This window comes from Phlebotomus papatasi, chromosome 2 (genome assembly GCF_024763615.1).
Source record: "Phlebotomus papatasi isolate M1 chromosome 2, Ppap_2.1, whole genome shotgun sequence".
Taxonomy (NCBI): Eukaryota; Metazoa; Arthropoda; class Insecta; order Diptera; family Psychodidae; genus Phlebotomus; species Phlebotomus papatasi.
This window is the reverse complement of record NC_077223.1, coordinates 41347555-41469450: the sequence shown is the minus strand read 5'-3', so window position 1 is coordinate 41469450 and position 121896 is coordinate 41347555. Positions and strand designations below refer to the sequence as shown.

Genomic DNA, 121896 nt, shown 5'->3' with positions numbered 1-121896 from the left:
TCCAGAGAAGTTAGAATGCCACATTGACTAAGAAAAGCCCCCAAGAGCCCCAAAATAGATGCCAAATATGGCCTGCATGCTCTCTTTTTCAAGGCAATTTTCACACTAAAAAACACAACAAAAAAAAACAGTAAAAATCAGAGACTTTTCCACAAATATCATCACTGGCCAATTCTTTAATAATTTTTTAATGAACTTACTACGGAAATTTGCTTACTTTCGTGCAAAATTACGTGAAAAATATCAACACAAATGTCGCAAAGGACACTGTCCGCCATCTTCTTTTTGACAACTCATCCGTTTTGGTGCATTTCTTCGAACAAAGCAAGCACTTTTTCAAGACATTTTCCCGAAGATTTTCCACGAACAATTTAAAAAATAAATAGTCATAATTGCTTCCAAAACTCACCAATTTTCTATTTCAATTCATAAATCAACGATATTCTGCATATTTTTCATAATTTTCCACGAATTATGCAAAAGTTGCAGAAGTCACTGGGCGACCCATATTTAGCCTATTTTTGCTATCAAATCATGCCTTTTAACCAATTCTATGTCACTAAACTAATTCTAAAAACTATTTCCCTTATGCTACCCATCAATTTTTATTGAAATTTCATTAATTAAACTTCACAAATTGGCTTTAAAAAGCAATCTTGGCGACGTTTTTTTCAAATGCTGGCGACTACCACTATAAAAGCAGAAAAACGACTTTTTCCTTAAACATTGGTTCCTCTGGTCTCCCAACGACTGATTGTTAAAAATTGTTTAACAATAATTTCAGAAAATATAGTTGAATATTATACTTTTATGTGATACCTTTGAGCTATTTTTGAAATTGAATTTTCGAAGGTCAAAATTTCACCACTCTGGAGGGGCAAATTCTTCAACCGATTTGCTCAAATTTGAATTTTTTGGAAAGCTCTTGAAATTCCCAATCCGGATGCATCGGTTCAAATCGGTAAAGTTCTAGTAATTGGTTCATCTTCCTTTCATAGTTTACTCGTATTAGACCGAAAGTTTGTTACCGTGCTAGAGGTCAAATAGTAAAAGATATCTACTTCTGATCTTCGATGACCCTCCATCCCCATAAGTCAATTATTATCTCGAGGCGTTTTTGTCCTTTTTCACTTCATCCTTCTTTCTTTTTTTTGAAAGCGGCTCCTACGGCTCCTATGATTTCTTTTATTTTCAGATATATTTTTTTAGGTATCCCGGGAAAACTTTTCGCCCTATACAGTAGACTCTCGCTTATCCGTGGAGCGGGACCGAAATGTCACACGGATTTTGAGAGTGATACACATCAAATTGTTTGAAATCTAACGATTTTTTCGTTTACATTGCAAATTTATGGAGTGAATTCTGATCTGACTGAATCGACATTCTCTCTAAACATGCGTATTGTTCAAAAAAGTTACAATGAGAAAGAATTAACAGTAGATAGAGCACATTTGCTTTAACAAAAAAACCCAAAACGGGGAAAATATGTCAACAAAATTTTTCAAATTCAACTGTCTCACGGATTTTTTTTATGTCACCCGGAAAAAAAGTCCACGGATAAGCGAGAGTCTACTGTATGACTCAAAAAATTTTCACATTGAATTTCCGAAGTTTAAATGTTTAATTATTTCAGATCTTAATATTGTTTAACTCTTTCCGGACCACAACATATCCAGCGAACGATTTTCAGTAAAACTCACTTTATTGTAAGTCTTAGTGGTCAAATATGATACTTTTGTAGAGAAAGAATTTTCTCCGCCTCTGGGAAATTGGAAAACTCATGGGAACTCTCGTCCCCTAAAGAACGCAAAAGATAGAAACTTGGACAAACTTCAATTTTCCAAAAGCCAATAATATCAATTTTGTGAATTATTTTTGCATGTCAAATAACTCCTTTACAATGTTGATCACTAAAACAAGAAGAATTATTGACCAGTATCTTGTGGGATGTCCAGGAAGTGCTGAAAAGGACACTCAGCTCCTGGTTGCCAACAGATTCCTCAAAATATTTCACAGAATAGCACTTTAACACACATTTCTCTCAACAGGATGTTATTGCAGACACATTAAGCTTTCTCAAGAGCCAAAAAAACACTTCCTGGACAATCAGAATTCACCAAAATCTGGAAGAATAGGAAAAACTTCCCCGAAAGCAATCTCCTTCGCTGCCAAATGTCAAAATTATCGGCCATATTGACAAAAATTTCGCTCCCGCTTGAATTTTCTTACAAGGTTGGTGTCAAAAAGCAAATGGCGGGCACTGGCGGGATAACCTTACATTTGACCTCAAGATTCTTGGGGACGAGAATTCCCATCAATTTTGAACAAGTTTTTTGAAAATTTATGAAAAAATTGTTTTTCGAATTTATGTAATCTGTAATTGATAGTTATCATACTTATTGGCCCCGAGAGGTTTTTCCTTATTCGGGTCTAGAAATATGAAAAAAGTCACAATATGTGCAAGGAAGCAGAAAATCGAAAATTCACGATTTTTGACCAAGAATATCTTAGCTCAGGAGTTAATTGGGATCCTGCAAAAAATATCCTAGATTTGGACATCCTTATAGTTTGTAATTATCCAGAAGAATCGGATTTTTATCGATTCTAGATAGTCTAAAAAAATTGTTGTTTCCATGGGTACCCAGTGTCCCAAAGGAGACGAAAGAGTTAACCCTCTAACGGGTAAGACTGCCTCCACCAGGCGGTCTTCACAAAAATCACATTTACAGCTACAATAAAGGTTTTATTTATTTAAAAGTGCTATAGTGACCTCGGTAATAGTCTTATAAACATCTCTTGAAAGTTTGAACTCATTTTGACTCTTCGTTTTGTTGCTATTCCCAGTTTTGTGTGACAGGTCAGAGAAAAACGCAACAAAAAACATTAGTGCAAAAAAACTAATTTCCAATTTCCATAAAAATACCGATTTAAAGTTATCTGACTAAAATAAATTTATTTTTTACTGAAAGATATGTCATTCTATTTTGTATATTTTATTTAAAAAAATTGAAAAAACTAAAAATGTGAATTTTAGAAACAAAAAGAGTTTCAAAAAAATTTATATTTTCTCACCTAGCGCCTAGACTTAAAAAGATAATGAAGTATGGATAGTTTTTTCGACTTTATCGGATCATAATTATCCTAGAAAACATTGTTTTAGAACTTTTTTTCGCATATTAAAGAAAACACCGTTACCGTGTAAACAGACGGAATTTCCACGGGAATTCCCACGAGCAAATGGTAAATTTGCTATACAAGCGCCCTCTGCAAAAGTGCACGAAACTGCCCGAATGTCTTGAAATATTTTAAATTTCAAATGGAAATTTTCCGTTGGAGGGTGAAATATTCAATTTTCTAAAATGGAAAAAAGCTATCTCGCTCGAGATAGCTTTTTGCTTCCGGAGAATTCCGAAAATTTAATTTGGAGTGTTTTTAAGCAAATAATATATGAAAAAACATGTAAAATCTCCTGTAGTGATCAAAACATTGATTTTAAAAGCAAATTTGAAATCGAATAATAATACTATAATAATTTTGAAAGGATTAGTGTTTCTGGATTAAATTAAATATTCATCAATAACATTTCAGAAGAAGTTTAAATTATTGGAAAGGCAGATTCAAAATTTATCTTTTTCAATAAATCCCATTATTAAAAAATGTATAGAATATAATAATGTAGATAAGGAATTACAAAGAATAGTAAGAACTATCGAAGTTCACTGATGAAAATTATAGCCAGAAACCATATAAACTGCCTTTTCGGATATAAAATATTACTTCAATATTTTTTATTGTTTACTTTTTTTTGGAAATAAAATTTTAAAATATTTTACAGTCTTCTTGTTTTTTAAAACAATTTGTATTCAATTATTATACAATTAACTAATTTTTGTAAACATCTCTGTTCCGAATGAATTGACTGCTTGGTCACCCAGGGATATTTTATACATTTTCTTCCAACACTTTATAAAATTTTAAATTATCAGCACTACAATTAAACGAAAATTAATCAATAGCCCAGCAAAACTTCGATCTGCAATTCTGCACTTTTGAAATTTTAACGTTTCTTGTCATTCAATCGGATACTTCGTGTGGCTTCGTGATAGTCGTGTGACTTCGTGAGCATCGCGAATTTCTTTCGTGTTTTCTAACCATTTCCTTCCCCTTCGTATTTTCTATTATGGCTGATTTAATAATATTGTATTATATCATTATAATAATATTGTAAAAAAAGAGAGTATTCACGTAAAATTGTTGAATAAAAATTGAATTTTAAATAAATTGAAATACATATTTTTATGTAGTTAAAATAATGTTTATAAACATTAGAAAGGGTAGAAGAAATGTAGAAATCATCTAAATACTCTAAAGAAATTCTGCCGATAATTTTAAAATTTTCTATAGAAATTCTGCAGAAAATTCTGCAGAATTTTCATACAACGATCGGATCCACCTTAGAACAAAATTCTGCAGAAATTCTGCTGATTTTTCGGCAGTTAGTAATTCAAATCTGAGGAATTTCTGCAGAATTCTGCAGAATTTGCCGGGTGGGAGGTCCTATCAGCAAAGATATCCAAAGCCTGTCGTTCATTTATCCACTTTAATTGGGGGTTTTTGACAGGTTTCGGAGCATTTTTGTGTTGCGCTTGAAGTCCACCAGAGGCGCATAGAGCGGATGGTAAAAATTTGACAGTTCAATATGGAAATTTCCATCCGGAATTCCCATCCGGAATGGAAAATCTCATGGGAATTCCCGTGGGAATTCCGTCTGTTTACACGGTTAGAGGGTTAAAATTCAAAGGTCAAATTTTTGAAAAAGAATGCAATTCATTAACAATTTGTAATTTTAAATAAATAGTCAACTGCTTCGTGGACAAAAACAATTGTTAAAACTGCTCTCTCTTGGAGTTCGAGCAGTTAAAAAATATACTAAAAAAAAATAATTCACAGAGAGCTCTCTCTCGTGAGTTCGAGCTTTCCGCAAAGCTAGGATGCTTTGCCATTTTCTTTTTTTTTCACCAAAATAGAACCGGTATTTTACGGGTTGGTTTTTCTTTAACTTAAGTAAAATACTTACTTTGTAATGCTTATGAATTACATTATTCACCTTCAACGATCCTTTTGTTAAATAATTAATTTTTCATCAAAAAATTAAAAATATAGTAAAGAGAGGTAATCCGGATACTTTTCATTGAGTGCGACTTTAATGCTTGTTTTTGGACTGATGAAATATTTTTTTCGCCATTCCAAATCAATAGAATTATTCTTTGTTTAATTTAGAATCATAATAGAAATAGAATTTTAGCAATAATATTGATGAAAATTAATAAAATTACGATAATATTAATATATGCGCAAAAATGTTACTGCGATGCTTTTTTGTAACTCCGTTGAATTCGATGAAACTCGGATGCTCATTTTAAGGAAAAGTTTAATGCATAAAAATGAGAAGATATTATTTCAAAAACATTTTTTAGAGTTTTATTCCATCAATTCATTTCATTAATTTATTATTTAATTATATATATTTTTATTTATTTTAAGATTGCACTCAATTCTTTGATTTTTCCTCGGTTTTCTTGGCTGACTTCCTTCCACGTTTTTTCTTTTCAGCTTCAATTGGCATTTGAGCCTTTTCCTTTACCATGTGTTTCTCCTTTAGTTTTATCTCCTTTTCTTCTGCCCTTATATTTTTGTTCCTCTCTCTGGTCAACTTCCGTTCAGCAATTTCTTTCTTTTTTTGTAAATCCTGCCTCAATTTTTCCTCCTGTTCCGCGATAATTTCCTCGGAAGATACAATATACTGGTGTTTCACATTGCTGGCTTTGACCCTCTTCTTCTGACGACGTTTTGGAATTTCTCCTGGCCAGAAATAGCATTGTTTTAGTGTGTCGAAGATCGGTTGAGTCTCAGAAGTTGCAGAGAGTTGGTTTTCAGGGATGACTGGATCATTTGAAGGATTATTGTCGGTGGCCTGATCGTGCTGGTTATTGATAATGGACTCCTCTGAATGTTGGAAAACATTTTTCGGGAAATAAAGACCAGCATAGAAAAGTGGCCCATCCATCCAGCCACTCTGTGGTGACGTTCCCATTTTCCATCCTTCTGCGTTGTGAATGGCAATTTTTGGAGTAATGTCAGTTTTATGAACAGCCATTGGAGGAGCAAGTTCGCCAGTAGCTGACACCCTGAGGAGTACTGTGATACATTGCTTCGGTCCTGAATTTTTAAGAGATGGAACTACACGTGAACCTCTCCTGGACAAGACATTTCCATCTTCCGGTGTCAAAAAGAAGGCACTTTCGTCGCAATTAAAAACACGGTCTGGTGAAATGCTCAGAAGGTTGTGTTCTGTGAAATATTTAAGACAATTCTGAAACCATTCCGTGAGGTCTTCAGCAGTAACAGTAGCTCTTTCCAATGAGAAGGATTTTGGCTTGCGCATGCTGAGCTCTGGATGACGCTTAAGAAAATTCCTGAACTAAACGTCTCCGGGTCTTCCAGCTGTAAAATGGTTTGGAATTTTGTAGACCTCACAGATGAGTTTAACGCTGTCCAGAACTTGTTCCTTCCCGATGGGATGCCAGCCATCCGCACATCCCAGGATCCATTTGACAAGTTCTTTTTCCTGTTCTTTTGAAAGAATTGTTGGCCTGCCATTGGGGCACTCCTCTGGGTATTTGCCGGTCAATTTGTTGTGCAGTGTTGTTCTTGGGACATTAAATGTTTTGGATGCATATGCTATGGTAGAACCATCTCGTACACACTGCAAGGCATTCCTAATACCTTCCTTAGAGTCGGGCTTGTCCTTATAGGTCTTTTCTTTTGTTCCCTTTGGCATCTGAAACAGAAAAAGAGTCCTGAACAATGCAAATTCTGAACCAAAACATTGACTTTCACCGCATCCGACATGCATCGAAATGTAAACATTCACAAAAATCACTTATTTCTGTATGAATTATTAATATATTATCAATAAACTCTTACTCACCTTGTAGATCAATAACTACACTAACTTTTATTGATAATTTTGATTGCAAATAATGTTTTATTATATAGAAAAAACACTAAACTTTTTCCAGCGACGAGCTGTCAACAGGAAAATTTTCTCAGAAATTAAATTTTTAGTACACAACCCAGCTGACCCGAGCTTAAAAAATATTTCTTTTACCCACTTATTAAACCGATAAAAATATAATTTTTGGTTTTTCTTAAAGTAGAATAGTTATAATATGATACTTCAGTAATTAATTACAGAAATAAAAATATAAATTATATTTTAAGTGGATGTATCGGAGTTAAATCGGTCGCGGCATCCGAGTTTTGCAATCGTCGGAGTTACATGGCCTTACTATAAATAAAGAAATCCTTTTTCAGTTTAAAATCAATATCTATTTATTTATTCATTTGCATATTTTCATCCAGTCTCAGAGAAAATATAATGTAATCTGCTTTTACTACAATAATAATAATAATAATAATTACTTTTCTGAATCTTCAAGTAATACATTACTAAAAGACAAATACTTTAGGAGAACAAAACCATCTCATTATTCACTATTTCACTCTAAAATCTCTTTTACTCAAAATTATACAATAATTTTTTTCTTCATCTCATTCTTTGTGAATCTCTCTTATTCTTTTTTTTATTATTTGTTCATTCATGTTTAAATTCTAAATTTTAATTCCTTAAGATCATTTTAAAATTCTTTTTTATGGTATTCTTTTTTTTTAATTTTTCTTTTATCTTACTTTCTTTTTTTTTTAAATATCTACATCACAAACTCATCTGCACACACTTCAAGTAAGAAAAAAAATAAGAGTAAAAGAGTAAGTAGATTTTATTACAACTTTTAGGCGAAAGATTTCACGATTTTACTTCAGACATAACATAAAATTAAAAAAAAGAAAGTATACAATATGGGGAGATTGTTAAGGAGTCCTACCTTTGGACGCAACAGGAGCGAGAGGGCCCAAGGATGCCTAATTATCATCCGTCAGGAGCCCCATTCGGTTTGTGGGCGTGGGAAAGGTGGAGTACAGTGCACTGAGAGCGGCAGGATTGGTATAATTGAGCCCAAGAGACGATTGCAAAGCCTGCTGCGATGCAATAATACTACTGCCCAACATTGTCATCGTATTGGGCTGTTGCTCCTGGAACTCACTCAATTGCTGGTAAGTCTGGTACGTGAGATCGAAATTCTGCTGCAACGTCGCTTGTTGCTGATTTTGTTGCTGATTCTGCCCATTGGCTGCTCCTCCTGCTCCTGCTCCTGTTCCTGCAGCAACACGATTATTCGCTAAATTGGACACCATGAGATTGGGCGTATACCCATCCTCCTGGCCAAATTGATACTCAAGATTCTTAATTATCTGACGTGGCTTCTGTTGTGTCTTCCGACGACGATTTGTCGTGCTTCCAGCTGCAGCTGGAACTTTAACAGCCTTGGAATTGACATTGAGACTCTCTGAAGACTGTTTCACAATCATTTCCACTGACATTTCTGGCGCTCGATTCTGTGGAATCTCCTGCTTCACCTACATTTTGGACAGGACAAATGCGATACACCTTTATCAGGCAATGTCAAATTTTAATGATAAAACTTTTTATATTCATTTCTGATTAATTTCTACTAAAACAATTCGTCAAAAAACTTCAAAAGCTTAAGGTAATTGAGACAGACTCTTTAAACTCAAAATGAATACAAAGGGCATAAATTTAGGGTTACGACTTAAGCCGAGAGACGATTTAACGTAATTATAATCAAAAAGGACAGATAATCCTAATCGCCTTACAGTAGGTGTCAAAAGTTTGTTGCCATCATGTATGATCGGGAAACCAGGTTGAAAAATGATAGAAAAGATTACTTTTTAGAATTTTTCTTTTTGCAAATTAGTTGCCTGTAATCCGTAGATATTATTTATATATTTCGAAAAAAAAATAATTAATTTTATTTCATATAAAAAATTATTGTTTTCTAAAAGTTGATCATTTTTGATTCGTTAAAAGTTTGTTACCTCGTTTGAAAAGTTACTCAAAAAACCCACCATTTGCCTCTTAAATTACATATAAACTCAAAATGTAACCGGTTTACATAAAGTTGATTGCATGTTTTGCCCATTTTGAATAACTTTTTCAAATGAGGCAACAAAATTTTGACGAATCGAAAATGATCAACTTTTAGAAAACAATAATTTTTTATATGAAATAAAATTAATTAATTTTTTCGAAATATATAAATACCCGTCAAATAATATCTGCAGATATCTTTAAGATTTCTGTAGAGAAAATCTACACCTCTACAGAATATCTGCAGATAATATCTGTAGATATTCTTACGAATTTTATTTGGGCTTGGGACAAAATTCGTCAGAATATTTCGGCAGATTTTCTGACGAATCTCTGACGAATTTCTGTAGATATTCTGCCGATTTTCTGTAGATTTTTTCTACATTCCAGACTTTCCAGACAAGATGTGTCAGAAGAGATGGAAAAATTTTTCACTGAAGTTTGCAAAATTCAATAGAGTTATTTTTTGTGATATCACGGTGTTTATATAAAATAAAGAATTCTGCGACGCCGTGTTACAAGTAGAGAAAAGTGAAGTGAAAACTTTAAGCAGAGTATCGACCTAAATTTCGTGTTTTTGTATCATTCCATGGGCGATTTTTAAAAAATTAGTATTTTTGCTCGCATCTTTTTACTTATTTAAAATGTTTAATCGGTAATGCTTGTTAAGCAGAACATACCATTTTCTTTATAACTCCTACAGTTTCTACATAAATCAACAATATTTTTGTGAAGTAATGGACACTATGCCGATTTTCTCGGCAGAAATTCAGCAGAAAATCTACAGATTTTCTCTGAATACACTGGAATATACCGTTAAAATTCAAAAAACCTCAGAGTAAAATCGGCAGGTAGAATAATGATTTGACGGGTAATATCTACGGATTACAGGCAACTAATTTGCAAAAAGAAAAATTCTAAAAAGTAATTTTTTCTATCATTTTTCACACCTGGTTTCCCGATCATACATGAGGCAACAAACTTTTAACACCTCCTGTATGTAGGTGAGATTCTTAACGTGAGCTAACTCGGAATGTATGCAAATTCGATTTAGAGCTGAAGTTGGGGTACGCCATTCAGTTATCTTGAATCAAATTCGTGAAATTATACAAATTTTGTATTTAAACCAAAATATCAAGGATTTGGATGAACTGGCACAAAAGTAATATATGGGTGAAATGTAGACCAGAATGTTCTCTATAATTTTCCCATAGAACATGATCTCATCGATTACTCAGAAGCCAAGACAAGCGAGGTTTTTTGTTTCTTAACTTGTTTTTTCGACCAGATCGCCCCAAGTGTTCATTTGGTGAACTTCAACTATATGAAAGAATTTTTGTATTTTGTGAGACTTTCCATTTAAAACCCTAATTTAAGTGTCTTGGTGGAGTAGAGGCAGTCAAATTGGCATCTGAGTGATTTAAAAGCGTTATTATGGGAAAAGTCAATTTTTTTCAAACTTAAACGACAAAATCGGACAGATCGCATTGTCTGATCGAAAAATGATATATAGACGAAATGTAGACACAAATGTCCTCTACAATTATGTCGAAGTAATCATCAAAATCGGTTCAGCGACAGTCGAGATAATTGAGGTTATGTCATATTGAAATTGGTTTTTCGACTGTAGCGCCTCTGGTGTTGGTCCCACGAAGTTCAAATGTTGTAGCATTTGGTGAGATCTTTCGTTTAAGCCCTCACTCATCAAATTCGGTCAAATAGAATCGGAGATATAATTTTTTGAATTTCGTGAACTTTGACCCCTCATATCTGCGGTTCTATTGAAACCACAGCGCACTTACGCACCATTTTGGAAACGTCTTAGACTGGACTACAACACTCTAAAATTTCATTAACTTGCACAATGCCGTTTTTGAGAAAAATTAGTTTGAATTTCGATTAATTTTGACGCTATCGCAGCGCCACCTGTGGTGACTTTTTGAACTTCCATCTGAAAATGCTCATTGAGACGAAACCAAAAAGCCAAAATTTAGTTCGATATGTTAATTAGAACCGGAGATAGAGGCCGATCAATATTCGAACTTTGACCCATTATAGCTGGGGTCAGAGGTTATGGATCGACTTGAATATTAGGTGAGATTCTTAACAATCTCACCTACTATAATCCTAACAAAATTTCATGTCGTCCGATCGACCTCAAACTTGGCCAAAATGTGTTTCAGCACTTCCTGATCACGAATATATATGTGGCTAATTTACGTTCCCGGCCGGCCGGCCGCTCTTTGGAGCTTAATAGCTCCTAAACTAAAAAAGATATCGACTTGCGGTTTTCGGCAAAGGTTATATATCGGGTGAAAATTGCAACTTGGTGCATTGACCCCCCACCCCCCACCCCTCCTTCCGCCATTTTGAAGACCACCCTTTTTTTGTTTTCTCAATAGCTCCGCCCCTATGGCATCGAGCGGGCTCAAATTTTAGTATGTTATAGCTGGGCCTTAGAGCTTTCCATCAATACCAAACTTAAGGTCCCCCGACCTCCCTGACCCGAGCTATAAGGGTCCAAAAAAAATTTCTTAAAATGGCCATAACTCCGGTTCTAATTATCATAATTTAAAAAGTGAGGGCTTTTTGGAAAGCTCTCGTGAAATGCCACTTCCCCTTCTAACATCGCAAGTTCATAAAACCACCGCTAGGGGCGCTATTATAAAAAAGAAAATTTTTAAATCTTATAAGTTAAATAACTCAAAAATTCCATTGTGCATCGGGCTGAAATTTTAGTATGTTGTAGCTGTTGATTATACCTATCAAACAAGAAAAAACTTAAGTCGATCTAAAACCCCTGACCCGAGCTATAAGGGGTCAAAGTTCGAACATTGACCGGCCTCTATCTCCGGTTCTAATTAACATAGCGACCTAAATTTTACCTTTTTGGTTTCGTCTCGATGAGCACTTTCAGATGGAAGTTCAAAAAGTCGCCATAGGTGGCGCTGTGATAGCGTCAAAATTCATCGAAATTCAAAGTCACTTTTCTCAAAAACGGCATTGTGCAAGTTAATGAAATTTTAGTATGTTGTAGTCCAGTCTAGGAGGTTTCCAAAATGGTGCGTATGCGCGCTGTGGTTTCAATAGAACCGGAGATATGAGGGGTCAAAGTTCACGAAATTCAAAAAATCATATCTCCGGTTCTATGTGACCGATTTTGATGAATGAGGGCTTAAACGAAAGATCTCACCAAATGCTACAACTTTCTAGAATATTTGAACTTCGTGGGACCAACACCAGGGGCGCCACAGTCGAAAAACCAATTTCAATATCACATAACCTCAATTATCTCGACTGTCGCTGAACCGATTTTGATGATTACTTCGACATAATTGTAGAGCACATTTGTCTCTACATTTCGTCCATACATCATTTTCCAGTCAGACTACGCTATCACTCCGATTTTGCCGTTTAAGTGTGAAAAAATTGATTTTTCCCATAATAACGCTTTGAAATCACTCAGATGCCAATTTGACTGCCTCTACTCCACCAAGACACTTAAAATAGGGGTTTAAATGGAAAGTCCCGCAAAAGACAACAATTCTTTGATATAGTTGAAGTTCAACAAATGACTACTTGGGGCACTCTGGATGAAAAAACGAGTTAAGAAGCAAAAAACCTCGCTTATCTTGACTTCTGAGTAATCTATGAGATCATGTTCTATGGGAAAATTATAGAGAACATTCTGGTCTACATTTCACCCATATAACACTTTTCTGTCAGTTCATCCAAATCCTTGATATTTTGGTTTAAATACAAAATTTGTATAATTTCACGAATTTGATTCAAGATAACTGAATGGCGTCTCCCAACTTCAGCTCCAAATCGAATTTGCATGCACTCCGAGTTAGCTCACGTTAAGAATCTCACCTACATAAGCCGGTTAGGATTATCTGTCCCTTTTTTTTGTTTGATAGGTATAATCAGCGGCTACAACATACTAAAATTTCATCCCGATGCACAAAGAAATTTTTGAGTTATTTAACTTAGAAAATTGAAAAATCTTCTTTTTAAAAATAGCGCCCCTATCGGTGGTTTTATGAACTTGTGATGTTAGAAGGGGAAGTGGCATTTCACGAGAGCTTTCCAAAATGCCCTTACTTTTTAAATTCTTCGATTTTTTTTGCTGCCACTTGTGCGGCGCCTGTCTCCGGACTTTCAGAGTTATCCAACAAAATTGTGACAAAGAATATTTCATTATGGTATAATAAAAAACATTTCTTTCTTTCTTTCTTTTTAACGTTAAGCTTATACTTAAGACTTATTTCATAATCAATTTATGGGGTGTCAAATCCCCTAGCTCTTTCGCGTCTTTAGGGTAATGTCATGACTCGGGGAAAAAAGTTTTTTTTGGGTATTTACATTAATTGAAATCCATCTGTTCGTGCACGACATCATAATAGAAGGATGTAAGATTCTTGGCTCATTTTCTCAAGACTCCAGTTAGATTTCAATTAATGTAAATAGCCAAAAAGAAACTTTTTTCCCCGGGTCATATATGACCCTAAAGACGCGAAAGAGCTAGAGGACGCAAACAGACAATGGCTATGCGACTCCTCTTTAATTTTCGCTCCGCATCCCTATGCTTTTGCGTTGTGCTTTGCATATGTTTTATGTTTTGGTAAATATGTAAGTCAAAATATTTGTAACGTCTTTGTAAACCAAAGAATGCTTATACAGCCAATGATGGAGCATTTCCGCCGTTTGGCTTCGGAGGCTGGTCACCAACGCTAAGACGGCGGCGGACGCATGGTATGGGGGGTATGCGAAGTTGAATAAAATTATTATTATTATTATTATTATTATTATTATTATTATTCTGACAATTAGAACCGGAGTTATGGCCATTTTAAAAATTGATTTTCTTTTTGAAGAATTTTTTTGATCACTTCGGCTTAATTATAGTAGATAATTCGCCTATACATTAGTTTTTGCTCCGATTATGCCATCTGTTCGATTTTGATGTTTAAGTGCAATTGCTTCATTTTTTTTTTTTCAAAATAACGCAGTGAAAGTACACAGCGCAGCGTCCAAATTTTCTCATATTAAGAATCTACCTAGATTTATTACTATTCTTTTTGTTTTATCAATATTCAACGAAAAGTCCGGAAGGCGTCTTCACAGATCCCTAAATTTAAACTTTAAACCGAATTTTAAACCATTTTGAGTTAACCTGAACTTTTGACTTAACACCCCGTTCCGAAATCAAATTTGTTAAAAAAAAATCATTAATTGATTTCTCAAAATCTACCAGAACAATTGTACAACTCTAATACGAGCTTCAGACCTAAGGCTTAGCCATATAGCTGAACTGTTATAATTTCTTATAAGTCAGGATATTTTAGAAGATTTAAAGTAGGTTTGGACTCTTAAGGACAAATTAATAATGACTTAATAGATTCTGAAAAAGCAATAAAAATGGTTACAATTTAGGATTCTGAAACCTTCGGGATCTGGGCTAAACCTCTAGTCTGAAGACCGTTTAAGGTTTTCAGGCTTCGCACACACTGAGAGAAATCCGAAAAAGTTAAAATAACGTTTCGGAAATGTCTATTTTACCCTGCAGTATTGATCAGAAATCGGTGTAAATATTACCCTTTTTAGGTGTATTGGGGGTTAAAGTTACCCTTTTCATGTTAATTTTACCCTTAAAAGGTGTAAAATTAACACTAAAAAATGTTGATATATTTTTACACCTAAAAAGTGTCAAAGTTATGAGGAAAAAAAGTTAATCGCACCCCCGTTTTTTCCTTAGTGCACACTGTGGCTTCAAACTTTTGATATATTTTTCCTATATTCCTTTAATGAATCTAACCCAATGGCGATATATTTTTATAGCTAGTTCCAAGTCACATCATTCCCTGAAAAAATTAGGTCAGATTCATTAAAGCGATATGAGAAAAATATAAAGTGTGCGAAGCCAGAGTATGTGCGAATCCTGAAAACCTTCCCCTCCTACCGTAAAAAAAGAGCAATTAAAATTGATTTTTCCGACTCACCTGAATTTGCTGTGGTTCACTCTTGAGCACTGCAACAGTTTCCGGTGGTGTCTTCTCCTTAACGTCCTCCTTGATTGCCTTCTGAGGTGCCGCTGGTGTCTTGGAAATTCCTGTAGTGTAAGCTTTAGCAGGAGTGGTGGAATTATTTGTTTTGCGCGACTCCAAGAACTCACTAAAAGCACTCAAGTACGACATGGAGGAATTCATATTCCTCACGGGAGGAGGAGCTGGCTTCGGAGTCGGAGGTGTCGTCGTAGTTGGCTGTGGCTCTTGCTTCACCACAACGGGTGCTACTTTTGGCTCCTGCTTCACGACCACAGGCTGCTGTGGTGGTCTCACTGGAGCCGTAGCAGCAGCCGCAGCAGCAACAGCAGCAGCAGCAGCTGCTGCAGCTGCTGGTGGTCTCACCATTTGAGTCTGAGGAGGAGCCTTATTGACAGCCGGCAGAGGATTAACGCCGGCTTTAATCATGGGATTCGGTAGAGAATTTGGATTTGTAATAGATTGCTTCATGATGTTGCTCATGGCCTGGGGATTCATTGCTTGGGCATTGTTCATCATGGAATTAACCATGGAATTCATGACGCTGTTTATCATGGGATTCATCATTGGATTGCCCATTGTACTCATCAACGGATTATTGGCCATGGAATTCATCATCTGATTCATGCCTTGATGCTGATGATGATTGGACATCGGAGGCATGTAGTCGAATTTTTCGACTTTTGGCGCAGGCGTCAATGAAGCTGTTCCTACAACAAAAAAGGCGAAAAAAAGGGAAGTGTTGAAGGGATTCTAACTTTTTTTATTAAAGTAAAAAAAATACCAATTATATTATCATTATATCAATTACTCTTGCAAGAAATTCGATTGATCAATTATTATTAAGCGAACATCAGATAGGACAATTGTTGGTTCAAGTAACGAACTGAATTTCCGTAGTAGCCACAAAAAGTACCAAGTTAACAAGAAATTAATACAAAATTATTTTTAGCGCAATGTCGAACTAATAAAATTTTAATCACTTTGTTATTGAGTAGAAAAAGAAAACTAGTGATTCAGTTGCTATACAGTAAACTCTCTCAAATTCGGGCATATGGGACCGAAATGTCAGCCGAATTAGACAGAAATTCAGGCGACAAACTTTTTGAAATGCAATGATTTTTTATTCATGTGCATATAGAAATTGAGTTTACACACTCATATATAACGTAAATTGCATGAAAATCCCTCAATAATGCAAAATCACATTAAAACTAAGACAAACCATGCCAAATTTGAGCATATTTGATTCATTTGATAATCGTAATCAAACTTGAAAAATGACAACAAACTTTTTTCAAATGTAACCGCTGCCCGAATTAAAAAGTAGCCCGATTTTAAAAGAGCCGAATTTGCGAGAGTCTACTGTACCTCGAAAGTAGTTTTGCACCATTAACCGGTTCACATAGTTTTAAGAATTGATTTTTAGACAAAACTTGCTTATCGGTTCATAACCGGTTCACAACCGATTTGAAACGATTTATAAATCACTCAAAAGATCGCTCAAAATAGCTTAGGAGTATTACAATTTATTTTCAGACAAAATTTAATTCTCGTTTATGAACCGGTTCACAACCGATTGGAACCGGTTCAGATTTTTCACATATATTAAGGCCTTTCCTATGAGCCCAAACATGAAACCATTCGGTTGAGAAATATGGTTTTTAGTCCCTTAGATCTTAGACCCTGAAAAACCGTTATTATGAATGATTTAACGGGATTTTCGTATAAGGACGAAACCTCGAATTTAGGACAACCCTTTGTTCTAAATGGGCTTCACTTATAATCCGAAGATCCCTGTTTGGTCAGCATGCGAGGCCTTTTATTAAGTCCAATCATAGCTGATTATCCATTGTCTTGGCTACGACGCACTACACACTACGAGCATTTTTTTGGGCATTGAATAAACGAGTAGTAAAAAGTCAAATTTGGTCAGCAAAAAATTCGAAATGATCAGTAAAAAATGAAAAAAGGGCAGCAAAAAGTTTAAAAAGATCAGTAAAAAATTAAAGAAGAGCAGTACTTTATTAAAAGCGGTCAGTTAAAAATGAAAAGTGGTCAGCAAAAAATTAAACATGATCAGTAAAAAGTAAAAAGTGATCAGTAAAAAATTAAACATGATCAGTAAAAAGTAAAAAATGATCAGTAAAAAACAAAAAGTGGTCAGTAAAAAATAAAAAGTGGTCAGCAAAAAATTAAAAGTGATCAGTGAAAAATAAGTGTAAAACACAAAATGGAGAAAACGAAGATCCCCGATCCCGAAGGAATCGCACCTCTATAAGCTGATTTAGGATTATCATTCTTTGCTGACCAATTTATATTTTTTTACTGACCACTTTCAATTTTTTACTGACCAATTTTAATTTTTTACTGACCACTCTTAATTTTTTACTGTTCACTTTTAATTTTTTACTGACCAATTTTTATTTTCTACTGGTCGTTTTTAATTTTTTACTGACCAATTTTTATTTTTTACTGGCCACTTTTAATGTTTTACTCACCGCTTTTAATTTTTTGCTGACCACATTTAATTTTTTACTGTTCACTTTTAATTTTTTACTGACCCATTTTTATGTTCTACTGGTCGTTTTTAATTTTTTACTGACCAATTTTTATTTTTTACTGACCACTTTTAATTTTTTACTTACCGCTTTTAACTTTTTGCTGACTACATTTCATTTTTTACTGATCGCATTTCATTTTTTACTGTTCACTTTTAATTTTTTACTGACCAATTTTTAATTTTTTACTGCTTTTTTAAAATTTTTTTGCTGCTCATTTTCAATTTTTTGCTGATCATATTTTCTTTTTACTGACCAATTTTTTTTTGCTGATTAATTTTTAATTTTTTACTGATCAACTCAAATATATCTACTAATCAATTCGAAGTTTGTACTGACCAAATTTAACCTTTTACTGACAAAATTTTACTAAATTACATTATTTAAATTACATAACGGTTAAACTTCATTACTATTATTTTCCACTAAGTCGTCACTCGGCTTAAGTCGTTAGTGTGTCAAGGGCATAATACCCTAAACCACTTACGACTAAGGCCCAGAAACGACTTAACGTAATGCAGACGAATTCTGAGTTAAAGTGATTTATGGATCGGTTTTAATCGGTTGAGAACCGGTAAATGGCAAATTATGCGAAAGTACTTTTAATGCATAGCAACTAAGTCACGAGTTCGGGCACTTTGAAAAGCCTGGAACGCTCCTTTGCCACTGCTTTTCTCCATCTTATCTCTTCATTTTATTATTTCGTGTTTATCGGAAAGTCCTCCTACGAATTCTTCCAGCTTCTAATTTATTTTTTTTTCAAGACCAAATTTAATATCTCTTTAGCAGGCCTATTCCTGTGCCAATTTTATCAAAATTTGGATTCATATGAAAGATCTTGAAATTCCCATCAATCTTTAAATGTTTTTAAGTAATTCTGACAATTCAATCATTTGTATAAATTTTATGCATTTTAACTGCACCGAGAGAAATCCAAAAAAAGTTAAAATAACATTCCGGAAACATTCCGGAAATCCGAAATCGGGGTAAATATTATGTTTTTTAGGTGTATTAGGGGTTAAAGTTACCCTTTTTCATGTTAATTATACCCTTAAAAAGGTGTAAAATTGACATTAAAAAATGTTGATACACTGACAAAAAAAAGAGGGTGCGATTAACTTTTTTTCGTCATAACTTCAACACTTTTATGTGTAAAAATATATCAAAATTTTTTAATGTTAATTTTACACCTTTTAAGGGTAAAATCAACATGAAGGAAGGGTAAATTTAACCCATAATACACCTAAAAAGGGTAATATTTACACCGTTTTCGGATCAATACTGCAGGGTAAAATTAACATTTCCGGAATGTTATTTTAACTTTTTCGGATTTCTCTGTCAGTGTATAGTATTTTTACACTTAAAAAGAGTTAAAATTATGGGAAAAAAAGTTAATCGCACCCCCTTTTTTCTCATGTGGGACTTTCATCGGTCTTTTACCTGATTCAATTGTCCAGAGCCCCAGGTATTAAAAATTTACAATAAAAACTTGCACTTAATTTTTAAATATTGAATATTTTGTTTTGTTTTTGAATGTTGTATTTTTTTATTATCAGGATGTTTATGAGTATTTTTACTGCAAAATTTTTACCCTGATGTTCATTTTTATTCACGAGAGCGCATCCCCATAAATTCTGCAAAATCAATCATTGAAAGCAGAAAAAAATGAAAGAAAAAAAAACACTGAAAAATTCAAATGAAGGATTCCATATTTTGATCATTATTCACATTTTCAATTAGATGGGGGTTTCCCCTAAGAATTTCATTGTCACTTTCACCTCAAGTTCAAGCCAGAGTATTGTCAGAATTAAATGTATTCCTTGGTAAAATTTGCAAATTTAGGGAGGAGATTGTTGGAATTGTCTCAATTGGATTACTTCACACAAAAAACACCATTTTTTTCGGGGCAATAACTGGAAAAGAATTATTTGTTAAAAATTTGTGCAACTAACCTGCAACAGGAGGCTTTCCATAGGATCCAAATGGTGTTTCTGTTAGACTCCTGATGCCCGGTGAATTGTCCACAATCTTGTTATTGACTTTTCCCATCTCAAGTGCTGGCCTCGCGACACTCTTGGCACTCACTTTTGGGGTCATCGACATGGATGGTGACTGCTGAGCTTTTGGTTTTCGTGGCTTTCGTGGGGCCTTCGGCTTCTTCGGCACTGGCATCGTCGCCGTGTCTGGATTTGTGCGCACACCCTCTCCTCCGCCTCCTCCTCCTACAACTCCACCATTCTCCCCATTCGATGATGTCGCCATCATTTTGATCTCCTTCTTTCCTGCCCCCTTTGACTCCCCAGCCGGCTTTGGGGCTGAAGCCTGCTGCTGCTGCTGCGGCTGCTGCTGCTGCTGCGGCGGCGGCGGCGGCGGCTGTTGTTGTTGTTGTTGTTGAGTTCCAGATGGCGTTTTGAGATGTTGGGGTATTTTGGGTGTTGCAGTTTTTGGTATTTTCCCCTGGAATTTCTTCATTGGCTCCAGAATCTGAGCCAAAATCTTCTCAGATTCAAGATTTGCCATCACCTGAGCCGTTGGCTTCCTCTCGCGTTTCCCTGTAATTTCTGGCTTGTTGACATTCAGCAAGTCCAATTCTACAATTTTTTTTTTTGGTTTTCAGCCACACAAAAAATTCCCCAAAAAAGGGACATCCCGAAAGAAAAAAAAATAAACAAAAAGTAGAAAACAAAATCGCAAAAAAAATAATAGAAAATCTTTCAAAAAAATCTACCTGTTACTTTGATTTTCTTAGGTGGCCTTGGTTTCTTTGGTTTTTCACCATTTTCACCATTCTTCTCCTCACCACCACCCTCAGTCGTCGCCGTCGTATCCTTCTTGGGCTTCCTACCACGTGGTCGAGGTGGATTGGATCCCCGACCACGGCGACTTCGCATCTTACGCATCTCCTCCATTTCACCCCAATCGTAGTCATCATCACTCAAATCCTCAGACTTCTTTCTCTTCTTTCGGCTTTTGGTCTTCTTGAACTCTTCATCTGCAAAAGTCCAGTTGGTCGTCATAAGTCTTTTGCCATCTTTAGGACCTATTCCTAAAGGATGAGCACATTGGGACAGAAGATTTATTTTTACATTTAAGTATTAAGCCTCATGTCTTTTTTTTACATTTTTGGACTTTGAAATGAATTTTAGATTTGATTTTTTTTTCAATGAACAAGCCTATATTTATTTTCACACTTGCACATTAAAATTTTAATATGATTCACATTAATTGTCCCTGGTGATAGTCCAAATGTGTAATTTGTGTGTTTGAATCATTTTATAATCAAAATTTGATCTATTTGTTGATAAAAAGGTAGACTTGGCCCGCAAAATTTGATATAAATTGATTTATAGCATTAATGCAAAAAATTAATGCGATTTTCTCTTTAATTTTTTAATGTGAAAAATATTTATGCTTTAGGTAACTTTAACTTATTTTTGCAGGCCAAGTCCACTTCTTTATCAATAAACAGAAAAACCCTTAAATACTAAGTCACTCAAAGACACAAATAACATATTTGGATGCTCACAAGCGACAATTAATGTGAATCAAATTAAAATTTTAATGTGCAAGTGTGATAACGCCGTAAGGATAAATCCGAGATCTTATAAAACGTAAATCCAATGGTCTTGCCCATGGCAAACCTTTAGCTCGGTACAATTTCATGAAATCAAAATATTGGTGTCCCTTTCTTTCCCAAATGATTTGCATAAGGCTATCCCATCCAGTCTTTATTTATTCCCATTTACCTTTGACCTTGAAAAACCATTATTAGGAGTGATTCAACGGTATTTTCATCTAAGGACGAAATGTCCGCTTATCTCTAAAGCTTATCCAGAAAAGAAAAACACACAGCTCTTTTTCGAGCAATCCCAAAAAGGATGATTTTGGAGGGGAAGGGGAGGGGTGGGGGGAATGAGGGGCATGTTAACGATCCTTGGGTCGACTTATGGGGGGGGGGGTCCCCCAAAGATCCCAAGTCTCTATCTCTAAGCGTTTGGCCTCTAGAGCTAGCGACAGCCGGACGGATAGACGGACAGACGGACAAACAGCGTGACGACATTTCTCAGATATCGTCTGAAACGTGAAGATTTGATGATAACATTGATTTCCGGAGGGTAGAAGGTGGAAATTTGGGGGGGGTGAAAAAATCGAGGAATTATATATTCTGCTCTCTCCGTAGAGTTCGAGCAGTAAAATTGGGTTTCTCGGGTTTCGCAATGCAAGTCATGAGTTTCTCAAATTTTGCGATGCAAAAATTAGGTTTCGTGTGTTTCGCTATGCACAAAGTCGGTTCCCTGGTTTCACAATGCTAAAAATTGAGTGGCCCGGGTTTCGCTATGCACAAAGTGAGTTTCTTAGGTTTCGTGATGCAAGAATTGGGTTTCTCGGGTTTTGCGATGCAAAAATAGAATTTTTCGGGTTTCATAATGCACAAAGTTTCTCAGGTTTCATGATGCAAAACTAGAGTTGCTCGAGTTTTGCAATGTAAAAATTTGGTTTTCTCGGGTTTTGCGAAACAAGTCTTGTGTTTCTCAAATTTCGCGATGCAAAAATTAGGTTTCGTGTGTTTCACAATGCACAAAGTGGGCTTCCCTGGTTACACAATGCGAAAATTGAGTTTCTCGGGTTTTGCGATGCAAATTTTGGGTTTCCCGGGTTTCGAGATTCACAAAATGAGTTTCCTGTGTATTGCTATGCAAGAATTGGGTTTCTCGGGCTTCGCGATGCACAAAGTGAGTTTCTCCGGTTTCGCAATGCAAAAATTGAGTTTCTTGAATTTCGCGATGTAAAAATTGAGTTTTTCGGGTCTCGCAATGCAAAAATTGAGTTTCTCGGGTTTTGTGATACAAAAATTGGTTTTCCCGGGTTTCGCGATTCACAAAGTGAGTTTCTCGGGTTTCGCAATGCAAAAATTGAGTTTCTTGAATATCGCGATGTAAAACTTGGGTTTCTCGGGTTTTGCGATGCACAAAACGAGTTTCTCGGATTTCGCGATGTAAAAATTGGGTTTCTCGGGTTTTGCGATACAAAAATTGGTTTTCCTGGGTTTTACAATGAAATTCTAAAGTTTCTCGGATTTCGCAATGCAAGAATTGGGTTTTTCGGGTATAGCGATGCAATTCTTAGGTGTGTCGAGTTTCGTGGAGCTTTTTTGCGAACACTTGACCAGGGTTCTCAATTACACTTTGGTTTTAGGTCGCGCTCTCCTCCTTACTGAACCTCCTCTAATTTACGACCCATATGTCCGTCGTTTCTTTACGACGAAAAAGTTCTCCTAAGTGAAGGACTTATACTTCTTCCTCCCTCTATCCATCTGAAGCATTCAGTGAGGAAAACTTAGAATCCATACATTGATTTCGTTTAAGATTTCTTCGCTGTTTCAGATGAACAGAGTAAAAGGGTTACATGAAGAAGTATACGCCCTTACTTTAGGAGAACTTCTTCGTCTTAGAAACATCATTCCTTTTCAATTTGAGAAGTCAGTTTTGAAACGCAACCAGACAAACTTTTAACTGGTTTTACTGTTGAAATTTGGGTGTTTGTTTGCAAGAGAAAGCAAAGTGTTTCGGAATCGAATAAATTTGAATTTTAACCCTTGATTTACCAAACGGTTTAAATCGGATCTAAAATGATGACTATACGAACTGCCGAAGAAAACTTTTTCAGATTAATAAACTAACTATTAAAATTCAAAGAGACAATCACATTATTTTATAATGCCTTTGCCTTGTTAATGAATAGTTAACTACCGACATGGGGTCATCTGTGGACCCATCTTAAGTTGTCCCAAGGACCATTAATATGATCTTCGTTCTTTCGTTCAACTTTTAAGATTGATCGAAAACTCGAAGTGAGATTTTTTTCACCTTGGATATATTCCAAAAGTTGCTTAGGCGGACATTTCATCCGTGTAGGAAAATACCATTGTAGTATTCCTATTAATGGTTTTTCAAGGTTAAAGATAAAAAAGTCTGTAAAGAGGATATTTCTCAACCGATTCGGGTAAGTTTGGATTCGTTGAAAAGGTCTTGGAATTCCTGATAATACTGAACCGGTTTCAATCGGTTATGAACCGGTACTAAACCGGTTATGAACCAACAACTTATTTTTACCTGGAATTAAATTGTATGACTCTTTAGCCATTTCGGACGATCTTTTAATTGATTTATAGGTCGATTCAAATCAGATCCGGACCGGTAGACTTATAAAAAATGACGCAATGGAAACAACTATGCGAAACGCTGAAACTTATAAACATGATGCTTTTGAACATAAGTTGGGACTCTAAAGGCTTTAGTGAGAACTTGGTGTCTAAAGCGGTCTTCAGACTAGAGGTTTAGCCCAGTTCCCGAAGGTCTCAAAATCCTAAATAGCGAGCAATTTTATTTCTTTTAGAGAGCGTAATAGGTTATTTATCTGTAATAATCCAATTCTAAGTAAAATTTTTCCAAAAAATTGTAATTGATAATAAATTAGAGCAATTAAGCCATATAGCTAAACCTTAGGTCTGAAGCCGGTATAAGTCACGAGTTTGATCATTTCGCAAAGCTTTGCCATTCACAGTTTAAAGTCCTGAAATCAAAATTTGAATTCCCATGCATTTTTGTTGTCTTCATCTTACCTGAATCATAAAGTAAATCCGAAAGTTTCTTCTCCATATTCATATCATCTACATGGTCAGTAGCCATTTCCTCTGTTGGTTCTTCAGGCTCATATCTCTCTTCATCGGCATTTTCAAGGGTCAATGCTCCACTCAGCACTGCCCTAACATCATCAGGAATATGTGGATTGCGCTCAATGTCATCCATATCGAGATCAGGATTTCTCTCCTTGAAAGACTTCTTTGTGTGCCCCATAGTTGGATTACACTGTCTATTCATTTTACTGAGAACTTCCTGGACTACAGGATTGTTCCTATTAATGAGCAAATCCTGATCGGTGGGTGGATTTGCAGGTGAAAGAATGTGTGGAGGATCTTCAGGATGGGGTCCAATATCTTGACCCAAAAGCCAATTTTCATATTTTTCTGGCTGGAAACGCTTCACAAAGGTATCCATAGAGATTTTTACCATGTCCGAACTACAGGTACACTGACTAGCCCTTTTTCCATACTCAACCCAACGTGGCAAGGCAAAGTTTGTTGATTCAGCACAATTGAAGCCATGATTAAAGCCCGAATGGTAGCCAAAAGGAAATGTTATCATGATTTCCCCAGCTTCCTGTGTTATCTGTTTTTTTTTCCCGAAGTTATCCAAAACGATTAAGGAATTGTAATTAGGGAATCAAAATCTTAAAATCCAATTAAACCTAATATTTTGATTCTAATCTGATAAAGACAAATGATTAAAAATAACTTAGATTTTTTTCAAAAACGTAAACTCTGTATTGTAAAATCGTAAGCCTAAATCAAATTCGGAATAAGGTAATGAAATCTGAAATTCAATGCTAAAAATCCTAAACTTTAAAAAAAAACTTCACATCCAAAATATGTTGTTCTTTTTTTAAAATTATAATAAAAATATAAAATAAAAATAATAATAAAAAAATAATAATAAAAAAAATAAAATAAATAAATAATAAAAATAATTAAAATGAAAAAATAATAATAAATAAAATAAAAAATAAAAATATAAATCCGAATTAAAATTCAAAACCTAAACTTTTCTCAATTCTAAAAATAAAATATAGTAAACGTAACTTACCTTATTATAAGGAATGTTGTGCTTCTTCAATATTTGTGGACTAATGAGTGTTGTTTTGTGTCTCAAATAAGCATTACAATTGTTGTAACTGGCTTCAAAGTATGTATTGGCGACCTTTTCAAGTCGCCTCCCCATCTCCGGTGGTACAGCATACCACGTTTTTGGTGCACCAAAATGCAAATAATTAATGGAATATAGATCCATATCTTCTGTATGCCATGCAAATGTTGTTTTCCACATTCCAAAATACAAATATGCCGTATTAACGCCATCAATCTGTATACCATAATCATCATTGACATAATCCAAAATGGTACCAAGTGTATTAATATTCCATTCCTTGACTTCAGGATCCGTAAGGGTACCATTGACATCTGCCCCATAAATTGGGGCAACATACTTAATATTTTTCCAATACTTTCGTTCCAAATCTTCAAAATCAAAATGATTTGGTGTTGCATACCGATCAGTTTTTGCCAATTCACTGAATTGTTTTATTGTTATCGGACGTTTTTGTATGTTTATCTGCTGATAGAGACCTTGCTTTCCAGCTACAATTTGACATATTGGTGCTGGAATTGTTATGTCCAACTTATCAATATCGTATCCAGATTTACGTGGAATCCATTCTACTGGTGGCACAACCTTTAATGTGAATGAAAACGAAAACAAGTTAAGGTGAAGCCTTATAATGATTTTAACTTTATCTAATCGTAGAATATTTGGCACAACGGAATTTAAAAGCGGATTATTTTGCACATTTATTTTTTTGCCAATACGTGGGGTAAATGTCCTAATTCAAAACAATTTCCAGACGCTTTAACTTTGACAGAAGATTCAACACATTAAGTTCATATTTTTTCTGAAGAGAATTACATAAATTTGCTCCTTGACTCTTCTAGAATGTTACTGTTAAGTGAAAATTCTTTAGATATAATTTGAAAACTTCTTAAATACAAGAAAAGTACGCGAGCGTAAAATGCTTCTATTGGAAACATATTAATCTAAATGGAGACAAGAGAAATTTCTAATTGGAGACAAACAATGTAAGTAAAACCGCGAGGAAAGGCTTCCACCAAAACCTTGTTGAGTTGCTCTTGAGTGCAGGATTTGTTCTTATTCCTGATCTTTTCTCCTTTCCCATTTAAAACAATAAGAAAATCTCTCCAAAAAAAATCATATTTCCGGGGTTTCTTATTGAAGCATTTGCAGACCCTTCAGAAAAACCCCTTTTGTTCACGAAATAGGTTATTATTTAATTTGAAAACTTCACGCACCATTAACAATAAAGATTACAACTTAATTTAACTAAAATTAGCCAGAAATATGACATAAATGTTAAACAAAACGAATAAACAACAGTGACTTTATTGTGTTTTTCATTAGAAAACATGGTCGATCGATGAAAAATTCGATGGTGAAAATGTACACGTTTAATTTTTCTGAGAAATTAACAAATTAAAATTTGTGAATGAGAATGGATTTTTACTTTATTTGAAGCAAAATTAACTAAATAATGCAACAGAGGTATAGAAAACATATAAATATAATAATTTAGTACTGTATTTATCGTGAAAACAATGACGTTTCCATTTGGAGTAGCGAAAAATTTCCATTTGAAGCAGGTTTTGAATTAGCTTAATTTACCCTATCTGGCATTTGAGGCATATGACCGAGCCAGCTCAGTTGTTTCGCCCGGATATAGACAGCAATGTCGCATTGAACATAGAGTTGCTCCATTTCTTGGTGCAATCTAATACGAATTACCCCTGCTTAACTATGGTAGGATTAAAATGGGGGAGGGCGTTATGTAATATATACGTTTTCTTTCCCTCAATTCTTATGTTGACCTTCAAGCGGACTAGTTGCCTGCTAGGCCCCGGTACACTCAGATGAATGAAAGAAGATGGGTAACTAACTCCAGTGGGAAGTCACAAATCTGAGGCTAACGATTAAGGGATCTGGTCCTTCTAAAGAGGCTTGGGCAAAGGACTGAAAACCCCTTATCGTAAAAAACAAGATTGTTACGAACACAAGCACTATGCCTCGGATAGGACGGGATCCACTGCAATGACCCAGGCAATATGCAAAGGACGACTTACTATTAGGAACATATGTTACCCTGGACCTTGGGATATGCTATTATCCACCTTATCAGACCCAGGACACGGAGCCCGATACATCCTCTTCCTTGCTCGGACCAAGACTGACTCCCTATCTCCACGAATTCTCCCCTCTCCGTCCCTTCTAGTGAGGGGAATTAACTCGTGAATTTTAAAAATTATGACGTTACCACTTTATAGAAGAACTGACTTCTACACATGGAAGGTCATGAGCCCTAGATTATTTTTTTGATAACTCGAAATTTAAATTTTCCATTAAGTAGGATATCTATTTTTACTATCACTGCGATTTACACAACTTCTGAAAAAGGATCTCGAGCCGTTTTCTTGTATGACCATCAATAGGGTCAAAGAGATCAAAGATCAAAATATTTTAGATAACCACTTGAGGTCTGCGGACTATATTAATAAACACTTCAGCATTTTGGTAAGGTAAAGTGCCTTCAAGTCGGTCTGTTCCTCAACACTGTCGGTAGAATGACTTAACCATTTTTTAACGTTTTATAGTCAATAACTAAAGTGGTCCAGTTGTGGAATCGGCCGACTACATGGCAGGTATTTTACCTTTATCACCAAAAAAGAAGACCCAAACGATTAGAGAACGATATCAAATCAACAGAGGATCCCTAAATGCCCTAAATAAGTCGACTTTTGTATCATTCCCACAACCTGCACCCTACCGTGATGTCACAAATATGATTAACACTTTCTGTACTGCGAGAATGCCAAGGATAACTAGTATTATCTTACCACTCTTTCGCATATGCCTACTGCCTTAAGTTGGCAGACATGAAACCCCTCGAAAACTGACCGAATCACAGTTGGCATGCACGGAAAATTGCTTGAATTACTTTTCAGATGTTTCCGAAAGTTCAGAAAACAATTATACCAGTTAGACCGCTAAACGAAATAATATGTACCACTTGATGAGTGGGTATTTAGACGTTGTCAAAAACTTCATCAAGTAACTCGGCTCGTAGCTTGCAACTTGCAACCGAACACGAAGTCCGGATAGAGGTTAACGAAATATGATAAGTACGAACGAAGCCGGAAGTAGGTGCTACTTTTCACTCTTATTGATATTCCGATCATAAAAGAACGTTTCTTAAACTACTCATTATGTAATGGTCTGAAACTGAAAATGGCACAGTTGAACTGCACAGAAGAAAAGAAGCTGATGATATTTGAGACTCTTGTCTTCAGGCCTTTTTCATGATACAACTAAAAGGAAATTCCAAACAAGTGTGAACCATGAACAGAAGGAGCTTTATGAGGAGACCGTCATTGTTGTCTCTATCCAGGTGAGCAGACTAAGCTAGCTCAGAGACGTTTGCCGAATACCAGAGGAGAAGATACCCAGGAAGTGTATTAGTGGAATCCAGAGCAGCAAGGAGGGGGCATACCCAGGCGAGGTGAAAGACTGTAGTGGACGAAGTCCTCAAAACTTAAGTAAGGAGAGTTGTTGTTTAGGAAGCCTTCACAAGAAGCATATTTTTCCTAATATAATCTTGTAGAATTCTTCAAATAAGGCATTATAGAACCAAAATTCTTATAATCTGCTCATAACGCTCTTGGTCCCGTCTGTGTGACTAGGGGAAAGTGCACTGCCTGCACTCAATGGCTCAAGCGGTAGAGCACTCGCTCTATGATGCAAGTGTCCCGGGTTCGAATCCCCTTTAGGTCACCAGGAATATTTCTGGCGTTAAAGGTGTTCGGATTGCATCCAGTGAGCTTCACTGCTCTTGATTCCACGGGAATGGGACTGACAACCTCATTCCGTGTAAGAAAAAAATAATAATAATTGTCTAGAAATCCCCTTGTGGGAAGGCCTAGTTCCTTCATGGAATGTTGTGCCAGTATTATTATTATTATTATTATTAATCTTGTAGAATTCTTCAAGTAAGGCATTATAGAACCAAAATTCTTATAATCCGCTCATAACGCTCTTGGTTCCGTCTCTGTGACTTGGAGAAAGTGCACTGCCTTCGAACTTCGAACGTTCATGCCTTCGAATAATGTGAATTTCTTTTGTGTTTCGTATGAGGTTTACACTAAATTATCACGAAATTATCAACAATTGACGATAAGCCAACTAATATTTGAGTTGAGAAGCTCAGAGCAGAAGTGGTCTCCTTTGTATGCATTTCCCTATTAAAGCAGTCCACTTCTGCTCTGAGCGTCTCATTTAATAGAAATGTATAAGTCTCTTAAGGAAAACTAAAAGAAAATTCACATTATTCGAAGGCATGAACGTTTGAAGGTAGAGTACTTTCCCTTACTCAAAAATAAAGTAGCGTACTTTTGAGAAACTTAAGAGTTCCTACAGTAAAGTCTACACGTCTATAGTCTCTGAAAGAATCATATGAGTGGCCACTTTTAAGTAAAAACTAAGTATCAACGTCACAAGCTCGAACACTCCGCAAAACTGTCGTGCTCTGACGAGTTAATTTAATTTTAGTAATGCGAAAGGCGGAACAACAGCATATGGCTGTGCCTCAAGTGAAAAACACCGAGCAAAGAGCAGAAGTAAAAACACATAGAAACGATCTATATACATTTATATACATGCGCTGTTTCAAAATCGACTCGCCCATGTACAAGCAACCTCGTATGAAATGGAAAAAAATGTGAGTCAGAGAGAGTGGAAACCCCTCACTCAATATGAACAGAGCTATGGTACAACTGCACCAACCACTCATTTTATCGTCTTTTCAGCTTTATTTCTTTGTGCTTCGTTGTTCCCTCAATATTCATATACACTGCTAGTATATCTCGTATAGATATATTGTAGTGGTGTATTTCATCACAATCGGCAAGAATTTCAATATGGATCTTTCTGGGAATATTCACTTCATAAAATTGATTTTTTCTTGACTAGGGAATATTTTATTTTGTTATTTGGTATTTTTACTAAAAAAAATGATAGCCTCGTAATATTCGTAAGACGAGAAGTTGTTGACAAAAAAAAATCGATTTTGCTGACGCTTTCAACTTCTCTTTCCAACTCAGTTCACACGCAAAATTGCTTCAAACGCCAATGGGTTAACAAAATCAGTTTATCTCGCGTAAACCCAACTACGTCGTATTTTACCGAAATAAAAGGATATTGAAACATACAGATTAGAAAAAAAAAACATTTAAAAAAAAAACAAGAAAAATATCGAACATGCGAAAATAAATATACAAATTGACCTTTGTTAGTTTGACCTTTTGCAGTCGATCAGTAATGTGAGGTCGCGTCTCAAAACACATTATAAAATGAAGGCCGGCAATATTTGAGATACAGCCGAGTAATATGACTAGACATGTTTCCCCCTACTGCGCCAGAGATGGCGCTGACCGTTGGATCGGAGTTTTAAAAAAAAATACAGCAACACTTCCTCCGATCCTTCCGGAGACTATGGGATAACCCATGGAGTACCGGAGGATTCGGAGAAAGTGTTGCTGTATTATCCTTTTTTGTCCTGGATGGAGATGATATTCTGGAATAAATATCTATAACCTTCAAATACGTACCTTTGCCAAACCCGCTTTGTGCGCCCCCTGAGACTCCATGTACTCAACGTACTTGCCAAAGTCCTTGAACTCTTCCCATGTTGGACGGAAGACCATCAGACGTGGAATCTGGTAATCTTCTGCCATTTTGTCCATTGAACGTTCACGTTGAATGTGTTATCTGTCGAAGGAATACATTTCTCATTTTTAGACGAACACGTTACACTGTAAACTTGCGCACTGATAAAGTGTTTTTACATACAAACATTTTCTATTGAGCTCAATTTTCTGTAGCTCTTCCAAATATCGCGAATGCAAGGAAAAACATTGTTTCGGAAAACCACAAAAAAATCCGATATTTTGCATTATTCTAACCAATGAATGAAGCATTAAATATGAGCATATTACATAGGATAGGTATATGAACACAAAGCGAGAAAAATTCCACTCGTGTGGTGCTTTGTATTTTCAGTGTAGTTTTGACCCAGTCTTTCGCCACACACGAACATATAGCATCTCTAGTTTTATATTGAATCTCCTTTAACTATCTCACAGTAATTTCTTTTTCTTTGCAGCATGGAAAAACTAAAATTTCTTTTAAAAACATTTTAGAACATGTATGTGTACTAAAATTTATCAAAATAGAGGTATTTTCTGAAAAATACACAAATTTCCGAAAATTTCCGGAAAACATGAAATGCACTTCCCGGATATTATTTTACTCCAAAAATGAAATTTTTACATTTTTTATGATATTCTTAGACATAAATAATCATATTGAGTAGATTGACGAGATTAAAGTGTGTCTATGCTAAAACAGTGTACGGTGCTGAGGAGACTTTCTCTGCTTCACTCAATACATTCATGTTTTGTTTTTGTTTTACGTGAATGTCTATTTATATATTTTTATTGAAACATTGCAACAAAAAGGATTGTTTAACACTGCAAAAGGTATTTTTCGTGTGATTTCTGTAATCAGACATCAAATATCATCAAATTTTCCTCCTTGACCTTGCTTGTTAACTTATAAGAATTTTCCGATTAAATTCATTACAATTAAAAGTTTTGTTAAAAGGACCTCTTGAAAAACCCAATCGGCAAACTAAGCAACGTCAAGAAGCCCTATAACATCGTTGTGAATGCCAAGAAACAAAAAACAACAGACCAAAATGCTACGCGCGGAACCCTTTCCAATAGTATTGGTATTGTGTGTTATAGTAAATGAAATACAGAATCAAATGGAACAGATGCATAATTATCGCTAAATTTCTATTTTCTTCAATTATTCTCATCAATTTATAACCTTTTGATGTATACCCAACATAACCTAAATATTTATTTTCGGAAAATCATTAAACAAACAATTTCCCAATAGTAAATGCATTGCATTTGGAATTGAGTACAAATGGGTTAATTTGATTGATTCCGAGGTGCATTGTTCAAAATGTGTTTGAAAGCAAACTTTAAAAAACAAAATTTTACAAATATTTATCATTAAATACTAATTGAAACATTAAAAACGCTTCAGATTGCGATTGAACATGCTGCGCCACCTGGAGGACCGTAGCGGAACCTCAGCACGCTTGCTAAGTGAAGACGCCTCAGTATGCCGTTTTCCACCATGCCCCTCCCATTTTCACAGCAATCCATCAGAATCAAGGATTTTCACTATATTTTAAGGATCAAATCATTTTAAATTACTTTCTTTCCACGAAACTGTGCCACAGGGTGCACCAAAAATTTCTCTTACGACAACAATTTTTTTGACCTTAAAAATGTCCTTCAATGATTTTTTCTTGTTTATAATCCTTACGGAATGTTCTTCAGGCAGGAAAGGCAGGAAAAACTTGTTTAGAGTTCATCATCAGTGTGTAGGCATAGCGTCATCAATAGCGAGCCTTTCTGCGTATAGCGATGGAATGACAACAAAAACTCATCAAAAGCAGAATTTACTTTCCTCCAATGAAACATTTTGCTTTTCTGTTGATTTTTACATAATTATTAAAATTTTGAGGTTATATTTTCTCTATACGTATGCTTTGTAAAATAAAACGTTTTTCAAGGGTCTTTTTGGGAAGTTTTCTATTTATTGTGATTTAGAAGAAAGAGAAGTATAATACCCCATTCTATATTGAAAAGAGAGAAAGAGAGAGCTATATGACAATTTTGTTTTCTATTTATATACCTTTATCATCTGCGATTACAATTACTGTACTTAGTGTTTCTCTCATTCTTTAGATCATTAAGAACTTAATTCCTAAAAACGGTAAAAGCTATCAGATTGAAATTCGGCATAGGAATAGAGAAATGTAAAGAAATCTCCTTTTTACGTCATAATAACTGATGTATTACAAGAAATTCGTTCACAGAGTGCTCTTACTGTCTTCATACATTTTGCCTTATCAGCTTAACAAAAAAGTTTGTTAACCCATTCTAAAACCCAAAAGGAAAATAACAAGGATTCTTAAATTCAATCCTACAAAGTTATGAAGGAAAAGATCTGATTTACCGATCACAGATTGATTAATTATAGCGTAAAATTGGTATTTTTCCTTTTTTGTGAGTTTTCATTGTCTTTATTGTAGATAATGATGATTGTGAATGTGAAACACACATATACTTTCTCTAAAACAGACGTAATATCGATTGAATTCTTTCGCATTTTTTCCCGCTCCGCATCTTGAACATTCCTGATTTACAATTTTTGTCATTCATCTTTTTCTGTATCTCTTTTTGCATTTATTTTTTTATCACAATTGTAAGTGGGATGATTCTATTTTTGTGATTAAATAAACTATTATCATTATTATTTAAACTTTTTCCCCAATAATGTCCGGAAAACAATTTTTAGGTGCGATTCCTTCTAATCACACCTATTTCTTTCTCTTTTCTTTTCAAAACTAGTTCTTTTCTTACTTTAAGGAACGCATTGTTGTGATTTTTCTCCGTAGTCCATTGCCCCGGTAATTATTTCCCAAGATAATTTTGGAGAAAAATTTTACATTTCATATTTTTTGCTCTAATTTTCATATTAGATCAAAGTCTAATGAATTAAAAGTGACAAAAACCCGATAAAAGACAAAGAAAAACAAGGACAATTTCCGTCGCAATCCACAGCGTGAAACCCGAAGCCAAAGTTAACCGGCCACCCTGTAAGCAATAGAACGAGTGAAGAAAAGAGAAGCAAGAGTGTTGCGATGTAACACGTGCTCTTGTTGGTTTTTGCTGGGTGCTCGCGGGGAGACAGTCGCAAAGACGCGGGAGGGCATATCGTTTTTGCCGACGCACTTTTGACAGGCAATACATGAAGCATATGAATGTGTCAAAGTAGGCTTGTTTATTACGTATGTATGTGTTTTGTTTACATTTTCCTTTGCAATCACAATGATTTTGGTTAGTCGAACCGTTATTTGTTTACATTTCAGTAACACAGCAGACAGATCGAAATATTAACCTAAAAAATTTATGCAAGCTTACACAAATTACGTTTAACAAGTTTTAGGTTAGTTTTTCGCATTTTCATCTCTTTTTTTTCAAAAAATTAAATTATAATAAAGGAAATATGAATAATCGTTTTGGAGGGCAAAACACACTATTCCGGGTATTTCGATATGGAATGGACTTATAATATGAATGATTGGACCAAAAGTACTTTTGATGTCAGAGTGTCTGGAACCCACGACGTTTAAGTTAATTCAGAAAGGGTCCAGTCTTTTTGGTACCGCAGCTTCTTCAGTTGTCGAAAACGTTTAGTCTCTTTTGGGATTTTAGCTTAATTGAAGATAATAGCGAGATCTTCAATAAATTCATTGGATTCTCAGACCAACACAACACTCAATGAAAATTAACAGCAATAGCGACTTTCTTGATAGAAATCACAATTTTCTTGAGTAATACTCTTTTTATTGGCGCGTTGATAATAGCCTTCTTTTGATGTGTGGATCCTTGGAAGCACAGAGACAGACTATTGCACCATCAGACAATTGTGAAATTCAGGACCAAATTCCTGATTCTTGGGAAGATGCTAGAAACGCGCAAGGACTGAAAAATTTCACGTTATTTCATCATTTTGCGAAATACAGAGGTCAACATTCGCAGACCACAAGTTGTATCTTGTAACTCTTGCGAAATCACATGGAAATCTGTTTTTTTCTTCCTTTTTACAATTTTTACAAATTTCCCTCAAATCAGATTTATTAGCAGAGAGCATTAATACTTCGTCAAAGGGATGTAGAATGCTATGTGAATTGTCCCTCTGAAATCCCAGGTAGAAAACCCGAAGAGGACTATTTACTTCTTTGAAGCCTTCAAGTTTTGACATAAAAAAAAACCTTTCCGCAAGGGAGAAGCCCATTCCCATCATAATTTATTCCAACTAAAGCCATATAAAACATCACAGATAAGATGTAAATTTTCAAGTGAGATTTATAATAGCATTAACATTTATATAACGAGAGAACTTATTTTTTTTGCAAAAGAGAAATAACGAGAATAATAATTAGAGGTTAATAGTTTTTATTTTTATTTTTAAGAGTGTGAGCGTTTTCCTATGGATTTTTGTAGTGTTTTCTAATAGTCGTTTTCATCTTTATCACATATTCGATCACGACGTTGCTTAAAGATTTGGCAGATATTGCATGTAATTGAAAGTAAAAGAGTATGAAACAGAATTTTATTTTTTGATTATTTCAACAAAAAAGAGAAAGACAGCAATATATGTCACGACAATTATCCATTTTTCCGTATGTCGGTAAGTGATTTACACGCCAAACTGTAACAGATATCAACTTGCTGACTTCGATGACCCCTCCATAAATTTATGTTTTTTATACACTACACATTTTACTCCTTATTACTACCAACTTTACCAAAAGTCTTTACTGTCTTGATTTTTCTCACAACATGGAAAATTGAAATATTTAGACACTCGAAACGCTCGAGACAATTCAAATTTGGACAAAAAGTATCTTCGGCCATCATGTAAACGAAACGAGAAGTAAATATTAGCATCGAATAGACTGGGCCATTGCTCTTTTAATCGATTTTCAAAGAAGCAATGGAGAAGTGATACGACACCTTCATTGGTTTCGATAAGATAACTCACTGAGAACAGCGCCATCCAGTGTAAGTAAAATGTACAAGGCGGGAAATATTTTCAGTTGTTCAAAACAATGTATTTCACATTATTCAGATGCATTTTATACTAAACTTTAATTTCACTAATGCCTAGACTCATTTTAAATACATTTCAAAAGTTTTCACAAGAGTTTTATGAGTAAAATTTCCTTTGTTTTGATTTTTCCTGGCATCAGCTGATTTCGTTGGGTGGTCGATGAAATTTTGAACAGTGAATTTAAATAGAGAATGTTAACGGACTATGTGATATGGAATTGTCAAGAAAAAGCAATTGACCGGGCAATTGCTTTTTGCTTTTTGTTCAAGGTATTTAAATTTGGCTAATTTTACTAAAATATCATTTTCTTTTTACAGAATATTGTCTGAGAACGCAAAAAGATCAAATTGATGCAAAAATTGGTTTGATGCCGCAATTTTTTGAATAGTTTTTCCACGTGTAAAAAAGCAATGAAGGTGTAAAAAAGCAATGACCATGTAGAAAAGCCCAGTCTGTTTGCTGTGATTACGTCTTTTCGTTTAGCTTTCGAAACCGATCTTCAATTTTTAAACACTCCAGGGAGGGAATTCTAACTCGGTGAACGCTTCACTAGTGAACGAAGTGAAAGGTTCACGAGCTTCCCTTCACGACTGCTAGAAAAGTTATTCTGTAACTTTGCGTGAACCGAAGAGGAAATGTGTTGAAATTTTCATTAATTTTAAGATTTTCATGAATATTTGAACTAAATAAGTATGGAAAACACTAGAGTTGAATATTAGAAATAATGTAGTGTTGTTTTTCAAACTGAATATGAAAATTATTTTTCACTGGCTTCACGGTGTGATAACATCATCTTCACCGAAAAATTGACAAGTGAAACACATAACCTAAAAGTGATCCCTGCACGTGAAGCTATCGCAAGTTACAGAATCTCTTTTGCGATCACTTTAGTGAAGTGTTCACCAATTTTGACAGGTGATCACTTCACAGAGTTCCAGAATTACCTCCCAGATATGAATGAAGCAAAATGGGATAATTTGAATCCACGTTACGCTTTTTTGACTTTCTAGATAGAAGTAATCCTTAGCTCTTTGAGTTAGACATGCTGTGCGTGGAAAAGTGGGAATAGTTTTCTGTGGCATTCTCTGATTTAAATTTTGATACTTTTTCTATAGTTTTTGGGTTTTAATTTATTTGAGAATTCCAGGGGGTTTGAGGGCAATTGGGTATGATTTTCAGGTGTAGTTACAAGAGTTGAGGCAATGCTTTTCCTGATGGAATAAAATATAACATTTTCTAATATAAAACAAAATCAAAAAACTATGGCTACAGGCACTTACAGTCTCCATTTAGACCTTGAACTTTTTCCTAAACCTAATTCCCTCCCTTTCCTCTCTTTCTTCTGGATTCCTATAAAAATTTAATCTCTTACATTTCATCTAATTTCTTTCTATTAAATAACTTACTTCTTTTGTATTTTTTTCTCTTTTTCACTAATTTAACTCTTCACTCTTCTCACGCATCTACTTCTGAGCTTAATGAGCTTCTTTTGAGCTTTTTCCCCTATTCTATGTCCATTAATGCAGTTACAATAATAAACATAGAATCTATGAATATTAATTCTATCTGACTTGACAAGTGCTTTTGTATACTAATTAAAATTTGAGAAATTCACTAAATGCATGCACTCTGAAAGCCTATGCAACCGGAGCGAGTTTAGAAAAGTTCTTTGAAATGAGTTCTTTATGATATTGTTTTCTAACAGCTATGATTCTAGGAAACGTATTGTTTTCGTGATTGAAATTTTTGATACAAATCAGTTGTAAATCATAATCGGCGAGGTGACGTGAACTAATTGTTTTTTTTTTAATTTAAATTGATTTTTTTAATGGAAATTGACAACTTAGATTGAAAGGCATAAAGCCTATGCTTCCGGTCAAATAATCTCCGGTACACCTTTTAGATCAGCAACATTTTATGAAATCGAAATAAATATCCCTTTCGTTCTTCATTGTTTTGCTTATATCTACAGTAGAACCCCGCTATAGGCCATCGCTCTATAGTCCACAATTTATCGACCGTTGATTTCAAAATACTGAGGTTATGTTTTTTAGTACGCGACATGCAATGTTGTCAAAATTTTATTTTAATATTTTTGACAAACTTTATTGAATAGTTGAGATAATTGTGATCCATAATGAAGAGAGCGAGAACAAGTACGACAATCGCAAAGAAAGTGGAAGCCGTCGAGCAATTTCAATACGAGAAGTCGTTGATAATTTTAAAAAATGACATGGACTATATAGTGCGACCCAAGTGTCAAATCTGGAACCAAAAATGGCCTATAGCGAGGCTCTACTGTATCTTCAACTTTTCCGCTCTCATTTTTCTTTTGAATATGACAATAAATTCAATTTAATTCAATCTAATTTGAGTTCCAAATACTGCGATATATGTACATGCAAAACGTATGAGAACTAAAGGGATGTGAATTTATATTTCATAGAATTCTTCTGAACTAAAAGATATGCCACAGCCATGAATAATTAAACTCGGTTCTCTTAAAATTAAAATAGTTTTTAATTCATGCGGCAGTTAAATTTGAAAAACAAAGTTTGTTGACACTTTTCACAATTATCAAAAATGTTGTAAATATGCTCAAATACGCTATGGTTTTTCTTAATTGTGATGTAATTTTTCATTATTGAGTGGTTTTGTTTGTTAATAACAATAATTTTGAGCGAATTATATAGTAAGGAAATTGGGTTCAGGTCAAAACCCCGAAAGCGAAAATTTCGTAAGCCAAAATTCCGAACGCCAAAATCCCGAAAGTCAAAATCCGGAACGCCAAAAAGGCCGAAAACCAAAATCCGAAATTCTTAAAAGTGTCATAGCTACTCCCACGATTGCACCCGCGATTGCTGAAGGCAGAGAAATTTTCTGTGTCTTGGGAAATTATTCTACACATTATCCTCCATATAACTTCATCCCTTTCAGGACTCTGAACATTCGGTATTTTGGGCCTTTTGGGATTTTGGCGTTCGGGATTTTCACTTTCGGGATTTTGGCATTCGGGATTTTGACATTAAAGATTTTGACGTTAGGGATTTTGGCCTTCGGGATTTTGATTTTCGGGATTTTGGCCTTTTCGGGATTTTGGCCTTCGGGATTTTGACTTTCGGGATTTTGGCGTTCGGGATTTTAGCTGACTCCGAGTGAATTATATAGGCGAACAAGTTGTGAGATTTCAAAGGGTTTCACGTCCGATTTTCTCCATAATTCGGATGACATTTCGGTTCAAAATATCCAAGTTTGAGAAATCTTCTGTGTATAGTTTTTAGTCACGTGACAATAAATTCCATTAAATTTGTGTATTTTTCGACTTTTTTCTTTAGTAAACTATTTTAAAAAAAATATATAACTATATTAGTGGAAAATCTTAGACATACCTTTGTAATTTGACAGATAAAATGTCTCATTTTTCTCTATTGTTGTGAATTTCAAAAAATTATTAATGTAAATGGCTTTGATCTGATTCGTTTACAAAATCGGGATGCATGGTTAATATATTAAATTCGGTCTAAAAATGTTTAAATTCTTATTTTAAAAGAAATACTTCCCAAGTTTTATGCGTTCAATCCTTTCGAGCACTCAGCGAATTTTTCATGCATGTAATTAAATTTTATTATCTGTATAGTTCGCGGAAAACGAAACAAAAGAGCTATTTGTTACTGTACTATTTTTCTTTTCTACATCGATCCTGTGATTACCAAATGAATCAATTATTCTGTAAGCAACAAAACCTTAACCACGAATTCAAAAGAAATTTCATCACTTGAATTATTGAGATTAATTACATCAATCGAGCAATTTGATCATTTTATTAAATTTGTACAAGTTCTTGCTTCATAAATTATTCTCAGTGTTCAAGGAGATCAAGGAGGCTTTGAAAGAGGAGCCTTCCAAAAGTCTCACCGGGTCTATTCTTCAATGAAAAGAACTATGCTCAGAGGCCTACGTGACCAACAATATATGTATGCTCAACTCGCAAGTATATAGCGAATTCAGGGTGACTTTTTCACCTCTTTTTCTCAACCCTCAGCCTCTCTATCGTTTAAAGTACATGGTGAATTTGGTAAAGAACATCCCTAATTTCAAGTAAAGCTTATTTGGGATCCAATAGACATTTTTATTCCCGAATAATATTGCTTTTTCTGAAACAACTTCAAGAGAAACAAAATGGAGGTCTTTACTTACAATTTGCTCCTATCCTTTTGCACTATTTTCTGCACTTTTCTCTAGAGTTTATGCACTTTTTTCTTCACCGAAACCTTTCTAGAACCTTCATTTAAGTCTTGAGACACAATTTGAATAATTACGAGACATTTTTCTCACTGATTTTCAATGCACAAACGCAGCAAAGGCTTCCTGAAGTTTTCACACAAAAATGGACTGAAATAAAATTGATGCCTGCAGACTGCAAGTTTCTGGCGATATTCTGCAGATATCGCTGGAAATATCACCGCTAGATATCGATATTTCATTTGGCGCCAATTACAAATTGAAATTTTCAAGTAAAATGAGTAAAATTACTTTATTGACTTTATTTACATTTTTGTTAACTTGAAGCATCCTCAATGTTATCAAAAATATCATCTATGCAATCGATGGTCTTCAATTTTTCCCGGAATTTGCTATAAGCAGTCATTTCTGCCTCATTCAGAATGGTGTACATCTGCAATTTTTCAAAAGAATGCACAAAAATGCTATTTAAACTGGCTGGAAAGTAATGTATTCATTACCTGGGGGATGTAGACATGCTCAGCACTCTCAATCTCATAATTGAGATCCTCCAATTCTTTCCGGACTCGTTGGATTTCAGCTGGAGCGCACGTGAAATTCAACAGTTGCTCATTTTCATCAAGAATATCCACATCTTCAGCTCCTGCGAGGATTGCATGCTCTGTGGCGTCTTCCAGGAGTTTCTCTGGGGATTTTTCTTGGCCAATTGCCACAATCATACCCGTTTCAGTGAAGAGATGCTTCAAGTCGGCAAAGGTTCCACCAACCTTTCTCAATATCGTCGATAGGTTCATTTTGGCTTGAGCTGGAGTATCTGTGTACAGGACAATCACCACATAGACCTTATTCTGAACGACTTTGACTTCCAGGACGTGCCTCCGGAACTCTGCTCCCTGTCCAGAAGCTTTTTTGATAGCAGCTTGAATCGATGCCATTGGCATTTGCTTTTTCAGTGCCACATCTATCGTTTGCCTCAGCAGTGTGTTCATTGCAGGATTAGGGGATTTGCCCTCTGTGAGAATTCAATTATTATGGATTTTTGAGAAATTCCGGGAAGCTTTTACCTTGGATCGCCAGACGGATTTGACGATTGAATCTGGCAAACAGAAGCGACTTTTGCCCATCTTTTGCAGCTTTTATGTGGCGAATGTTGGCCCATTTTGAGTGTCCGGCTAGATTTGAACTTCCCGTGTGGATTCCTCTTATTGTCACTACTTTTGAGGCAAGATTTCTCAGGAGTAAACTTCCTAAAATCATCTTTGGGAAACGACAGGGAAGAAAAAATTAGGTTATGTCATCATATCGCCGATATCATCTGATTATTCGATATATCGGATTGTCGAAATGTGTCGAAATCGTAGAACGCGCAAAACCCTGTTTTCAGCTTCTGAAAAGATTCCTAAAATTTAAGATTCTCTGCTAATTTTTTTTAAGAATTCCATTAGAAAAGGTAGCCTAGCACAATTAATAAAGATTGACACAGAAAATCCTATTGATAGGAGAGTAATTGGGCTGGTTTTCTGTTCCCCAATGATCTAACCTCAAAAATGGCTGAGGGCAACTGGAGAGGAAAGATTAAATCCATCACTGTGAACAATTTCATGTAATTCCTTGATAGAGAATTATCTCAAGCGGAAACTAATGAGTCTGATTTATTATTTTCAGCACTTATGATTCAGTTAAAGTGTCTCCGGGACCGTATCTCAATGTGATTCTCGGTCCCAATGGGACCGGGAAATCTACACTTGTTGCTGCGATTGTGATTGGGATGGGCGGAAATTGTCAGACACTGTCCAGGGGCAAAACTCTGGTGGATTACATCAAAAATGGTAAGACAAAAGCAGCAATTTCAATTGATATTTACAAGGACAATGAGAAGAATGTGGTTGAGTTCTTCCGGGTGTTTGATAACACTGGTTCCGGAACGTTCAAAGTGGACAAGAAGAAGGTCTCCCAGAAGGCCTATTTGGACGAAGTCAAGAAGTACAATATCCAGATTGACAATTTGTGTCAATTTCTGCCACAAGATCGTGTACAGGACTTTGCTAAGATGAATCCGGAAGAGATCTTCATCAATACCGTCAAGTCTGTTTGTGATTCAGAAGCTCAGGAGATTTTTGAGCAATTGAAGGAGATGGAGAAAGATTCGGGAAATTCAGGGGCAGAATTGGCCAAATGGAAGGCAGATCTGAAGGAGGCAGAAGCTCAGAATTTGCAATTGAAGGTGCGAATTGAGAATATGAGTCATAGGACGCAACTCCAGGAGAAACTTCAAGTGGCCAAAATCAAGAAGAGTCATTTGGAGCTTGAAGAACTCCTAGCCAAGACGCAGGACTACAATAAAGATCTGGAAGATGCCAAAAAGTGCCTCAAAGAGAATGAGAAGAAATTGCAGCCAATAAAGCAGGAAAGTCAGGATTTTATCAATCAGATCAAGAAGCTCGAGAGCGACGGAACTACCCAGAAGAACAATCTTCAGAAAATCTCTTCAAAATTAGCCAATCTCGATGGGGACACCGAAAAGGAGATGGATGCCATTCGACAGATTAAAGCGGAATTCCAAAATGTCAAACGTCAGGCCCAGACTCAGGAATCTGACATTGCTGAGGAGACCAACGTCCTCACGGCACTTCTCAAGGATCTCCAGATATCAATTTCCCAAACGGGCACCTTGAATGCCAAGAAAGCATCACTTGACCAGAAGATTGCTGAGCTTCAGAAGGAGAACGAGGCCTTACTCCAGGAACGCAATCAAGTCGCTCATACTCTCCAGACGGAGGTCAGAGTGGAGATAAACAGCATCAAGCGAAAACTGGAGAAGATGCAGAGTGCCGAGCAGCAGCATCTAGCAGCAATGGAAAGTCGCTTTCCGGACATGTACAAAGCTGTAATGTGGCTAAAAGACAACCGTGACATGTTCCAGGGCACAATTTATGATCCGATCCTGTTGGAGCTAAAACTCAAAAATCTAGCGGATGGGAAGTTCCTGGAAAATATTATTAGCCAAAGGGATTTATTGGCGTTCGTGTGTGAGGACGTGAACGACATGAAGTTGTTGGTGAAGAAGCTCACGCACGAGATGAAACTCTCCGTGAACATTGTCCAGAGTGATCCAGCAGAGAAGATCAAATTCGCTCCCAGCATTCCCATCAATCATCTCAGGTTAGTCCACTCAAAATATTTTTCAAAAGGTATTACCGTATTTCCCTGATAAGCCCCGCCCAAGATAATTTAGGCCACGCCCACTTCGAAAATTTTAACTGCTCAAATTCCACGAGAGAGCAGTTTCCACAATCCAATTTTTTTCAACTTCTAATCATAGCTTCCAAACGGCAAAAGATATTGACTTCTGGTTTTCGGTGACCCCTCCCATAAGTCTACGTCTACATTCTCTAGCGTCATATTACCCAAGTCACTTCCTCACCCCCTTGTTTTGAAGGTAGTCTAGCTGAACATTTCGTTCTTCGTCATCTTTCACCGGAAAAATCGCCATCTTGGATTATTCAAGGTCGAGGTTCAATCACCCTGGAATGCCTTATTTTCAACGGATTTGGTCAAATTTGGAATTTTTAAAGGTATTGCAATTGTGAATTGGACTGCATCGGTCCCAATGATTGGGACCCAATCCCAATACATTTTCCGTTTTTTCCGTCTTCTGACCCATATGGCCCTTCATTAAATGGTTTTGACCTTGTTTAGTAATTCTAATAGTGTAGTAGGACTGTTGAGCTTAGAGGAGTAGGTGGGAGAAAGCCCGTCCTGATGAAGACTCTTCTAAGTCAACGGTGCCAACCACTGTTCAGCTGGGGTGATAACTCTGAGGGGTGCTCTAACGGTTAACTTCAGAAGCATTGAAATCGCTAGACTCCGCCGATAGATGGAGTAGTAAGTGCCCGATATATCATTCTCATTATTCTGCATTTAAAAGATGGAAGCGTTCAGGCAGTTCCAGTGACGAGGCTCTGTTCAAAAAGTTGCGTAATAAAGTTCGTAACCTTATTAAATTTCGAAAGAAGCAACATTTTAATAACAAATGCGAAACTTCCTCCAAGAACTCTCTGGAGTAATATTCATAAGCTTGGTCTACGACCGTCAGTCACGGCTGGTGATAATAATTTCTTATCTTATGATTATAGTGTTACGTAGTAAGCTCTTTTTGGGAATAGCAGTCACATTTGCTAGGCCGGTTATTTAAAATTTGGCGCCAAAACATTTGTGGTTGCCACGCGATGGCGCTTATAAAAATGAAATTGTTCACATTTTGAGTGTATGGTGCCACATGTGCTTCGACTCTAGAGTGGGGCTCAGTGCAAAAGGAACCGTTAGGATTTCACTATAAAATGAGCTGCTCGGTGGTGGAGAGTTTAATTCTTCGGAGCCCCAGGAAGGAGCAATACCACAAGGAGGAACAACCAGTAGCCAACAGAAGCAGACAAGAAGACCAGCACACCCAGAAGCTGCCAAGAGGACCAGCACAAGGAGAAGCAGCCCAGAGGGCCAACACCAACATCAGCAGTCAGCGTGGATCGAGCCATTGCTACGCCGGGAGGCTGCCCAATGAGCAGAAGCCAGCGGAGACACTCCAATCTTGGTAATTCAGCAAAGGCATCCCAGAATTGGTGGCCAGTGGAGGCATTCCAGACTTGGTGGCCAGCGGAGACGCTCCGATCTTTGTGATCCAGCAGAGGCATTCCAGACTTGGTGGCCAGCGGAGACGCTCTGATCTTTGTGATCCAGCAGAGGCATTCCAGACTTGGTGGCCAGCAGAGGCATCCCAGACTTGGTGGCTAGCGGAGACGCTCCTATCTTTGTGATCCAGCAGAGGCATTCCAGACTTGGTGGCTAGCGGAGACACTCCAATCTTTGTGATCCAGCAGAGGCATTCCAGACTTGGTGGCCAGCGGAGACACCTTCCCAGAGACAGCAGAGACATACTAGGAATTGTGGCCAGACGTGACCAAGATCCCCATCAACCGCTTCCGACTCAGAGAAGACAGAAAGGTCGTCCTCCAATAATTTAGAAAGAGCAGGGCTGTACCAGGCTGTTTGTGAAATAAAAATTCCCGTAAGGACTCACTGGGCGTTTTTCATCACTCCCTCCATCGTCCAACCCTCCGCTTTGGCTCCAGTTTCGAGAAACTTTGGGTCAGGGTGTTTTTAAAGGCGAATTAGAGGTACCCACTCCCCGTCGTTCGTAACAATAGTTTGCTTTGTTACTTCCAGTCTGGTTTCAGAAAGGGTCACAGCACAGCACTACGTACGCCCTTCTTAAATTACGACATCTCTATGGTCCTAGATCAAGGTCGTTTTGTGATACTAGTTCTTCTAGATTTCACAAAGGCCTTTGATAGTCTTCCTCACGACCACACCTTTGCTATAAGTTAAGCGCGCTCTTCAAATTATCGTTTTCAGCAGTTGCCCTCATTCGATCTTACTTTGCAGGAAGATGACAGTTTGCCAAATTTGGTGAGGATATTTCACCACCTTCTCCCTTAAGTATGGGCATTGGTCAAGATTCAATTCTTGGTCCTCTTTTATCCTATTCTCTCTCTTTATGAATGATTTACCATCAATCCTGCTAAATTGCTTATTTCATCTGTATTAATGACCTTCAAATTTATGTGGAGGGAGGTCCTTCCAGTCCTCTTCAAGCTTTTAATCTTAAGAATTTAAATCTTTCCAGTACTGAGCACTGGGCATCATTGAATGGACTAGTTTTACATCCTAAAAAATCCCAAGCTATCGTAATCTCTGAAAAATAGTCTCGATTGATTTCTATCCACACTGTACCTACACGGTGAAATTATCCCATTCGTCGATCAAGTAAAAAACCTTGGTTTAATCTTCAACTCAACTTTTTCATGGCCTGATCATGCCACGTCCATTTGCCGTAAGGTCAACTATTCCCTCTATACACTTAGATGTTTTCGGGACATCACGCCCTATGATACTCGCTTGATCTTCGCGCGAGCGGTTCTTCTTCCTTTTTTCAACTACGAAGCTGAGTTTTTTTTGCGGCGGATAGTGACACAATTCGTCGTCTCACAGTTTCTTTCAATGATTGTGTCAGGTTCAGGTATATCTGCGGCTTAAGTCGCCGGGCGGGACCACATAACCCCTCATAGAAATGTCATCATTGGTTGTAATCTTGTATTCCTAATGAAGATGAGAGCTGTTTTATTTCTGTTCATCTGTTGATCTCTGGATGTCAATTAATTAGGTTACCCTTCTTACAGAATCATGTCCATGGGATTTGGAATCCATTGGAGCTTGCAAATTTCTGTATTGAAATGCACGATAAAGGCACAGTCTTGAATGTTTCTCATTGGATTGGTTCTGAAAATCACCACTTTCTGGGCTTTTATCTCTTGGACATTGAGAAGCTCCTTGATCTCCTCTTTCTTGTACCCGTAGATTACTAACAGGAGACACTTAAATAATTTGTCCTCTTCCTCCATGAATCAGTGGAATGGCTAAGTTCCTCTTTTTTGGAGACCGCCTAGCCGAGCAGCATCCGAGGTGTTTCGATTGTCTTACTCGACAGTGATCCTTGATCCTTGAAGTCCTTGATGTCCTAGAAAAGATTTCCCTGGAACTGTCCGGCGTTGTTGTGAATTAGGATGATGGCAGGTACTCTTCTTGCTGATTTTCACTTTTTGACGACTTCTGTAATCCACTGATCGTCGTCTGAGACATGTGAATCAGACAGGGTACCGAAACGGTCGGCGGTGGGCACCAGGGGAGGTTTAGGGTGTTTCCTCTTTCTAGAGCTAAAGGTTTACTGATCAGCGTCGCTTTCTCCGAAGTTGCTTTCATCTTTTGTTCTCGAAGACAAATCTTCAAAGACACAAAGACACTTTCCCACAGAAATAACTCATCGCCCTAACATTCTTTGCAAAATACGTCAGAACTAATTGACAGCTCCACTTGACATCTGTGATTTTTTTTCTTAAGAGAGCAAGCTAACGATCTCGTCTTTTTATCGATTGTAATGCCTCCTAAAGGGCGGCACTGGCAAATTGTTATACACAATAATTCCAAGACTATTTCGATTAAAAATAGCACTTTAATTTTGCATCTAGGCGTTATGGTTTTACCAAGTACATTTTGGATATGGTTGAGGGCCCAGTGCCTATTCTCAACTACATCTGCCAGATTTACAATGTTCACAATATTCCTGTGGGCACCAATCGATCTTCCGATATGATTGACGAAATAATTGCTGCGGGTCAGTTGCAGTTATTCTTTACGCCTGACCATCGATACAGTGTGGCCAAGTCGAAGTATTCCTCAGCCTCATCGACCACCTGCAATGAAATTGCAAGCCATAATATGATGAGGCAGGTATTGGATGAGAGGCAAGTGGAGGAAGAACGCAAGACACTGCAGCATTTGATTAGACGATCTGATGCAATGAACAATCAAATTAATGAGTGTGAGGCCAAGTTGTCATACAATGAGCAGAAGGCGAAGAATGTAAAGGTTGAATTGAGGGAGATTACAGTGAAGACGCAGCATATGACAACAGTACAGCAGAGGGTTAAGGCTCAACAGAAGAAGATCAAAGACATCCGCGAAAATGTAATAGACATAAAGGCTGAGGAGATCAAGTGTAAGGAATCTGTGAAGGCTTCCTTGGTGAAATTACTCCAGTTGCAAAAAGACAAAATTGATCAGGTGGCTGAGTACATGAAATTTGACAAAGATCTCCTTTTCAATCGTGAATATCTGAAGAGGTTCAATTCTGGAAATAGCGATTTGAAGAAGAAACTCTGCGAAGCTGAGCAGACTGTTGAAGTTTCTCAGAAGCTCGTAGAGCGTATTAAGACTACGATTGATGGTCATAAGAGGAAGATTAGTGACAAAAAGGGCGAAATAAAGAGCCTTGTTGAGGCTGTCTTTCCCGCAGACACAAAATATCAGGATATCGTTCACTTCAGGACACTTCCAGGGCGAATTGAGGAATTACTGGAGGAGATTGGTTCGCTTCAGGCTCAAGTGGACTGCATGGAAGGTCACAATGAACGCGTGATTGAAGAGTTTGAAGCGCGTCAGAAGAAGATCGATGAGTTGAATCAGAAGATAGCAAATGACAGTGCTCGACAGAGAAGTCTTCTAGGGAAGATTACAGAACTCCATGAATCATGGTATCCAGAGATTATTAAGGTTGTTGACCAAATCAATACCAAATTCTCGAGGTTTATGCAGTCCATGATGTATGCTGGAGAAGTTATGTTGACTATGAAGAGTCCGGTGGGTTTTCTTTTCCACATTTTGCAATCGAAAAGATGATTGTTTTTGACAGCTGTCTCTTTTGTTTTAGTACGCCTACTCAACCTATGGAATATCAATCAAGGTAGTTTATCGCAATAATGAAGCCCTACAGCAGCTCAATAGCTTCCTCCAGTCGGGCGGAGAGCGAACTGTGGCCATTGCCACATACACTCTAGCTCTTCAACAACTAACGCAAGTGCCATTCCGATGCGTCGACGAGATCAATCAGGGCATGGATCCCAAGAACGAACGGAAGATCTTCGAAATGCTCGTGGATGAGACGTCCAAGTCAGGAATGTCTCAGTATTTTTTCATCACTCCAAAGGTTCGATTAGTTTTTCTTTTTAATTGTTAGGAAAATCTAATTAAATGTTCTCTACAGCTTCTTCCCAATTTGAAGTGCAACGACTACATGGTCTTCCATTGCATCTTCAATGGTCCCCACGTTGCAAGTCCTGTGATGTTTTTGGGCAACGAGAACTACATGCTTTGCACTTAATCTGAAACTGAACTTTATAAACTTTTTTTTGCTGTCATTAAACTTTGAATTTATGTTATTTTTTGATGATGTACAAATTTATTATTATTCGTTTCTGTCTCAACTTGAAATAAAAATAAAATAAAATACAATTTTTTGTTTGTGTTTACTACTGGAATTTTAAATGGACTGCGAATCTGTTAAAATGGTTGATTCTTGTCATCTGAATATGCTAAAGTGTTTCTATCAGCTTTTCGATTTTGAAAATAAAGAGCACTCAAGAACTTGGTTAAAGTTAAGTGACGAAAGGATGATAAACATCAACATGGAGTTATCGGGTTTTTTTTACAAATTGGTTCTTTTTCTTTTTCAAAATGGCATAATCCCAGGACTCCCAGTCTTATTTAGAACCTTACTTAAAGGTCTTACAATATGACCGGAGACAGAAGGGGTCAAAGTTCACGAAATTCAAAACGCCATTTCTCCGGTTCTATTTCACCGATTTTGACGAGTAAGGGCGTAAAATCGTCTCGCGAAGTGCTACAATTTTCTAGATTTCTAGAACATATCAACTTCGTAGGACTAACGCTAGGGGCGCCACAATCGGAAAACCAATTTTCATAACACATAACCTCAATTTACCTCGACACCCGCTTAATAAAAGAATTAAAGTTTTGTTCTAAAAAAGAAGCACAATGTTTTCAAATTTCCCGCGTCGCAAATTAGTATTCAAGCTGGATTAACATGATGAAAAGTTGCATGAGAAATTTTACTTTGTCATTCTCAATGTAATTCCCAACTGTTCCCAATTTCAAATCAAATGCGCGTGCGATAAAAATCAGCTGTCAAATCAATTGTGCGGTGCGCGTGAAGCAAATTTGTTTGTTTTCGTGAGTAAAAATTTACGGAGGAGAGAAAAATACAGAATATTTGGGCAGAGAGTATTCCAAGGATTCCAAGTATTGCCCTCGTGTGTGATATCTTGGTGGAATGTGTGTGCATTGCACAGAAAGACTCAAGTTTGAGATGTGTCATGTGGAGCACAATGTTATCCCGAAAGATAACCCAAGAACACGGAGGAATCAGGACAGGACCATCAGCAAAACATGGAAGAACCACTCCAACAATAGAACTGCTGTTTTTCCACGAGAACTCAAGAATTGAAGTGTCCGGAATTGATTTTGAAGGAAGTTTGTGTGGTGTCATCATCGCATCCGGAGAGAAGTTGCACCTGAGCCGCAGAACCTTGGGGAAAATCTCTCACTAGTTGTAACAAGTAAGAAATTACGATTACTGTTTGTTAACTGCGAAAATTTGACAGCTGATTTTTGTCGCGAGCGCATTTGATTTGAAATTGGGAACAGTTGGGAATTAAATTGAGATATAAAATCATCTTTATGAAAAATTTCTATGCAAAAGTGCGTAAGCCTCAACCAATCAGATTGCTCTATTTTGCTTTATGTATTTTTTTCTTATGCACTTTTTTATCATGTGAATGAGGCTTCAGGCGTATTTCAAAAATTATTTCATAAATTGACTCCCAATGGTAGGCAAACTTGCATAATTGTGTGCATAATTCCGCCAGGTGCACAATCCCGAAGCGAAGTGCATAATGCCGGGACTGAGTGTACTCCTCCCTATGGCAAAAAGAGTAGGCAATCATCTTATTGTTTTCTTATGTGTGCCAACAAGATTTTACAAGATTTTTACAAGCGATTTCTATCACAATGGATCAAATGGATGGTAGATGTAGATGTAGATTTGTACATGGATGGAGACGTTCATCGCTTCCTTCTACCGCGGCCTTACAGTCCTATTGTAGAAAACCCTGTAAAGAATTATAAGCCAGACAGTTTTAAACTTTTAAAGAAGTCTATAGAATCTTTTCCGGCTTAATTTTCCAGATCTCATGTGGCTCAAGCACATATGAGTCTAGAAGTACACGCCTTCTGCACATTACTGCTTCGCAATAGCATAAGATGTGTACAGGCGTTTCATCTTCCATTCCACAGAATCTACAGAGGTATTCCTGTGAAACTTTGATATTGTACAGATGCTTTCGTAGATGGCAGTGCCCTGTCATTAGCCCTGTATATTCTCTGAGTTTTTTCCTACTCAGCTTATAGACCTCCCGAGTTTGTGACTCGGAGCATTCTATTAGGAACAACTTGGCCTGTCTGAGCCCTGTACTGTTATTCCAGTGTTCGGCTTCCCTGGCCAGAGTCCATGTATGGATTTCTTTCTTGATTGTGGCGTCTGAGATGCCACAGAAAGGTTCTGGTCCAATAAAAGGAGAGTTTGACCCTTTCCTTGCAAGCTCGTCAGCGGCTTCATTACCAGGAATCCCCATGTGCCCCGGTACCCACACAAGTGTGATTCTATTGCTAGAGCCCAAAGTCATGAGAGACTCCAAGCAGCCCAAGACGAGTTTTGATGTTATTTTATCAGACTTTAGAGCTAACAATGAGGCTTGACTGTCTGATAAAATATAGATACGTTGACCCTGATATTGTCTCCGTAAATTTTCCAGTATACATGCCCAGATAGCTGTTATTTCAGCTTGAAATTCTGTGGCATATTTATCCATTGGTATGTGCAGCTTGAATTTAGGCCGGAGTCCAAACACGCCTGCACCCGACAAGTCATCCATTTTTGACCCATCTGTGTACCAAAACAAGAGCACTTTGCTCAATGCTATTATGAATTGATTGCCATTCAGAACCTTCTGCATTAAGAACATTGAATGGTTTGTCAATTCTATAGGATGGTGTCATCTTGTCTGACACCATTGAAAGGATTGGATTGCTGTTAATCTCATTGATTAGGACATTATCCAAATTCCTTACCCTAATATTGCTGGTTGCCAGCAATCTGATGAGAGAAGCTTTAGCTTGCACCTCTAGATGTATGTACAAAGGAGGCATAGAGAGCATCCTTTCCATAACAAGGGTTGGAGTCGTTGTCATTGCTCCTGTTATTAACAGGCAAGCCAATCTTTGCAGTCTAGTAAGACTAGTCCGAGCTCCTTTCAACTCTATCACACGCCACCATACACTTGATGCATATGTGATGATAGGTCTGACAACTGCTCCATATATCCAACGCATGAGTTTTGGATTTAGGCCCCATATCACAATGAATCAAATGGATGGACTGAATTAAATGTGAAAGATTAGAAGATCCCTTGAAGAACATTTGCAAAGGAACTCAGTTTGCAAAGGTTATTGGCGATGCTTGATCGCAAAATTTTCTGCAGAAATCTCTAGGGAAATCTCTAGGGAATTGTACCTGAAATTTCCCCTGGAAATGCAATGTAGACTGTCATTTTTTTCCAAAGACTTTTCCAGAGAATTTCCCTGGTTAACGTTCTTAAATTTCCCACAATTCCTAAAGATTTTTTATGGAAATGCGAGGGAAACTTCCAAGTTACAGATAATAAACTCATTTTTAATCTAAAATTAAATAAAATGTTTTGAAATTTTAATGATTTGAACTCTTTTTTATACCGAAGGACCTTTTAATGCAAAGTTTTCTTATTTTTATTGCTTCTCTCATCCTTCTAAGATATTTTAGCCCAAAGTTCAACCTTCAATTCTCTGTATTGAATCAGTTTCGCAAAAATTAAGAGCAATAAATGTAATCTTATATTTTTTCCCAAAAGTCAAAAGTGTTTAGATTGCTGAAATAAAAGGATTTCTCATTTAAAATACAAATTTAATTTTATGGTGCTCAAACTTAGAAGCAATTAAGATTAAGTCCTAAGCCTTTAATTTATGATCAACGGACTTTTGCGTGTGTATTATTGCCTACTTTGCCCTAATTTTTAACCGAGCTACCTGTTGGATTAGTTGAGGGATTTTAGTGTTGGATGGTGTGTTGGAGATAGCAGTTCGAAAAGTACGTTGGAAGAGCAAAGATTGGCAAGGATGGACGACAGTTGTTCAGATTTATCATTTCACTCAGCCACTTGGAGTCCAATTAAGCAGACTCCCACCAGAAATCCCCTCATTAGGCTCAAGACCAACGCCCGGAGGAAACTCTGCATGAGCTTTGAGGAACCAATTATGCAGAAAAGTCTGAATTCTTCGCTTCAGGACATCGAGATGCAACTGAAATCCATGACAATCGATGGAGAGAAGATAAAGCCAAAATCATCGGAACAGATCGAATGGATGGAATCTACCAGTGAGGGACAAGTTCTTGACTTTGGACCAAAGGCAGTGGCGGAAGGATCATCAGCACGGAAAGGGATTAGAATGTAAATTTGTTTTTTTTTTCATAGTTAGCGTGTTCCGTTCAGAGTTTGTTTTTAACAAGATATAAAAAGTGTTATCCAGTTTTACGCTGAATTTTTGAAACACCGAATAACAGTGTATATATTTTTTTTAGAAATAAAGCAAAAAAAAAGTTTTGTCTCTGAAATTCCCTCACATTCCCCTAAATTTAAAAAAAAAACCGTCAAGGAGATTCAAATCGAGGGTTCAATAATTTTCCGCTAGAGTTACCGGCACTTCGCATGGCACTCTCAGTTCTCTCTCCGTCGTGGGCTCCTCGTGAGAGAGAAATTATGAGCGAGAGAGTGGGAGAATCCATTCACATTTTGTTTTCTCTTGTGACTGCAGCAATTTTGTGTGTTTAGTGTCGCCGTAAGAATTTCTCAAGTACCCTTCTGCCCCCCACAGAATCAGTGAGAATCACCTGGCAATGTATACAGTGTCCAAAGGTCCGAGTAAATTAGTAGCAAAAACACGAAGAGGTGAGATGTTTCTCTGGTTTTTTCCTGGTCTCTGAAGGAATCTGCAAGCAAAACCTCCTGACCATTACATAATTGTGCCAATTGCCATCTCAATTGATTGCCAATGTGTTGATACTGCAATTGATTTCAATTGAGAGCCGCCTTTGATGCTTTTTAATAACTTTTCCTTGACTCTAAGCCGGAGATTTTCTGTATTGAAAAATTCTCTACGATTCATATTTCCAGGTATTCCGCAGAATTATGAAAAATTTGAGACACACCGGGATATGTACAGAAAAACAGCTGATCCTGACAATACAGAGATAATCAGGTGAGTGAAATAAATCTGCCCCTGTCCCATTTCCAGGCACAGTAAAAGTATTCCCTGAGTGAGAAAACAAAATGCATTGCAAAGTGAGGTTAGGTTGCTTTGATTTCATAATGCCGTGGAATTTTTTCCGCTTTCGCTGGCACTGTAAATCAAAGACTTGTTAGACAACAACTCTTGGTTACTTTCCATCCTGTTCAGCGTACAAAATACTACAAATTTGGGTTTTTGGGCGTGGAAAAGCTGAAAAAATTCCAATTGGAATCCTTTTTTGGTCCAGAGTCCTGTGCTGCCTCCTTGCGGCATGTGCAAGGAAATGCGCAATTTTGAATTTCACGTGGTTAGGATAAAAGTAACGGCTACTTTTGCACATCTAAAAAAAAAAAGAATTTATTAAACCACAACTCTCCTAAATACTTTGTTGAGTTAGTACAAACAATCCAGCTGTGATAAGAGATTGAGAGTTCTTTTTCTTTGCAATCAGTCTCAATTGACCGAGAAATCAAAAAGGAAGTCATTAAGTTGTGTTTTGCACGATCTCCCAACATTTAATGCGATTTTTTACAATAATTTTTTTATTACTAACATTTTTCTGATGAAAACTCAGTGTTTATGTAGAGAGGTTGTAATGGAAAATTATGAGAATTTTAGGAACACCTGAGAAAACACAGTGAAGAAAAAAATCATCAGAGAAACAGTTAAAGAAACTTCACAATTTTGTCCAATTTACAATTTCAAGCACTGATTCAATTGAGACTCGCATGAATTTGTCATGATTATATTTTATTCTTCAATTGTTACAACAATTGCTACCCAGACGCACTGTTCACATTTTCAGCCTTTTGGCTATCGTGCTCTGGACAAGCCTCCGAGGCTTCCGAGTGAGATGGCAAGTGAATTTATTTTTGTCTTTAGTCACGAGATAAAGGCAAATCCGTGGACAATGACTAAACACACAGAGTGTATCTTATTTTTGTGTCATAAAGCCAATTTTGCCAAAGAGTCTCGCAATTGTAGTCTTTTTTTACGTCTTGCGGAAAAATACGAGAGATAATTGATTAGGTATGTATCAGTGTTCATTTTAGAAACAAGTTAAAATGACTTATCGGCATTTCAATCTTGCGCTTAATATTTGTCTATTTTCTGAAGATAGTAGGGGAAACTGGGGCAGCACCAAACACTTTTGAAAGATGCGATTTTGACTGAATTTCCCAAGAAAACTATGAATTTTTAAAAAATGTTGCTTACCCCATGTTATAGTCTTGGGTATAGGCTGCACAGTAAAAAATAAGTACTACTATAATATTAGGTAATTTTTGACATCTCTATTATAGTGGTAATTTTGGGAAAAGTGTAATTTTTAAAACGTGTAATCTTAGCGTGTATTTTTTTTTTTGCGTGTACCTTCCAGCGTGTAATGTTTTTCGCGTGTAATTTGCAGAATGTAATTTTCAAATATGTGTAAAAAGCTGCGTGTAAAATAAAAAAAACGTGTAATTTCTAGCGTGTAATTTTATTTTCCTTGCAAATATTCTTTTCACAATTTTTTTCAAGCATTTTTCCTCATGTCCTTCATGTCCATGAGATTCCTTCATGTCCAGCATTAAATTGCTTCCTTTATTTGGAAAAAAATTCTTTGTTGAGGATGCAGAATATTTACCACTTTTTAAGTGGTCACTTGAATAGTGATAAAAATTACATGTTTGAATTACACGCTGAAAATTTTTACACAAATTATTTTGTACACAAAAATTACCATTTTAATAGTGGTAAAAATCAAAATTTACAATTTTTTTTAGTGGTAATTTAGACATTACACGTTATTTTTTTTACATAATGTTTTACTGTGTGCATATTAATGTATATACAAGGGGATGATGTAAAACCATCATCCAAACCGGGGTACCATCAAACACTTTCTGGGGCACCAGTAAACACCTCATTTTCTCACCCATTAAAATTATTTTGGGCATTAACCACAACTCTTAATTATAAAGAAGGTTTTGAAAATGTAAATAATTCTCGAAAAACACGTCAAAATTTAGAATTAGTGACTAAAATAGTAAAAAACTAAAGCATTGCACACCGAACATATTTTTCAATGGATTTTTCATAATTTTGACAACATTCGACTTCTGACTGGAAAGCAGCGCCATTAAAAACGTGGCAAACATTTTACCTAAAGTTCAAAATTTTGCGCGCTCTTCAGATTTTTGTGATAAAATCGAAAAATCATTTGTCAATCCTTGATTAAAATCATTTAAGGCAAATATTGCGTCTTTGAAACTATATTTTTCCTGAATCTTGAATGAAAATCCCATGAATGGATATAAATTTCAGAAATCGAGCAAAGAGGGAGATGAAGAGTAAGAAAGATAAGAGGAAAAATTTTGCCATTGAAGCTACGCTCGCAACCTCTACAATTGTGAGAAATTTGTCTGTTTGGTGGTGCCCTAAACTCTGTTTTGTGATTGATTTTTTATTCTTTTAAAGAAATGTGAATATTAAATTCTTTAATAAATACATAAATATTATCCCAAAACATGTAGGAAAGTACTGGCGTAGTGAAATTTTACTTAACTTGTTTTATTTTCATTTTCTAGGTAGATAAAAAAAAACTACTAAAATTATCAAAATCTCACAATTTGACGAAAAATTATTTTTATTTCTAAAGTACGTGAACTATGTTGAAAATAATGTTGTTGGACAAGCATCCCTATAATATTTATGATTTCATATAGGTCTTGTCCTGAGGTGTAATACCTATTTAAAAAATCGCAGTGTTTGGTGGTGCCCCAGTTTCCCCTATGATCCTTTTTTTAATTTAAAGCTGATTTATTATTCTGTATGTATAGGTACACTTGCACTTAATATTGAACATAATGCAATTTGTTTAGGCAAAGCGTCCCAGCTTCGCAGAGTGCTCAAATTTGAAAGTTAGAGCCATCCGTAAATTATATTTATCGCATAATTTGTGTGTTCATGGCGGTTAATTATCAATTTAAATAAATTACAAGAAAATCATCTCAAACTTTATAATTGTTAATAAATACATTTCTTATTAAAGAATTAGAACAGCGCACTTTAATATTTACCTTCGAAAATTCGATATTGAAAATATTTTCGGTCATAGGTATGCTTGGACAAAATGTTCGCCTGGGCTACCTCTGAAACATAAAAAAATTAAAAATTAAAAATTCGTAAGCGCTATTTTTGAAATAAACCTAAAAAACATGGTTTGGGAGGAGATGGAGGGGATGAGGAGAAAAAGGAAAAGAAATATTTCGAGATAATATTAACTTATGAGGGGTCATCGCAGAGCAGACGTCGATATCTCTTGCCATTTGACGTCTAGCCCGGTAACTACCTTTCTGACAAATAAAAGTAAAAGGACAGATAATCCTAACCGGCTTATGTAGGTGAGATTCTTAACGTGAGCTAACTCGGAGTGCATGCAAATTCGATTTGGAGCTGAAGTTGGGAGACGCCATTCAGTTATCTTGAATCAAATTCGTGAAATTATACAAATTTTGTATTTCAACCAAAATATCAAGGATTTGGATGAACTGACAGAAAAGTGTTATATGGGTGAAATGTAGACCAGAATGTTCTCTATAATTTTCCCATAGAACATGATCTCATCGATTACTCAGAAGCCAAGATAAGCGAGGTTTTTTGTTTCTTAACTCGTTTTTTCATCCAGAGTTCCCCAAGTAGTCATTTGTTGAACTTCAACTATATCAAAGAATTGTTGTATTTTGCGGGATTTTCCATTTAAACCCCTATTTTAAGTGTCTTGGTGGAGTAGAGGCAGTCAAATTGGCATCTGAGTGATTTCAAAGGGTTATTATTGGAAAAATCAATTTTTTCACACTTAAACGGCAAAATCGGAGTGATAGCGTAGTCTGAGTGGAAAATGATGTATGGACGAAATGTAGAGACAAATGTGCTCTACAATTATGTCGAAGTAATCATCAAAATCGGTTAAGCGACAGTCGAGATAATTGAGGTTATGTGATATTGAAATTGGTTTTTCGACTGTGGCGGCCCTGGTGTTGGTCCCACGAAGTTCAAATATTCTAGAAAGTTGTAGCATTTGGTGAGATCTTTCGTTTAAGCCCTCATTCATCAAAATCGGTCACATAGAACCGGAGATATGATTTTTTGAATTTCGTGAACTTTGACCCCTCATATCTCCGGTTCTATTAAAACCACAGCGCACATACGCACCATTTTGGAAACGTCCTAGACTGGACTACAACATACTAAAATTTCATTAACTTGCACAATGCCGTTTTTGAGAAAAGTGACTTTGAATTTCGATGAATTTTGACGCTATCACAGCGCCACCTGTGGTGACTTTTTGAACTTCCATCTGAAAGTACTCATCGAGACGAAACCAAAAAGGTAAAATTTAGGTCGCTATGTTAATTAGAACCGGAGATAGAGGCCGGTCAATGTTCGAACTTTGACCCCTTATAGCTCGGGTCAGGGGTTATGGATCGACTTAAGGTTTTTTTTATTTGATAGGTATAATCAACGGCTACAACATACTAAAATTTCAGCCCGATCGCATAAGGAATTTTTGAGTTATTTAACTTTTAAGATTTAAAAATTTTCTTTTTAATAATAGCGCCCCTAGCGGTGGTTTTATGAACTTGCGATGTTAGAAGAGGAAGTGGCATTTCATAAGAGCTTTCCAAAAAGCCCTCATTTTTTAAATTCTGACAATTAGAACCGGAGTTATGGCCATTTTAAGAAAATTTTTTTAGACCCTTATAGCTCGGGTCAGGGGGGTCGGGGGACCTTAAGTTTGGTATTGATGGAAAGCTCTAAGGCCCAGCTATAACATACTAAAATTTGAGTCCGCTGAATGCCATAGGGGCGGAGCTATTGAGAAAACAAAAAAAGGGGGGTCTTCAAAATGGCGGAAGGAGGGGTGGGGGGTGGGGGGTCTATGCACCAAGTTGCAATTTTCACCCGATATATAACCTTTGCCGAAAACCGCAAGTCGATATCTTAAAAAACATAACCTAACTTAAAATCAGTGTTTTGAAATCAACGGTCGATAAATTGTGGACTATAGAGCGATGGCCTATAGCGAGACTCTACTGTATTTTACCGATTTATTACTGATTGGGACTGAAGAATCCGGATTGGCAATTTCAAGACCTTTCTAAAAAAATCATATTTAAGCAAATCGGTTGGAAAATAGGTCCTCCAGAGTGGTTAAACTTTGACCTTCGTAAATTCGATGCGGAAAGTTTTTTCAGTCAACAGATCCGAAAATAAAATAAATCGTAGGATCTGTTTTCGAAATACACTAAAAAACATATTAGAGAAAGAGGAGGTGAAGGGAGAAACAAAACAAAAGGTTTGGAGACAGTTTTTTTTGTTATTAGGGGTCTCTGAAGAGCGGAAGTTGATATCTCTGACCGTTTAAGTTCCAGATCTCCAGATTATTGTCGAATTCGAAAAAACGGACTGTATATATTGCTATATAAGATCCAGTTCCCACAATTGATAATTGCTTAGTTGTTTTCAACACATATTTTTCCACTAAATTTACAACATTTTTTGGTAAAAGACTTCGAAATTAAATGAATTTGTTCTGTTAGATCCTTGAAAAGCGGTCCTTAAATGCTTCGCGAAATGCTTGAACTCGTAACTTAGATGCTGTACCTCAAAAGTAGTTTCACATTATTTATTATTTAGCGGTTCATAACCGAATTAAATCACTCAAAAGATCGCCCAATATTGAAATTTAAAAAGTGGTAATAAAATTGAATTTCGGATAAAAATTAGTAATAGGTTTATTAACTGTTCATAATCGATTGAAACTGATTTAGAATTTTCAGGTATTCCAAGATCTTTCCAAGCGGCCCAAACATAACAATATCATGTTAAGAAATGCACTCTCTAGAACCTTTTTAACCTTTGACCTTGAAAAACCTTTAATAGGAATGATTCAACAGTATTTTCGTAATCTCCAAAACATATCTAAAAGTGAAGAAAAATGCATGATGTATTTTCGAGAAATCTCAAAAACATGATTTTGGAGGGGAAGGGGAAGGTTGGAAAGAAATAAAGGCGCATGTTAATGGTTCCAGGGTTGACTTATAGGGGTCCCTCGAGGGCCCCAGGTCTCTATCTTTAACCGTTTGGCATTCAGGCATAATAGCGACCACTATTCGTAATTCGTATATAAATTCAAAAAGAGAAGAAATACACGATAATATTTCTTTTGTAATATTTTAAAAATTGTTAAAAAATAGCGAAATGATTATCCAAGGTTATCGGGAGTTCCGTGAAAATCAATGTCGAAGAGCATACCCATTTTTGTGTTCCTTTCCGTATAGATATCGATTAACATTCGCTGTCTGGTGAGATTGACCAAAGAATGTTGTGAAAGATAAAATTTTTCAAATAATTTATAAATTGTGATCAAAACGCTATTCTGGCGTTGGTCCTTCGATGAATAAAATTGAGGATTTCTCGGTCGCGCGATAAAAATTTAATAATGGATGGTGTTCATTACTGTCATTAATTTGACAGTTCACTAAATGTCAATTTATGATTATTTGACACGTACCTAAATTCGAACGCTCGGGGGGTATTTTTGACATTTCTCACCTCCCAAATTCGAACGATTTTTTCAAAACTAACGAAATTTGTGTGAGATTAAATTGTACTTTGAATCAAATTCCCGTACTTTCTCGCAAGTCTTAATGGTAACATACTTCCTTTTCATTTTACACGACTATAATGTATGTAAACATTCAGGAAGAAGCACATAAATATGATTTTCATTCACCAAGAATACGAACTTTCTAACATAACCTCACAATTGACATTTTGAATCCAACCGGCGTTCGAATTTAAGAGATTCAGATTTGGAGACTCTACTGTAAATTGAATCGTTAAAAATCCAAATTTTAATGACACATTTATTTCATCTTATCAACAAAATGTGTTGATTGAAGTAATTTCCACAGTCTTTGTTATTTTACTAGGCGATATAACTTTTTAATAAAATACAAAGCTTTTATTGATTGTTTGAATTGATACAGAATCGTCTGACATTTAATGCGGGAAATTGAGATTGATTGACAGATATTTGAAATGTATGCCGCTTTTGGGAGATTTGTTATTTCCTGGTGCCACTTTAAAAATCAATAAATTTAAATGTAAATTATTCAAAGTAACAATTTATCGATATGATTTTGTTTAGGACAATTATATTACAATTTAACGTAATGATATTTTTCTTTTGTTTCAGTTTACCCAAACCCGTCTTTCAGCCAACCAAAAAGTTCTCCAATCACATGAAAAATGGCCATCAAATTGAAGAGACACTGAGTCCCCAACACGAAGAAATCGTCAAATACATCCACGAGAGTGAGTATTTTATTAATTTCTTAAATTTTTATTTCATGGTGAAGTTCATGATTGGTTTTACGCGAATTTATTGTGTTCAATTAAACTTGAGTTGTGAAGAAGAGTGATTTGTGCACGTGTTGTTTGTGAAGAGCATTGAAATAAAAGTGTGTTATGAAAGAGTCTCATCAAAAATCAGCTGAAAGTATCACGAGATATTTAGTCTATTTTTAATTGAAGCAAAAAAAAGGCATTTGTGTCTTACTCTTCAATTTATTCATCACACGATTATTTCCTCAAAGGTTTATTTATAGAAATCCATTCATTTATACTATGTTGGATTTCATTTTCTTGTATTTATCTAAAGTCTTTCTTTTCTGCTTTTTTTTCTCTTTTTGATAACATTCAGCGTGGAATATGGTGATTGCACAAAATCCGTATGATCCACCTTCATCACCGGAAAGCACAAGTGAGTGTCAATTTCTTCTAGTACTCTCCTCTTGCTTTGTTGCTTTAGGAATGCCATATATACGCAAAATTTAGCATGTGTTTGAATTTTAGGGGTAGCAAAATGTTCCTTACTTTGCGAAATGCTCGAACTTGTGATTTAGATGGTATACCTTTAATGTACTTATCCATTACTTAACGTTTTCCGGTTTACAATCGATGGGAAACGACTTATAAATCACTCAAAAGATCTCGTAAAACAGATTACAGAAGTAATTGTAAGCCCAGACGAGACTCACCTAAATGATAATTATAAATAAGGGAAAATAGGGAACTGAAGGTGCCACCTATCTTCCAACTTCCTCTTAGTGAACTGTCCATGGCGACCGGTGTCAGTACTGGTGTTAATTGCCATAAGCAACAAGAGCACCAACTGAAGAGTTGGGTTTGTTATGGAAAGGAATGATTTTAGGATTGATGGGTTTGTCCGTTGACTGGGTTAACAACTGTCCAATAGGCCGTCCATTCTACATAACACAATTGGTTTTTGGATAAAAATTACTTATCGGTTCATAATCGGTTTATTGCTGCTTCGTTCAGCTCAAGAGCCGATACAAGAGGAATAAGGTAGTTCGAATCCGGTCAAACTATTCCCTTGCTTTGATAAGAACATTCCTAGAAATTCCAGTGAATTCCTTCTCTATTCCGATTGACTTTCGGCTCTTTTCAATGCCTCTAGTAACGGCTCTTTCGAACCATTAGGCTTAACTCTTTCCGGACCACAGCATATCCAGCGAACGAATTTCAGTAAAACTCTTTAAAGTCTTAGTAGTCAAATATGATACTTTTGTAGAGAAAGAATTTTTTCCGCCTCTGGGAAATTGGAAAACTTATGGGTATTCTCGTCCCCAAAAGAACGCAAAGGATACAAACTTGGACAAACTTCAATTTTCCAAAAGCCAATAATATCAATTTTGTGAATTATTTTTGGGTGTCAAATAACACCTTTTCAATGTTGATCACTAAAACAGGAAGAATTATTGACTAGTATCTTGTGGGATGTCCAGGAAGTGGTCAAAAAGACACCAAATTCCTGCTTGCCAACAAATTCCTTAAAATATTTCACACAATAACACTTTAAAACACATTTCTTTCAACACGATGTTATTGTAGACCCATTAAGCTTTCTCAAAAGCATAAAAGACACTTCCTGGACAATCAGAATTCACCAAAATCAGGAAGAATAGCAAAAACTTCCCTGAAAGCAATCTCCCGCGCTGCCAAATGTCAAAATATTGGCAAAAATGTTGCTCCCGCTTGGAATTTTGTTACAAGGTTGGTGTCAAAAAACAAATGGCGGGCATTGGCGGGATACCTTACATTTGACCTCTAGAACTCTAGATTTTTGGGGACGAGAGTACCCAAAAAGTTTGAACAAGTTTTTTGAAAATTTAAGAAAAAAATATTTTTCGAATTGATGCAATCTGTAATTGTTAGTTATTATACAAAGTAAAAAAAATTACAACCACTATGGTTAGTAATTTTTGCACGAGCATTATGGTTGTTAGCTTTGTGTATTGGCGCAATGTTGTGTTTTGTCAATTTTTTAAAATGGCTTCCTGTCTATAATTTTGATTGTAAAGCAATTTTGTTCGGTTTATGTGTATTATCTGTGAAAAGTCTCTGTATTAAACCAAGAAAAAAAGAAAAAATAACAAAAAAAAAGGAAAAACATGAAAAGAGCGGGGTCTGAGACTTGAACGCATAACCTTTGCGTTGTTGGTCTCGCGTTTTCCGGCCGCGCCACGAACTTGCTTACTTCTCTTAAGCAAATGGCCAAGAGTTGCATCGTTAATTTTTCTAATTTACATGATGCTTCCTCTGTTTTCTGTTATTACATAATTATTCTTCATTTTTTTATGACTGAGGCATATTTTAAGAAACCAATGAATGATTCTAGAAGACAATTAGGGTAAGTGTGCCAAATTTCGGCATAGTTGCATGCAAGCGTCAAAGTCTCAAGTTTGAAGTGTAATATTTTTAATACAAATTGATTTTTTTATTCTTTCTTCTGAAAGATTGTTGCTTGGAACCTTCTATAACGTTTATCGTCTTTATTTACTCTATAATCATTCTTAATACATTTTAAAATGAATAAAAATGTAGACATAGCTTTGGTGCCCTATTTCGGCCACCTTCATTCTCATAGTTCCTTGCCCTTTAGGAATTCTTCCAATGCCTTTTTCACGTCATCTCGTTTGTCGAAGCTACGTTTTTTGTTATTCTTTTGCATTGTATAATCTCTAGAGTATGTAAAAACTAAAAATTCATAGAAATTCGAGGAACAAAAAAGGTGGTCGAAATTGCAAGCTGGCCGGAATTTGGCACACTTACCCTAGACAGTTAGAAATGCGAAAAATAACTAAAATCTTAGAAAAATTGCAATAGTAAACAATGAAATTTTGACAGTTCTCACACAAATTTTCCCATACACAAATTTCATTACACAAACATAATTTTACTTGCATTATGTTAGTACCGTACTACAAATAAGATACTCCCTCTGTCCCAAAAAAAGTCGTACATTCTTTCATATAAAATGTAGCAAACGTATGACTTTTTTCGGGACGGAGGGAGTAGTAATTTTACAATTTACAACCAAAATGCTTGTGACATTACACAACTTTTCCCATACACAACCTTATTTCTCACATAATTGTTTACTGTGTAGGGATAATGGATAACCCTTGTAAAGTCTTGGTAAAGCCAAAATAGTTAAACTTTTGTTTCAAGTATTCGTATCCCAATGATGTAAAAAGTATTCTGATATGTCTGAAAATCTATTTTTATGCCTAAAAAAGTAAAAAAAAAAAATACAATTTGAAAAATTTTTTGTATGAATTTTGTATTAGGTGAGATTCTTAACAATCTCACCTACTATAATCCTAACAAAATTTCATGTCGTCCGATCGACCTAAAATTTGGCCAAAATGTGTTTCGCCACTTCCTGATTCCGAATATATATGTGGCTAAGTTACGTTCCCGGCCGGCCGGCCGGCCGGCCGCTCTTTGGAGCTTAATAGCTCCTAAACTAAAAAAGATATCGACTTGCGGTTTTCGGCAAAGGTTATATATCGGGTGAAAATTGCAACTTGGTGCATAGACCCCCCACCCCCCACCCCTCCTTCCGCCATTTTGAAGACCCCCCTTTTTTTGTTTTCTCAATAGCTCCGCCCCTATGGCATTCAGCGGACTCAAATTTTAGTATGTTATAGCTGGGCCTTAGAGCTTTCCATCAATACCAAACTTAAGGTCCCCCGACCCCCCTGACCCGAGCTATAAGGGTCCAAAAAAAATTTCTTAAAATGGCCATAACTCCGGTTCTAATTGTCAGAATTTAAAAAATGAGGGCTTTTTGGAAAGCTCTCGTGAAATGCCACTTCCCCTTCTAACATCGCAAGTTCATAAAACCACCGCTAGGGGCGCTTTTTTTAAAAAGAAAATTTTTAAATCTTAAAAGTTAAATAACTCAAAAATTCCATTGTGCATCGGGCTGAAAATTTAGTATGTTGTAGCCGTTGATTATACCTATCAAACAAAAAAAAACCTTAAGTCGATCTAAAACCCATGACCCGAGCTATAAGGGGTCAAAGTTCGAACATTGACCGGCCTCTATCTCCGGTTCTAATTAACATAGCGACCTAAATTTTACCTTTTTGGTTTCGTCTCGATGAGCACTTTCAGATGGAAGTTCAAAAAGTCACCACAGGTGGCGCTGTGATAGCGTCAAAATTCATCGAAATTCAAAGTCACTTTTCTCAAAAATGGCATTGTGCAAGTTAATGAAATTTTAGTATGTTGTAGTCCAGTCTAGGACGTTTCCAAAATGGTGCGTATGTGCGCTGTGGTTAAAACAGAACCGGAGATATGAGGGGTCAAAGTTCACGAAATTCAAAAAATCATATCTCCGGTTCTATGTGACCGATTTTGATGAATGAGGGCTTAAACGAAAGATCTCACCAAATGCTACAACTTTCTAAAATGTTTGAACTTCGTGGGACCAACACCAGGGGCGCCACAGTCGAAAAACCAATTTCAATATCACATAACCTCAATTATCTCGACTGTCGCTAAACCGATTTTGATGAATACTTCGACACAATTGTAGAACACATTTGTCTCTACATTTCGTCCATACATCATTTTCCGCTCAGACTACGCTATCACTCCGATTTTGCCGTTTAAGTGTGAAAAAATTGATTTTTCCCATAATAACGCTTTGAAATCACTCAGATGCCAATTTGATTGCCTCTACTCCACAAAGACACTTAAAATAGGGTTTTAAATGGAAAGTCCCACAAAATACAACAATTCTTTGAAATAGTTGAAGCTCAACAAATGACTACTTGGGGCACTCTGGATGAAAAAACGAGTTAAGAAACAAAAAACCTCGCTTATCTTGGCTTCTGAGTAATCGATGAGATCATGTTCTATGGGAAAATTATAGAGAACATTCTGGTCTACATTTCACCCATGTATCACTTTTCTATCAGTTCATCCAAATCCTTGATATTTTGGTTTAAATACAAAATTTGTATAATTTCACGAATTTTATTCAAGATAACTGAATGGCGTCTCCCAACTTCAGCTCTAAATCGAATTTGCATGCACTCCGAGTTAGCTCACGTTAAGAATCTCACCTAGATAAGCCGGTTAGGATTATCTGTCCCTTTTCATCTTGAACACGGTTACTTACTGGTTTATAATCGATTTGAACTCATTTTTAAATCGCACAAAAGATCGCTCAAAATAGCTTAAAATAAATATAATTGAGTTTGGAATAAAACAGGGGTGGCAAAATGACCTATGCTTTCTCTCTTTTGACAGAAATGCTATATGTACATTCTAAAGTACTTTTGCAACATTTGCGATTTACTGGTTCACTGGTTCAGTCACTGAGACGATCGTTAAACATCGCAAGTAATATAATTGAATTTCGAATAAAAAATACGTTCATAAGAAATAGCTCTTTCAACCTTTGACTTTGAAAAAACCGTAATAAAGGAACGATTTAACGGTATTTTCGTATATAGTCGAAATATCCGTCTAGGAAACCTCTAAAAGATGTCGACAATTTAAAAAAAATCGCATGACGCGTTTTCGGGCAATCCTCATGGTTTTGGAGGGAAAATGAGAGGCATGTTAATGGTCCTTGGATCAACTTATGTGGAGGGTGCACCGATGGTCCGAAATTTATATATTTAACCGTTTGGCCTATAGAGCTGTCGACGACGACGGCCGGTCGGACAGACGGACAAAAAATTCGAAATTACGGATTCGAATTTCGAAAAAAATCGAAATTTCGAAATTCTGCCAAAATTTGACCCCTCAAAATCGAGGGATTTATTACATTATTGCTACCTCTGTGGAGTTCGAGCAGTAAATTTGTATAATCCAGTTTTATTATAAACGATATGAAAAACAGCTTTATTTAGCAATTTGTTTGCAAGATAAGTCAGATATGTTTTGTTGCTATTTAAAAGTACGCTAACAACTAAAAAATTCTTATGAATATTGCTTGCTTGCCTTCATAAGATTAGAGTAAACTTTTAATCAAATTATTTAACATTTTTTGAAAATTTAATATAGCCTCAAGTCCATCATCGTCGTCGGCGTCTTCAGCGCCAACAACGGCATCCCCCTCGATATATTACACAGACGCCCCCAGTCCTGTTCTCAGGGACTTTAAGCCATTTGACCTGGAGTCATGGTGGGGTCGTCGACTGTACTACAATATCACCAAAAGTCTGTGAGGGAGTTGTCCACATGGAGACATCGTTTCAGCTTAGAAAAGGCCATTTGGTAACGTCAGAAAAAAAAGTTATTCAACTACAAGTCTAAGTTTAGTGATATTTTGAGACAAAGTTAATTTGTTTTGAAAAACAAAAATGGGAAAGTGAGAAGGAGCTGAGAAAGAGGTTAAAAATTAACTGAAAGATGCATGAAGAATATTTTTGCATAAAGAAAATGGTGATTTAACCGATAAAATTCTTATATTCTTCCGAAGCTTTTTGTCCATTTAATTCTCACCAAGATTTCCTCAATAAATTAAAGAAAAGAAACAAGGCTGGACTTCATTTCAAAATTGTAAAATTACCAAAAAAAATTATACAATATGTAAAAGCTTTTATTAAGCTGAATTATTGCTAAAATTATTTGTAAAAAAAAGAAACTTCTTTTCTCCCTCTTAAAAATTAACTACTTATTAGATTGATATTCAATTTGTCAGCAAATGCCCCTGGAATGCTGTTGATATATCATCAATATAATGTTAGAAAACTTGATGAGAGAAAAGTCCAACTGCAATAAATTGTTTTCTACGTGAAAAAGATAGTCCCTTTTTTTGCAATTGTGCCCCAGAACAATTGTAGTGAGTCAATGCATTATAAGTTAGTGAAATGATTACACAAAAAAGTCATAGAAATTATTTTAGCAAAGTAGAGAATGAAAAATGATTTAGAGTTATGATTTGATGATTGAAAATATGAAAAAAAAGAAGAAAGAAAAGTCGTATGATGAGAAACTTTGATAATAAAATTAATCATAAACCTAAAAAAGTGTTTTTTTTCTTATTAAGGAGCGGCAATAAAAGTGGGCGTGGCCTAAAGATAAACGAGGATCACTATTAAACTAAACTTGTTCTGATCTTTGTGTATTTTTTTTATAGACAAGTTTAAACCAATTTCCAAAGTTTAAGTGTGAAAAAATCCTCAGATTGAGTTTAAACTTATCCAAAGTATTTCTCGCAATTCTTGTGTTAATCGTGTGAATTCTTGTGTGAATAAAGTTCTTGTGTGAAATGCAACAAGTGTGATCTAAATCTCCACGGAAACATCTGATCTTCGACAGGACGAGTACAATTTATTTCATCTTCTATCTACTTCTTCAGGTAGGAAATAATGCTCATTAATAATATTGCGATCGAGTCCTTCAGTTTTAAGACGCTTCTAAATTGTTACGCTGAAATTCTTTTCGGTATTTTAACCAGTTTCAAAAATTGTTGCGGGAAAAGGAATGAAATGTCCAGAACACTCCAATTTTTCCAATAACTCGAAGATAAAATCAATTACTTAACGTAGAGCATGATCGACCAAGTTATCGCAGACAACAGTTAGTAAGTACTGCAACGATTGGGGCATCGATTTTGAGAAGAGACGGTACGACAGTAGAACAGAAAGCCCTGTGAGGAAATCTCAAACCTTAAGCTTTATACTATAAAAATATGTCACACGTTGACTGAAATTTTGGACAATATCTCAATAAAAGTCAAAGTTACTTGAAAATCGTCTTGGAATTTTGACGCGATTTATAGAGTTGCTGAGTAATGCTCACGGTCAAGATCTAGTGGCCTCTACACACTAGAGAAATTTATGTCCATATTGGCTCCGTTCAGTAATAACCTTTCGAAGAGACAAAGCTACTGCAAAGCCAAGCCAAACCTATACGAAAATCTACCGGAAGCCTAAAGTGGAAGTTCATATACCCGCCGCTTTAGCGCTGATTGTTTTGCCATTTCGAATTTTGATATTGTTGACACTTCAATCGTCAACAATGTCAACAACAGTGTGCAAAGTTTGCTGCAAAAAGTGAATTTTTGTTTAGTTTTGTGGAATTTAATGATAGTAGAACGTCTTAATTGTACTTTCACTCAAAGAAATGCCCTTTTTAGGAACTTACTTATTTTTGTGTAACTCGTCGGGTTTTTAGGTAAGTTCTCTCTGATATACCTTCGAATCGGTAAAGGAAAAACCTCTACCGGAGAGAGCTCTCAAATCGGGAAGGTTATTACTGAACGAGAGGATTAAAGCAAATTCCCTACGCTTGTGCAGGAAAATTCTTTAATCCTCCCGTTCAGTAATAACCTTCCCGATTTGAAAGCTCTCTCCGGTTGAGGTTTTTCCTTTACCGATTCGAAAGTATATGAGAGAGAACTTACCTAAAAACTCGTTGGAAGTTCGAACGTTTAAACCGACGAGTTACACAAAAGTGAGCAAGTTCATCAAAAGGACATTTCATTGAATGAAATTGCAATTAAAATGTTCTGCCATCCTGGAATTCCACAAAACTACACAAAATTTCACTTTTTGCAGTAGTTTGTACACTGTTGCTGACTTGACGATTGAAGTGTCAAGAATATCTACAGTAGACTCTCTCTCAATCGTGAATATGGGGCAAAATGTCATCCGGTTTAGCGATGGAATTTAGCGTCAAAGCCTTTGTAAATTCCACAAAAAGTGCTCAATTATAAAGAATCACGATAAAATAGGAAGAACTAGAGCGAATTTGAGCAAATTAGCTTCATTATTAAGCGTGAAAACTGTCAACAAAATTTGATGCCCGATTGAGAAAGAGCTGATTGAGTGAGAGTCTACTGTAAATTCGAAATGGCAAAACAATCAGCGCTAAAGCGGCGGGTATATGAACTTGCATTTTAGGCTTCCGGTAGATTTTCGAATAGGTTTGGCTTGGCTTTGCAGTAGCTTTGTCTCTTCGAAAGGTTATTACTGAACGGAGCCAATATGGACATAAATTTCTCTAGTGTGTAGAGGCCATGACTCAAGAAGAAATGTGAAAAAGTACTAAAACCAAAGTCGTCAATCTCAACTAGACGCTGTAGAGAGTTGTGGACTACCTAGAGCTAGACATAGTCTTACTACAACTAGATGCTCACCCTACATTAAATAATGCACAGAAAATCTTCCTCTTTCCATAGCGAGTTATGAAAGATCATTCAGTATAAATTGTAATTCAGCAATTGAGATCATCGTTGACAGACGAATGACTCACAAATTTGCTTATATTGGTTTTTTAAAAGCGCTGAATTTTTGGTAGAATGCTGACGGCAGCAATAGCATAACAAAGTTGAGGAGAAAGTCAAGCCAAATCTGGGTTGGCTTCAGATCAATACCCAAGAAAGAGCGCCCGGGACAAATTTTCAATTTTACCTGTAAATTATTATCTTTGGATCTATATGTCTTAGATCCAAAGACAATGCTGTAATCCTCAATTGGAGTAGTGGATAGACAATGTGTCGAATTTCAGAAACAAATCATAGATTTGACCACTCTGGGAAAGGTGGGATGAAACGTCGAAATCTTTGGCAAAGAGAAAGAATTTAGTGTTTTCCTGTCCTAAAAGAACTGCACACCCTGACGCATCCGGAGGGAGTCCCTCTCCTTGACTTATAATGATAATAATGCTGGCACAACATTCTATGAAGGAACAAGGCCTTCCCACAAGAGGATTTCTAGACATGCATTACTATTTTTTCTTATACGGAATGAAATCGTCAGTGCTATGCCCGTGGAATCAAGTGCAGTAAAGCTCACTGGACGTAATCCGAACACCTTTAAAGCCAGAAAAATTCCTGGTGACCTAAAGGGGATTCGAACCCGGGACACAGAGTGCCCTCTCCTTGACTTACTTATTTTAAAAGTTCTGTAGTCGTCCAAATCTATTTTGAAAAAATTATATTCGAATCCTCTTATTGTGCGAAAAGTGAAAATGTAAAATGAAAGGGAGGTAGCAAAGAGTCGTTGCATTGCGAGGTGTTCAAAAAACTCGTGACTTTTAGATGCTATCCCTCAAAAGTACTTTCACATCATTTACCGTATACGGGTTCTCAATCGATTGGAATCGATTTACAAATCACTCAAAAGATCTCATAAAAAGAGTAACAAACGTCGTTTTCTGAAAAAAATTACTTATCGCTTCATAACCGGTACATTACAGGTTCACAACCGCTTTCAACGGCTTTATAAATCACAGAAAACAATGCCCAAATTACCTTAGGAGGGAGTATTATAATTAAATTTCGGATAAATAAAAATTAGTAATCGATTAGGATCGGTTGTGAAGAATTCCAAGACCTTTCTAACGGGCCCAAATATGGTACTATTGGGTTGAGAATTCCATTCTCTAGCCTCTTTAGAGGCTTTTTAATCCTTGATCTTGAAAAACCGTTATCAGGAAATGTCCGACTGATAAAAACGAAAATAAAATCGCACAGCCCGTTTTCGAGTAATCTCAAAACAACATGGCTTTTTTGCCGCAAGTCTCAAGTCTCTATCTCTAAACCTAAACCTTTATGGCCTCTACACACTAGGAGCAATTTCTTTAAAAAATGCCTTTTTAAAGAAAATTTTCCCTATCCTTGTAGGCAGAAACGTCAGATTTTTTTTTTTAAAGGCAATTTTTGACGAGAATTGCTTCTAGTGTGTAGACACCATTAGGCACTAGGCATGGTAACGGCCGGACGGACAGACGTGGACAAACAGATGGACAAACAGCGTGACATAATTTCTCAGATATTGACTAAAGTGCGAAAATATGTTGAGAAAAGTGGTCCCTGGAGGGTGGACGGGACGGTTGAAATTTTGGTGATGAAAAAATTTAAGAATTATATACATATACTACTCTCTCTGTGGAGTCCGAGCTGTAAAATTGTAAAGGATAAATTTTGTACATAGGGGGAAACTGGGGCACCACTGAACATGTGGTAGCACCGAACACCGATTTCTATTTCTAAACTACTTGGACTATCATGATCATTTCTTCAGTGGTAGTCACTGAAGAATCTCTGTAGTATTTTTGAATTCATACAGCTCTCGTCCTCTGAAGTCTAATATCTAATTAAAAAATTGCAGTGTTCGGTGCTACCTCGTGTTCAGTAGTGCCCCAGATTACCCTAATTCTGCATCGTGCGTGGCTTTGAATTAGATCTCCAAAACATTATTTATCAACACAATTAATGAGACAACAATTTGTACGGCAATAAGTTAATCTAATCGGGCGATTCTGAACATTTTGTAAAGTCTGGGCCTCTAGCAAAACTTAAGAATCAACGATAAGCGACTTTCCCAATTTCTGACGAAGGCAATTTTCAGTATTTTCAGTCTAAGAGAGCATTGGACGTATAAATTTTGGAGATATTATTTATTCTTCAGTTTGGCCTTGAGGGTTTTGAAGAGCTTCCGCTTGATCGATAAATTCGAAATTCTTCGGTCATAAAAGAATAGATCAAAAAAGGTTTTTTATTATAGCTTATTTGAAAGATTAACTAGAAAATCTTTTCCACGCAATCTCACATGTAGTCTTATAATCTAATAATAAATATTTTTCTTTATGCAACCACTTAAAACAATTAAGTCAGCCCTTGTACGACTTCTCTTTGGAAAGTATAAAAGTATGAGAAAGTTCATAGAATATTTTCAGTTTTGTAAGACCTTCTCAAATATCAACTTACTGAAATAATATGAGTTGGTTTGAAGTTGTGCAAAATCAAGTGCAAAACACGAGCAATTGGATAAAGTTTACCAATGATACTCTCAATAGTGAATCTGTGCGCAATTTCCAAAAGACCCTATTTAAAACCTCTAATGCATCGACATTTTCAACTTCACAAATTGGTATTTTGATTGGAATTTTCATAGCGATTCTAGTTAATTTAAAAACAAATAAACAGTTCCAGAAGTGCTTTAGCAATAACGATGGTGTGAATCTAGCTAAGATTTGTGCTGTTTATTTATTTATTCTTCCAATTTTTTCAATAATTCTTGGAATTTGTCTAATTTACCGAAACATTGTAAATATTGTGCTGAAAGTTAGGCATGGAGAAAGATTTAAGGGCATACTTGATGCTAATGACGCAGTATGGACTGTTGAAAGTGAAACTTGGACAAGTATTATTAATATTCTTGTATTGATGGAAGATAAAACACCTGCGAATGCAAATAGTTCGGAAGATAAATCTGGAATAATTGTTGATATGATAAGGAATAAATTCCAAAATGTAGCATCTTGTAAAAATGAGTCTTATCAAAAAATTTTTTATCACTTAAATCGAGAACTTGGGTATAGTTACTGGACAAAGGGTAACACCAGAATTGAGGACTACGTAAGGTAACGATTGTTCATCGACAATAAAAATTTGCATTTTGGCATTGTCGATAACAATCAAATACTTTTGCAGATGCACGGATATTCCTACAGCATCTGAATTCTTAACATCTGAAGATCTTAGAAGATGGTTTGGAATGATTTCTAATACTGAAATATCGCATGGGGATCATTCATGTCTTTGGGAAATACTAGTTTGCAGAAAGCCTTTCCGGGAAAACGGCTTAATTAGATATCCGGTAAGCTCACTTTATGCCCAAGATATACTTACGGCTTAATCCGAGAAACGGCTAAACGTAATGATAATCAAAATAATGATCAGATTACATTGTCATCAGTTTCTGACTAATCCGTCTCTTGGCTTAAGCTGAGAAACGTCTTAATCAGTGGGAAACTGATGGGAATTTACTAAAATCATTATTTTGATTATTAAACCGCCTTTCGGCTTAAGTCGCAAGTCTAGGTCATTAGGCTATATAGCTTCCTATATCAGGAGCTAAACCTAAAATTTCCTTTAGATCATTTGCCGAGTTCATCATTCATTGGGTGATGGAGTGGCTCTTTTGAGATTTTTTCTCGAAGGTATAGCCGATCAATTAACAACTACTCCGTTAAACGGATCTTCTGAAACTCTTCCTGAACATTATCCAAGCAAAGAAGCTCGTATAAAAGTCAAAGAAAATTTATTATATCTCCGGAATACTGCTCAAAACACCTTTAAGTGGACGAAAATGATAATTAGCATATTATTTTATTTAGTCGAACACATATCAACTCCTGCAGATCTAAATTCCCTACATGGACCAAGTTTAAGTGGCAGAAAAACTTCTTTCTGGATCCATGAAACAGAGGAATCTTATCTTCTACCATGCCTTAGAAAACTTAAAAGGAAAATCCCCGATGCTAGATTTTCAGACTTGATTTTGACATCACTTTCATCGAGTCTCTACAAGTATTTTGCAAAATCGGAAAATATTCCCAAAAACATAAAAATTATTGTTCCAGCACGTGTTGAGGCACTACAGAAGGAAATGAGGCTTGAAAATAAATTTTCAGTTGCCCTCCAAAGGCTTCCAATTGTTCCACCTCTTGGAAAAGCATCCAATGTTAAGGATATCACTTCGAAAGTTTCAAAAATTAAAGAGGAAACCGATAAAGTTCGATCAAAATCCGATTATGCAATAAATTTTGCCATAATGACGATTTTCGGGTACATATTGCCATATCCAGTGCTCAGTGGGATTTTGGACAGCAAATTGGCCACGATGGTCTTCAGTAATCTTCCTGGACCAACAGAGGAAGCTCATTTGGGAAATTTTAAAATAACAAATTTGTCTTTTTCCGTACCTCATCGGGATACTACGGGAATTGGTAGGAAAAATGTAAATTATTAAAGAAAAGATAGATCTAAAATTATTGTTTAAATTTTAGGGATAACGCTTCTAACCTATGCAGGGAAAATGCACTTTGCCATCTCTGCTGACACAGCTGTTGTACCAACAGTCGAGCAAGGTCAGGAAATTTTACAAGAAATGGAAAATGAAATCAGGCATTATGTTGAGATTTCTGAGGATGAATACAGAAAAACCTAGTGAAAGAAGTTTGTTTTATATATTTATGTTATAGGTTATTAAAAGGAAAATAAATATCTGGAAATTATCAGTATTGAACATATACTTGCAATGTGATTTTTTTTAGCAGGTAAGTCTGACGCGTTATCATAGTTATATTTGAGGACTATAAAAGTCATATGACTAAAAGTATAGAATCGTCAAGAGAAAAATGACATTGACTTTTTCTAACCAAGAACCTCTTTGATGGATTACCGATTTTAATCACTAGATTTAGATCAGATCAGCCTATTCATCTACCACGAACTCCATGAGACAGCAGCTCACCGTCTGCACCTAGGTCTCAATATAGGCCCATTATGCATCCTCGATCATTATAACCCCTTGGTTTAAGGGTTGCGTAGCCAGCCAGTCTTCAGGATAAATTCCATTATACAGGTCTTCTTCAGTTTTGGTAGTTATTTCCAAGAGAGTACTGCTTTACCTAGCTATACTTGTCTTCTGTTGTAGAGACTGGGAAAGTCACATAAGTAATGCAGGACCGTTTCCTCAGTGTTGCTACAACCCTTACAGATCGTGCTACACTGTATACTCAATGTGTCCCATTGTGTCCGGTAAGAACACAGCGCACCAGGTACTCCGTCCTTTTCCCGTCTACTTGTGAAATTGTAGCACAAATGCTACAGGCCCCACACAAGAACATGCTGGAACACCCTTCATCGCCAGCCTCCCGGAGATTGAGTCCCATAGCCCATTCCAAGAAGCCACGAATTAGGCTTCCTCCTTACTTTGCTGATGAAGACCGACTGAGGAGCCGATTCGATTGTGCCTTCGGAATAACTCGTCGATCACTCACAACTCCATCTAGCGGAACTACAGCTATATCGTAATTTGAAGTTAGCCGTTATAGCACTTCTCAGAGTTATCACCCCAGCTGAACAGTGATTGGTACCGTTGACTTGAAAGAGCCTTCGTCAGGACGGGCTTTCTCCCTCCAACTCCTCCAGGCTCAACAGTCCTTACAAAATGAACAAGTCTGTTTTTTCTCAGTGGAGATAGGAAAAATTCCTGCCTCCACTCAGAATCGAATTTGAACTGGAAACTGGAAACCTCTCGTTAACTAGACAAGTGCTCTACCAACTGAGTTATTGGAGGCCACATGCTCTGCTTGACTTGCTACACAACCTTAACCAATTGCATTGTGCACTGGGTGCACTGCAATCGCTTACTCTCGAGGCTGCGATATTTGGAAACGATTTGGAAATCTCGCAATCCCGAGAGTAAGCGATTGTAGTGGACAATGCAATTGGTTAAGGTCGTGTAGTAAGTCAAGCAGAGCATGTGGCCTCCATAGCTAAGTTGGTAGAGCACTCGTCTAGTTAACGAGAGGTCTCCAGTTCGATTCTGGGTGGAAGCAGGAATTTTTCCTATCTCTACTGAGAAAAAACTGGATGGTTTAAGTGTAACTTGCTCTGATTGACGTTTCTCTGTACATAAATACAATTAACATTGAACTAAAGTTCGTAAAAATTCTCACAATGATCAAGTCTGGATATGCAACAGTTCTCTGTAGCAATCCATACCGTTTGGTGTTGTGTGAGTAAATCTCCCTTGATGATTTTTTTGGGGAATAATCCAACAGTAGGTTCAGGACCGATGAATTCGGTCTCGCTTCTGTCACTGCGAGGCGGTCCGCCTTCTCATTACCTGCTACATCACAGTACCTAGGTACCCAATGAAGAGTGATCTCTCAGTTAACCCTTTAAGGACGACAGGGTCAAAAATTGAGGGTCTGAAAAAATCACTTTTTCTGATTTTTTAGAACAAAGCATAGCTTCAAAAGGCCGTAGGAAAAAAATCATTTTTGGATCACCGGTGATCCAATCGTCCTTAAAGGGTTAAGCGAAACCATTTTTATCATTTTTCGGTACTCAAGCGCCGACGAGTGGGAGTTGTATCCTGAGATGGATATTAAAGCAACTCTGCTATCAAAAAATATGTCTATTCTCCGGTCAGAAGTAATCAGCCTCAATCAGACTCCGTACTCCGACAAGGAATACTGTGACCTCAGTGTATAGTAGGGCGTTTCAACAAGGAAAACATTTTTTTGGCACTATTCTCACGGTGCTGTATTTAATGAGACAAGAAAGTTTTTCTTCGACGACCATATGATCAAACGCCGTTTAGAGGTGGCTGGAAGACCCTCTCTGTAGAACATTTTTCTGATTTTACACTACAGAGAGGGTCGTTCAGCCACCTCTAAACGGCGTCTGATCACATGGTCGTCGAAGAAAAAGTTTCTTGTCTCATCAAATACAGCACCGTGAGAATAGTGCCAAAAAATTTTTTCCTTGTTGAAACACCCTAGTGTATAGGTTTAAAATTCCTTTGACGCAATTTTTCCTCTAACTAGAAATCATCTCTCATTAGAAGGTCAGGATGCTTACGAATAAGTGAGTCTATGATACCCAAAATGTCGCACTGGGTGATTTTAAGCAGTAACTTTTGGTCTTTAATTTTGATGGTCGTATAGCACGCCAAATTAGTTTAATTTGGATATACTGACGTCGACGTTTGAAGTTTGGACACTTAACTTACCTTCATTTGAATTACTGTTAAATTATTAATTTTTTGTTGGATAATGAGCTGGCGTGATGGATATTCTATGGGGACACTTCCGGTAATCGCCAGTGGAAATTTATTTCACCTTAAGAAGAAAAACAAATTTTCTGTCTTGCCCAGAGCTTTCGGTACGGATGTGGACCTTCTTCAGTGGTCGGACTAGACTATTTTTTTTGATTTCCTGAAGTTTTTAAAGATTTCCTGAAAAAAACATAGTCTAGTCGACCACTGAAGAAGGTCCACATCCGGACCGAAAGCTCTGGGCGAGACAGAAAATTTGTTTTTCTTCTTGAGGTGAAATAAATTTCCGCTGGCGATTACCGGAAGTGCTCCCATATTAATTTTTTAGTCACTTGGTGACGCAGTATTTAAGGTATTCATAACGACTACGTATACATACGTATGCCTAATGCTGCGTGCCTTTAAAAGTCATGCGGTACCACTTGAGTGAGGTTGTAAGGCGCTTGTTCTTTCATAAAAATGCTTCGGGTTAAAATTCCATTTAGACAACTAGAAATTCTCTAAAGATGAGTTTCACTGTAACTAAGTTCCTATTCTAACAAACTGAATCAAGAATTTATTAATTTCACAATGTTATTGTAAAGTCGAAGTTGTGCTCTCAAGATTCGAATTTTATTGTAAATTGTCTACAATGCTTAAATTTATTTAGTAAGGCTGTAGTTAACAATTTAACCTACAATTGCACGGTAAAAGTGCTCAAAATCATTTAACTAGTGCTTTGGTTTCAGCATTTAGCAATTGTGCTTTAAAAAACTTGTACGTGCATTTTAAAAGCTATCTAAAGGCACTCAATCCATGTGAGTTTCCGCTGTGAGAGAATCCGCAGGAGTAACATCCTGGCGTTTTACCCAGCAAAGGATGTTGACCCATGCAAAGGCACAGAATCCCATAAAAGTGACTCTGAAGGCGGGTGGAATGAAGATGAAGTTGAGGGTTTGAACGGGCAGCCAGAAGAGACAGGAACGAACGAATGTAGGTAGGAACTTTTGCTGGCACTCGTGGAATTTATCTTCAGCTCCCTCCATTGTGGACATTCCCGTGAAGAAGACAGTAAGTAGGACGGGAGTTAAAAGAAATTGATCCAGAGCGAGTTTTGGCGCCAAAATTCTAATGGTCGTCCCCACATATTTCTTATCGAGCCATTTGTACCAACCGTACATAATTGGAGAATAGATGAAAGTACCCATAACAGCATATCTTCCCAAAGCCGCCCTATCAATCGGCTCAGGTGGTTTTGTCTGAAATAGAACAGAATAACTCAATGCTGGAAACCCACACTAAAACCATCTTTTAAACTACTTACGAATATTTTCCTGGTTACCCATTGTTGAGAGAATTCCGCTCCAACGTACAAAGACCCGTAGATCAAGGAATTGGCCACAAGAGGCTTCCTCTTGAAGAAGGTCTTCAGAAAGGCCATTTCTTTTGACTATTCACACACAATGTTAACCCCTGAAAGTATAGAAAGTTCTTTAAAGCATTTTTCCGCATTGAACATCTGCATTGGAAAAAATTGGCACGTTAACACAATCTCATCCTGTTTTGCTTTGCAAACTTAACAAAATTGTTTCATTTATAGAAAACACACGCAGTAGATTTACTAAAATTCCATGGTTTTCCATGTCGGCAGTTCTATTTGCACTGAAACACGTTTCTCCAACCACGAGCCGAGTGGAATATGCAGAGAAATCAATGGAGACTTTTTGGAAAAGATATGTGTCAAGGGGTTTATCAACGAGAATTTCTGCAAACATTTTTGCGCAAGAAAGGTTTTACTATGATTTATTGATATTTTAAAAGTTTAACAGAACTAGAGGCCAAACGGTTTTGGATAGTGACTTGGTGACTGTGCGACTCTCTCTAAGTTAAATCAAGGATCATTAATATGAATTTCGTTTTGCATCTAACAGTCCCCTCTCCTACAAAAACTTTTTGTTTTTCAAATAGAAAAACACGAAATTTCGATCTGGTTCTTCTCTAGAAGAAGCCGGGAACAACCAAGTTGAAATTATGTGTTTGTTTATTTGCAACAAGTAATCGCTCAAAGTCAACAGAGAAAACGTTTTTTTTTGATTTCTCATTTTCAGATAGATTATGTAGACCTAGGTTAGGGTCGGAGGAACGTCTGTTCGTCAGGGAACCCCTATTGACACTTTCGTCAAAATGTTGAAAATTATTTAATGTATCTAGTAAAATATAAGTAATATAACGTTTTTTTCTGTAATATACCTTTTACTATAAACAAAGATGTTCAAATTTCGTATCCCAAATGGTACAGAGTAGGGTGTCAATAGGTGCTGACACGAGTTCTTAAAGTGTCAATAGACATTCCTTTCACCCTACATCCGTATAGGGAAATGACTTTGATTAATTCCAAATAAGGCTTTTCAAGATCAAAATAAAAAAGGTTGTGGATGGCTTATTTCTCAGTTTATTGGAATAAATTCGGAATCATTTGAAAGGTTTCTGAAATATCTTACAAGTCTGAGCTGGTTTTATTGGGTTTTATTTAATTGATAAGGAATCGTTTGCTAAGTGATGATTTTTCAGACATTTTTTTCTACGTGGCTTTGGTCGAATTTTCAAATTAACAGATGAAAAAATATAAATTATTAATTGGTAAATCGGGTAAATCTAAAAAAACTGATGAAACTGTTAAAGACAGTAACTTAGGGTTTTGAAGGATCATATGATAACCTTAGAGAATCAAAATGATCTTCTGTTTCCTCTTACATACTCATGAACGTACATTTCTTTAACATATTTGGGACTTGTAAGGGCCTCGAAGTAATAAGAATTTGAATAGATTCCTACCAAGGTTATCAATTACGAACTGAAAGTAATGATTAGGGTATTTAGTATAATCATAGCTTCAGATTTAATAATAATAATAATGGTGGTGCGACGTTCCATAAAGGAACTAGGCCATATTGCAAGCGAGATTTTCGGGACATCCATTTTTTTCTTATACAGACATGGATTTGCTAGTCCCATGCCCCGTGGAATCAAGTGCAATGAAGCTTATTGGATGCAATTCGAACACCTTTAATGCCAGAAAAATTTCTGGTGACCTAAAAGAGATTCACATCCGGGACACTTACAACATAGAATAAGTACTCTACCATTGATCCATTGAGTGCCCAGCTCTAGATTTAATGAACAAATTTGATTCTTCATAAAGACAAAGTCGAAGACCTTATAGCTGAGCATTCTCTAGAACCAGTGAAGTTTGTTAAACCGACACCAGAGGACCAGAGGCGCTCTAGTCTCAAATATACATACAGTAGACTCTCTCTCAATCGGGAATATGGGGCAAAATGTCATCCGGTTTATCGATAGATTTGGACGTCAAAGCCTTTGTAAATTCTACAAAAAGCGCTCAATTATGAAGAATCACGATAAAATAGGAAGAGCTACAGCGAATTTGAGCGAATTAGCTTCATAATTAAACGTGAAAATTGTCAACAAAATTTTTCGCCCGATTGAAAAAGAACCGATTGAATGAGAGTCTGCTGTAAGAAAGCATTTAAAAACGCACTTTTGGAAAACTTAAATGAAGATTTCTTAAGGTCTCTACACATTGAGAATAGTTTTCGTTAAAAAATGCATTCTTAACAGAATTTTGACGTTTCCACCTACAGCAGTGCTGACGATTATCTTCACAAATGCAATTTTTGACGAAAATTTCATTCAATGTGTAGAGGCCATTAAGCACCAAAATCGTGCTTTATACTTTTTCTTTTCTGTTTGATGTTTTTCTTTTCTGTTTTGGCTACAATTTTATTTTATATAATTTTCATATCAGATGCTTTTAAAATCCCGGTATTTGGTGGGTTCAAACGAAAATCAAGCGCTTAGCTAAATAGCAATCATATACTATTTGTAAAACAGATGAATTGATGAATTTTCATTTAATAAGTCATTGAAGGAATTTTATTCCAAATTGATTAACCCATTGGACAAATATATTTCGCCAAAATGAATCAAATAAATTGGTCCAGCTCCAGCATTACGAAATATTCCAGATGATTACAAATAATTTCACTTTATTTATCACAAATTTCCGGCCTTTTTCGCGTGACCGTTTTCCATGGGTTGAAAAATTACACAGTCAAATGGTTAATAATAAATTTCACTCGGAAAATTGATGAATTAATAATTACACCCCAATTAAATAGCGCCCTTGGCTCTAATTGGGGAGTCGGAAGGTATATCATTATTTATTGTGTTGAGCGACCGGGTGAAATATTCCAAACTCACACAATTAATTAAAAGTAACTTTCGGCACATCTCTATTCCATCTTCCCTCAAAAGGATAGCCGTCATTTTACATCACGCTTTCATCTCAAAATATCTAATGGCGGAATAATGATTAACAGTGAATAAGTAAGAAATTAAGAGATAATTACACTTTCACTCCATTACTTCGTTTGCGTAGGATTAATTTTGCCAATTATTCCCCTTTTGTTCCAACACTTTGAAATGGTTCGGTTGACCACAAATGACTGAAGTGTGATATTTCATAGAATGATTCCACTATCTTTCGTTTTGAGATAGTATGTTAGGGTTTATCAGCTTAAAAAATGTTTCTTTATAGCCATTTGGGATTTTTGTTTGACTTTGAGACTTATCTCTCAATTGTGTAAAAGTTCATTGAAAAATGTTTTAATAAATTTTGAGGTTCATTAAAAAAATATTAAAGCTTACATTTTTATCATTAAAACAGAAACAAAAACCCTCTAAGCTGAACCTATGTACACAAGACTCTTCAATTGACCACAATTGAGTTCAATTGACTAACAGAATAGCATGTGGTCGTTACTTCTTTAAACTCATCGCTAAGTGTCCAACAGCACTTCTGAACTTCTCAATATTTTTGAGAGGAATGATACAACTTTAGAAATACTATAAGAAAATTAAATGGATTTATGTAATCTTGAGAACAATTTATTAAGATAATAATTTAATGTTCGACAAATAATTCCCCTTGACTAGGGGAGACTGAGGCACATGTAACCATTTTCGATAGATGCGAATTTGAGGTGATTTTCCAAAGACACCGTAATTTTTTGGAAAATCTTTCTTAGCTAATGTTTTACCCTTGGGTATAGGCAATACATCAAAGGTAATGCGGATGCTGGAAAACAATTGAGTTTTCCATAAAAATAAAATTTGTGCCACCGTGCATTTTTCTCTTTTCACAAAATACCTGGGGTAGAAGTAAACACTTTCTGGGGAGGATGTAAACACCCTTTTTTTCCACCCTTGAAATTAACTTTGCACCACTTTCGATTATTTTAATTACTTAAGAGATATATAAAGACTGTATATTTTTCAAAAAATCACGACACTTTTTACAAAGAATAATTAAAATAGCAAAAAAACTAAAAGCATGCAAGTCAAAGACATTTTTCAATGGATTTTCCCCATATTTTGACATCATGTGACTTTTTATTGAACACAGCGCCACCAATTTTTTTCGTAATCTATGAGTTATAGATATTTCGCATGAAGGTCATTTTCCCGCTCTTTTACCTACTCATTTTGTGAAATTCAAATTGCCTGTTTACATCTACCCCAAATGCTGTTTTCTCACCAATTTATTAATTCTTTTGAAATAATGAGAATCTCAATTTCTCTAGCAAATGCATTAATATAATCCTAAAAGATGTAGGAAAGAACTGGTATTGCTACATTTCGATTATTTTACACAGTTTTGAATTCCCAAGTGGAAACCCAAATGACCAAAATAATCGAAATATCAACATTTTCGGGAAAATGATTTTTATTTTTTAAAGTATTAGGGTTTTATTGACTAATTCATCTGTGGACATACATCCCCATGGTATCTATGAATGCTTATGGGTTTTATCCTCTGGAGTCTTAAAATTAATTTAAAAAATCACAGTGTTTACAACTACCCCAGTTTACTACTGCCCCAGTTCCCCCTACACCTCCATTGATTAATTGACTTAATTGAACAAATTTTCAACTATAGGGAGAGGTGGGGCTACTTTGAGTTGTGGGACTACATTGATAAACATTTTTTCGCATATTTCTAAAGGAAACTGGGTTTTAATGTATTATGATTTAGATAGAGAATACAATTGTGGGTCTAAATTAAATTATTGTAAGGCTCAGCTTTCTTTAGATGCCAAAAAATCGTATATCTATGTAGCTCCATAGCTCAAAGTATCCTCACCTTGTTCTATCTGAAATTAAGTTTAAATTGTAATGCCCTAGACAGACTTATGGTTTAAGTTGAGAGACGACTTAGTGGGAAACTGACGATAATGTAGTCTAACCATCTTTTTACTTAAGTTGTAGGTGTGCCCATCATATAAGTCTAGGGTATTATAGTCAAAATAACTATTTGATTACACTATGCAACACGGTTTTGCTAACGGAGATCTCACATGGTACGTTTGATAGAGTCAAGTCACCTGATTAAGAATCTAGTCTTGGTTTTGCTCCAACACGTAACATTTTTTTTTATTAAGACTTTTATATTTTTTCTGCTTTGCCTTACATTATCCATTATATCTCAGGTTCTAGTGAACAGAATTTAAAAAGTATGGATCCGTTAGAAAGCTCATTAGCTGTGCTTCAATTTTGATAATAACAAAAGACTTTGTAAAACCACTACTTCAGGGTGTAAAATTGGAGTTTCTCTAAGAATTACCATAAAAATAGTCTTAAAGTGAGGTTTTATAAATTTGTATAAAATAAATAAAACAAAATATTAAAAATTCATTGACACCAGGCAATAGGCATCACTTAGGACTACAATTTTGCTCATCTAAGACATCCCGCTCCGATCACTCTAAATGCCTCATTTGTTGGTTTTTGTCATTATCCAAAAATATGAAGTACCTATTTTAGAGGAAATTTCCTAAAGATAAGTGAGAAAATATCTTTTAAAACTTATGTGAAACATACATAAATGTGTAGATTCTTCTTTAAATCGATCGGGGGACCATCAACATGATTTTCATTAACATCACTAATAGGATTAGGTAAAAGAATTAATAAAAAAACAAAGCGTCTTAGCTTTGTGAAGTGCTCAAACTCACGAGAAAGAGCTATCCGTGTATTATCTTTTCGCATGCTTTTTGGGTACATATCGCTTTACTAGCGATAAAATTTATTGATAAACTAAAAAAAACTGTTCCTAATTAAGAAATTGCTTCATAAAAGTAGGTTTTAAAATATTTTAGCATCAAGTATACGAAAAAATGAAAAAGTAAATCATTTACGGGTATATATTACATTTCAAAATTTCAAAATTTCAAAATCCTTCAAAAAAATTGAAATTTAAGCAAAACGGTTGAAAAATAGGCCGTCCAAAGTTGTTAAACTCTGATGTTCGTAAATTGGATATCGAAATGGTTTTCGAACATAGGTATCCAAGGACGAAACATTCGTCTTGACTACCTCTAAAATATTTTCGAAATAAACCAAAAAAACATGGTTTTGAAGGGGTAGGAGGGGGTGAGGGTAAGAGAAAAAGACTGTCCTAGAGGTCCTAGAGGTCCTAGATAATGTTGAATTATGGTGAGGAGGGTCGTCGAAGACCGGAAGTCGATAACTTTTACCGTTTGGCCTCTAGCCGTGTCACAAGTTGAAAAAAGTGAATTATATAACTGCTCTCTCCTTGAGTTCTAGCAATAAAAGAAGATAGATAGATAGAGAAAGTAAAAATAAAATAAACAGATAGGGTTGAAGGAACACCTATTTGACAGGGAACTCTTATTGGTAATTTTGTAATAATATTGAAATTTATTTGATGTATCTAATAAAATGCAAGTTATACGACAATTTTTCATTAATTTACAATTTACTATAAGAATAGATGGTCAAATTTCATATGCCAAATGGTACAAATTAAGGAGCCAATAGGTCATGACACGAGTTCTTAAAGTGCCAATAGATGTTCATTTGAGCCTAAATATTTATTGTCAAATTTTACAGACTACATATTCTCAAGGATCGCGAAAATCGACTTATGGTGCTCTAAAGACCGCAAGAATCTAAGTCCAAAGTGGCCTTCAGACTGAAGGTTTAGCTCAGTTTCCGATGGTCTCACAATCCTAAACAGTAACCATTTTTATTCTTTTTTTATAGAATATAATATATTATTTGCCCTTAATGATCCAATCCTAAGTTAATTTCCAAAAAAATCTTAGCTTATAAAAATTAGAACAGTTAAACCACAAGGCTAGGCTAGGCCTTAATTATGTCTGAAGTCCATATAACGGCTTGGACTCTAGTTGAGTTAATTTTATTTTCTAAGGGCTTTTTTTTAGTTCTTAGAGTCCGAGTATTAGAAAATAACATGCATTTTACTTTTTGCTTTGATTTTTATCGAATCAATAAATAGAATAGTAAAGCTTTAATGACGACATTTTCAATTAAGAAAGTCTTAGGGTAAGTGTGCCAAATTTCGGCATAGTTGCATGCAAGCACCAAAGTCTCATGATTGTAATGTAATATATTTAATAGAAATTGATTTTTTTTCATTCCTTCTACTTAAGGAGTGTTCCTTAGAACCTTGTAGATAGTTTATCGTCTTTATTTACTTTAAATTCATTCTTAATACATTTTAAAATGAATAAAAATGTAGACATAGCTTTGATGCCCTATTTCGGCCACCTTCATTTTCATAGTTCCTTGCCCTTCGAGAATTCTTTAAATGTATTTTTCACGTCGTCTCGTTTGTCGAAGCTACATTTTTTGTTATTCTTTTGCATTGTATAATCTCTGGAGTATGTAAAAACTAAAAATTCATGAAAATTCGAGGAACAAAAAAGGTGGCCGGAATTGCAAGCTGGCCGGAATTTGGCACACTTACCCTAATTCAATTACGATAATCATAATTTAGCATTTGAAGACAAAAATGCTCCATTGCGTTTGCAATATGAACAAGTTCTAAATGCATCTCTAGAGTAGGTACCATTTCCATTCTCCATTTGGATATACCATTAATAAATATGAACATTCGAACCCTCCCCAGAAACTGATGATAGTTTCATTTCGATGATGTAAGTTAAATTTAAATTGAGACAATTATTGTGTTCATCTTCCGAGGAAAATGTGTGCATCACCTGATTTCCATAAAATACCTAACAGAGAGCTTGTTGTTTCAATTCATCCAAACACCTATACAAATTCTAGGAAGGAAAATGCGAATGTCAATTCTGTGAAGCATTTTAGGATGAATTTAAATTTACCTTGTATCATGATAACTTTATTGATCTGAACAATGGACACTCAATCTGGGAGCTACAACAGAATGGGCAATAGTTTTTTAGCAAAATAGATGGCAAGTTTCCCCATTTTGCGGAATGATTGAAATGCTTCAATTATTGTTGTGAAGCAAAAGTTACTTAAATAAGGGAGAAATGAAGTGCCTTTGAAGTGAGGCACATTTAAGGGCTTTTATCCTATATTAAAATGAAATTGAGCCTTATCATAAATGTAAGTTACTTTCACAATTGCTTTATAAAAGTTAAATTATATCATATCATTTTATTTAAAAATAGAAGAAAAATAATCTTATTCTAAAACTGCGTCTATTCCAAGCATCCCACATACCCCTACCCCTAAGATATAATATCTAAGTTGAGAATCTAACGTTCCGCAAAGTCTGAACGATTTACCACCTGAATTTTGTATTTAAGATTTATTCAAAAATAATGTTATTTAGTCATCAAAGTTTTGCAATAGTGATAAAATAAAACAAAAATGATAAAGTTTAAAGCAAATTATTGTTTTAAAGTTTCTCTTACCAGTTCACAGCTTTTATCACTCGCAGAAGATTTACAGAATACCATCCCATAGAGATTCCAATGAATACCGCATGACAAAACGTTTCTCTAACAATAATTAAACTTTCAACTGTCTCAATTTTATGAGAAAGGTAGTCTTACCAAACTCCTCGCAATTTCTTAAAGTGTAACTTATTCTCTCATTATTGTCTCTTTTGTGGGGATAAGTTTTTCAAAGAGGAAGTGCATGAAAGTCTGTGAAAATAATTGTAATGTTGGGTTTGAATCATTGAATATTTTATAAATGTATTAAAAATAGTTTCAGAGATGCTTTTTGCTTTATTACGTGATGCACTTTAGAAAGAAACACTGAAGCATCATCGATTGAATGCTTAAACTTTTGATTTGTGAAGTAATTGTTTAATAAAATATCTCTATAGAACTATATTGAATTAATCGATGTACTCTGGTATTGGTATTAACATGTTATATTTTCTAAGGAATCTGTTACTTAATAGGTGCTATACCGTGGGAAAATGTTTAATAATTGAACGGGATCAATAAGACAGGCAGAGAGAGGATGTTTCAGCCACTTCAACCCATTTTATTTTTAGAACTCTCCATAGAAAGCAATTGTAGGTGTTTAATTAAATGATTTTCAAAAGAGAGAGGATCGCCAAAAACCTAGATCTCTTTAAGAAACAACCCAATTTTTCCGTGCGAGATTTTGAAAAAAAAAAGATAGGAATACATTGGAGCTTTGTCCATAAAATCAAGAAGAGGAGTGGTTTGATAACCTACAAAGCTTAGACTGCTACCCATCGGGGACCGACAATTATCGCCAAAGTGGTCATGGAAAGTCTATAATCATATTCTAAAGAGGATTTGTAAGGCAGTGGGAGATATGTTCAATCCCCCTGGAAGTTCGGCGAATTGAGAATTACTGGAAAATTTTAAAGACTGGTCTCAGGAAGACTGTTTATTCAGCTAAAGACTTGTCTAATTCCAAGAGGAAGTGGATGTAGGTCATCCTCGACCGAAGAGACCGGCTTGGCTTGTCAAGTCTCTACTGGGAATGCCAAAACGTGGCCCTACAAAGTTAGACTATTACTGAGTCATGCGACTTTATTTTGTATAACACAAACTAAAATTATAGGAGAATTTGAAATAAAACGTATTAACGAAACTATGAATATTTTAGATCACCTATAATTTGGTAAAATATAAATTTCTTATAAAATTAGTGAAAATTTCATGCTGTTGCTGCTCGAATTTCACAGAGAGAACATTATATATAGGTAATATCTCGATTTTTTCACCAACCTAAATTTCCAGATCATACCATTCGGAAGCATTTTTTTTTCAACATATCTACACATATCATGTTGTTTGACTGATTGTCCGCCCGGCCGTTAGCACGTCTAGAGCCTAAACGGTTAAAGATAGAGACTTGGGACCTTCGAGGGACCCCCCATAAGTTAACTCAAGGATAGTTATACATGCCTCGCATTTCTTCTTTCCCCCTCTGACCATATTTTTTTGGAATTGTTCGAAAATACGTCTTGCGATGTTTTTCATTTTTTGGTGTTTTATTTTCGAGGTTGCCAAGCCGGATATTCTGCCAATATACGTTATACGTTATATTGTTGTTATATCCCGGGTTGGAAGAATCTGTAAAGTCCGTTGATACATCGTTAAGGAGCGCCTGCCTTTCCAACAGCATTGATGCTTCTTCCACGCTCCCAGAATTTTTGAGGAGAGGCAGTGCATTTTTATTGCATTTTATTTGATGTAAAAAAGTCTTTTTCTAAACATTCCTTTGTTTGCAGGCAGGACTGGAACTCACAATTATCGGAGTTGAGTCAGAGATCTCATCCGTCCAAGACCCAATAGTCTTACCTATTGTGCCACTGACCTTGGTGTCACATATAAGAGTAAGAAAAAACGGAAAGAGAGGTGTATAGTATGCAAAGTTTCAAATGGAAAATTACGTGTGAAAGAAAGAGTACACTCTAGTGAAGTAATACAATGGGTAAGGTATTACTGTTCGTATTAATTGTTTTCTGAATCGTGGTACAGGCAATTAGAGCAATTTTCCATGCATACCAACTGTGATTCGGTCAGTTTTTGAGCGAAACGCGAGAGAGAGGCATACCGTAAGTGCGGGTGATTTTGTCACCTGCGGGTAACTTTGACACCTTCCTGCTCGTAAGCTTTTCTTTACTTCTAGAATTTAAGGATGGCCTTTACCGATCGATTCTACCATGTATAATCGGGGAGAACTTTTTTTTAAATATTAGACTGAAAGAAAAGCTTACGAACAGGAGGGGATCAATGTCTCCCGCAGGGGAGACCCGCACTTACGCTATCAGTTTCTCAAGCTTAAGAATTATACGAATTAAACGAAAATAAAACTAATGTGCTAGGTGTTTGTGTAAATATCGAGAACTGGTCAAAATAGGTCTCATGACCTAAGACCTGGGTAAGGAGGGTTAGGGAAGGGGGGATACAAAAAAAAAAACGAAAATAAAACGAGCTTAAATTTAACGAAAAGGGTACGAATTTGGACTCGTTGAAAAGGTCTTAAAATTTGTGACAACTCTTGATTGGTTCCAATCGGTTTTGAACCTGTAATGAACCGGTTTAGATAAGATTTTGCCAGGGGTCAGTTTTCCATTTTGGATTACCGAGGCATCCAGGCCACAATTGGGCCCCTTATACTTCCTCATTCCTATTCTATCTTTTCCTCCGATACGGGTAGTCGCTCCATATCACAGCTCTGTGGGCAAAAAGTGCCGCTACTATATCACAGAAGCCCTTCTCGGTGTGTGTTTGGATCAGTGACAGTGAATATTTGTATCCACCGAAGTACCACTATCTTGTTGAAACTTGTTCTAGTACCAGCCTCTGTTTTTAGGCGGTTCACTTTTTCTTGCAAATGTGCAGCATTGGCATTACTATTCATTCATTCACTGGACGAATTCAAAGCCGATATGACATGAGAAATCTTTTTCCGCTACTGCTCAGCTTTGAACCCGAGACCTCACAGTCATAGAACCACTTCTCTCCACTGATCCACTTGAGGCTCAATGAACCGGTTAAATACCGATGACTAATATTTCTCCAAAAATGAATTGTAATACTCCTAAGCTATTTTGGGCGATCTTTTAAGTGATTTATAAATCAGTAAATTATGCATTGAATTAAATAGTAAATTATGCGAAAGTATACTTTTAAGGCAAGCGCCTGGCAAGTTGGCCTTTTTATATGGAGCTATTTGAAGCCAATTCCTAAATTGATCTCGGACTCAGCTCACAGCGCTCCGAGGAAAAAAAATATTTAAACAAAAATTTAGTATATTTATCCCTTCATACGGAAAGGTATCTTATAATACGGAAAAACTTCTCACTTTTTAAATATTTAGCATAACGATCACGAGTGCAGAAAAATTCCTATACGCACTTTGTATGTGAAAGTAAGAAATTGGCTTCAACTTTGGTGGCCACTCACCGGGGACTAGTTTTAAGGCATATCATCTAAGTAACGAGTTCGAGCATTTCGCAAAGCATAGGATACTTTGCCACTTCTTTTGTTGCCACAAAACCAATTTTATTAGTAATTGGAATTTAATTTACCGATTGAAATATTATTCTATATATAAATTTAGTATCATTAACTTGGTTTCTTGCTTTTAGTTTTTTATGGTGCGGTTGTCATAGTTGACGCAAATATGTCGAATAACTTGGATATATTTAAGAAGATAGAGTCTAAAGTTGAATTTGGGATTTCAATGATGACCTTGTGTTTAACAACTGGACCACTAAAGCGACGAATTTTGATTTCGCTATCACTTGTCAATAACTTACTGAACGTTATTTTATCAGCCAATCATTTGGTCTTGAACTTTCATGGAAAATTAACTACAAATATTATGGGAAGTGCTGTAATAGTTTTTGGATCATCACAAATTGTTCTTAAAAATTTCTCAACATATTTCTACCGTGAGAATTTGTTGGAACTCTTTCGATGGACTCAGTCCCTTCACAACAAACAACAAAATGGTGTATTGAAAGTTATTACTGAAGAGAGCCTTCTGAAGTATGACAAACTTTGGATTATTCTTTTCAAGTGAGTGTTTTCAATTTGTCTTATTTTCAATTTCTTAAGTATTGCACATTTTATCTATCTTTCAGAATAACTCATGGTGCAATATTTGTTACTTGTTTTGTGTTTGGAGTCAATAATATTGTCAAGGGCGATGCCGGTGTTTTGTTTCGATTTCCGTTTATCTCAATGAATTTCGTTTACTATTCAGAACTAATGGTTTCCTTGCAATTAATTTGTGTCTGTATTTCAGGCATAATTACCATAACTTCAGACTTAGGAATAGTATACATTGGCATGGAAATAATGTCAACATTAGATGTTTTACATTATTTTATTTTATCATATAAAGACCGAACACCAAAAAAAATTGATTTTCTTGAAGTAGTCACGAGAGATCATTCCGCGATCATTGAAAAAATTAATCATTTTAATAATGCCATTTACATGCTGTCCTTTACACAATTTGTAACAAGTACTTTGCTTTGTCTTATAGCCTTTGCCGATATAAGCATGAATTCTAAAAGTCCTATTGGATATCTAATCGCTCTTTGTTCTATGTCTCAACTTTTTCTCCCATGCCTTTTTGGGGAATTTATAAAGATTAAAACCGAAAGACTATCCATATCACTTTACTTTATTAATTGGTACAATATGAATCGAAAGGATCAAAATAATTTCATAGTAATTCTTGGGCTAATGCAACGAACATATGGGGTGAAAGCTGCTGGAATGTATAATGTCGACATCTACACTTTTATCCAGGTACAGTAAAATATTATTCACATACAATATAATTAACTATTTAATTCCATTTAATATTTTACTATCATCGTGTTTTTTGATTGGTTAAAGCTTCCAACGTTTTAAATACTTTGAAGCCTTTGAAGCTTTAGCCCAGAGGTGAACAAGAATCGTTCGAAACCGAAAAAATGTGAAATGAAAATTCTACGTCAATGATCAAAACACTATCTGGACAAACTTATTTTGACGTTTATTCGGTTTCAAACGGTTCATGCTCACAGCTGCTTTAGCCAATCAGACAACGTGCTGGAATAAATAAATAGAATTATTTATTTATTAATTTATGTTTATATTCTTTTTAGATTGTTAAAATGGCGTCTTCTTACTGTGCTATCTTGCTTGCTGTTAACAATTAAAAATCTATTGTTGCAAAATAGTTTAAGAAAAGAATGTGGTGCATTATGAAATACTGCTCAGATTGATAGGACTGTCTAGTTATTAGATTTTATCATATTTTGAAGCTTTTATTTATTGAGTTGTTTATCTTCACGAAAGAAAGAAAAGATGACCGTATTATTGTTATTACATTATAATTAAAAACGAATTCAATTTAGGGCGGAGTTTAATAGTCGTGCCTACTGACTAAATAAACAACGCCACTAATAAAAATTGCATGAACCACAAGTTTTTTTTCTATTTCTTAACAGTCAGTGGCTTTAGGTGTTGTGGGTCAGGATAATGCTTAAATCGTCATGACTTTAAATAAAATGTTAGTAGAACCAATTTTTTATTTATATCAAATACATGTTCAATAAATAATTAATGATGGTTTTTCAATACAAATCTTACAGGGTGCGTATTTTATTTCTTTTGTGGAAAAAGTGTCACTGGTCCTAAGACGCAATTAAATTTACGGATAAGCTCGAATCATATTATATTCCTATAGAATTCAAAAATACTTATGTGTCACGTGTACTCGAGAATCAAAAATTTATAGGTTCTTCACGCAGCAGGAATTATGGCAAATACATATCGTCGGTTGCCTCAGCAACTGTGCTAACTGCATTTTGACAACTTTTCAGGAGACAATTTTTTTACTTTAATCACATTTTAATAAAAATCAAACCCCGAATGAGTTATTTTATATTACAAATATCGAAAGACCATCAAGTAATCTGTCTATTAATGCAAAGAAATTGGAAAAAAGTAGATTTTGCACACTAAAAATTAAGCATTTCCTAAAGGAATACACAATATGCAATTGTGCTAACTAACATCGTTGTTCAAAAGTCTATCTGCAATGTATGGAATTTTTGCAGATAGCACAATTGTTTATCACAGTCAAAACCTAACAAGGAAAGAATTTTCTTTTTTTTTATTCTCTTGACTCTGTGTTGAGCAACATTTTATTGTCATTTAAAATTTACTTTAAAATTTATCTTCCGAGTGTGTTTTCTTTTTATCAACACTATTTTGCTCTCATGGATCTCTGCAAAGTCTACAAACGGTTCCTCTTAAAAGTGTTACGTTAATCTGAAAGTGAAATATTTGGGAAATAAACGATCTCTGATATATATAAAGAAGAAAGGGGATACTTCCACAAAGCTTAAGGATCACATGAGAATAAGCATGGAAAAAGGAAATTGGCACCAGATATGTGACAGGAATTTATAAAATTGTTCTGGCCATATTGAAAAAAAATATGGCAATTAAAAGTTCTACTAAATGATTATATTAAAAGAATACTTGATTATGAGATATCAATTTTATTTCTGACTTTTCATTTTGTTTAGATTTTTATCCATTTTCAATTTCTGCACAAAGTCTCATCATCTTTTTTTCTTTTGAAAATTCATAAACACAGAAAATGGAAAATTCTTAAACAGAAACATCCAGGAATTTAAATTCAAATCCCATTCAATGAATTCCAATGCCTTAATTCTAAATCCTTGATCATTTAGTTTTAGCTGCAATTTGCAAATCTGTAGACATTTTTCATTTTCCAGCTAATGCTGAACATAAGTTCCCGGTCTCTCAGTCAGAGCTAGGGATTCTAGCCCATTTCATTCGCTCAGAGCTTCTAAACTTAAACGTCTCGCGGATTCACGTCCAATTTAAATTCCCAAGATATATTCTTAAATTTAGAGTCAAAATTTTTCTGTGTGTATCAAAATTTTATTTTCCTTCTCCGTTAGCTGTTATTATATTACATTTCAGCTTTCCTGTACTTTATGCGTCGATTTTGGACCCATGATTCGTGACGAGATCTCTTTTTTACACGCTATGTCAAGATTTTCTAAAATAAAAATACTGAAAAAGGTCAGAAACAACAGAATGTGATTAGAAATTAAAAAAAACGCCTGTTTTATTGAAAATTTAATAATAAAAAATCATAGTCATATTCTTACTTTCGGTTAATAAAACATCTGCTATGAAAATTTCTGCTCCAGGGTGACCATTCAGAGAATCTTGTGATCCATCGTAGATCGCCCAGGAACGCCTTCCCCGCAATGTAGATACTTCTTCCATTGCTTCTTGCATTCTCTTGGACGTGGATCAGCTGCTTTATGATTTTTCTTCCTGCGTAACATTTTTCCTGTTTTTTTCTTACAAAATCCTAATTTAGTAAGTAAATTAATAAGCATTTTTACAAAGAAACAAATGAAACGAAAACTTACAATTCCGAAATCACTAATTTGCTTTCACCTGCACAACAATCGCGAAAAACTCAATCACAAATCGCAAACGTTTACCTTGTTTTAATGGAGAGTCATGATGGATAGAAATGACAAACTGCAAATAGAACAGTTGCTGACAAAAAAAATTGCGCCTTTTTTCAGTGTATTTTTATGCTAACTGCAGAAAAATTGGTAGATAGCGCAGTTGCTGAGAAATTTTTGTGACTATAGTACAGTTAGAACATTTTCACGGAAAAATATCTCTGTATAGAGAAAATTCCAAACTTTTTAAATAACGTAGTTTAATAGAGAAAATTCAGTAATATCAGAATATGCAAAAACCTGAAAATCGCAAAAATGCAGTTAGCACAGTTGCTGAGGCAACCGACGATATTTCAACATTATTTTTACTCTATTTCGGATACCTCTAATCAAAAATAAATATTTGTGATTGAAAAATATATAGAAGGAATGAATTAAAATCTTTTGCTTATGTAAATGAAGTCGACGGCTCCATTTCACACTATTCTAAGTCGACTTTGAATTATATTACTCCGAGAGACATGTTGTTCCTGGGACCGAGATTTATAACTGGTGAAAATTTGGTGGTCATCATTCAACTGGTCCAAAATTTGATGAATAATGAATTCTATCTAAATATTTGTTCTTTTTGGAAGATTTTAACACTAAATACGTTAAATTTTGAATATGATTTGAGTTAAAATTGCTTTGTTGAAAATTCAGTGTGAGCAATTGCTTACGAGAAATATGACAGAACTTCGTGTTTACTTCAGTCTTATTTAGCTGTGATGAAGTACTAACAATGTTTTGCTTTTTTTGAGTAATTTTATAGAATATTCATTGAAAATTCTATTGATTCAGTGGTGATTTGTAAATTTGACCTGAAGTGAGATTTGCCTTGTGAATTACGTTTTTCGTCTGAAAAATGGGAAATTTTTTAAGAGATTCACCAGTGAGGTGATACTCCTTATTTTGGACAGGTGTTTTCTCACGAAATTTCGTGAAGTTTTAGCTTTTGTGATGACTAGGTTGGACAACTGCCTGGAGAATCAAAGGAGCATCATCTCTACGAAACAGATGTAGCAAAGCCTTGTAAGGCTCCCGGAAAGGTCAGGGAATGAGCGAATCCGTACGTACTTAGAGTACCGAAGTCAACTCACTTTAATGAATGATATGGAAAGTTTCCGGGCTTCTTGTGACATTTACGTTTCCCTTACATAAACAGGAAGAGGACTTGGTAAGATTGCCTCATGAAATGAAGAACAATGGGCATCCTGTTGAGGCGGATTAGCTGTCCAAATTTACAGCCATGTTGTCCAAATTAGTAACCAAGTTGTCCAAAATAAGAGCCAAATTCACCTCTACTTATCAATTCATTTTTAAACGTATTAAAACTAATTTTAGTAAAAATAAGACGTTAAATAGCTTGCTAAGTTTATAAACAACCCTTCTGAAAAGAGAGTAACAAAAAAAGTAAATTAGTATTGAAAATATCGCACTTCAAACTTGGAACATCGATGCTTATAAGCAGACTGGGCAAAATTATGGGCCCTTATACGGGCAGCATAGCAATTCGCCAACTTCAAATGGCTCTCCTGAAAAGTTATCATTCTGAGATGAAATACTATGAAATGGAACCGTTGAAATATTAATCAAAAAAATTTCAAAATGTTTAGATTGTACTCAAAAATTAATGAAGTCGCTATATGGTCAATTTTAAATTCAACTGAAACAATATTTTGATGGATTTTAGGGGGACAGAGAATGATGGAGAAGAGTAGGGAAAAATGAAGAGAACGATTTCTAGATGTTTTGAGAATGGACACCCCCGTCCAGAAGTCGATATCACTTACCGCTTACTTCCCATATTCGTAAATTTATAGTCATATAAAAATAGGGATAGCAAAGCGTCCCTTTTGGGGAATGCTCAAATTACACAAGATAGGACTATCCGTGAATTATCCTTTTTGCATGTTTTTAATGGTTTATTGCCAATAAAATTCATTCACAATTCAGAAAACAACTCTGAACCAGGAAATTGTCTAAGAAGTGTGCATTTTACAATGTTCGTGACAACATGTGTAATATGTATACGCGCAAATAAACAGAGATATTCGAGAAAATGAAACAGTTATTATTACTTGACCAATTTGTTATCGATTGGGACTGATATAACCGGATGAGAAATTTAAATATCTTTCCAAAAATCCAAATTTAACCAAATATGTTGAAAAATGAGCCCTCCCAAATGAATTGAACTTTGATTTTCTATTATTTAAAATGGTAAATTTTCCGGTCATAGGTATGTTTGTACGACGTATTCACCTGGACTGCCCCTAAAACATAACCGAAAATCATTGAAAAAGCTTCAGTCAATTTTGAGAAAGATCGAAAAACATTATTTTTAGGGAATGAAGGAAGGATAGGGGTAAAAGGGAAAAAGGCCGTTCGAGATAAAGACCGGAAGTCGATATACTTTACCGTTTGACCTCTAACTCGGGAACAAACTTAAGTTCAAGTAAGAAAAATCCGAAAAAATATTCAAAAATCGGTACTTAACCAGTTCTTTACCGATTGCGACAGATGTAGCCAGATTCAGTATTTCAATAGTTTTCTGAAAAATCCAAATTTAACCAAATCGGTTGAGAAATGTGCCCTTCCAAAGCGATTGACCATTGACCTTCCATAATTTAAAATAGCGAATTTGCGGTCATAGGTGTGTATGAAGGACATGTTCGCCTAGGCTACTCCTAAAACATATCTGAAAGTCATTGAAAAAGCTATAGGGTCAATTTTGAGAAAAACCAAAAAATCATGGTTTTGTAGGGAATGGAGAGGTATGGGAATGAGGGTAAAAGGAAAAAACGTTTGTACATAATGAACCGAAGCTGATATTTCTAATCGTTTAAGCTCCAGAGCGGTAACAAATTGAAAAAAAAAACGGATTATATAACCGGTCTTTCTTTGAGTTTGAGAAGTAAAACAAAGTAAATTAAACATAGGTGAGTTAGATGCAATTTTAAAGCGAATTCTTAACCTTTTCTGCAAATTAAGACCAAAGACCAGCTTATGCTTGCTCAAAACGACAAGCAAGTAATTCTTTATGGCCTCCATTACCACCACTTCATTCTCAGTGGACAATTTTGCATCTTCAGGTCGCCTGATGTGATAATTAAATAAAGATCCCCTCAAAAGAGAGCAGGAAAAAGTTTTTATTGCACCCACATCCACCTTCACTGGGTCTTTTACAGTGTTTTCCTGGGTAATAAAATGTCCCGAGAGTGACTTTATAACACTTGGCCGTGTTGTGTGCATCTTAATTTTATTTGTTCATCATCCATGAATTTAAGATCACCGGAGACAAATTACTGCTGAATTACAAGATTTTCTACTCTCACGACGCCCTTCCTTCCGTTCAGTGGAGTTTGGTGGATGGATAAAAGGGATGGAGTTCGCAAAGAAATTGGGTTGCATGAGGAATCATCTTCAAATGGCTTTTCACCAAGTCGCTCCTTCTCAGTTTACTCAACAAGAGATATGCCAAGGGGCATAAAGCACTGTAAATTTATATTTATTTGACAGGATGACTCTCATTTTAACCACTTAGGGTAATAATAGTTTTATTTAAAAGGGTTTTCAATTCAGCGAAATTTGAAATCCGTCCCAAACTATTATGCATCATCACTGAGTTGGTATGTTGTTTTTTTTTTAATCAAAAGTTTGTTATTAAATTGACACTGTATTTTGAGCAGATTTTGTTTTGAGGTGATAGATAAATCGATTTAAATCCGTTGTTACAAGTGATGCAAGCTAAAATAAACTTTGCAAAATACCCGAGCTCGTTAAAGCGTTTAATTATCCTGTACGTGTACAGGTACTGAACAACAAAAAAATGGTGTGACAGTAAAGAAGAGAGGTAGAAAATTAAAAACACAAACAGTAAACGAATTCTATTGTGCGCTGGGCATAATATATCACTCAATACGTACCGATGCTGACTAATAAAAATATTGACTAATAAAAATTACGGGTATACTTAATTTTCTAATATCCGGATGAGCCTGTTTGGCAGGGCCAGAGATAGCTTTGTTTCTAAAAAGCGGCCAGGTTTTAAGGATGATCCTTTCTAAATCCTCGATAGATCATGGCTGCTTCTCAGCGATTTTAATTTTCAATGAAGTCCATAAGTTTTCAATGGGAAAGAGGTCTGAACTTTATGATGACCAGGTCATCACATTGATATTATTATCATTATGTCCAGCGCACAATAACTTTTGTTTATAAACATGTTTTCATAATTTCCTATCAGAGAGAGCGAGATGACTAGATCTAGATCTCACTCACTCTCACTGAAATGTCAAAAACATGTTTACAAAACAAAACTTATTGAGCGTTGGACATTAAGGTATTTTGCTGATTATTTTCGCTTTAAGAACGGGCGCATTATATTTTTGAAAGACAAAGTCATCTCCAATCAGGCGGCGATCTTCAGGAATGATTTACCTCTTCCAATAATTTAGATAAAACTTGAAGTTTACTTTTGCATCCTAAATAACAATTTTTCCCACAAAACTTGCGATCATACAGCCTATGATCGCAAGTTCACCTATGATACCATAACGGCTGCAACAAATTATTGGTAAGTATTTTTTATTTTAGATTTTTTTTGTACCCTAAAGTACCTCTAGGGCATTCAATGGGTCAAGTGGTAGAGCACCTCGCTCTATGATGCAAATGTCTTAGTTTCGAATCCCTTTTAGGGCACCAGGAATTTTTATGGCGTTAACGATGTTCGATTCGATTCGAATTGTATCCAGTGAGCTTTACTGGACTTGATTCCACGGGGTATGGGACTGCTAACCCCATCCCTGTATAAGAAAAAATAATGGATGTTTCGAATTCCCCTTGCGGGAAGGCCTAAGTTCCTCAATGGAGCGTTGTGCCACCGTTATTATTATTATTAAAGTAGGGTCGAATGAACACCTCTTCGACAGGGTACCCCTATTGACACTTTTGTCAAAATGCTGATATTTATTTAATTTATCTAATAAAATGTAAGCAATATGGCGTTTTTTCAATAATCTACGTTTTTCTATAAAGATTAGTGTTCAAATTTCGTATTCCAAATGGTACAGAGTGGGGTGTCAATAAGTACTGATACGAGTTCTTAAAGTATCAATAGGTGTTCCTTTCACCCTACCTTTTAATAATAATTAATAAGTAAGTTGCTTTTGATTTTGATAGTGTATTGTTCAATTTATCATTGAAAAATAATCACAAATCAACAAACTAAATTGATCAATTAGAAACCATTGTTATGAATACATCGAAAGTTATCACTTCTCTAAAGCCTATGTCGAATTACAAAACCAATAACTATTTGGTTTTGAAATTAGAACAATTTTTTTTTTCAAAGTTAGACCTGAATAACCCATTCCTTACCATGGTATTATACATCATACGCAAATTAAGTGATTTTAGATGATTTATCCCTCAGAAACTGATACTCGAATTGCTGTCGGGAATAAATTTTTAGTTAATTTAGTCCTTCAATTACTTGGAAAAAATAGCCCAACAGAGATGAAAATACATTTTATTGTTCTTTTATTGCTTCGCGAAAGGTCATGCAAAATTTTTGCTCAAAATGGCGGACGGAAAATGCGACATCCCGTCGAATTTGTTAAAATTGGTCTTTATCCTCTTTCTTGATTTATATTTTGATTACCAATTTGTTTTTTTGGATAGTTACTCTATTTAAATAAATAGAGTTTGTAATGAGTTAATGTACACAATTCAAATTCAGTGACCGTTAAGACATGTCTTTGAGAGCGGATCCCCGCGCCACCATAATAGGTAATTTTTTTTCTTTAAAGAAAATCATCTGTTAATCTGTAAGAATATAATTCCGAAATATGAACATTCTATCTCAAGTATTTCTAGTACATTGGCTGAATGGGTTAAAAATCAAATGATTTTATCAATAGTGGTGCCTTCTATGAACGTTCAAACGTCTAACGATATTACGGTAGAGCCCTGTACTCGGCCGGTACCTCAACTCGGCCCGTGGGCTTATTTGTTCAGTTTATTTAGATTTGCTAATATTATTCAATGGGTATAACATAATCAGTCGATTGTGTTCACTTTACCTTGCTTTGTTTCACAAAGAAATATCCAAATAAACTTAATCTAACTTCAGTACATAGAGTCTGTCCGACTTTAGAAATTAAATAATTCGTGAAGTCGCATTAACAATTATTAATAATATAAACATATGTTACAATAGTTAATATGAATAATATAAAAAAAAATTAAGTAAAATAAATTATAAACGTTAAAGAACATTTCTTGCTGATTTACTGACCCCTTGACGTATTAACTTTTGGGGGAGCAACACAGTGTGTGTAGCATGAAAATAGAGACACCAAAAGCGTCCATTTATTATTAAATGGAAGGAAACGGAAGCTTTCTCCGTGCCTCTAACATATGTTTAATTTAGTCTCCATGTACACTCTAACTCTATTTACCCCCAACTACCCTAAACGCACATAACACTACCCCCCAAGTTCAGCTATGTGTATAACTTAGTACAAATACACGGAAGCTGCCAGGATAATTTAATTACTGGAAAGTCTGGCCACCACTGACTCTAATAAATTTAATATCCGTCTCCCAACGTATGTGGGGGTTCACTTGGGGATGGTCTTATACAGTGTGAGAAATTTCCCATAAATATAGAAGATAGCCCCTACGGATGATGTTTCATGATAGAAAATGCAAAGGAACATCCGGATGTGCCGGACAACAGATTTTAATAGCTCTGGCTTGAATTTAATTTCAATTAATGAACGGTTTATGGCCTTTAAGATCAAATTACATTGTAAGATTTAGATGGCAACTATGAGAGAAATTGATGATTCTCCGAGGGACTCAAATAAAGTTGAAAGTGCCTATGTATCAGAATTCATTTTTGCTAATGATTGACAAAATATTAAGATTTATTCTATTGAGAATTTTAATGATATATTGTCAGGAAAATTTAACATAGTTTGCAACAAGTAATTCAATTGAGGTTAAAGAACGATTTATCTCTCATTCCTACTGAATATGAGTGAAAAGCTATCAAATCTGCGGGAGAGATATACGTATTACTATGCAAGTTGGAGCTAAATCTAATCATTAAAATGTATAAAACAATAGGGGTTTAAGGTGGCAGATAGAACTTTACTTTACGACAACGCAGAAAAGTTTACGAATGTGTGTGGTTTTCACTGCCTCAGAAACTTCATTTTCACCATCATTTACTGGAAGCATCACACTTAAAAGTTACCATACACCACCCCATCTTCAGCCCCTAAAGTCTTACGTTGAACTGTAATGTAATTCTGAAATGGAAGCTCTAATATTACAGACTTTTCCACTTTCCTGTGAAGCTCATCCTCGGCTGAGATTAGCCAATTTGCACAAGATGTAAATTTTCATATGTCTTTGATCAATTTGGAAATAAAATTACATGTATAAATCCCTCACAGAATCTTAAGAGATTTTTTTTTTAAAACCGAACAATAAGAAATTGCTTATTATACCTTTCTTGTGATGAACGGGGAGAAAAGAGCTTTGTTGATTGACGAGAATATCTTAAGTAAAAATGTGATTTTGCAGAATAAATTCTTTTAATGTTCATGCAATCCGATTTGAATTTTAAATTTTTAATAATTTTCAAGTTCTCTATAAATTCTGAATCTTAGAACCAGTATTATGCGATTGGGTTAAGAAAGTGATAAAGCCTATACAATTCTTTACCACTTTGTCGAATGGATAATTGCAATTGAGACAACACCAGATGGTTCAGTAGTTATTTAATGTTGTGTTGACAATTTTAATTGATTCTCACCCTCAATTTCCTTATTGTGCATTCGAAATAAGGCTCACACAATTCATGACTTAAGTATGTAAATTGGCCTTTATATTCAAACTTATACTAACACCCTCCGGATGACCAAACAACCAATTAAAAGAGTTAACCCTTCAATGCTGACAAGAAAACAATAGGAAGACAACAAAATAGAGTAAGGTTCCTCAAATTCGAACGTTTAAATTGAAAAAGAAAAGTGTATATTTAGGGATAAGTATACAGATGGTGGTACATCTTTTATCATTTCTACGTATTTCCACTGATACCAGAAATCCTTTTTTCTCAAGCAGATCAAATGTCAATATTTTCTCAAAATGCTACAAGGGAGAACAGTTCTTGTTCACCAATTGATTTTTAAGAACTTGATTTTTTTACGTAATCTGTGAGTAAAATATTTTGAATTCAACCCTGTTAATCGAATTTGAGGAAGCACAATGTATTATATTTAAATACAGTAGAGTTCCTCAAATTTGAACTCCTCAAATTTGAACGACGACGGTTGAATTCAAAATGTAAAATTTGAGGTTATGCAAAGAAAATTTTGCGTGCACTGAGAAAAAAACGGGGGTGCGATTGACTTTTTTTCCTCATAACTTTAACACTTTTTGTACTTTTTGTGGGATTGAACCGATTGAACAATATCATCACTTTCATATTATCAATTGGGAAGGTTCTTTCAGGAAATTATTTTCACTGATTTTCAACTTTTGAGCAAGTTTTCTTAGGTACGGATATGATGTTATTGGGCGCTTTCAGAAAAATTATTAACAAAAGTAGCTGTTGTCTGCGAAAAATCTCTTTAATTTGCATCGAAACCCCTTCGCTTCGATAATTTCGACATAACATCGTTATGAAAATCTACAACATCTTCTTGTTACTTATTTAGAATCTTCATTTGTTTGTATTAAAAAATTCCTAATCCCAATTGTGCCGAAAGTCTTACAGAAATTTATAACTTGGATTTTCATTGAGTTGTTCTTTTGAGGTGGTATTTACATATATCTGATAAATTAAAAGTGTTGGAGATTCACAATCTTAAAAAATCTTTGAAATAAATCCAATATCTGATGCTCAATACGTTGAGAAATCCAACTATCTTGTATTATGAGTGAGAGAAATCCGAAAAAGTTAAATAACATTCCGGAAATGTCTATTTTACCGTGCAGTATTGATCCGAAATTGATGTAAATATTATGTTTTTTATGTGTATTAGGGGTTAAAGTTCCACTTTTCATGTTAATTTTGCCCTTAAATTAACATTAAATTAAAATAACTTTAAACCTTTAAATTAACATTAAAAAATGTTGATATATTATTACACCTAAAAAGTGTTAAAGTTATGAACAAAAAGAAGTTAATCGCAGCCCCGTTTTTTCTCAGTGTATAAAAAATTGAATACGATTTTGCTATGTCAACGAATTATATCGATTTTATTGTTTTAATTTTGTGACTCAATTGTTCACAGAGAAAATTTTTCAAGTATCCAGATTCAATACCCATGGTATTGATTTTAATCCCACCATTTCAATACCAAAATTATCCCAAATTTTCTTGAAAATAGGTGCATATTGGGATTGATTTTAATTTCTAGAACAAAGTTAAGAAATATTGGGATTACTTTTAGGACATATTGGTATTAAATTTATGAAATTAATTTTTTGAGGAGGAAATGGTATTGTTTCTATCTCAATTTGAGATTGAATTTTAGAAATCGTGGGATTAATTTAATCCCATTGCAGCATTGATTTTTGAAAGTCATTATTTATTAGGAAACAGTATTAATTCTATCCCATTCTGGTATTGATTCTATACTATTTTGGTATTGATTCTATCCCATTTTGGGATTGATTCTATCCCACTCTGGGATTGATTCTATCCCATTTTGGGATTGATTCTATCCCACTCTGGGATTGATTCTATCCCATTTTGGGATTGATTCTATCCCATTCTGGGATTAATTCTATCCCATTTTGGGATTGATTCTATCCCACTCTGGGATTGATTCTATCCCACTCTGGGATTGATTCTATCCCATTCTGGGATTGATTCTATCCCATTTTGGGATTGATTCTATCCCACTCTGGGGATTGATTCTATCCCATTCTGGGATTGATTCTACCCCATTCTGGGATTAATTCTATCCCATTCTGGGATTGATTCTATCCCACTCTGGGATTGATTCTATCCCACTCTGGGATTGATTCTATCCCATTTTGGGATTGATTCTATCCCACTCTGGGATTGATTCTATCCCACTCTGGGATTGATTCTATCCCATTTTGGGATTGATTCTATCCCACTCTGGGATTGTTTCTATCCCACTCTGGGATTGATTCTATCCCACTCTGGGATTGATTCTATCCCACTCTGGGATTGATTCTATCCCATTCTGGGATTGATTCTATCTCATTTTGGGATTGATTCTATCCCACTCTGGGATTGATTCTATCCCATTCTGGGATTGATTCTATCCCATTCTGGGATTAATTCTATTCCATTCTGGGATTGATTCTATCCCATTTTGGGATTGATTCTATCCCATTCTGGGATTGATTCTATCCCATTTTGGGATTGATTCTATCCCACTCTGGGATTGATTCTATCCCATTTTGGTATTGACTACCCCATTTTGGTATTTTGGTGTGTACACTGTATCCACTGCAGCCCTTTTGCACTAACAACCAGGCAAAAGACAGCATACACTCAGATTTCCCTTTAAATACAGAACACTCGCACAAGACACGTCATTACCATCTTCCTTCCCAAACCGATTCCAAAAGGACTATAGGGTATTGATTTTATCCCACTGAGGTATATATTCTACGATACTATGGTATAAGTTTTATATTATTAAGGTATCATTCTCATTCCCGATGGGATAGAATCAATCCCAGAGTGGGATAGAATCAATGCCAGAGTGGGATAGAATCAATCCCAGAGTGGGATAGAATCAATCCCAGAGTGGGATAGAATCAATCCCAGAGTAGGATAGAATCAATCCCAGAGTGGGATAGAATCAATACCAAAATGGGATAGAATCAATCCCAAAGTGGGATAGAATCAATCCCAGAGTGGGATAGAATTGATCCCAGAGTGGGATAAAATTAATCCCAGAGTGGGATAGAATCAATCCCAAAGTGGGATAGAATTAATCCCAGAGTGGGATAGAATCAATCCCAGAGTGGAATAGAATTAATCCCAGAGTGGGATAGAATCAATCCCAGAGTGGGATAGAATCAATCCCAAAGTGGGATAGAATCAATCCCAGAGTGGGATAGAATTGATCCCAGAGTGGGATAAAATCAATCCCAGAGTGGGATAGAATCAATCCCAAAGTGGGATAGAATTAATCCCAGAGTGGGATAGAATCAATCCCGGAGTGGGATAGAATCAATCCCAGAGTGGGATAGAATCAATCCCAGAGTGGGATAGAAACAATCCCAAAGTGGGATAGAATCAATCCCAGAGTGGGATAGAATTGATCCCAGAGTGGGATAAAATCAATCCCAGAGTGGGATAGAATCAATCCCAAAGTGGGATAGAATTAATCCCAGAGTGGGATAGAATCAATCCCGGAGTGGGATAGAATCAATCCCAGAGTGGGATAGAATCAATCCCAGAGTGGGATAGAAACAATCCCAGAGTAGGATAGAATCAATCCCAGAGTGGGATAGAATCAATACCAAAATGGGATAGAATCAATCCCAAAGTGGGATAGAATCAATCCCAGAGTGGGATAGAATTAATCCCAGAGTGGGATAGAATCAATCCCAAAATGGGATAGAATCAATCCCAGAGTGGGATAAAATCAATCCCAGAGTGGGATAGAATCAATCCCAAAATGGGATAGAATCAATCCCAGAGTGGGATAGAATCAATACTGGAGTACCCTAAAGTCAATACTGAAATTATATGAAATTAATCCCATAATGGGATGAAATTAGAAACTCATTGTGCTGTAATAAAGGAAATTCAAGCAGTCCCGTGGCGCAACTGGCTAAGGCGTCGACTCTCAAGTGAAGATTTGCTGAAAAGTTGTGAGATCGAATCTCGGCCGATGCAAAAAAATGGATTCTTGGTTGGACTTTGCGAAAATCAATACTACATTGGAATGAAATTAATACCAAAATGGGATAAAAAAATCAATACTTGGAGTACTCCAAAATCAATACCAAAGGGGGATGAAAATCAATACAAGAAATAGGATGAAAATACCCTAAAATCAATACGAAAATTGGGATAAAAATATCCTGAAATCAATACGGAAAATGGGATAAAAACACCCTAAAATCAATACCAAGATGGGATAAAATTAATACCACAATACCTCAAAATCAATACTAACGAGGTATTGATTCCAAGGAATATTTTTTTAATCAATACCTAAATACCCTAAAATCAATCCCATAATGGGATAGAATCAATCCCAAAATGGGATAGAATCAATCCCAGAGTGGGATAGAATCAATCCCAAAATGGGATACAATCAATCCCAAAATGGGATAGAATCAATCCCAGAGTGGGATAGAATCAATCCCAGAATGGGATAGAATCGATACCAAAATGGGATTAAAATCAATACCAGAATGGGATAGAATCAATCCCAAAATGGGATAGAATCAATCCCAGAGTGGGATAGAATCAATACCAAAATGGGATAGAATCAATACTCATTGCGATTGAAATTTAATGATTTTATGGTATTAAATCAATGACAGAGATTTTCTTGAATTTAATCCCAAAATACCCTAGAATTTAATACCACGAGGTATTGGAGCCCTTTTAATACCAAAAGTATCCCAAAAAAGTATTGATTCTAGGGTATTTTTTTTCTCTGTGTTGAGAACTGAATTATTGATTTTCAACTCTCTTTACTGTATTGTAGGTGTAGGTTACTTCGCACTCCCGGGGTGACTTTTCGTAAGCTTTGCTTTAATTCTCGCACATAACGATGCTCGTCAGACCCGTATCTACGATACTCCAAATCATAAACACCCAATAAAATGATAAAAACAGCTCCATTACTTACAGTGTTTAGTTAATTTTAGCATAGCTTTATTTTAAGGAATACTATTTTTTATTGCCACAGAGCTCTTAAATGAAATTAACTTTCATATTATAAGTCATACAGGCCTAATAAACGTTAAAGTGTTAACAGCAAACAATATTGAATTTTAATTATAAACACTTCCGTGATTTGAGAAAATGCGGTGCTTTTACTCGTTGTCCTCTTATCTTAGTCTTATGTATGCATATTATTCAAGGGAAGAATGTCTCATAACTGATTAGGGGTTCGAGAGAAACACCGGAAAACAAATATAATTATCCTTTTGGAAAATTAGTAAATATACGAACAGTAAGTGCGTTTGCCTTCAAAGTTTCTTAAGTTTGTGATGTATTTATTCAGTCTGCTATTATGTTTATGTACACCCATATAATGTAAAGCAACCCCTTATTTCTTAAAGTTTAAAGTCTGATCAACATGGTGTTAATTTTATAGAAGTATTGCAAAATGTGATGCTTCAAAACGTAAATCTTGCTCCTTTTGAAATTCAACTATTTGAAATTTATAGACTTAAACTATAATTCTCAAGTTAAAGCAATTGGTGGTACTTGACTTTTAATTACTCAATTATTATATTGGAAGTGATTAGACGCTTCGTGTAGTCTTGAAATCTCAGGGAAAGTACAGCACTAAATAAATCCCCTTTCACACATTTAACACTTGATGCATTGTGTCCAAGTTCAGGGGATCGGCCATATGTAACGTTTCCCACAATCTATTTTATTGCTGCGCTGTTCTTGCTAAAGCGTTTTTCGCTGGGTGGTTGGGGTGTTCAGAAAGATGGAAACCTACATCACTTTTACATCAAGTATTTCAAAGTCGATTCGGATTACCGAGCACATATTGCAGAGATTCACAGGTATATAATTGGGACATAAGAGTCTATTTTTTACTTGAACTACAAAGTATCACCATATAAGTGGGAAATTTTTAAAATATTTACGTATTTTTACTTACTCTTTCAGGGTGTCACCTTAGAAATACTACATGAATTAAATTAAAAATACATCTAACAAATATTTTACCCCATTCTGTTTGTCTCGGTGTTTATGACTGTGAGAATGCTATCGGTATTAACCCCAAACGATTTAAGATATCGATCCGGTGTGTTTTGCTTCAGATCAACATTGTTTTGTTTTTCACCCAATCCCTATATTTTTTTTAAAATGTTTGTCTTCGTGTTTTTTTTTAAATCTTAAATATTTAATTTACATTTTAGTAAACAATATAATCTTACGAATAACATATTTCCTGATGTTCTTATTCCTTGTGATTTTCGTACAATATTTTGCATGTAACACTGTAAATGTGTATCCTAGAGATGTTGTTCTTTCATCAAATTATATGCTGTGTAGCTTGAGGTAATGGAAGCTTTTGGATTATTGAAAAAATCGAAAAAGAAGCACTTGGAGTTTATAGAGCGGAAAAAAGGAGCGCATGGGGGGAACGAAATGTTATAAAATTAATTATGTGTTTAGTACCCAACAAGTCCTAGAGCTTTTTCCATTTCACTGAACAATATTTCCTACGAAGTTCAGGTTCATGGATATTACATTGTTTTTTTTCCTATTTGGCCATGAAAGCGGCCTCCATGGGAAGGAAGAAAATAATTTTTATTGGTCATAATATTGGGCAATAAAAAGTCGTTTCCTTATCCACGCACTCCGCAGACTCTCATTTAAATGCACATAATTCAATTTTTTAACCCTAAAATGTACTTCCACGGGGAAAATGGCGGGAAATTTGCAAATAAAATATTTCACCAAGAATCATAAAATTTGAGTTAGTAGAACCCCATTTAGTAGCGAGCGCGAGAAACAAGAAGTTTCTTGCACAATTTTAACCCTTTAAACACAATAAAATCTATTTATGATCATTGAAATTTATTAGTAATGACTCCATGGAGTTTTCTTGCAAGAATTTTCACACTGCTATTGCGGATGGTTAACATTGTAGGGAAAAATTAACATAAACTTTGGCCATTTAGAAAATCCACATAGAAGATAGTTTGAACTTCTTGGTGCGGCTAAAGTCATTGGGAACATCGTCAGAGGAATACTAAAAACTCTGAAAAAGGTGTTTATTCTCATTTGTGTCTTGCAAGCTTGGGGAGAAGGGTCCTTGCAATCTCCAAAGTTGGTGTCTTCAATAAATTTCACTGAACACTATGGCAAACAACTGTAAGAAACTCTCGGCAGGGTTATATGGAGAGGGGATCACCTAATTTGTTTTATTCTAATTTACTGGTTGGGCTCAGTAGATGCAAATGTGCAATTTTGAACCAAGTTTTGCCACAATTTACACCAATAAGGATTTTTCTTGCTGGTTGCGGTAAAATATTATACCAGTCCGGTAAATTATACTTTGCTAGGAAAATATTATAGAGCCTTCGGGAAACATTGAGCTCACTCAAAAGTGGAAAAGTTTTTTTTATTAATTATTGTTACTTTTTTAATTTTTAACAATTTTGTGATGGTTTCAGCAGAATTGGCAGAAATGTTTTATACTAAACAAATAGAATTTGTTTACTAAAATTGTGAAAACTGCTCTCTCTTGGAGTTCGAGCAGTTAAAAGGGATAGCAACGTGTCCCAACCGGTTATCAACCTATTTGAACCGATTCATAAATCATTCAAAATATTGCCCAAATTGCCTTAGGAGTAATATAATTGAATTTCAAAAGAAAATTAGTTATCTGTTATGAACCGCTGCATTAAAGTTTCAAAACCTATTGATATCGGTTCAGGCTTGACAAGAATTCCAAGACCGTTCCAACGAGCCCAAACATGATAACATTCGCCTAAGAATTACGCTTCTTTAGCGTTTTCAACTCGTAACCTTGAAAAACCGTTATTAAGAATGATTCAATAGGATTTTCGTAGATGGACGAATGTCTGCCTAGGTAATCTCTAAAACCTCTAAAACGGGTCCCGGTCAAAATCCCGAAAGCCAAAATCCCGAAAGCCAAAATCTCGAATTCTTAAAAGTGTCATAGCTAGTCCCACGATTGCACCCGCGTTTGCTGTAGGCAAAGAGAAATCTTCTGTGTCTTGGGAAATTATTCTGAACATTTTCCTTCATATAATTTTATCCCTTTCACGATTTTAAACATTCGGAATTTTGGCTTTCGGGATTTGACCTTTTCGAGATTTTGGCGTTCGGGATTTTGGCTGCCACCGCTCTAAACATATCCAAAAACGGAAAAAATCGCATGACCGACTCATTTTCGAGTAATCCCAAAAAACTGGTTTTGGGTCGACTTATGAGAGGGTTGCCTGAAAGTTCCAAGTGTTCTAAGTCTCTCTCTATCTCTAACCGTATGGGATCTAGGCGTCGTAACGGCCGGACGGACGGACAGACGAACAAACGACGTGACGTCATTTCTCATAAATTGTCTGAAATGCGAAGATGAGTTGAGTAAAGTGGTATCCGGGGTGAAGAGTGTATTTTGCGGGGGTAAGAAAATCGAGTGCTTTATATAGGAGAAACTGGGGCGCCACCAAATACGGGGTAGCACCAAACACTGGGATTTTTAATCAGATATTCGACTTCTAAGGACAAGACCTATGAGAATTTGTAGGCACTGTAGGGATGCTTGTCTACTGAAGAAATTATTGAGATAGTCCAAATAGTTAAGCAATAAAAGTTAGTGTTTGGTGCTACGCCGTGTTTGGTGATACCCCAGTTTCCCCTATAGTGATCTTTTTAGATTATTAAAATATCTCAAATTTGCCAGAATAACTGAAATTTGCTTAATGGAATAATAGAAATCTTTCGTTTAATTGTCAAAATCATAAACTGTAATCTTTAGGGTTTTGGAATTATTATAGTTTTTAAAAATTGTGATATAATTCATGGAATTTTGTAATTATGAGAAAATAATTCACAAATTGCAAGATAATAGAAGAATTTAATTGTTAGTTTCTGATTTATGATTATTACTAGAATCTCTGTGGTTTCTATTAAACCTTTCTGTTTTCTTAATATCTGTAAATATTTACATCTATCGTTTTTCTTCATTGTATGGTGAGAGATTCACGTAACTACACTGAGAGAAATCCGAAAAAGTTAAAATAACATTCCGGAAATGTTAATTTTACCCTGCAGTATTGATCCGAAATCGGTGTAAATTGTATAGAATTTCCATTGATTGGAGATCTCTTAAAAATAAGAGACAAAAGACGGTTGGATTTTGAATATGCATGGAGGGAGAGAGAAGGAGGAAAAAGTGGTGAATAAGATCAGCTGGAAAGAAAGTAGGGGAATGAGCGGGAACGAGTATGGGCATTACGTAAGAGACTTGATGAAAAAGAGACGTGAGGAGAAGTGTATTAGATTTATTTGTGAAATTATTATAAAAATATTAACTTTAAAATACAGAAAAACGACAGTGACGTAGAGTTAAACTGTGTTCAGTCTAGTAGTGGAGAAATTGGTGGAAATAAATAATTGGTGAAGGTGAAAATTGTGTTTCACTGCCTCAGTGGATTTGGTGAAGGGCATTTGGCGGTCATCGAGGAAACGTCTTCTGGAAAAGCCAGCCGCCTACGTTCCGGATCACTGTTGAAGACATTTACTAAAGGAATATATATTTCCAGGTAAACTGGGCAGGAAGAAGAGGGTATTAGATATCACAGAATCCTATCACAGAGAAATTATTGTTTACCACAGGTACGTGAATATTACAAACGGTAGAAGGAAGCCCAAGAAACACACAGTCCCTGACAGATTTATAACACCACAATATATTTATAGGTAATTCTCCACATAAATGTTACCCTTTTTAGGTGTATTAGGGGTTAAAGGTACCCTTTTCATGTTAATTTTACCCTTAATAATGTGTAAAATTAACATTAAAAAATGTTGGTATATTTTTACACCTAAAAAGTGTTAAAGTTCTGAGGAAAAAATGTTAATCGCACCCTCTTTTTTTCTCAGTGTAGAAGTAAACGGCTGCTTTTAACATCACTAAATGCGATTCTTTTATGATATCTTTCACGAAATCTGACGGTGACTCTACCGTTTTTCGATAAGTTAATTTATTAGGTTTTTCTTAAGCAACTACATAAATAGAAGGCACGTTTTTTGAGGCATACATAAATCATAAGTTTATTTTGATGCGAAAACTTTTGATTGATGCGGACCTTTGATTAACTCATTAAGAAAGATTTGGCTCCATAGTTCACTTCTCATTTGATGATATATTCAAGAGGACTGAATAACTCAAAGCCTCGTGCTGCAAACTCAATTAAAGGATTCGTCCAAAGAACACCATTGGACACGTTAAATTTTCTTAATGTATTCAGTTTGATCCTTTCTTTGATATCTGTGTGAAATATTCAAGAGGTACATTAGTTCTCAAACTTTGTGACATATATATAAAGGTTTAGTCACAGGGATGCTTTTTGGAGTTAATTGGTAAACAGTTTGCAATGAAGGTTCTGAAAATGACACGGTGTTTGCTGGCTATGGGCGGCTTGATGCCTGGTTTTCATCCCTCGATGGCGTACAAATTATTCACCATCGTGAGCCTGGGCAATTTTGTGTGGATCAGTTTTTTTCAAGTGCCGTATTTCCTCCAACCGAAAGACATGGCTGAATTTTCCGATGTGCTGAGTTTGTTCTGTGAATACGTGATGATGTTCCTTCGGTGCCTCCTCTTCTTGTATCATAACGCCAAAATCAAGAGGTTCCTCCTAAACATCGAGGCGAATGTTAATGAGAGTTGTGTGCCGATAATTACAACATTTCTTGCAGTAAAGTAATTTTCTCTTCACCATTTTCTCTCTTTCCTTCTATTGCTGCTCCACAAGGAATCAGAGTTGGAAGGGGAAAGTGCTATGAACGTGCAGATCGTCTGTCGAATAACCTCACGAAGTTCTACAGTCGATTTATGGGAATTCTTACCTGTGTATATCTTGTATATCCACTGCAATTGGTTCTTTATCAAATGTTTAAGCAAGAGGAAGAGATTACATGGCGACTACCGATTGCTGTTGAGTAAGTTTACAACCTTAAATCATCACTCTTATAACCTCACTTTTCTTTGTAGCTTCGCTTGGGACGTCAGTGTGACACCTGCTTACGAGATAACCTACACAGCAATTTTGACAAACATTGTAGCTACTTTGCTTTACGTTGTTAGTCTCGATACTTTCTTCTTCGGAGTTATTCTTCATATTTCAGCGTGTTTCCAGGATCTGCGAGAGATGATTGCAGAAACTGATGACCTTGTTTCCCAAGATGATGATGGGACGTCCTTGATTGAGGATCAAGAAGATCTAACCAAACGTCATTTGATCAATTGCGTCGCTTATCATAACTTTTCTTTGAATCTCGTACAAGAGATGGAGGATATAATAAGTTCATCTCTTTTTGTGGCATACATAATACTTATTTTTCTGACTTGTGCAGTGACATTTCAGGTTTCCCAACATATTATGACAAGTAGAATGTTTCGAGATTTGGTTTTTGTATGCAGTGCTCTCGTACAACTTTTGGTATCAACATCATTTGGCACACTAATTACTCAAGAAGTTAGTCTATTAATTAGTTAGTTAGGTTTTATTTTCTTAAAATCATGTTCATGTCTTTTTTTTTAAGAGTGATCAAGTAACGCTAGCCGTATACTCTACACAGTGGTATCGCCATCCACCGCAATTGCGTTACTATTTCCGTTTGATGCTTCAGCGGAGTCAGAAACCTTTGTATTTGACAGCTCTAACTTTATTTAACAGCTCCTTAGAGAGTTTCTCAAAGGTATTTTAAATTTACATAAAGATGCTGAGTGGATATATATTTTTAATAATTAATTCATGCTGTGTAGGTTATAAGCTGTTCTTCGTCAGCATTTGCGCTACTTCAATCATTCCAAGATGGCTAGATGGTGCTGTGTGCTAGGGGTTGTTATGTTATCTGTCACTTATATCGAGTAATAGAGAACAATTGTTTAAATGTGTTTTGTCTTTCATTAATACTTAATTTAATGATGAATTTAATTAATTTAATGATAAAATACCCATGTCAAAAAATACTGTGGCTCTTGCGGTTGAAATTGTGGTTACAAACACAAACTGAATAATACGCAGAATTGCTTTTAGAATATTATTTTCTGATAAGACTGGTTCACCCAGGTAAGGGCCATAGCCTTTATCACTTCGGAATTGTAGAGAGACCGAAATTGATACTCGAAATTGATAGTCGAATATACCAATTATATCAACTATTAATAAACGAATAAAAATATCAAAAATATATTTATATTGGAAAATTTTCGATATAATTCAACAGACATGTAATATAATTCTCAAACTTGCACATAATCCATTAAACGTTTCTTTCGGAGTAGATCATTTCCTTCGTTACAAAGTTGTTCAAATATTTGCAACAAACAGAAAATATATGTCACAAATAATTGCATGCGTTATTACTCCTTTGCAGAATGTTTCCTTTTAATTAATTCAAACTGGAACAACGCCAAATAAAATTATAGTTTACATTATGCAGTTATATTGAACATAGAATATGCATTAATTGATAGCACTAACTAAGAGTACGGCACTTGCTGTGTTTTCTATATGTCTCTTATAGGGCCCTTAAATTTCTATGTTTAATCTCCGTTATTAGTTTTTGTGGGATAAATTTTAGTGAAACATATTAGTAGAAACTAAAGGTTAAGTTAGTGGAGAGTACTTTACGAAAAAGTATTCAGTAATACGGAAATTAGTTCTAAGCAAATAGCTTTAAGTCGATCTCTCAAGGGTCTAAGAGTTTTCGATTAAAAGCTTGACCCTCTCTTGCACCCCTGACCTTACCTTACCTTACCTTACCGGAACTGTAAAGGGTTCAAGAAGAATCTTAAAACGGCTATAGCTCCGGTTTTAATTGTTGAAATTAATGCTTAAATTTGGATGATGATAGTGTTAAACGGTGCTACTCTTCCAAACATTACAAATTCATATGACCATCGTCAGGCACGCTAAAATCGAAAAATCTATGGTGAGAAGGGTTCAGTTCAGAGTTCAAACTGTGAAGCACTATAAAAGAGATATGTTGGACACTTACCGAAATCTTGGGCAAAATCGCAGTGGAAGTGTAATCACGATTTTCAAGTTAGATCGCTTTTGAAAAGCGTTTTGATTACTTGACACAATTTAAAGAATTTATAATTACTTTCCATCATCAGGTCTTAGCCTGAACCTGTAGCCTGTAAAATTTGGCAGTATAGATTTATTCCAAACTTTCATACACTGAGAGTTTAAGTTCACCGATGGAAGGTTGGTGAGCGTCGGGGAAAGCAGAATCAGCTAAGACTTTTGGAAAAATCAGAATAAGCTGAGCCTTCTTACCCCGACGCTCACCCGTACTCATTGTTAGATATATAACCTGTTGGATAATATTGCCAAATTTTGCAGGCTGAATATTCTCAAGGATCAGCCTGAGTCTATTTGGGTCCTTATATCAAGGAGAAAAGCAGAATTTTAGGTTAAATTGGAGCTAAGCTTCACCAAGACATGATGGAGTTTGCATTCCTCCTAAAATTTGCTAAAGTGAATGGAGTGAATCTTGGAACCAAAGAAAATTCTGGTACCTAGTTTCTCTTGGACCATATGCGTACCCAACATTTCGTACGGCACTAAATATACTTCACACTTTGCTTGTTTTTGTTGCGAGTTGTGAAAGATCTTTCAGCAAATTTAAACTGAATAAAAATTATTTGAGGTCATCGGTGGTACAGGAGAGGTTCAGCAACTTAGCTACACTTCCTACTGAAAGTGCTATAGCCCCCCAACTTGATATAGGGTAAAATGGGGTAATTTGGAACTATTTCCAATTTAGAATTTTAAGACTTCCTCACTGTTTTAGATGATCAAAGAAAAAAAAGTACGATTTTCATTTTCTTCTTTTTACTCATCTGAAACAGTGAGAGATTCCCAAATGTTTAAAAATTGGAAATGGTTCCAAATTATCTCATTTTATTCTAGAAAACATTATATCAGACATGATTCCGACGCGATAGATGGGCAAGATGACAGGGCAACCCGATGGTAAGGCTAAACATAGCGCACAGGTACAGAGATAATATTGGCTGATGGAGGGTATCACTTGGCTGCTCTTCCTGTAAATTGTACTCCAGAAACTGCCAGAGCTACTGCTATACCGAGAAAATGTCGAACAGTATTTTACAGTAAAATTTAATGAAGGATAGTAATTTGGATTCAGATCTTCCGGTGTTCGTCAGGGGCAGCTTTTTCCTCAATCAACACTCAAAATTTTGCTCCAAAGCTTTTGCTCTAAAGCTTTGAAGCAAAATTTTGAGTTTTGATTGAGGAAGAAGCTGCCCCTGACGAAACCCGGAAGATCTGAATCCAATATAATCCGTCAGATACCCCACCTATAGGATTGTAATTTGGATTGAAATTTCTATCCAAGAGAGTAAAAAATAACAGCCATTATTAAATCGCGTCATCCCATTGGCAGTGCCCCTAACGAATTTTCTTGACACTTCTTCAGTGTTTCTCAAAGTTTAATGTCGTCCGTGGCCCCGGTGTCATTGATAATAGCTTTTTAAAACTTGTTTTTAATTGAACAGTTTGAGTTAAGTGCTATATCACTAATAAGCATTTTTTAAAAGAAAAATGAGCGAGAATAGTAGTAGAAACGGCGGGAGTGGAGGTTTCCCGGATTTTATCAATAGTATATAGCGTTAGCGTTAGCGTCAGCGGCAGAATCAGACGCTTTCGCATATGCGTACTGAATTTGTAGTAAAAAAATATTTTCTAGAAGCCTCTTTGAAGGCTTCTATACAAATTGGGAGCAATTTTCGTCAAACATTGCTTTTTTGGCTGAATTTTGACGTTTTCACTAAAGGCGTCTACACATTGGGAGCAATTTTCGTCAAAAATTGCGTTTTTGACAGAAATTTGACGTTTCTCCCTACAACGCTGCAGGGAATTTCCTTCAAAAAAGCAATTTTTGACAAAAATTGCTCCCAATGTGTAGAGGCCATAACAGTAGTGCAGACGATTTCCTTCAAAAAAGCAATTTTTGACGAAAATGGCTCCTAATGTGTAGAGGGCCTAACACCAAAATGTTTCATTCAACAATGGCACAAAGAAAGACGTAAAGGAATACGAAAATTATTTGAAAAATTTTGAGAAATATGCATCAGATCTGAACAAAGATAATATTCAAAACTTACGTGTATCGACTGGGAAACTGTTTTCGATCGAATTCCATTGTTCCACGATACCAAAAATGCTGCGGTTGATCAAATCCATGCTGTATTCCTGGGAGTATGTAAATATGACTTGTCAAGCATTTTATGGGAATGAATGTATGAACAAAAGGTGTTTTTATTAGATACTCTAAATTCTAGAAAGCAATTCCTTAAGTACGGACAAAAAACATCAAAAAATCCCATATAACATCTGGAAATTTCAAACTAAATTTAGATTTTTTCGATTAGATTATTTATTAGTGTTTATTAGTGTTTAGATTATTATTAAGTGCTAGAATTAAAGAAAAGCATACGAGAAGCAGGGGTGCAGAGTTGTCCTCATCTACATCAATTCTTATGTTTCCTCTAAAAGAGAGATGGCAAAGTGTTTTAGATCGGGGTGCTCAAACTCACAAGAAAAAGCTTTCTATAATTATTATGAAATTATCTCTTTAAAAAAATGGTAAGAATGGTTGGGTGTGTGTTTGGATTCCATGAGTAAGTAGGTCCAGTCTGACTGAAAGGTTGCAGATTAACTTTTTAACGTGTTTTAAGTAAAACTGAAACGTTATTGCAAACTTTAGAAATGTGCAAACTCATCTTTTGACTCTCAAATGACATAACTTCAAAATATTACTTGGATAAAAGAAGTTAGTTGCACGTATTTGTTCATTTTGAGTAAGTTTTGTAAATGTGTCAAGAAACTTTTGGCCGATGAAAAATGCTCAACTTTAGGGAAATATTTTTTTTGAATTGAAATAAAATGAATTATTTTTTTAAATATAAAGATCTATGGATTACAAGTAACTTATTTGCAAAACGAAAAATTTTTAGAAAATTCTTTTTTTCTAATATTTTTTTCACCTGGTTTCTCGAAAATTGATTTGTCAAGAAACTTATGGCTGACACTGTAATATATAAAAATTATCTTAAAGCGATCAAGAAGCAAGCAAATCACTTGCCGAATTGAAGGAAGTGAATAAATCATTCTGACCATCCCCGTACTGGTATTAACATCTCGGTGCTAGAAATTCAGGACTCATTATAGGCACTATAGGGATTCTTGTCTACTGAAGAAATGGTTGAGATAGTCCAAGTAGTTAAGAAATAAAAATTAGTGTTTGGTGCCACCCCGTGTTTGGTGGTGCCTCAGTTTCCCCTATACCAGATTCTCAAATCTAATGAATCAAGATTTCTAACAATTCTTTACTTGAGATATAGAATTCTAAAGTTTCACTTATTATAATGACATCCAATATGAATCAACTAATATTTTTAAATATTTTTAATATTTAATATTTTTAAATATTCAAAAATAGATAAAGTTCTGAGTGTTACCATGTGATAGGTGACTATTCGCCGATTGTCGGGAAGTAGAGTGTTACATCTCATAAAGGCAAGTCATGTTTTTACTGCTGTGGGGTTGTTCAGTAGAAATCTTTGTCCGCATGCGGCAACACACACACACAGGGTGCAGTTTTCAACCCAGAATCCAAAACTCAACTCTTGACTCCAGAGCTTTCGACCACTTTCGACACACACTCCGTGTCTTCTTCAGTGGTCGAGGTGGTCAATGGACAAGCTTAGTCTCAAGATGACTGAAGGCTGTGTGTTGTGTTTGTCCGAGGTTCTTTGTGAAAACACTAACACACTCGATCACTTGAGGAAGACACAGGCCCACGGAGTATGGCGAAAGCTCCGGAGAAAACTTAAGGTTTTGATTCTGGGCTGAAAACTGCACCAATTGTGTTACCGCATTCGGACAGAGATTCTTTCGGAACACGTTTGACAGCTGTATAAGGTGCATTAAAAGTATTGTTTTTTCCTTTAGCGATTATAAAGTTTTAAAGCCAAATTAGTGAAACAGTTAGCTAGTAGAAAGCATGAATTCAAGTAGGAAGTTGTGTATGGTACCAAATTGGGGCAGAAAGTATGGGCAATTTGGAATGAAATTATTCTTCCACAGGTGATTAATTTTTGTAGAAAAACGATTGAGTATTTTTTCACAAACACTCGAGATCTAAATATTATAAAACTTTTCTGAAATAGAGCTCGATTTAGTGACAGAGATTCTAAAAGAGATTCTTCTTCAAAGTATCCTTTTCCAGTTTGGATCTCTGGCTGACGCATTTCTGGTGGCAAAGCATAAATCCTGCTGAAAATATTTTAAACATTTTTTTTGAAAGTGCAATTTTCCTCTGCTTTTTTTACTTGGCGGAAAGCATGTGAAATATTCTAAATTTTAGGGCAAATACTCCAACTTCGAAAGCCTCAGAATTTTGCGGGAAAATCTCGCCAAAAACGGGAGGCAGTGTGCATTATAAAATGCCTTAGAGAGGGACAATTTTGCTCTTTGATGCTCTTTCTAGTCAAAAATTTAATACATCCCAAAGCGACCTCGCAAAGTCATTCAAACGAGTCTCCTGGCTCGTGTAGGAAAATATTGCAGAGAACCCCACTTCAAAGGGACACATCATTTACACATTCCAATTATTTCCCCCTCAAACCACCCTCTTTATGTCTCTGACAAACTTTAGCGCTCCAAATTGCCACCAATGCCAATTTTTGTGTCTGTTTGGGGTTCTGGGAGAAGTTATTTTAATTGATGTTTTTAGGGTTAACATAAACCTATAGAAGGGGTTTAACGAAAAAATTGGAGTTGTCACAGAAACTAAAAACCACTCACCCTCAAGGGCTATATAGAATTAAGGCACACGTGAAACGTAAATTTCGGAGATTTATTTAAAAAATAGGTTTAAAATTGGTAGGTATTAACACTAAATAATTTTATATTAATTTTCTTTTTATGAGAAGTTATGACTTCTAGAAAATCATGTATTTTGTCGAAAACTATTTTCATGAATATTTCCTTTCTGATGAATAAATCATAAAGAAGACTTACCGGAAAAATCCATCAGCGTCCATTCAGTTTCTCATGATTCCAGACAAGAGGGTTGATTCGATTTTGGATGGATTTGTGGCGACTTGAGACGGAAGTGAGTATTCCTGTGGGAATCAGCCACACAAGGAAGATTATATTTTAATCTGACAGGCATAACGTAAGCATGTCATGCGTTGGCGAATGTCAGAACGGAAGAGGGGAAATTTCTATGCAAGTTAATGAAGATGTACAGCAATTGGAGATTGAGAAAAAGCGGATTACTT

The 121896-nt window shown here is 35.6% G+C and overlaps 8 protein-coding genes across 15 annotated transcripts; 4 read left to right on the top strand and 4 right to left on the bottom strand.

Annotated features, from left to right (window-relative positions):
* Positions 1–7369: 7369 nt before the first annotated feature.
* On the bottom strand, positions 7370–40580 carry LOC129800302 (probable lysine-specific demethylase 4B). Of its 4 annotated transcripts, none has more exons than XM_055844585.1 (8): positions 40367–40580; positions 31018–31177; positions 25379–26023; positions 24298–24904; positions 20404–20721; positions 19628–20266; positions 15073–15824; positions 7370–8569 (listed from the first exon to the last, which is right to left on the bottom strand). In XM_055844585.1, exons 2-8 carry the CDS (start codon positions 31150–31152, stop codon positions 8438–8440), a joined length of 3228 nt encoding a protein of 1075 aa, XP_055700560.1. In that variant the 5' UTR covers positions 31153–31177; positions 40367–40580; the 3' UTR covers positions 7370–8437. The 4 variants fall into 4 exon arrangements, with proteins under 4 accessions (XP_055700560.1, XP_055700558.1, XP_055700561.1 ...); XM_055844583.1 differs by having other exon boundaries at positions 7370–8538; XM_055844586.1 differs by having other exon boundaries at positions 20404–20667.
* Positions 40581–40682: 102 nt separating this feature from the next.
* LOC129805048 (translational activator of cytochrome c oxidase 1) lies at positions 40683–41708 on the bottom strand. Its single transcript, XM_055852861.1, has 3 exons — positions 41476–41708; positions 40912–41423; positions 40683–40844 (listed from the first exon to the last, which is right to left on the bottom strand). Exons 1-3 carry the CDS (start codon positions 41666–41668, stop codon positions 40728–40730), a joined length of 822 nt encoding a protein of 273 aa, XP_055708836.1. The 5' UTR covers positions 41669–41708; the 3' UTR covers positions 40683–40727.
* A 31-nt stretch (positions 41709–41739) lies between these two features.
* On the top strand, positions 41740–49315 carry LOC129805047 (structural maintenance of chromosomes protein 5). Its single transcript, XM_055852860.1, has 5 exons — positions 41740–42014; positions 42077–43573; positions 47494–48664; positions 48735–49010; positions 49068–49315. Exons 1-5 carry the CDS (start codon positions 41959–41961, stop codon positions 49182–49184), a joined length of 3117 nt encoding a protein of 1038 aa, XP_055708835.1. The 5' UTR covers positions 41740–41958; the 3' UTR covers positions 49185–49315.
* A 1721-nt stretch (positions 49316–51036) lies between these two features.
* Positions 51037–52129, bottom strand: LOC129800965 (uncharacterized). Its single transcript, XM_055845712.1, has 2 exons — positions 51886–52129; positions 51037–51824 (listed from the first exon to the last, which is right to left on the bottom strand). Exons 1-2 carry the CDS (start codon positions 52127–52129, stop codon positions 51037–51039), a joined length of 1032 nt encoding a protein of 343 aa, XP_055701687.1.
* Positions 52130–53720: 1591 nt separating this feature from the next.
* Positions 53721–68667, top strand: LOC129805046 (MAPK regulated corepressor interacting protein 2). 2 transcript variants are annotated; one of them, XM_055852858.1, is made up of 5 exons: positions 53723–53919; positions 54145–54229; positions 61506–61624; positions 62013–62072; positions 67700–68667. In XM_055852858.1, exons 1-5 carry the CDS (start codon positions 53868–53870, stop codon positions 67861–67863), a joined length of 480 nt encoding a protein of 159 aa, XP_055708833.1. In that variant the 5' UTR covers positions 53723–53867; the 3' UTR covers positions 67864–68667. The 2 variants fall into 2 exon arrangements, with proteins under 2 accessions (XP_055708834.1, XP_055708833.1); XM_055852859.1 differs by lacking the exon at positions 62013–62072 and having other exon boundaries at positions 53721–53919.
* A 4642-nt stretch (positions 68668–73309) lies between these two features.
* On the top strand, positions 73310–75682 carry LOC129805045 (uncharacterized). Its single transcript, XM_055852857.1, has 4 exons — positions 73310–74011; positions 74082–74247; positions 74527–75379; positions 75440–75682. Exons 1-4 carry the CDS (start codon positions 73365–73367, stop codon positions 75598–75600), a joined length of 1827 nt encoding a protein of 608 aa, XP_055708832.1. The 5' UTR covers positions 73310–73364; the 3' UTR covers positions 75601–75682.
* Positions 75683–78815: 3133 nt separating this feature from the next.
* On the bottom strand, positions 78816–82734 carry LOC129805044 (mpv17-like protein). Of its 4 annotated transcripts, XM_055852853.1 has the most exons (4): positions 82648–82728; positions 82483–82576; positions 79526–79674; positions 78816–79460 (listed from the first exon to the last, which is right to left on the bottom strand). In XM_055852853.1, exons 3-4 carry the CDS (start codon positions 79640–79642, stop codon positions 79011–79013), a joined length of 567 nt encoding a protein of 188 aa, XP_055708828.1. In that variant the 5' UTR covers positions 79643–79674; positions 82483–82576; positions 82648–82728; the 3' UTR covers positions 78816–79010. The 4 variants fall into 4 exon arrangements, with proteins under 4 accessions (XP_055708828.1, XP_055708827.1, XP_055708829.1 ...); XM_055852852.1 differs by lacking the exon at positions 82483–82576 and having other exon boundaries at positions 82632–82734; XM_055852854.1 differs by lacking the exon at positions 82483–82576.
* An 8209-nt stretch (positions 82735–90943) lies between these two features.
* On the top strand, positions 90944–93679 carry LOC129805043 (uncharacterized). Its single transcript, XM_055852851.1, has 3 exons — positions 90944–92117; positions 92183–92858; positions 93200–93679. The coding sequence occupies exons 1-3, from the start codon at positions 91720–91722 to the stop codon at positions 93251–93253; spliced, it is 1128 nt and encodes a 375-aa protein (XP_055708826.1). The 5' UTR covers positions 90944–91719; the 3' UTR covers positions 93254–93679.
* The last annotated feature ends 28217 nt before the right edge of the window (positions 93680–121896 follow it).

Excerpts from the sequence above, each read along its gene's own strand:
- LOC129800302 (XM_055844583.1), bottom strand. The coding sequence starts at position 31,152 with ATGGACAAAATGGCAGAAGATTACCAGATTCCACGTCTGATGGTCTTC. Across the intron at positions 26,024-31,017 it reads ACAAAGCGGGTTTGGCAAAG|GTTGTGCCACCAGTAGAATG; the intron begins GTACGTATTTGA and ends TTCACATTAAAG. Across the intron at positions 20,267-20,403 it reads TAAGAAAATCAAAGTAACAG|AATTGGACTTGCTGAATGTC; the intron begins GTAGATTTTTTT and ends AAAAAATTGTAG.
- LOC129805048 (XM_055852861.1), bottom strand. The coding sequence starts at position 41,668 with ATGATTTTAGGAAGTTTACTCCTGAGAAATCTTGCCTCAAAAGTAGTG. Across the intron at positions 41,424-41,475 it reads AATCCGTCTGGCGATCCAAG|AGGGCAAATCCCCTAATCCT; the intron begins GTAAAAGCTTCC and ends GAATTCTCACAG. Across the intron at positions 40,845-40,911 it reads AGCATGTCTACATCCCCCAG|ATGTACACCATTCTGAATGA; the intron begins GTAATGAATACA and ends GAAAAATTGCAG.
- LOC129805047 (XM_055852860.1), top strand. The coding sequence starts at position 41,959 with ATGGCTGAGGGCAACTGGAGAGGAAAGATTAAATCCATCACTGTGAAC. Across the intron at positions 43,574-47,493 it reads ATTCCCATCAATCATCTCAG|GCGTTATGGTTTTACCAAGT; the intron begins GTTAGTCCACTC and ends TTTTGCATCTAG. Across the intron at positions 49,011-49,067 it reads ATTTTTTCATCACTCCAAAG|CTTCTTCCCAATTTGAAGTG; the intron begins GTTCGATTAGTT and ends TGTTCTCTACAG.
- LOC129800965 (XM_055845712.1), bottom strand. The coding sequence starts at position 52,129 with ATGACAACGACTCCAACCCTTGTTATGGAAAGGATGCTCTCTATGCCT. Across the intron at positions 51,825-51,885 it reads CAATGTTCTTAATGCAGAAG|ATGGGTCAAAAATGGATGAC; the intron begins GTTCTGAATGGC and ends TTTGGTACACAG.
- LOC129805046 (XM_055852858.1), top strand. The coding sequence starts at position 53,868 with ATGTATACAGTGTCCAAAGGTCCGAGTAAATTAGTAGCAAAAACACGA. Across the intron at positions 54,230-61,505 it reads GACAATACAGAGATAATCAG|TTTACCCAAACCCGTCTTTC; the intron begins GTGAGTGAAATA and ends CTTTTGTTTCAG. Across the intron at positions 61,625-62,012 it reads CGTCAAATACATCCACGAGA|CGTGGAATATGGTGATTGCA; the intron begins GTGAGTATTTTA and ends GATAACATTCAG.
- LOC129805045 (XM_055852857.1), top strand. The coding sequence starts at position 73,365 with ATGAGTTGGTTTGAAGTTGTGCAAAATCAAGTGCAAAACACGAGCAAT. Across the intron at positions 74,012-74,081 it reads AGAATTGAGGACTACGTAAG|ATGCACGGATATTCCTACAG; the intron begins GTAACGATTGTT and ends ATACTTTTGCAG. Across the intron at positions 75,380-75,439 it reads TCGGGATACTACGGGAATTG|GGATAACGCTTCTAACCTAT; the intron begins GTAGGAAAAATG and ends TTTAAATTTTAG.
- LOC129805044 (XM_055852852.1), bottom strand. The coding sequence starts at position 79,642 with ATGGCCTTTCTGAAGACCTTCTTCAAGAGGAAGCCTCTTGTGGCCAAT. Across the intron at positions 79,461-79,525 it reads GGGTAACCAGGAAAATATTC|ACAAAACCACCTGAGCCGAT; the intron begins GTAAGTAGTTTA and ends GTTCTATTTCAG.
- LOC129805043 (XM_055852851.1), top strand. The coding sequence starts at position 91,720 with ATGTCGAATAACTTGGATATATTTAAGAAGATAGAGTCTAAAGTTGAA. Across the intron at positions 92,118-92,182 it reads CTTTGGATTATTCTTTTCAA|AATAACTCATGGTGCAATAT; the intron begins GTGAGTGTTTTC and ends TCTATCTTTCAG. Across the intron at positions 92,859-93,199 it reads ACATCTACACTTTTATCCAG|ATTGTTAAAATGGCGTCTTC; the intron begins GTACAGTAAAAT and ends TATTCTTTTTAG.